The 139,548-nt window shown below is 39.5% G+C and overlaps 4 protein-coding genes and 1 pseudogene across 5 annotated transcripts; 1 reads left to right on the forward strand and 4 right to left on the reverse strand.

The window, feature by feature from the left end:
* Positions 1-2,539: 2,539 nt before the first annotated feature.
* On the reverse strand, positions 2,540-5,677 carry LOC127183102 (uncharacterized; annotated as a pseudogene).
* Positions 5,678-9,394: 3,717 nt separating this feature from the next.
* Positions 9,395-12,418, reverse strand: smim8 (small integral membrane protein 8). Its single transcript, XM_051137977.1, has 2 exons — positions 12,109-12,418; positions 9,395-11,212 (listed from the first exon to the last, which is right to left on the reverse strand). The coding sequence occupies exons 1-2, from the start codon at positions 12,253-12,255 to the stop codon at positions 11,054-11,056; spliced, it is 306 nt and encodes a 101-aa protein (XP_050993934.1). The 5' UTR covers positions 12,256-12,418; the 3' UTR covers positions 9,395-11,053.
* A 5,239-nt stretch (positions 12,419-17,657) lies between these two features.
* On the forward strand, positions 17,658-20,980 carry gjb7 (gap junction protein beta 7). Its single transcript, XM_051137972.1, has 2 exons — positions 17,658-17,912; positions 19,338-20,980. The coding sequence occupies exon 2, from the start codon at positions 19,361-19,363 to the stop codon at positions 20,138-20,140; it is 780 nt and encodes a 259-aa protein (XP_050993929.1). The 5' UTR covers positions 17,658-17,912; positions 19,338-19,360; the 3' UTR covers positions 20,141-20,980.
* Positions 20,981-22,214: 1,234 nt separating this feature from the next.
* Positions 22,215-35,947, reverse strand: znf292b (zinc finger protein 292b). The gene is made up of 8 exons (XM_051137927.1): positions 35,774-35,947; positions 31,121-31,275; positions 30,946-31,024; positions 30,609-30,744; positions 30,262-30,464; positions 30,048-30,184; positions 29,756-29,897; positions 22,215-29,672 (listed from the first exon to the last, which is right to left on the reverse strand). The coding sequence occupies exons 1-8, from the start codon at positions 35,933-35,935 to the stop codon at positions 22,809-22,811; spliced, it is 7,878 nt and encodes a 2,625-aa protein (XP_050993884.1). The 5' UTR covers positions 35,936-35,947; the 3' UTR covers positions 22,215-22,808.
* A 3,822-nt stretch (positions 35,948-39,769) lies between these two features.
* LOC127182606 (5-hydroxytryptamine receptor 1E) lies at positions 39,770-75,287 on the reverse strand. Of its 2 annotated transcripts, none has more exons than XM_051137968.1 (2): positions 75,059-75,287; positions 39,770-41,141 (listed from the first exon to the last, which is right to left on the reverse strand). In XM_051137968.1, exon 2 carries the CDS (start codon positions 41,056-41,058, stop codon positions 39,922-39,924), a length of 1,137 nt encoding a protein of 378 aa, XP_050993925.1. In that variant the 5' UTR covers positions 41,059-41,141; positions 75,059-75,287; the 3' UTR covers positions 39,770-39,921. The 2 variants fall into 2 exon arrangements, with proteins under 2 accessions (XP_050993925.1, XP_050993927.1); XM_051137970.1 differs by lacking the exon at positions 75,059-75,287 and adding an exon at positions 74,464-74,521.
* Positions 75,288-139,548: the final 64,261 nt, after the last annotated feature.

Consider the following 139,548-nt stretch of genomic DNA (forward strand, 5'->3'; position numbering starts at 1 on the left):
ACGCCATCACGGCCTTCTCAGCAAACGCCACTTCCCTCAGACAACATGGTAGGCCTGCTGCGACTGGATCTAACTTGCTTGAAAAATAGGCCACAGGTTGCAGTCTGTCTCCATGATGCTGCAAGAGAACAGAAGTCATAAACCCATTTTTCTCATCCACCATCTAAACAAAAGGTTTAGTTGGTACCAGTAGGCCCAAAAATCGGCACCAGAGACAGTTGAACTTTTATGTTCACAAATGCCTCGGCCGCCTCCTCTGTCCACTCAATCTGGTCACATGACTTTAACCCCTTCCCTATTGTTAGGGCTCTCAGAGGCTGCCAGATGCTTCAGGAGGGAGACAGTGTCAGCTATACATGTAGACTCATCTTTATTAATAAAAAACTAATAAACCTTCAATATATTATAGCAGAGCAGTTTCAGCTGTCAGGGTCAAAGGTACTAGGCTTCTTTGAAGAGCTTCAGTATCTATCTTAGGGGGTGTTTGAAAAACCATGATTCAAACACATAGCCTTTTGCCATTGAATTCAAATGCAAACTAGTAGGCACTGTTTTTGTCCAGTGGCATGCTAAAAATGCATTAGCCAAGTTTACCACTGAAAAGAATGTTGCATCTTGTTGAATATGTGACAAAACCGTATATGCGTTTGGCACCAAGGAAGCCATTCGTCTGACAGCTGCATTTACTGCTTGTAAATCCTGGACAAGACGCCATTCTGTCGGTTGGCCTTTAACCCTTATCTTTTTCACAGGAAAAATTGGAGTGCATACTGGAGAATCATTACATGGCACTATTATACCCTCTTTCAAAAGTGACTCAAATACTGGTTTCATACCCAGTATTGCCTCTGCCTTCAGAGGATACTGTTACTGACATGGCCTGTAATTACAACCGGTTCACATCCCTTGATCAAACCCACATCATATCTGTGTTTTGCCCACAATTTAGGAGGCACCTCTGCCAAAGCATGTTCACTAACAAGGACCACGCCACAACCATGCAGATAAAACTTTATTTGAGAAAGGCAAGATGAAAGAAGATAGGAAGAGAAAGGGTGTTGTCTAGACTGGCTGATCAGGGAGTCTTGCCCAGTGAGACTCAGAGTGGGGGCTTAGTCTCTGTAGGTAGTTTGTGGGTTATTAGAAGACCCCCTTGGATGCAGCCTGTGGAAAGAGAAGAGGGATGATAGAGAATAGGGAGAGGAGGGGGGAGGGGAGGAAGAGGGGATGGATGGATGAGATGGGTGGGTGGGAACGAGAAACTGAGACAAACGGTTCTGAGAAGGTTGGTCTTGCATAAATAGTTCACGAGGAACGAGCTGATTGGTTGAGGCGTGGCCTTGTTCCCGAACTTTAGTTAATTTATTAACTCCATTTCACTAACAAGGACCACGCCACAACCATGCAGATAAAACTTTATTTGAGAAAGGCAAGATGAAAGAAGATAGGAAGAGAAAGGGTGTTGTCTAGACTGGCTGATCAGGGAGTCTTGCCCAGTGAGACTCAGAGTGGGGGCTTCGTCTCTGTAGGTAGTTTGTGGGTTATTAGAAGACCCCCAAAGGTTTAAATGAGCTGATGTGTGCCTGAGCTTGGTGGAGGTCGTTAAGGTTATTATGGATATAGAGACGATATGCTTCGGATGACCAGCGACCCATAACTCTTATGGTTTCGTCCGAAATGCCTGCACTGGCGGCCGAGGTGGCCGCTCCAATCCGGAAGGAATGTAGGGAGTAGTGCTCAGGAGATATGCCGGAGGCGCTGAGAACCTTTAGAAAGTGCTTGTTGAACCAGAGTCTGGTGGCCATCTTTCCATTTTCTGTGAGAAAGAGGGGTTCTTGGGGAGAAGAACTATTTGCATATCTGGAAAGAACGTACTCCGAAATTGGCTCAAAAGCGCTGATGAAGGAGTTGAGGCGAAAGATGTAAATAGGACATGACCTTCCGAATTGGACGGTTTTGCTTTTCTTCAAAGTGTAGATGAGAGAATCTGGGGTGTGAGCAGAGATGTCGGAGAGGCTGGGATGGATGGCCGGATTGAAGGCAGAAGTTGAAGGGGCGAGTTCCGAGCACCTCAAGAAGCCGAAGAACGCAAGGAGAAACATGCATTTTAATGTACGGTCTATCGAAGGGCTCATGTAGCCTGACCGTAATGTGCAGATACATTGGCTCAGAAGATCAGAGGTTAATGGCAGGCGCCTAGCTGAGGAGGCTGGTTCTTGCTTCCGAAGACCTTTAATAAGCATAGTGACGTGAGAATGGGAAATTGAGTGGCATTGCTCGCCAGTTGCTAGTTTGAGAACGAAATTGATTCCAGATAAGTAAGTCTGAATGGTGGAGGCTCGGATTTTAAGATTGGAATGGGCGTGAGTGACGAAATTGCAGATGGACCAAACATCCAGTAGCGGAAAGGGAATTTGGTAGTAGGAGTGGTAGGCTTTAAAACAGTTCCAACCAGTCAGGTAAGCAGAGAGGGTACAGGGGGCGAGGCCGTTGAGGATAGCTTCACGCGAAGCGTGTGAAAGGTCTTCTAGACGAGGATTTAGTTGAAGATGGTAGCAGAAAACGGTGGAACTGGCGTGGGATGTATGTCTGAGTCTGGAGCCAAGGTCCTGTGCCCGGTTGCATAAAGCACCTTAAGTGTAATTTTCCCTTAAGATCGCCCTTATGTTTCCCTTACACTTAAGGGCGTTGCATAAAATATCCCTTAAATGTCACTTAAGGGTTTCTTTAGTTGAAACGTCATAGACCCTTAGAATTTCTATTAAGTATCCCTTAAACCCCTTTAAGTGTTGCATAAAGCCCCTTAGCTGTCATTTCCCTAAGTATAACATAAGGTATGGAAAATGTCACCTTAAGTGTTAAACAGCGCGCTGATTCAATCCACGATCGTACTCTTTATATGTTAAACAGATTAATTTAGGCATTTATTCACACATAACCATTGATTAAATTACATTCACACATAATACCTCAAACAAGAGTCCGTCACACACGAGAACAAATTTATATTCGATATTTTATTCCTGTATTTTCCTACGTATTACCTGGAGATAACTTAAAAACACACATAAACCGTATATTGTCGCAATCGTGTGTTTATTGTGTTTACGTTTCAGTTTAGCTGCAGCGATTACTGCTGTATTCCATCATAACACTTCTATGAGTCCGGATTGGACTTTCAGCGCAAGAGCGCCCTCCGGCTTCGAGTATGAATGAAACATACGCTTCATAATGTTCACATCGCCTCGGAAACTCAATAAAATGATTTTTCAGAATTTTTCGTTTTGAGTCAATTATCAGTTTGAGTTTCCGTCTCGCTTGGTCCTTCTCGTTTATATTTGGTTTATATTTTGTTCACCTTATCCGTGTTATACTGTTTTCTGTGAAAACTTACACCACTATCTGCATTACAAAATAACGTGTCCATAGCAACAATAGATTTTTTTAACGGCAAACCTTGAATCGCTGTCGTAAAACACTTAACGGTTTCCCTTTTAGTAAGGGAAGTGTTTAAGGGATTATATGCAACACCCTTAAATCATCCCCTTAGGTAAGGGGAAATCATGCCTTAAGTTTCATACTTAAGGGAAAAACTTAAGGCTCTTTATGCAACCGGGCACTGAACTTCTGAAAAGAAAGGCGAGACAAAGAATCAGCTATGCTATTATGGTAACCCGGAATATGAGCGGCACGAATAAGGAACTGGTTCTGAGCAGATATAAGTGTCAGTCTACGAACGAATTGCATGATGGTTGGGGAACGGGATCTGCCTTTATTTATGATATCAACGACTGCAGAGCTGTCTGAGTGAATATAATGTGTTTTGACCATTCGTGCCCCCAAAGGATGGCAGCTATGATGACTGGATATATTTCGAAAAGAGTGGACGAGGGTGAGTCTGATTGCTGGGCAAGATGGCTAAACTCAGGTGGCCATTCAGAAGCGAACCAGCGGCCACTGTAGTAACCGCCGAAGCCGATGGAAGGAGCTGCATCTGTGTACAGCTGGATGTCTTCTGGTTGTGAGATGTAGTCGTTAGAGAAGAAGGATATGCCATTCCATGAAGACAGGAATTGTTGCCAAAGGTGCATTTCCATCTTACAGCCTTCGTCGAGAGTGACTTTGTCGTGAAGGGAGGGGATTGTTGTAACTTTTGATAGTAGATGAGAAAGAAAAGATTTTCCTTGGGGAATTATTCTGATGGCGTAGTTAAGGTGGTCGAGGAGGGCCAGTAGCTGTTGCTTTGTACACCTATCTGCTAGAAGATAATTTGATAAGAGCAGAGAAATGCGTTGAACTTTCTCGGAAGGCAGGGATGCTTGGAAAGAGATGGAGTCTAGGGTGATGCCCAAGAACTCGATGGAAGTGCATGGCCCGAGAGTTTTCTCTTTTGAAAGGGGAACGCCCAGTTCGTTAAAGACTTGAACTAGAGCAGACAGACCTAAACTGGGAGGAGTGGAGGGAGGTGTAATGATGAGGAAGTCGTCGAGAAGGTGAAGAACGTAGGGAAGTTTGTGGTTATTGATAAGAATCCAACATAAAGCCTCAGAGAGGGAGTCGAAGATCTTGGGGCGGCTTTTGCAGACGAAAGTGAGGCGTACTGCGAAATAATAAGCTCCTTTCCAGAATATTCAGAAGAAACGCCAGAATTCTGGATGGATGGGCATGACTTTGAAAGCGCTGGTGATATCCGCTTTTGAGAGCCATGCTCCAAGGCCTGCCTTACGGATGAGAGAGATTGCTTGGTCGATGGATGCGTATTTTATGGAGAAGTCTGGGGCTGGAATGATACTATTGATGCTGGGAATGTGGGAGCCGTGAGGGGAAGAAAGGTCGATAATTAATCTCTTTTTCCCAGAGTATTTCCTGGTGGCGATGCCGACAGGACTGATTCTAAATGGGGAAAAAGGAGGTTCTTTGAATGGGCCTATCATGAATCCTTCTTGGACTTCTTTTGCTATTAATGTGTCGACAGTGTTTGGCTCAGAGAGAGCGGACTGGAGGTTAGAGGAGATATGTGAAGTATCTGGCTTTATCTCAATACCTGGATGAAAACCATTTTGTAGTCCGTTGATAATGAAGTCTACGAACTCTCTGTCGGGATGTTCAAATAGGGCGTTGGCTAGGGCTTTTACCTTAATTGGTGTGCCAAGATACTTTAGTAGTCATTGAGGCAAAGCAGTTGGGTTGTGGGGGCAGGAGTTCCTGGCGTGGGCACCGCCGCAGAAGGAGCATACGTGTAGGAGTCTGCAGTTAGAAAGAGAGCAGCCGAGATGGTTGAAATTGTTGCATACCATTCTGCCTCCTTGGTATAGAATCGGCCGTCCTCTTTTATCTATACTTTTGGGAATTGGGACGTTAACTGTGGGGCGAATGTCGAGGGGTTTTGGAATTATGGAAGGAGGTGGAGCTGCAGAAGACAGTCTGTTGAATACGGATGTTTGGCGTGAAGAAGACGGCTGTGGTTTAATGACTGTGCACATAGAGGCAGGATGTGACGGGGCTCCGCAAAGCTCGCAGGAGAGTGAAGTGCGAGCTGCAAAGATGCGAAAGTAAAGTTCAGTGTCGAGAGTGCCCCAGTATGTCCCTTGGTTAACTGCTGTAACCGACCTGCTGCTTGAGTGGCGAAAAAGACGTGGTAGTTATAAAAGCCATTCCCTCCAAAACGTACGGCCATGTCTAGAATAATATAGAGGTAATCGTCTAGCTCGGTCCTTCGATCTGGGTAGACAGAGCAGATTATGTCTCGGTAAATAGAGAAGGCGAGAGCAAATTCAGTAGGGGTGAGGTCTTTTGAACGAGAATTAATTGTGTGGCTAAGCTGCATGATGCCTTGGCTGGTTTGCAGTTCCCTGGGCTGACTGACATTTATGAGGGATGGCTGGAGAAGGTGAGCTAGATCGATGTAGTTACCGGTTAGAATTTGATGACGTAAGGCTGGAGAGACGGGGGAAGGTCGGAGAACTGCTGAGGCTGGCCGAGAAGGAAGTATCGCTGTGGCCAGGGTATATGGGCTGCTGTTTATTGGCATAAAATGGGGGTATCGGGAAGGGGAGGGGTTTGGATGGCTGAGGGAAGGGTTGGGGAGGGTGAGGGAGGGGAAAAAGGATAGATTAGTTGGAAGAGCAGAAGATAGGGGCTGGGAAGATCCACTGGCAGGAATGTTTCCGGGGTTCGCTGCATAAGAACCACTGGCAGGAATGGTTCCGGGGTTAGCTGCGAGAAGAACTTGGTTTGGGTTAGGTTGAGAAGTACCAGTAGTAACAGAAGCTGTATTGCTAGTAACAGCTGAAGGAAGGGTAGAGGAAAGGATGGTGGGATGGAAGGATGAATGGGTGTTAGGATTTGGGGCGGATTGTGCACATAAGGATGAAAGAAAGGATGTAATTATCTGAGATAATTCAGGGGTGGAAGGAGCCAGTGTTGGTGGCGTTTGCATTTGACCACCACTAGGTGGCGCGGATGCTGCCTGCTGAGGCCGTTGACGAGGCTGGGAGTTAACGTCGCGGGAGACGATGGGAGGATACCGTGAAGGTACCGGAAAAGTTGAGGGCTCTGAAGTGGAGGGAGCTGGAGTTGAAGGCTTTTGCCTCAGATCTCCACCAGGTGGCGCGGGTGCTGCTTGCCGAGGCCGTGAGGTGGCGTCACGAGTGACGATGGGAGGATTCCGTGCGAATGCCGGAAGAGTAGAGGGTTCTGTGTTTACCTTTAGAGGAGTGTTGAAAGATGCTGTGTAAAGTTGGAATAGTTGTGATTTATTATCGTAGCGGCTGAAATTGATGCCTTTATCCTTGAGAGCGTGGATGTTGACTTTGCTGGCGAGGAGAGCGGTCGCGCCGGCTTTCGTGCCTGTGAGATCGATGACGGTGGCGGACCGAAGTTCTTGTATGCGGCGGAGAATGAACGCGTGATCGAGATGAGGTTGGGGAAGTCTCGGATAGTGAACTTGTACGAGAATGCTCGCGGGGCTGAGGAATTTGGACGGTAGAACGCAGTCGCTTTGAAGATTGGCTGCGTGAGGATTGGCTATGTGCGGATTGTCGAGAAGATTTTCTTGGTGGAGGAGACTTGCTTCCGAAAAGATCGTCGTCTGTGTCAGAGGGGTTGATCTGCAGTTCGGCGTCCATGGTGAGTGAGTCGAACGAGAAACTGAGACAAACGGTTCTGAGAAGGTAGGTCTTGCATAAATAGTTCACGAGGAACGAGCTGATTGGTTGAGGCGTGGCCTTGTTCCCGAACTTTAGTTAACTTATTAACTCCATGTGTATGTCTGAGGCGCAAATATTTGCCATGCAATGATTTTCTTTTGTGCTTTCATCAATAGGGGTCACAATTCTTTCTACTTTAATGTCATACTTGCATTCTGACACAAATGCCCCTAAACTCTTACTGTGTTTCACACCAACACCTGTCTCACACCAGTCTGTTGCATGAACAGATTTATTCACAAATCTCTCTACTTCATGACTGATCCTTAGCCTTGGAGACAGATAAGTGAAACACAGACTCTCCTGCTACTCAATAAAACGGAAGCTGTTTTTCTGTCAGGCTGACTGAAACCACACACACATTTTCTGTCCAAAACATTTGTTTTACAGCTCAAAGTTTCACTCTTCACTTTTTTTTTCCTTTCCCTATGACATGTGGCATGCAATGTAAATTGTCAGGCAGCATAACTTCTGTGTTGAATGGCTTTGTTTGATTCTTAGCCAATTCACACATCATCTGAGCCCAATCATTGTTTTTTATGCGCCATTCATAAGCCCACTGATGCTCAGCTCGCAGACAGCACAATTGCTCCTCCTGCTCTGTCACTCTGACACCCCAGGAGTCTGCGACCAGCACTAAATTTAGTTTACATAACAAATCTCGACCCATGATGGGTACAGGGCCGGTGAATAAGTGAATGCATGTTTCAGCACCCGGCCTCCCTCTGTTTCACAATTTAATGTCACGGTGAATTTTTCAAAAATCTTATGCCCTGATGCAGAAGTGGACTCATTTATTTTGTTAATTACTGATGGTTAACATGGCAAGTCACATGGTCGTAAACAAGATCTTATTGCCCCAGAATCTGCTAGAAATTCAACTAATACCCCCTCCCCCAGCATGGGGTATTTTGGCATCTTTAAAAGTCCTTCCCTTTCATTTTTTTTAAACACTTATCAGAAATTGCATTGCTCATATCAGAAACACACAAAGAAACGCAAGCTTTTTCTTTGTTGCAGAGAGCAGTGTTTACATTAGTGTATGTGTGTATGTGTGTGTGTGTGTGTGTGTGTAGTTAAAAAAGATGTTCAATTCCCTGCACTGTAGCTGTTGACTGCTTGCACGAGACTCCTCCTCCCTGCTCTCTGTCTTTCTCGCTTCAGTCCGCTTCTTGATTTTGCTGGTTCTCTGGACGTTCTCGCGCCCACTGACCATCGTTCTTGCACAGTCTGCATTTACTGCACCTTCTGGTTACATGATCATCAGTCCCACAGATAGCACAACCCCGTTGCTCTGGGTTTCTTTCAGTCCAGCTTGAGGGTCTTCTGCCCCATCCTTTTCCTCTCCCCACTCTCGTCTGTTGATGTCGGGGAACAGAAGGACCACTGGGTCTCGACACAGCCTGCACTAAGGCCAGCTGTAATTCTTTGTTAGGCTTTGCTTTAACCCTTTCCTTCTTCATCATTTGTTGTTCTTCGACTGTACAGTAGTTCATGTTGGTTTCATCAGTCCAGCTACTGCTCATTCTGCGTTGATCTTCCCCTCACAGTTTCCCACTCACTTTATGCCAGTTCGAGCCCCCCAGCTTCACTCCTCACAGACTTCTCAGTTCATGTATGGTGGGGCTGAACTTTGCAGAATGTGACCAGTTCGGTGGCAAATGAGCCATTGCCTCTTTCATGTCGTTCACAGTCCAAGGTCTAAATACCATCCCGAAACTTCGACAGTCGGGGCTGTTATGCTCACATTTTCTTTCTTTCTCAGCATGGATTGGCTGTGCTGTATTCCCGTGATTCTAATTTCCTACCGAAATTCTCTCTAATCACATTGCCCACAGAGTCGGACCAGCCACTATAGTTTGTCCCCTTTTTTGTTAATCCCAATTCTAATTTTAAAACCAAACTCTTTTCAAATATTTTGATCTGTCTCTTACCGGAGAGTTCTGATGCCACCTGGGTTCGTTTACGGATTCCAGTGGTGTCCCTCCTGGGCCCTGGCGGTCGGTCCCTCATCCCTTAATCTAGTCGGGGTAGGGCTGTGACTTCTAAGTCCAGGATGATCAATCACCGTCCGCTCTCAGGTCCAGAAGGCACATCCAAGGAATCCCAACTTCTGAGACCAAATTGTTGTGGCAAAATAAAACCACTAAAGACTCTCACCAAAGTAAGAGACAAACTCAGTCAAATGTCTTTTATAAATTTATTCTTTGCAAAGAAGTTCAGACAGTCATACAGAAACACAGGTTACTGCAGAGTGTGACCCAGAAGGGAGGCTCACTCCAACTTATATCTCTTCCCCAGTCTTCAAGGTTACATCTCCTAACCGGTAACTTTCCACACATAGTAAGAGTCAGATAAATACATTCTGCTATGTCATACTCCCAAGATTCAAATCTTTATATTCAGGGCCCCGATACCCTTCTCTCATGTTATCCTTACAGCACATAAGTAAAATGAATTTTTCTTCCACAGGCCACGAGCATTGTCAAAGACGTGACGTGGCTCTCGGAGTCAACCGAGTTCTTTCATGTTATCTTGTGTTTAAATTGTGTAAATGCTTGAATGTTCTACATGGCAAGGATCGGACCGATACAACCCTATTTACTTAAGTATGCAAACCTTATTGCACATGCACTGGAATACGCATTATATTAGATGTTAAATTTTCAAATGAAAATGGACACATGATAGTTTTATAAAGTCAGCTGTGGTGTGATGAGGGGTGAACACAGCGAAAACTACAGAAGATGGGGAACTGATTGCTCCTTTTATGACAAAGAACTGCACAGATGCAGATATTACAACAATCTACTGATAAACAAACCTTGTCCTGTGTGTGGTCTGATCAGTTCAAAAAGATGTAGCAACAAACTATAGATCAGGTCAAAGGTCACGGCTGTGTTTGATGCTTGTAGCAAAAAAGAAAGCAGAAAAAATGCAACCATGTACATTTTTCATTTATGTAAACAAATAACAGGTCTAAGTTAAAAATAGATTGTGAATAGTTAGTTACTGTATTAAATGCATTTTGTATGCTTGTGTGACCCAGCCATTAGAATGCCATAATTATAAACTAATAGAAAGAAAATACACAACTAGATAGATAGAGAGGATAACAGATTAACTGATTAACCCCAAACAAAAAAAGTATATATAAAATATATATTTAGCACTGTAGACACTCTAAGGCTTACTTTGCTAAGATTTCACTTAGAAATAAGATTTGGAATATAATTATATATTTACAAATATTTGGTTGTACCACCTGACATTTAATTGGGTTGTAAAGTAAAAAAAAAAAAAAAAAAGTCAAAATTAATTAAGTGTTTTAATAAAAATTAAAACACTTTGAAATATGATTTAACAAACGAACAACCATTGTTCTCAACTTAAAAATATGCATTACATTTATTTGCAAAGATTTCCAAAAAATCTTGTCATTGGCTATAAAACATCAATCTGATTATTTCAGATTTTTACTCCAATTTTCAACATATGTGCACATTCAAAAATCATGTTTCAAGGTTTCCTATTTATCAGGTGAATGTAATTAACTTTTAGTTTCCCAAAATAAGTCATATTGTTGCATATTAACCCAGCCATATGATTCAACCTACCCAAACCAGTACATATTGGTAGTAATTAAGTGTTGGTTGGGACAAAATGAATGACGTGATGTGTGTAATGACATGCTGCATGAACCAGAGAAAGAGAGCAACACTTCCACTGACGCGACCACATCATGTTAATCAGTGAAAACATACAGAAATGATTGCTGAGTCACTTAAACACCATAAAGTGAAGTGCAGCGAAGACGCCAATGAAGTCTTGTGTGGTTTTGTCAGTCAGTCCCATTTGGAGCTCTTCCTCCTCATGTATTTCTCTCCCTCACTGTCAACGGCCTCATAGAGCTGCTGGTCGTTCTCTTTGATGGCGTGCAGATATCCCAGGTACCCGACGCACAGCGTGAGGCTCAGCAGACCAACCACCATGACCGGCTTATTCTGCAGGGGAAGGAGAGCGATGTGTGTCAGTTCCAGCGAATGTTCACAGCATCACAGGAGCACGCTCAACACTACGAGACCCTAAAATATTGCTGCCTCATGATGAAACAAACCTAATATATTTAGGAATATTCTTCAACTTTGAGCACTTTTATGTCCCAGTGATTAATTTATATTAAAATGTTCACATTAAAAATGTTGTGTAATTTTTTTTCATACTCTCGTTTATCTTTTTGCTACTGAATGTTTTATGTATAACATAAAATGTACTAATGCATTTAAGATTAGAAGTTATTGATGCACTCATGAACATGAAAAACTATTTTGGTAATTGTTAGTTTATGCTAGGCCATGCATTAACTAATGTTAACATATGAGACCTTATTGTAAAATGTTGCCATTTATTCAGAAGGTAGTTATTTTTATTTAAATATTTTATTTACGTACATAAGACAGCCTAACCCTTTTTTTCTGACAGATTATCATTGTATACCATTTGTACTACTTTATTTTACTACAAATGCCATGGTTAAACTATGGTTAGTGTAGTTTTGGTTTTATTTGTAGTAAAACCATGGTTAATTTCATCAACAACACATACTGAATTTTGAGCATTGTTAGTAGACAAATTAAACTTATTACAGTGAAAAAAGTGGCCATGGTTAAAGAAAAAAAATCGCAGACAGAAAAAAAAGGACTTTTAAATTTTAACTTTACACTACCTCTTTAAAAACGCGACGCTCATGTCGCTGATAAACACTGTGACGCGACGCAGCGTCTGACGCATGCGTACAAACACCAACATCAAACCAACGTTATAGGTATTAGATTATTTTGTGTCTAAGTGTAAAAGCATTGATTCAGCCATGAAAAGCAGACGTGTGAAGAGCACTTGCAGGTTTGATGAAGAGCTCCGGGTTGACCGCGCGGAACAGTGAGGTGGTTCTGACGCCCCGGAGCCCGGGATTCCTGTAGCCTGAGTCCGCTGAGCTGCTGGCCGGCTGTTGCGCGCCTCCTTTACTGCTGTCCTGCGCGGGGCACATCCTCCTCTCCTGCTGCTGCTGCTCACGGCTGTCACATTAACACACCAGCTGCTACTCACAAATATACAACACAAGCTGAACTCATGAAGTTCAGGATCACACGCATGCGTTTTTGACCTACAGGAGGTCGAAAGAACAGACAGGAATCACAGCGCCCTCTAGTGTCGAAGAGCGACGATCACAGCGACCTCCAGTGTTCAGCACACGAGAACAGAGAGAGAAAGTTCAGGAGAGTTGGATTGATGCGGGCTTTCACCAATCAACATCATGCCTTCCAGTGTTGGGGAGTAACTAGTTACATGTAACGGAATTACGTAATTTAATTACAAAATAAATGTCATTGTAATTAGTTACAGTTACTGAGAAAAATATGTAATTAAATTACAGTTACTTTTGAAAAATGCCAGTGATTACAAAGGGGGTTACATCTGAATTTTTTCACACACTGACTTACAGATTTAACTGACTTCTTTCATAAACTGCACTGACTGCTCTAAAATGAGACACCAATGTTTCAGGAGTTTAGGACACAGAATAGGACACATGCTTATTCGATAACTGTTTTATTTCCTATTTGGGTTTATAAATAAACTTTATTTTTTAAGATTGTTTTTTCCAAGGCATTGTTAGATGCTAGTGTTTTCTGTCATAGCTATGCAAACATTTGATTTCAAACCCAGTATCATAGCTATTAAACTGTTTCTTGTTATGATGTTATTTATGTTATGATCTTGTTATGACATATAGCGCTCACGGTGACCCGAGTTCGATTCCCATCTCGAGGTACTTTGCCGATCCCGCTTCCCTTATCTCCTCCCAGCTCTTTCCTGTCATCTCTCTACTGTCCTATCACAATAAAAGCCCAAAAATATAAGTAAAAAAAAAAAGTCTGCATTTGTGGTGGCTGAGCTTTAAATTAAATGATTACACAGCTCAGACTCAGGAGTCAGTGCTATTTGCTTGATAGTTTTTCTTGGTGGAAGCTTTGTGTTTGGTTAGCTAATAAAATATTAAAGCTTATTTCAATATTATGTGTACAGTTTCTTAATTCTGTCATCCTGGTATCGTGGACTTGCTTTATTGTTTCATACAAACGCAGCTGCTGCCATTTTTTTTTTTTTTTTTTTTTTTTTTTTTGTACATTGTAATGGATTATAAGATAACTAACAAACTAGTACTACTAAATTATTTATGTGGTGAAATGCTGTGTAAGAAAAATGGTATGACTGCACTGTGTCCCTAAAATGTCTAGTTTGAACTTGCCATTTTGCTAGCAACTGATTTCTTCATGGAAGCTTTGCATTCAAATATTTCAACTCAGATCAATGTTTCGTGTCTAATAATTTTGCCACAAAACATCTAAATAATCTATCAAGCAGCTGTGTAATAAGTGGGATAATGTACATCCAGCCAGTTGTTATCGCAAAATAAAGATGTATATTATCCCTTACGTATTATAATCTTAATTCAAGTGATAAAGGATTCTGAGAGTCTGACAGTGATCAGTGTTGAGTGCTACTGTGAGGTTAACTCTGCCTGGTTTAAATGTTTCAAAATGAATAACAGTTGAAAATATTAGAAAGTTAGAAAAGTAATCAAAAAGTAACTAAAAGTAATGTTACATTACTTTAATAAAGTAATTGAAAAGTTACACTACTTATTACATTTTAAATCAAGTAACTTTTAATCTGTAACCTATTACATTTCCAAAGTAACCTTCCCAACACTGATGCCTTCATATAGCCTGTATATCTGAATGGTGAATGTAGATCCCAAGAACAGATACAACGCAGAACAGGATTATCAACAGAACGGGTTGTTTATTTCTTCATGCCTGTAGCCTACTTTCTACCACCGTCTGCCAGTGTCCCTTTTTCTAGCACCCGACGACGCCCCTCCTCCCTTATAACACCCAGCTTAAGGGGCTATGGCAACATTTAAAGGGGTCATCGGATGCTAAGTTCACTTTTTCATGTTGTTTGAACATTAATGTGTGTTGGCAGTGTATGTACAAATCTACCCTATAATGATAAAAATCCATGCAGTGGTTTTTAATAAATCTGTAAAACTAATATCCCCTTTTTCAAATCGAGCCGTTCTCAGATGCCTGTCAGTGTGGCGTCACACCCACAGAGGCCGCTCCCACGATAGTTGATTGACATGAGCTCTTACCTCAGATCAGCTGTAACAGTCTGACCTCCATTGTTTCGATCCTGGAGCAGGGATGTAAATTAGACAAGAATATCTCTGATTGAGTGATTGAGGTGTTGTGTTGCTTAATGTAATAATGAACAAGGTGGTCGTCATTTACTCCTGACATCTGAGCCGCTGAAGATGCAGTGGATTCATGGGCGTCGAAAGCAAAATAAATGTGGGTGGGTCCTCCCCCAAAAAATTACTGGAGTATATGCCATTTTCTGTAGTATGGTGCCTTTTATTATGCATATTGCCTCTATCCAGTAACGTGACAACACCACAAAAGACGGCCACAAGAGTGCACTTCTAGTGGCTTAAGCGGTAAAGCAAATAGCTAGTGTTTGTTAACGCAAACGACCCGAGTTCGCATCTGCCTGTTGCCAAAATCGATCTTTTGCTTTTTCACATCTCATTTTACATCAGAAAGGCATTTGTTTTCAATAAAAATAAAAATGAAGGAAATAATCGAAAAGTTTGAATAAAGTATCGGGTAGGCTTAGGTGTATCTGAGCAGCAGGTATGTTCATGCTTCGTTTACTTTGCTGTGTTACAGGAGTGCAGCAGGCGGGAATATTCCCTAAACACACCCGGTAGAGACAGCGATGCGGTCAGGACCGTGGCGCCCGCTTCCTTTGAAATATGTTTGATGATTGTGCCTGATGCGCCCGCGCCCGCTCCGTCCGCTCCTACACCCCAGATGCTGCCTGTTCATACACGTGAGCATAGAGTTTAATCTATTAGCGCATTCGTCACGTGGAATGGATTTGACTGATGGCGCTCTAAAAAGTGCGTCCCATGAATAGATTACAATCTTTGCGATTGCCTTTCTAAATAAGATGCTAGTTAGCAAGTTTGGCGGCTAAACGCAGCTAAAGTAAACAGGCTCATCTTTCCACAGAGAGAAGAGAGGGGCGGGGTGAGCAGAGCTCATTAACCAGAATGAGATGATTTTTGCAGAGCTGTTTTTGACAACTGGGCATCCGATGACCCCTTTAACAACTCTATAGTGTACTAGCCAAAAGCTCTTAAGAAAATGTGCCCTTTTTCTGGTGCCAAAGTTTATGGTAATAATACATCCATACATTTATACTTATATTTTATTTGATACTCCATCAAAAGTCTGACATAGCATTGGGCAAACTGCCCCGAAGAGCTATTGAGGTGTTCTGTTGTTAGGAAATGCTGTGTATCAAAATCAGACTTTTCTTTGCTTAAAGGAATAGTTTAGCCAACAATTATCCTCTGTAGTCAACGGGTGCCGTCAGAACGAGAGTCCCAACAGCTGATAAAAACATCACAGTAATCCACAAGTAATCCACACCACTCCAGTCCATCAGTGAACATCTTGAGAAGACAAAAGCTGAAACAAATCCATCAAGACATTTTAAACTAAAATCTGAGTCCATAATCAATAATAACACTTCCTCTAGTGAAAAGTGGTCTGGTCTGAATCAGGAGAGAAATATGCACAGATCAAGCACTGTTTACAAGCCAAAACAGCTCTAAACAAAATATGTGGCTGAAGACAACGGGAGATGGACATGTTAAGAGATATAAGTATTATTATGGATTATGGTCTCGTATTTTAGTTAAAAACGTCTTAATGATGGATTTGTTCCAGCTTTTGTCATCTCAATATGTTAACTGATGGACTGGAGTGGTGTGGATTACTTGTGGATTATTGTGATGTTTTCATCAGCTGTTTGGACTCTTATTCTGACGGCACCCATTCACTGCAGAGGATCCATTGGTGAGACAGTGATGGAAAGACACATTTCTACAAATCTGATGAAGAAACAAACCCATCTACATCTTGGATGGCCTGAGGGCGAACTATTGCTTTAACGGTTTATAATAGACTGTCTCACTCATCACTGTACAATGTATAATGCACTTAAGATGTCCGTCTCTGCTTGTAATGAGACACATTCATTGGATTCAGTTTACATTTGAATGCATTCATTTTATTGATTCTTTTGTGCAGCAGTACTTTGTGCTTCACACTTCAAGTGATTGAGTTATGCATCCTGCTCATCTCTACATTTATTTGTCCCTCGTGCAACAACTGACAAAAGAGCTTTTATGTTTAAAGCTCCAGTAGTCTGTATTATTTGTCCTGATAATATTAGCTTTATTTCATCACCTGGTGTGTTTAAGTGTGTTCTGTCAGTGAAGACGTCAATATTTGTTCCTCACATTTGTACTTAGTCTATTGTTTAAATATTACAAGAAACTGGCCATTTTGTGGTGCAGTGTTTTATTAATATCTATTGTTTTTTTCTTCTTTTTTAATCATTTGTCTGCCTGTAAATTGATGAATAGATAATTGTATTTCCTTTGTCGTGAACCAGTACATCTCAAGATGTTTGTCATAAATAAATCTGAACAAACGATGCACATGAACGTGTCTCTGTATGACAGCTGCTTAAACAGGCACAGATGACGTCTCTGAGGTGGAGCATGAGGAAAGATTATGAAAACAAACAGTTTTCTCTAGAATAATAGTAACTGATGAATCATTCACTATAAGAGCAGAAACACAAATCAAGAGAGTAAACAGATTTCTGACTTAATCTCAAATGAAGGTGTTTCACAGTTTTCACTCTGCTGGTAAGGTATCAGACTAACCGTGCTGCTGAGCTCATTAATAATTCATGTACACGCACAAACAGCCTGCGGTTTGTCATTAAAACTGCATATGTAACCTATTGGGTTACACACATCTACAGGTTTACTTGCATATGTCTGCAATAACCCTCATTAATCTGCATAAGTGCTACCTGTGAAAGACAAACCCACAGCACACTTCATGCAAACAAACAAATCAACGAGTCTTTGCACTTATGTATCCTAATCACAACAACACTTTACATGTGAAATGAGTAACATGAGCACTTGTTCTCACATGAAATTTTGAATGCTGTGTAACTAGTAATTAATTACTCCATGGGAAGTTGCATAAATATATCAAAATTTGATTCTCCTGACATGAGGTGTTCCATGAAAACGGAACATGAACATCGACAGCATTAGCTGAGGGTTTGTGTATGGAGTATTTGCTGTTCATCCGAGTGTGGAGAGGCCGCTGTGACTATGGAGACTGCGAGCGTCTGTCAAGGGCACGAGTGGGTGCGTCTGAGCCGTTTCCACTGAACTCGACCCGCATGACTGTTTACACTGCTAACACTACAGGTTATGAGGTTCACAACATCTCTCACACTCTGCAAACACATAAAAAACACAGTCGAGCAGCACAGCCTTCTGATTCTATCAGCCGCTTCAGAGCAGAGCGTTTCCATTGACACAGGAGTCCTGCCATAGTAACCAAACAGGTGTGGCACCTACGCCAGGTGTGTTTGACTATCAAATAGCACAGAGAAGCGGCTCTCGGCGCATTTACAGAGTCTGTCAGCAGCAGCCGAAGACGACGCTGAGCAGAAGGGAATCAGACTACATGAAAGGTAAATACTTCAACTTTATTCGTCTTTGTTAAGAGAAGGATCTCACAAGAATGGATCTTCATGTGTTTGTGCACACTTGTTTGTGCGAATTAATCTGAATATGAAATATGGATTTGACAATGCTCTGAAAAAGCATCTAGATGGATTATAAGTATACCTGTCTAAAAAGTGCCACTGCTCTCGCTCTCTTAAGCAAATGTGACATTAATGTCCTTGCTCTTAAAAATAAAGGGGCTTTTCACAGCAGTGCCAAAGAAGAACCATGTTGGTTCCCAAAATCTTACAGTCTTAAAAAGAACTATTTTAATCATCTAAAGCAGTGGTTCTCGAGCCTTCAACACTGCACATTTTGTATTTCTCCCCAATCAAACACTTGATTCAAGTTATCAGTTTATTAGTAGAGAATCCAAGAGCTGAAGTGTGTGTGTTTGATTAAGTAGACATGCAAAATGTCAGTGGTTGAGAACCACTGATCTAAAGAACCTTTTGTCCAGTGAAAACATTCCATGGATGTTAAAAGTTATTCATGAAATGCTTCATTTTTAAGAGTATACACAGTGATTTGGCATTTAAAGAAGTTCACTTCCAGAACAAAAATTTACAGATAATGTACTCACCCCCTTGTCTTTCTTTCTTCAGTTGTAAAGAAATTGTTTTTCTCCATATAGTGGACTTCAGTGGTGCCCGTGAGTTTGAACTTCCAAAATGCAGTTTAAAAGCAGCTTCAAAAGGCTCTAAACAATCACAGCTGAGGAAGAAGGTCTTATCTAGCAAAACAGTCAGTTATTTTATATATTTTTATATAATTTATATACTTTTTAACCTCAAATGCTCGTCTTGTCTTACTCTCCTAGTACTCTTCTGGTTCATGACAGTTAGGGTATGTTAAAAACTCCCATCTCATTTCCTCCAACTTCAAAATCGTCCTACATTGCTGTTTTACCTTTTTTTGTAAAGGGCGTTTGATCTTCTTTGCACCTTCACTTTGTAAACACTGGGTTGGTAAGTCTGCAGCGATGTAGGTTGAGTTTGAAGTTAGAGGAGAAAATGAGATGGGAGTTTTTCGACATGCCCTAACTGTCTTGAACCGGAAAACAGTGTTCACACAGAGCTAGACAAGACGAGCGTTTGAGGTTAAAAAGTATATAAATTGTCAATATTTATAGAAAATAACTGATCGTTTTGCTAGATGAGACCCTTCTTCTTTAGAGCCCTCTGAAGCTTCATTGAAACTGTATTTTGGAAGTTCAAACTCACAGGCACCACAGAAGTCTATTATATGGAGAGAAATGTGTTCTTCAAAAAAATATTTCTTTACCACTTTAAAAAGAAAGACATGAACATCTTGGATGACAAGGGGGTGAGTACATTATCTGTAAATTTTTGTTCTGGAAGTAGACTTCTTTAACTCTTCGTTTCTTCCAGACTCCGCAGCAGCCTGATGAAACATGAACTGGGGATTCCTGGAGAATGTTTTAAGCGGGGTAAACAAGTACTCGACTGTCATCGGACGGGTCTGGCTCTCCATCCTCTTCGTGTTCCGCATCCTGCTGTACGTCGCCGCCGCCGAGCAGGTGTGGAAGGACGAGTTCAAGGAGTTCGTCTGCAACACGCAGCAGCCGGGTTGCGAGCAGGTTTGCTTCGACCGCTTCTTCCCCATCTCTCAAGTACGCTTATGGGCCATTCAGCTCATCATGGTGTCCACCCCGTCACTGCTGGTGGCTCTGCACGTGGCCTACAGGGAGCACCGAGAGAGCAAGTACAAGAGGAAGCTCTACCAGGATAAAGGCAGCATCGACGGAGGGCTGTTCTTCACCTACATCATGAGTCTCATTCTCAAGACGGCCTTCGAGGTGGCCACTCTGCTGGCTTTCTACTTCCTGTACAGTGGCTTCCACGTTCCCCGCTTGCTCCGGTGTGAGGAGAGCCCCTGTCCCAACACGGTGGACTGCTACATCGCAAAAGCCACAGAGAAGAAAGTCTTCCTGTATATCATGGGCTGTACGTCTATACTGTGCATAGCACTGAATGTGGTGGAGATGGTGTATATCATATCTAAGCAGTGCTGGAAGTGCTTCAGTAAGAGGTACGTTCCCGTGCACGAAAGAGAGGGTCGGCCTCCGTCCACACTCACTCTCGGTTCACCGCAGCCGCTAGTCATGTCTAAGGAGGAAGGGCTTCATTCTGCACCGGCTGAAAGGGAAAACCTCACGCTTGCTGCTGCATAAACGCTTGGGCTTTTTCACGCATGATAGAACAGCAAGGAATCACAAGTGGAAATAACAAACTACAGTCACGTAGTTAGCATGACAAATAGATGTATGAACTTTCAAAAAGGAAGAGAAAACACTTCCCTTATGTTTTGTTATATTATATACAGGGCAGAAAATTGTTCTGTAATTTGAGTATCAGCTACAGTTAGACGTCAGCATGCCCTCATACTCACAAACCGTCAACAAAACTACAGATGACAAATCACAGCCCAGATGACATGAAATACAAGTTCATTTAAAACGAGGGTAAGTTTGTCAAACACAGTATGTTTTGTGCTGAGAACATGAAGCTATTGAAAGCAAACCTGTCAATTGTATTATTCAGACTGTCAAATTGATCCTTTAGCATACTGTTGGGCGTGTGAAGCTCAAGGTAATAATAATGTTTATTTTTGTAAGATAAATAATTGCGGCACAGTCTGATTGTAAAGCCAGATGACAATCAATTGGTTAAATTGTACAGACCCTCTTTATTAAGTGTCTTTAACTACTATGTAGCTACTTTTAAATCAATCATTTGATATAAATTGTATCAAATAAATGATTTGTTATATTATAATAATGCACTTACTATGTACATTCTAGTTTTTACATTGCACTTACATTTAAAAACAGCTTTCTGTAGTTACATCTACCATTACACTACCATACATTATTTTTGATGCAAGTGCATAGTAGTTAAAGACACCTAATATAAAGTGGCACCAGCTGTACTTATGAGGACTTTATTTTCAGTGTTTTTTTTTACATGTCTAAAATAAATAACCTTGTCAGATAATCATGGTGGATCTGTGTGTTATTAAAAAAGTAAGTGGCTTGAGAACAGAACGAAAAACTAAATGATATCTACCACTATGGACTGACATATACAGTCAATGTCAAATGATGAACTATTTTTGTTTACATGTACATGGGCCATTGTACAGAATTAGTTCAAAGTCAGAGCTGGAAAAAAAGTGTTTTCCCACAAATTTTGCATGCATGAAAATTGTGTAATATCCAAGATACACATCTCTAGTAATTATAGTTAATTCTCATATTGTATTTTCAGAAAGTTTTGCAATCTTTGCCCTCTCCCCAGATTTGTCACTACCAAAACACAGTAATATATAATTTAATATGAAGGGTTATATTGACCTATTAAGATTTGCTTACATCTTCCTTGTAAATATATATATGATTAAAAACTTAAGAGGTAAATCCATAACAATTACATTTTTAACAATATTTCAAGTGTGATTTATGAGATTTGTTTTATTTTGAATCCAATTTTTCTTTTTTAAAAGGCAAAAAGTTGATAATACCGATTTCAAACTTAAGGATTCATTAGTTTCAATATACGCTGAACCAAAAACTATCATAACTCTTAGTTGATAATTTAGTATACTTTATTTTTGACAAAACATCCCACGTTTCAGTAGTGACAGCACTTTTTTTGTGATGACAGTAATGCTTTGGTAGCGACCACATCACATTGCACATTTTAACCCACATACTAAAACCCTACTAAAACATACTACAAGACTAAAAAGTTGCATAGCTGTACTAAAATTTTTATTTTATTACTTTTTTTTTTTTACTTCACTTGTATAAAAAAAATGTATTTCAAAAAAACAACAGTGGAATAAAAGGCAAAAATTATGTTGAAATTTAGGGGTTAGGGCTCAGGACAGCCACTTCCCAATTGCAAATACCCATTAATGATAATTTTATATGCTTTAGGATAACTGATATTTTAAATATTATTGTGGGTTTCAATAGATAATAGAAGGATCTTAATAAACATCCAAGATTTTAATACTTAAATGCATTTTAAATGTGTTTTTTTTTTTTTTTTTGGTTGTGGAACAGCAGTTTGCACCAATCCTGTAGAATGGCCCATACATGGTATAACAGTTTTTAATCATGTTTGAACCCTAAACATATCCCTCATAGCAGTTTTAGAATCTCAGTAAAACATTTACTATGATGAACCTTCAAAATCATAATCTGTGGTGACTGTGCATGTAAGGACGAGACTGACGCAGAATAACAAAATGCAAGCTGTATTAAATTGGTTGCTATTGATTAACATACAGACTGCTGGTGGCAGTAGTTGATCAAAGAGCCACACACAACATTATTGACAAATTTCAGATTTACAAGGTAAACAGGACCAAAACAGTTACGAATTATACACAGCACTACATAACATCAGAATTGATAATGATTCACTTCCAGCTGGATAGAAAAAGTCCAATGGAATATTAAAAATTACGAGTCTATCCAACACTCAAAAAGAAAAAAATAAACTCCAAAGGCAACAGAAATGTGCTGAACAGCTTCATAAGGACATACATGCTTTAGAGGTATTTCATTATCTACTGCAACTATAAAGTGAGCTTAACATACACAGTTCTGTTAAGTAATAAACATCGCACTAGGGACCTTAAAGATAGTGGGCGTGTAGTGTTTTCCAGATCCTCAAACATCCCACAGCTTCTCGACAAGCGACGATCATTCAGCAGTCACATCCAACTAGAGATCAACTACCAGTTACAACTAATGATTGGGCACTGGTTTGCAGCAAGTTAGCTCTCAACCTTATCCTGAGTTCAGACAACATGACACGAGGGTCTGTACATTAATTCTCTTTTTGAAGGATCACCGTGGGTCGCATTTCATGAAGCTGCTTGAGAAGAATTTCAAAGACACCCGAAAAAACTTTTTGCACCTCGAAGGTGACGTTGCTGAGCGAGTTCAACTTCTGAGGATTTTTAAATTCAACAAGTTGCAGGACTTCTCTCGAATGCAAATTGGCATCAGCTCTTTTGCACACGACCGTCGCGGTCTTGAGGTGGAAAGTCGTTTTTTTGCGCGCATTTCCGTTCAAGGGTACCGTAGCTTTTCTCTTCTGGGACGTCTTCGATTCCTGCAGAAACTGAAGGAAGGAAACCTCAAATCCCATGGGCTTGAATGAACTAAGCGGTGTGTTTTGACCAGAGGCATCTTCCTGTGCCAGGGTAGTGCTGGACGACGTGGAATCAGAGTTTAAGTCCACGTAATTGACTGCAGAACTTCTTGCTGTTCTAAGTCTCGTCACCCTTTTAGGTCCTAAGGACTTGTCCGATTCGCTTCCCTTGCGTGGACGTCCTCTCCGTCTCTTAACTACCACAGATATCTCAGAGCATGTGTCGGTAGAAGGCTTTCCGTCAGACAGATCGACATCCTCTGTGCTCTCTTTCTCAGACGTGGGCTTCGAGAACTCGGACTCGCTCTGGCCAGGCTCAGTGACTTCCTCATTCTCAGTGGTCTCGATGGAGCTCTCCTCCGAATTATCTGTGTCGTCGCTTCTGGAAGCGATGCGCTTGTATCTGGATCTGGGGATCTTTTTACAGTATATGAAGTTGCTTCTCTGTTCTTCCAGGTACTGTTTTGGGAGTCCATGCTGAAGATAATGCTTCATTATATTTCGTTCAGAACTGGTCACCGTTTCGCAACCCTTTATCATACAAGCGTACTGCAGTTGCAAACGTTTGGTGCACATCGCAGAGGCTTCTTCCTGTGTTTTCAAAATGGGTTTTCCATATTTGGTCCAGCTATTCTTGCTAGCTTTTCTCTTTTTAACAGCTACCTTCTTAACGGGTTTCTTGTTGGTTTCTCGGTTTTCTTTCTCGACAACGTCAATTTCGTACTTTCGGGGACGACCAAGTTTAACCCCACTTTTGCCTTCTCGTGGGTTCATGAGAAGCCGTTTGTACACGTCTTGGTGTTTCTTCATGGTGTGTCTCAGTAGATTTGACCGCGTGCTGTACGCGCATTCACATCCTTCCACCGGACATCTGAACATCCCCTCCACGGGGTCAACTTTTGAGATCTTGGTTTCTTTATGGTCCTGATCGACATGGCTGATGTACTTCCAGAAAGCGGTGAAGGTCTCAGAGCAGTTCGGCTGATCACACTGAAACCTGCCCAGGTTGATGCTGCACATCATGGCCCCTGCTTTCTCAAGGGCTAATTTGTGGAGCTGAAGGTAGTGCTGGAGCAAGTCTGGAACGGACTGAAAAATGCAAGAACAGTCTTTGACTTGACACCTGAACTCATCCACCTCCTTGATGTCCCCGTCCAGCTTGTCATCATTCTCTTCATTTCCATCCTTGTCCTCGGCCTCCTCTTCAATCTGTTCATCTTGACTGTTGACCTCAAATTTAGGCAAAGCAGACTGGTGCACAGCTTTATAATGTAGAATCAAATTGTGTTGAATTGTAAAAGCTGCCACACACCCCTGATGAACACAACGGTAAGGTCTGTAAGGGCTAAATACGTCATCGGCCTCTGATTTTTTCTCTTTCGTTTTTTTAGGAGATTCTTTTGGCTTTGCCACTCGAGGCTTGCTAGGAGGTTTGGGCTTTTTGTCCAAGGACTGATTTACTGCCTGTACTGGTGCTGAAGGATTCTGGGTAAATGGGGCTATGGGCAGAATCTCTTTTAATGGGGACACATGGGTCGGACCGGAAACTGGAGACTTTGTGGGAAACCATACTTTGGCTTTCTGATCCATTCGTGGAGTCACTGAAGAACGGCCGGACACAATCACCGATGGCTGAAACGGCACCTGATTTGGCAGAGTTACTGTCGGATTCCCCACTGCAAGACTTTTGCCCTGAGACACAAAAGCCGTGGTGCACTGTGATATTTTGACATTATCTTCTCTCGATGCACACACGGCATGGTTCTGCTGTTGACGTGCATCCACAAGTGGAGTGTTTTTAACTGATTTGGGAATCTCTGGCACTGGACAAGGGCTTCCTCTGTCACTCTCCAGGAGCCTGTGATTGGACTGAGACTTAATTTTCATCTTCTTAATGTCTTCCTGTGAAAAATTGTGAACCGTCATATAATGGGCTTTGAGGTTAGAGTTGCGTGTGAAGGCCTTTGAACATTTTTGACAGCTGAAAGGGGCGACATTAAACTGGTCTTTCATTTGCGTAAGCATGTCATCTGTGTAATTATGCAGCTTGACAAGGTGTTTAAAAAGAGCATCTTTTGTCATGGCACTGTAAGTACAACCATTTGCATCACACGCAAATGGTTTCACATAACTTGGTATCTCACGGGGTGGTTCTTTGGGCTCTGGTTTATTAGGCTGTTCAACTTTCACCACAGGACTTTCCACAGTTGTGGTAACCTCACTGATTTCTTTGTCTAGGTCAAGCTTCTCAAGAGCTTTTTGAATTTCCAACACTTCATCCACTTTGGTTACAGGTGTATGGTTGGGCTGATCATTGACAGCACTTCCTGAAAACGCAGATGAAAGGGTGTTAATTAAGCCATCATCTGGGCTCACGTCATCAAATTGCGAAACGATCTCCACAGGGACTTCGGTCGTGTTTTCCGCAGGCTGCTGCTCACTTTGAGGTGCATTCTGAATCAAGTTTGAGGTACGCTGTGGATCCGCACTGACAGGACTTGCAACAGACATTTGTGAGCAGGAACTGTCAACACTTGAGCCACGAGGCAAGCTGCTTTTTTTGTGAAGGTCTCCAGCCAATATCTGCTCACGTAGTCTTTCTTTGACACTCTTTTCAGACATCAGATTTTGAGTAAGACTTGCCATGGCTGCCAGAAGTCCATCATTTGATAAGTCACTTGCATTGCTGTTTGTTGTTCTTTCCTTGATATCTTTAATGTTGTTTGAAGTTTCAGCTTGAAGAATTTGACTGACATGATCTGATGAGCCACTATTCAGGCTGGATGTAGATCGGTCATCAGCCAACAACTGAGAAAGAAGAGGATCGCTGACACTCTCATTAAACATTGGGTTAGACGTCTCAGAATAACTTGCTTGTAGCTGATGTTTGACACTACCAGTGTGCTGTATGACACTAGTTTCTGACATACGACTGCTCTGAGCAAATGGACCACAGGGGTTTGAAACAGTTTGCTGTTCTTGTCCAGAGCTCACACACAGATTCGACGGGCTTTGCTTCAACACTCCTCCCGTCTGTTTGTCATTGCTAGTGTAGGTGCCGTTAGCTTGGGGAAAAGTGACATTCGGGAACAATTTTGGATCAAGAGGGCCCTTAAGATGCGGCAGGTTCACATACGAAGACGACGCTGGATGAGGTGAGTTAAGAAGATCGAGAAATGAGCTGGGGAGATCTGCTGTCAGGTCAGCTTCATCAAATGGCTTACAATGAGCCCGCTTAGATAAATGTCCTCCCAGAGATTTGGGACTCTGGAATTCTCTATAACACCTGCAGCAAATGAACTTGCCATCTTTAATAATGGCAGGCCATTTTGTTCTTCTGCTTCGCTTAACTTTTTTGTTGTCCCCATCATTTGATACATTTCCAGTGTTACTCTGATAACTTGGAGAATTCCCATTGGACGGGGGAGTTTCATTGTTAGGAAGTGGTAAACCTATAGCTGTCTCTCCAGATCTCTCCAGCTTCACCAAAGACTGAGTACTGGTTATTGCCGAGAACGATTCATTGTTTGTTTGCTGGGGGTAAGCTGCTGAAGCATCTCTGGGAACTGAATTGTTCAAATTGTCAGTGTAAGAGGGCAACACAGACATTTGAGCAGATCCCAGATTTGCTTCTGCTACTGAATTAACGGCTGCCACCACATTAGGACTCACGACTGGCTGCGGTGGAATGAGATTGACAAGTGAATGCAGACTGTCATCTGAGGTGCCATTGAGTTTTTGAACACTCTCTGGTTGAGCTGGTGCCGGTTTAACATTAGGATTATTATGCGGTTGTAGAGTAGTATAGTTTATTACCCTCTGCTGTGCATTTTCACTAGAAGCTGCATTCACGTGAGTAAAATGACTGCCAGAAAGGGTGTTCACGTTTTGGGTCATTGACTGAGAATGACATGTCTGTTGTTGGAGTACCGAATTGTTCCTGGGGTCCCACAAATGGTCTGCTGCCATTTGAGGCTGGTTTGTGCCATTTCCAAGCTGAGAGAGAACAATGGGATCTAATATATTGTCCATTTCACTGGTACGGATATGCCCTGGGGAAGCAGTGACATGAGAGGAGACGGAAGGATAGTTGGGGTTTGTACAGTTGTTTGGGAAAGGAGGAGGTTGGCCAAGTGGATTCTGTGTCTGAACAACAAGCCCAGGCACTCTTTGGGCCAGCTGTTGTTGTGGTTTGACAACTGAATTGCGGCTTCCATTTACAGACACAGATCTGGGTGTGGGATTGTTCTTCTTTGCTAGTTTCCACTGCGTGTAAAAGTCAGGGTGAACAGCCTTCATGTGCTTAGTGACACTTCTGTAAGAACTATAGTCCCGAGTACAAGATTCATGTGGACATTTGTGTCTCTCTTTCACCACTTGGACAGTGTTTGTGTCTACTGCTTTCACTGATTTGTTCTCTAATACTTGTCCATTATTTGGTACGGAAGCCATTTGTAGAGGAAGGTTCTGAGAAACAGGAGGAAGCATCTGACCCAAGGAGACAAGCGGTGCTGCACTGTTGGAAGCCTGTGTTGGAGTCGTCATGTTACTGCTATACAGACTCTGATAGGGTGCTTGACTTGGAGGCAATGGATTAGGATTGTACTGCCTAAATACTTCATTGCTATTGTTGTATAATGGAGTAGCACCTGAATCAACTGTCTGCAGCTGACCATCAGTTGGCGGGACAGGCAGAAAGTCCTCCAATACACTCTGGTATGAAGATGTAGATGGCATGGGATCTGAATCACTCATCAAGGCCTCCAGAAGAGACTCCTCTGGTCTGTGCTGATTCAAGTGAGGCATGTGAGTGCCCACGGCTGACTGGCCCAGTCGGTCATTGATCTGGGGGATATGCTGCTGGATGGGATTTTGATTGATGTGTTGTTGTTCAGGTTTACTTGTCCCCTCTTGAGCAGAAACTGTAAAAGCGCTATTTAGCATATTTTCAACAGAATGTTTTACTATCACCATGCCAGACGGACGATCCACCTGAGACTCATTGTTGCCATTGTCATTCAAACTGGCGACAGAGAGAGAGTCAGGCTGAGCAGAGCCCTGATCTTTTTGATTGGAGTGGTCTGGATGAGGTTCTGCTGGTTGAATACTTTGACTATCAGTGCCCTGGCCTTCCATTTTCTTGACGTGGCTCTCTGCATGGAGGTCTAACTCAGACTGTGAATGAAACACTTTACCACAGTCCGGTGCTTTGCAGGTAAATGTTTTGTAATGCTGTGCCTCATGGTCATACAGTTTGTAGGCTTCATGAAAAATCTTGCCGCAACCTGGAAACATACACTTAGCCTTGAAGACCGGGTGGTCTTTCTTATGTACAATAAGTTCGGCATTGGAGTCAAAGCTGGCTTTGCAATTAAGCTGTATGCAGATGTATGGTTTGGTGCCACAGTGCATCTGGAGGTGATCATTTAGGTGATCAACACTGACAAATTGACGACGGCAATACTGGCACACCACTTTCGTGCTCTGCATTTCAAGGAATCGCTTTGCTTCTTCGTTGTCGCCATGATCTTTCACATGGGCAACGAGATTGCGGAAATATTTAAATCCCCTCCTGCAGCTATGGACTGGACAAATATTTCCTTCACAAGAGTCACTGGCATTTCCATTGCTAAGTTTGTTGGACTGCCCACCAGAGTTATTTTTTGTCTTTGTCTTACGCACCTGATTTTCACTGCTTTTAGCTTTCAAGGCAGCTATGACAGGAGCTGCTGTTTTGGGGTTGGCTAACTGCTTGGTAGTCTTCATTGCGGCGAGACGCTCTTTACAAGAAAGTTTCACATGTGATGCAACGTGTGGTTCAAGAGTCTCTTTTGTTTCAAATGTCTCCATACATATTGGGCAACTGTAGTGGCCATCTTTGAAGTGAGTCTGTGCATGACGCACTATTCGGTGACCGAGAAACTCCTTATCGCATAAAACACAGTACTGCATGTAAGCTTGCCAGTTTCTAAATCTAGCTGAGACAAAACCTTTTTCTCTCAACTTTTTCATCTCTCTGTTCTTCTGCTTCTGATCTGCTATTTCATTTAGTTCATTCGTCGCATCCACAAAACGCTGCGAGACATCCTTGAACTCCTCACTAAATGTCTCTTCACCTAAGCCTTCAGGGTCACCGTCGTTCAGTTCATCGATGGAGGACACAATGGAGGCCTCCTCCCCCATAAGACCTAAACAGTGGCGTTTTAATGCCTTCCAGTTCCAGAACTCAGGATCAAAAGGCCACTGGGTTTTGAGGACTAAAAGGACCTCACAGCGCAGCGAGTTCGGTACTGGTAGATCTTCCTCGTCTAGCTTCTGGTCTGGCTCATTGTAAAGAGTTTCCACCGCATAGTAAGAGTCCACGGTTGGCTCCAGGAGAAACTCTGTCAGTTGGCAGGCCCTTTTGATCTCCAGGTCCGAGGGTAAGAGGCAGCAAATGGTTTTGCAGACAGTGGCCTTGGTGCTTCCTTGGCACGATTCCAACCGCAGAGCTTGTATACAGATCTCAACACAAGTTGAAAGTCCAGCTTTGTCCATCTGGTGATTTGGAAAAGGTATATTTAGTATTTAGTATTACATTTAAAATGAAGTGCATCAAGTGAGAAAAAGAGAAGGCTCACCTCTGACTGGATGACTTTAATGAAAAAGAGCAGGTGGAACACAGTTTTAGACAGAAATGACATCTGACGGCATCGGTCCAAAAAGCCTTGCTCTGAAGTCTCTAATCGTTTAAGCAGTTTCCCCCAGAATAGAGTCAACTCCCTGCCAGAGAACACATGACATCTGTCAAATTGTTTAGAAATGAAAGATGACACATTAAATTACAACTTGTATGAAGCCTTTTTTTACTATATTTATCATAGTTGCAGCAAATTCTTATTGGTCATTTTCTAATTCGTAATTGTGACTTGCCAAGCACAGTAGGAGTCCTCTTGAAGAATCTGACGAGTCAAAAAAACAGAACACAATGTAAATGCAGCTTTCTCGTCACCATCAGCCTCAAGGTTACAAATCATCTCTAAAGCATCACGACAGTCCACTCTTGAGAGCTGGAAAGGTAGGGAAAGAAATGGTGAGATGCAAACAAAGAAGCACATATTTTCAATAAACAGTCTACTAGTCTTACCTCTTCCATTATAACATCCTGTGGAGCAGAAGTGCACAAACAAACGAGGTACATCTGCTTAAAGTGTCCCTTCTCCTCAAATTCAGAGAACTCAGCACATGCCTTGGCCAGCGACGCAGCCTGATCTACACAGCTCTCTTTGATCAGGTGCTTGACTCGCATCCTCAGCAGTGTTTGTCCTTCCAGAGTGAGGAACTCACAGACTAGAGAGAAAATAAACACTTTTTCAATGCTTGTGTAATACAGAATGATAGGCCAATGCTTCGAAAATGTCAGTTCTGTTGTCAGGTCATATTTGACAAGAGAGAAACATTCATTTATAAAGATCGGAGGATAGCGAGCAGCACCTTTCTCTTGTGGGGGCATGTCATTCGTGAGAATGCCCTGCAGTGTGGGATTGCTCCAGACCCCTTGCTCTTGTGCGATGGTGGAGAGAATCATCAGATTGCTGATTCCCTTCTCCTGTACCAGAGGACGGGCAATCTACAGACATGACAGCACACAAAATAAAACAGTGGAAAACAACCTGCAGTGCAAACAGCATGTTTATTATTTGTTGTTGACTATCAAGTTATGGACTTAGGACATTACTTACAAAGTACTACTGTCCATTACTGTAGAAGACAACAAAGCTGACCAATGCAGATACGAGTAACTAAAAACTTAGCAATCTAGTAAATTTACCTGGACAGATGACCTAAACCTGTCCCACAATGTATCTGGGATATTTCGGGGCAGAGAGAGCAGCAACTCTGCACAGCTTCTACAGAAAGAAAGGTAACAATAACACAGTAAAAAATAGAAAAAGACGTTTCAGCTTTTTCAAGTGAATTACTAGCACACCTAAGCGCATACTTACAGCGAGAGCCTTTCAAGCACGACTGGCACCTCTTCACACTGGGCAGAAAGGTACGGGGACGCCTGCGCAAAGCTCAGCAGTGCAATGATGTAAACCTCCAGTACTGGTAACGGCTCCTCCTCAATCCTCCACAGACTGGCATACTCCACCAGTGTCTGAAATAAGCACAAATACCCATGTGAATACAATATTACCAGCAGTTTGCCTATATTTGGCAGCACATTTGGGTTACTCGTTAGGGATGGACACTAGTACTCAAAATTGTCACGGATGATCAATGATGAAAACGTTACCATTTGACATAAAAAAAAAAAAAAAAGAAAGATTCAGTTAAGTGGCAATCTGTCACAAACATAATTATAACGAGAACTGTGCCGTAGGAGTGTTGTGAATTCTTCGTGTTTAGTTGACTGTGTTTTTGTGTTTTTGATTATATTGGTTTGCATACACATCAGGAGTTACACATGCTGACTAGCACAGTCATGATAACTTGTGCATTGGCATCATTTTGTGCTGTGCATGTAACATCACTTTTATGTTGTTTTTTTCTGTGAGATCTCATATAGGAGGCACTGGGTTAATTAACTCACTCCAAAGTGCTTGAGTTCACTGTTCATTTACTCTTCAACTCCAGCTCACACTGCGCAAATAGCAATGCCTTGCCTTGTTATTAGAAGCAATCATATTTCTTTGTTTCTTTTTCAAAAACTCTGATAATAAAAGAACTGCATTATTATAATGATCTGCATACTATGACACAATGCTTTGATACTGTAATTGTGACTCACTTATAGTAAAGACAAACAGTTGTGTGTAATGAATATATGTGCCTTTAAATCATTCAGTCATGTTAAATGATCACTAAATGATCTCTAAATGTTTGGCTGCTCAAATGCATCCAAATGCCATGAAAACACTCTGCTTGTATGATACATTTTAGACAACAAAATAGGTGTAACAGTTCTGTTTTTCTTGTTTTCATGCTTATCCACACCTGAAAATTACTCAAATTCCATACTTTCCCTCCCTATCAGTCAGTAAAAATGAACTTTTCTACACAAACATTAGTCATTTTTGCTCCATTGTAATGTATTTTTTAACATAATAGATACGACAAAAGTAGAATATCATTGACCCTGATGCCAATACCAGATTGAACAAACTCTTTCATTTACAAAACAAATGATGCATCCCTAATACACAAAAGAAAATGGTACAGACAAACAGCCTGACATCACAAGAAAGGTTACATTTACTAGAGCGCAATGAAATCCATTTTATTTTTTTCATTATTTCGTTTTTTCTGTTTTCATTTTTCTGGATTCCATATTTTCCATTTTAATTTTTCTGAACTCTTTTTTTTTTTTTTTTTTTTTTGAGGTTAAATTACATTTTATTAATCAGAAAGCAAGTCTAATGAATTACAATTATAAAAGTTATACAATTTTTTATTGTTACGGAATTCTGTTTAAGCATGTCTAATTATTTGAATGCATAAAAACTACTTAATTTATAAAGTTTATTTTTACAATATTTACATTTTTCTGGTTATCAAATGAAGGCATAAACTATTTATTTTATTTATCTTTTAATCAAATAATTTTTTTTAACAAACTGTATTTTTTGGCAAAGAAAGTTACTATTAAAATTAAAACATGAAAGAAATTCTGTGTGATTATTCCATAATACAATAAAGTTATAACAATTTCAGTGATAACAGTAGTACTTTTGATGGGTTGTCATGAATACCTTCACATTTCTGTGTGTATATGACGATAGTTTCTCTCAAAAGAAACGGTAAAATACTCAAAGTAACTTTAGAACTTTCTAGAAACAGGGTTTACACAACTTAGTTAACTTCAAATTCAAGGACCTTTCAAGGACTTTCCAGGTCCAACACCCTCAAATTCAAGGACTTAATGTGGGGACACATTTCAAGTAAGAGCAAGGTTACATCGAGTTACCTTGTAAAATACACGGTGAGAGTTCTCATGTGTCAAACACAACTATGCAAAAAAGTTTTTTTTTTTTTTTTGGTATATGACAGTTCTGATATTCTATTTGTATTACTGTTTTGCATAAAACTGAACAATATTTGGTATATCCTATACTGGGTAAAGATCTAAAATGATCTGAAATTAACTGAAATTTTTATTTATAGGCCACGAAATGTTGGCAAAATAACACAGCAGACTGGAGGGAATAATATGGAATAATTTTTTGCAGAAAACTTATTGCACAAAATAAATTCAAGCACTTTCAAGGACCTGAATCCATGTATGTTTATCTTCTAAAACTTTCCAGGGCCTTGACATTTTTTTTTTCAGATTCACAAACTTTCAAGGATTTCAAGGACCCGTGGGAACCCTGTAGAAATGTTGTTCATGTATTTATGTTCTCATTTGGAGAAACGGCAGACACTGAAATCACCGTGAACATCACACGCACTTTAGTCTGTGTGTAGTAAACAAAACTGCATGTCTGCACCATTCACACACAATATTCATCTTTTTGCTTAATATTTAGAGATACTAGTCCATATCGCGATTTAAGTGCAAAAATGGACATCCCAAACACAGATGCCAGCCATACACACATCTCTAAAGGTCACAGGTCATCAGAGCGAAGCTCTCACTAGGACACGAGCTGCACTATTCTTAAATCACATCATCAAACCTGCCTGCATTAATATGACTGATGTAACAGTCTTTGAAATCACTCGAACATGTAAGGACCAAGGTTGACTAAGTTGACTAAAGGATCATTTAAAGATTTGTATTACATATATTTTAAATATTACTGTTTTCAAAGCCTCAAAGGAAATCATACAGGCCTATGTGATTACAAGTCAAATAAGAATGAAAGACCTTGCAACAAAAGTGAAATGAGTAGTGAATAATGAAGACCAATTATGCCATTAATCATAATTACTGTATGACTAATCATATCATTTTTTCAAAATGTGACACTTGTGACAACCTCATTTATAATGCAGTAGTGTGCAATTAGGAAGAAATAGACATTTTACACCGATATTGGACGTGTATTGGCCAATATGCAAAATTCATTAGGATCTGTGAATGAAGAGAGGTACTGGTGCAAACTGTGACAGAGACTGCAAGCCTGATTTGTGACACTTATGAAAGCTTAAGTATATCAGGCTGAAAATAACAAACCAATCAGTTATGTTGTTTCTAGGCTACAAAGGAGTTGAACTCTAGTGTGGGTTTACTGGGTAAATGATAGTTATAGACGAGATGTTACTCAAGTCACTATCTGTAGAAAGAACAGCCTGTTCACTGTCTAAAATCTCTCTCTGTCTTTCCACACACATACACCTGCTGGCTGACTGCACATCGCTGCTCGCACCCCAGAAATGTCCCTGCTGCACGCCACTGTTGTTTCCCCTCAAGATCTGAGGTGTTAAAATGTCCCTCAAATCAGTAAAACGCTGAGCACTGTGATATTCTCCAACAAACTCTGCCAGCTTTAACAGCAGCCTTCACTCTTATCCTGAGCTAAGAGAACAGATGAAACAAGACTGTCTCACAGAAAACTGACATCTACATATCAGAGAAACATCACAACAGATATATAGGTCAGTGGACCATCAGAGCAAAACATGAGCACAGCGACTCACAGACACACTTTATGCAGCGGAAAAACAAACATCAACTAATGCACACACAAAGAAAAGGAGCTCACGAGACAAACCGTCAGAGAACAAATTGATCATAATGTCTTTTCTGACGATATGTTAATAAACGCCGTCTGTGATAGCGCTGTGCAGCGAATGGTAGATGAAGATGTGCAGCTAGTAATCGATTACGTTGGCATGCAGAGAGAATCCGATTATGATGATGCTGCCGATGATAATAGTTACAACAAAGAGTTCATGCTGATACTGAAATAGAGAAAGTGTCAGATTATAATGATGTGCAGTGTCAGATTATCATGTTCAGTGCACGTTACAATCTGCCAATCACTGCACATCACTGTAGATCATCAGGAAAGCAGCAGGTTAAAATAATGTGCAGTGAGTTTCAGATTACAATATCACTGCAATTTATAATTTGCCAGTCTCTGCATATCATTACAGATTATACATTAATTGAGAGTCAGTCAGTGTAATCTGACACTAATAATGAATATTATCTACAAAAGCTGCATGCATTTCAATGCATTGCATGTTATTTTCATGTGCAGTAAATAACAGACTATGGTGAGATGTGCAGTTAGTAATATATTATACTGATGTCCAGTGGGTGACAGATGATCGGTTATGCCAATGAAGCGCAGTGAAGGACACATGATGATGATGTTCTGCACTGAGTTATTGATCATGAGCAGCAGTGAGTGGCAGATGATGGCGGTGATCAGTTATTAGTGACTCCGCTTCTGCAGTTGTGCGTGCGCTGCGTGCTTGTTTACAATCCTGCGTGTGATGCACACAGACGCTCACTGAGGCTCAAAATCGACGCCGAATGACTGACTGACTCCTTACAAACGCGCTAACACAGCAAAGCATTATCTTACGTCGTCAAGCAGCAGCTCTCCTTAGCGAGTTTATTGCATTGCTGTCAGTGTGTGCGAGTGTTTATGAGCGGAGCAGCGTTGAGCCACAGGCAGCATTACGGGACAATCTGCGCTCACCTGACAGAACTCATAGCAGTACTGTGACGCTCGCTCGTCAGGAGACTCCTGGCTGTTTTTCAGAGCCGCTGCTAGCTCTTCCAGACGCGTCGTGAGCGCGTTTAAAGCGCTGGAAGGGTCGCTCCGCTCGCTGCGGTCCCGCTCGGCCTCTTCGTCCGCCATCTTCACTTCCAATTCCGCCGCGTACGCACAGCGCGTCACGTGACGCCCGATCACTGTGCGTCCTGACGTACTGGCCGAGACACGTGACACCACCGACGGCACTGCGCTCGGGTCAAGCGTTTCTCAATTATGCAGCGTTTTGTAATATCATTTCATATTATAAACGGTTTTTGGAAGAAAAAAAATATTTGGACCCTTGAGTGTTATAAACTAATATCCTGCATGAATACTGTATAGAGGCAATTAACAAAGGAAGACAGACAGGTCATCAACCCCTAAAAATGTAGGTTTTTCCATTAGATAAACTGTACAGAAAGCAAAGGTGAGTACAACATCGTAAAATAGAAAAAAACTGGAGGATTGACAGGCCCACAGCACAATCAGAAGATAATTTCTGAGAGATAACAACTTATATGATAGTCTGTCTCAAGAAATCTGCAAGAAGTCTTAAAGGGACAGTGCACCAGAAAATGATCAGTCAGTCATCATTTACCCTCGAGTTTTTCCTGTATGAGTTTCTTTCATCTGTTAAACACAAAAGAAGATATTTTGAACAATGTTTGTAACCAAATAGTTAATGGTCCCTATTAACTTACATTTTTTCCCCAATACTATGAAAGTCAATGGCTACCAGCAACTGTTTGGTTACCCATATTCTTCAAAATATTCTTCAAAAGAAAGCAGTTGTTCATATCTGTGAAGGTGAGGAAGGCTGGTTTGATGCATCCACGGAAAACTTCTTTTACGATTGACGAGTGTCTTTCTAATTCCAGTTCAACCACATTTGAGCTTGTTTGTACTGTTTAAACATAGCGTATTAATTATACATTAACAACAATAACAAATACATTCCAGTATCTTTATTAGTATAGCCTGGTCATAGTCATTTTAATACTGTCAATGGATGGAACATTTGACACAAACTAACTAAAACATAACAGAATCCATGAAATACATTGACAGTAGTTACTAGTGTCTGTGTGATTGTTTTTTCATCAAAAAAAAAAAAGACATAATTTCCTGTAGGACGATGTCTTTTGTTATGTGAACTGAAAAAAAACAACAAAAAAAAACAGATGACTGATTAACAATGAAAACAATATTCCCAACCTTTTTTATTTAAAACAGTTAAGAGAAAGTGAACACCTGGAATATTTCTGAATGAAGTTTTGTCAGGATAGTAATGCCAGCAACATCCACTCCAGCCAGATTAGAGAAGTGATTTCACACATATGATGGATATGAACATGAACATGTACTGCATAGTCAGGTTCACCCAAGTCTTAACGTTATGACTTTTGCGTTTGAAGTATGCTGGATTGTGTTGTAATGACAGAATGATGTATTAAAACTTTCAGCTAAAGAGTAAAAATGTTTGGCTGTGCAGAATGCAGCGAGTACAGATCTTTAAAGAAATCATTAAAAAAAATTATAATGTTGTGTACACTACTGGCCAAAAGTGTGAAATAATTAAGATTTTTTAAAAGCCTCTTCTCTTTGCCAAGACTGCATTTATTTGGTTTAAAAAAATGTTATATTGTGAATTATTATTTCAATTTCAAATAGCTGTTTTCTGTGTGAATATCTGTTACAATGTAATTCCATGATCAAAGCTGAATTTTCAGCATCATTACTCCAGTCTTCAGTGTCACACGATCCTTCAGAAATCATTCTAATATGCTGATTTGCTGCTCAAGAAACTTTTCTGATTATTATCATTGTTGAAAACAGTTGTGCTGCACAATATATTGGTGGTAATCATGATACACAACCATTTAATAGTTCGAGGTCAATAAGATGAAAAAATAAATAAATTAATACTTTTATTAATCAAGGACACATCAAATTGATCAAAAGTGACAGTAAAGACATTTATAATGTTAAAAGATTTCTATTTCAAACAAATTCTGTTCATTTGAACTTTCCATTCATTAAAGTATTATGAAAAATGAAATGTATCACGGTTTCTAGAAAAATGTTCACAGCCTTGGTGAGCAGAAGAGACTTCTTATAAAAACATAACAAAATAATTTAGCCTTGTCTTTAGCCTCTTGTTTCTGAACAAACAGCAGTGTGAAATATCCCCCAGTCTCTGTTAACTCTGTGTTTTTGTAGTTAACCCACAGTCAAACACGACGACCTGCTGAGCATCCTTGGAGCTTCTCTGAGGAGCTGTGTTTGGAGGGGAGGCTGCAGGACTGCGCAGGGCCTCACGGGGGCGACACTGTCAGTAGATCATGATCAGAGACCTGTGAGATGCTTGAAGATGCTTTGAGACCTCATGGTTTGTTTTGTAAATTTAGATTGTGGAATTGACTTCTTGCTCTGTGCTGTAAACCATAGTGCTCAAATTAATGTATCATATTGAGTATGGGAAAATTAAATCCTGCAAATGAGTTGAAACCAATTAACCTTGATGAGCACTTAGAACGTTCTATTGCTTTTGAATTTAATGAACGTGTCTCTTTAAATTTACATTTACTTTTTGTAACTATCTGACCTGTCTACATTTACTCTCACTGTGGTGTGTGATAGAGCTCAAGCACACTGCACTCAACAAAGACAATGCACTTGCATAATGTAGTCTCTTTGATATTTTGGGTTTGTGGACTGTTGTTTGCGTGGGTCCTCCTGACACTCCAGTGCTGCGATCCTCACAGACTAATAAACCTCATCTATGAGTCGATTAAATCTGCCAACAGACAGATACAGATGTGCAAAAACAACATAAAAAAGCCAAATAGGTGATGTCATACGTCTACATTTTTCCTGGAGTGCAGTGTTCTTGACCTCCGACACACAAACCACATGACGATGACAGCAGACAGATCACAAACTTACACAAATGCTCTGAATATACAATCCACACTCACAGAAGAAGGTGCAGAAAATGTCACTGAGGCAGTACCTTTTCAAAAAGTGCAAATATGTATCATTAAGATACTAATATGCACCCTTTAGAGATAAATAAGGTAAATGTGTGCTGTTTGAAAGAACACACTGCCTCAGCGACATCTTCTGTAGCTTTTTTCTGAGCGTGATAAGTGATAACACATAACTCAAAAGGACAGCAGACATAACAACACAATTGCAATTGCATAAACGATAAAGCAGTCAATCAATAATTACCATTATCTATTTCAGCTGCACTGCATGATGGGAACATGAAGAGAACATTGTTCAACTGCTGACAGCTGGAGTCTGTTGTGCTCAATTTATTTGAGGCAATCTGTTTCGAGACACATGATTTTGGGTTTAATAAAATGTTTGAGGTATGTGCAATTTAAAAATGACAAAAGAGAATAATAAATATTGAGTTTAGTTCACTTAAGACCACACATCTGTGTGCTAAATCGGTAACTGAAAAGTCAAAACACCAGTGACAAATATATATATTTTAGGTATGGAAGTGGCATATTTTGAATTTTGATATCTGGGCTAGGGCCATTGTGCTAGTTTTAGGCTATGCTTGATTGTCCATTAGTGTAGTTTTGTAATCCAAATATTTGAACTTTAAGTTCAGTGACTTAATGAAAAAAAAAAAAAAGTGAATCAGTTGTCAGTTCACTGGGGTTTGATGTTGATGACTACACAGATTTTGACCAATCAGATGTTCTCTAGCATGAGAATGTCTCCACCCCTCTATGAAAATCACCTGAAGCCTATTGGTTACATAAAAAAAAGCACAAGACGAGCCCTTTGGATGTGTCCCACCCCAACCTCTTGTTTGAACAGGAAGTACATTGGTATGCTTGTCAAGCCATTTCACGTCATTGCTCAGTAATCAGATGATGAGGTGCTGCAGAAAAGCAGGCAGTGGATTTTCATTGGATTTTATTAAAATGTAATTAGCTCTTTTCAGAGGACACCGTGCCATGTGTTTTTTCCATACTCCTGCTGGACTTTGAAACGTACGAATCCAACTCAAATGGAGTTCCAGAATGTCCTGATCCCAATCAAGCAGCTGCCGACGTACAGATACGTGTCTATGTGTGCTCCTTGCGCCTGAACAGTCTCTTGAAAGCCTGTTTAAAGTCCTCGTTGAAGCTGGTGTACAGTAGCGGGTTAATGAGCGAGTTGACGTAGCCCAGCCAGGTGAGGGCGTCCGACACGTGAGGCGAGGGGTTGAGCGCATTCAAACCCACCAGGAGCTCTTTCAAGAAGAACGGGAGCCAGCACAGGATAAAGGCTCCCAGGATGAGCCCCAAAATCCGAGCCGCCTTCCTCTCCCGAGACGTACAGATCTGGTTCCTCTCGTCCAGTTCCGGCGTCTCCATATCGAGCGGCGGCACGCGGACGGTGACGTGGTTGCGGTCGAACTCCGCGGCGTGGTCGGAGTTGGACATGTCCGAGACGCAGAAGGCGTGCGTGACGCGGCAGTGGTTCAGCGAGTTGGTGCTGTCGGTGCTGCGGCTGCTGAGGTGGCGCGAGGAGCCGCGCTTCTGGTACAGCGTCTTGGCCGCGCTGTAAATCCGGGAGTACAGGATGAGGATGAGAGTCATGGGGATGTAGAAAGCACCGAACGTGGAGTAGATGGTGTAGCCCACGTGGTCGTGCTCGATGAAGCACTGCTGCGGGCCCGTCCCGTCACCGCGCTGCCTCCAGAACAGAGGCGGAATGGTGATGAAGATAGAAATCACCCAGACGATGGCCACCATGACGCCGGCGCGGCGGGGCGTCCTCTTGCGGGCGTATTCGATGGCTTTAGTGATGGCCCAGTAGCGGTCCAGCGCGATCACACACAGGTGCAGGATGGAGCAGGTGCAGCAGGTCATGTCGACGCTCAGCCACGCCTCGCACACGAACGGCCCCAGCAGCCACGTCTCGGTGGTGATGTAGAGGATGCTGATGGGCATGACCAGCACGGCCACCAGGAAGTCGGTGACGGCCAGGGAGCAGATGAGGTAGTTTGCAGGGAGGTGGAGCTTCTTGGTGGTGCAGATGGCTGCGATGACAGCGCCGTTCACCACGGCCGTCAGCAGCGTCACCAGCGCCAGCAGACCCACCACGGCCAACCGCTCCATCATCAGCTCAACGTGGAAGGCCGCTCCCGGGGTGGCGGTGGTGTTGGTGGAGTTGACTGGAGTGCCGGCGCTTACTCCAAGGTAACGCTCCATCTCCATCCCACCACTAGTCTCTCCCTCAGTTTGAAGGATCCTTCTGTCCAGGACTACAGCCCCAAAGACTTCTGCACTGGATCAATGGCCTGTCAAACACACAATTATTAACTGTAGCAAATATTAATGAATTAAAATTTCCAGAGCATGCAGACATTGTGGCATCTAAAAAAGGGGTAATTCACAGCTGGCAAATTGGGCTACATGAAATCGGTGCTACATGACTAGAGAAAACAGAAAAAGGGCTTGACATTCAGTTTTGCCATAACTTTTAATGCACTTTTGAATTTTAGTGGCACCCCTCTGACAGTCCCACTGTCTGTGGGAAGGAATGCACAAATGCAGAAGTTCTGTAGTTCTGTAGGTTAAACAAAAGCCCTGCAGCCGCAGTAGATGATGCAAAATGGTCTTTGCATCATCTCGTGGACTTGTGCTGACAAATAATCATGAATATCTAGGTGTAGGTAACATGGAGAAATAGTACCCATTGTTTGTTTACTTATACTTCCGAAATTGTGACAATTTAAAGTTGAAAATTTCTGCCAATGGCAACGTGAAATTTATTTCTAGAGCACAGTTTAAAACAATGAAATATTAACCAAAGTGCTTGATAGAAATAGAAATATAGCAACATTCAAAACAAAGTAAAACACAGCACGGAGATTGTATTAATCTTTATGATACATTAAAAGCCAGGGAAAACAAATAGATTTTAATAGACTTAAAAAGTGGCAGTGGAAGACTGTTTTACAGTTTTGGGGCAACAACAGAAAAAGCCTGATCCTCTCTACATTTTAGTCTAGTCCTAGGAATGGTCAACATTTCTGAAAGAGAGGCAGGGCTTGACTTTCACCAAGTGGTAAAAGCTTTTCTGGTTTAGAAAAGAAAAACAACTGTTCCAGATTAGGATTTTAGACAGTATGCCCATAGTGCGAACATTCGGATTCAGATTCGGATTCATTGAAGTTAAGAAAGTTTAGTGATATCCAAAGATTTAAATCAGTTAAGCGAGCCAAAATTAAAGTTTTAATCAGTTTTAATGGCAGGTACAGTTGAAGTCAAAGGTTTACATACACCTTGCAGAATCTGCAAAATTTACTTATTTTACCAAAATAAGAGGGATCATACAAAATGCATGTCATTTTTTAATTTCGTACTGCTCCAGAAAGAAACACGATGCGTTAAGAGCCGGGGGTGAAAACTTTTGAACAGAATGAAAATGTGTACATTTTTCTTATTTTGCCTAAATATCATAGTTTTTTTTTTATTTAGTCCCTTCAGAAGCTACAGAAGATACTTACATGTTTCCCAGAAGACAAAATAAGTTACATTTACCCTGATCTTTAAATCCCCCCAGCTCTTAATGCATCGTGTTTCACTCTGGATCATCAGTGAGTGTTTGAACCTTTTGTAATAGTTTGCATATGAGTCCCTCAGTTGTCCTCAGTGTGAAAAGATGGATCTCAAAATCATACAGTCAAACGGTTCAAACACGAAAATGCTGGAAAACCAGAGAATTTGTGGGACCTGAAGGATTTTTCTGAAGAGCAGTGCTCACTTTAACTGTTCAGGACAAACAAGGGACTCATGAACAACTATCACTAAACAAAAAAACACAGCTATGAATCATTCAGGAAACAACACAGTATTAAGAATCAAGCGTATGTAAACTTTTGAACAGGGTCATTTTAATAAATTCAACTATTATTTTCTATTGTGGACTATATGTAAACATATTTTATATTAAATATCTTATTCAGGTCAGTACTAAATAAACAATAACATGGACTTTGTATGATAAACTTTTGTTTTCAACTGTATATTTCAGTGTGATCCACAAAACAATAAAATGAAACATCATGTTTCCTAAAAATGTGGAAGCGTATAGAAAATAAGTCCATAAGTCCAGGATAGATCCCTGTGGGACACCAAAAATGCTGCTGCAGATGAAATATCTCCAAGACAGAGTGAGAAACTTATGTTTGACAGATAAGAGCTAAACCATTTCAGGACGTGTCCTTTAATCCCTCTATAATGCTCAAAATAGGAGATGAGGAAATTATGGTCTACAGCGATAAACGCTGCACTTAAGTCTAATAACAAGAATATTGTGCTCACAACTGACTTGTCCTTTAAATCATACTTGTCTGAATCACATGAACTATCAGCATTTTCCACTAACCACAAACAAATAACACCACATCTATTGTTTTAGCATTACTAATCCAACAAATTCTGTCAGGTGTTTTGATTGTGAAGTGCCTAACCTAATGCTAACCATGTTTAATTCAAGGCATCTATCTCTACATATGCTGGTCAGTTATTAATGATTATTCTGTTTTATTAATTAATGTGTTCTCTGTCCGGGTTTTAAAAAGCATCTGTTTTCATATATATATATATATATATATATATATTAAAAAAAAAAAAAATCACTGATCTAATGTTATATAATGTAAATATTATTTCACAATAGATGATAATTATAGCACTTTACAAGTACAATAATGCAGGAATGTAACTACTTTCTTTTATTTAACCATTTTTATTTAACCTGAATAAAAAAAAAAAAAATGTTCTACATATTCATTATTATTTAGATATTCATTATTGTCCAGGGAGACAACGTGAAGCGTTCCAGCTCTGATCTGAAATGATGTCTGTGGTGGTTGTGGCCTGAGATGAAGTGATTTTGTGAGAGAGATATTGATGATGGCGTTTTCCAGGTGTGTCTGGTCCATGTCCTCGAGTGTTCTGTACTGAAGACAAATGAATTTATGCCTCTGCTTGGATTTGCTTTTCTCAAGTCACAGCGGCTCTGACCGACAGCCCCGCGGGTACAAACGGGAACAGAATGAAGTGAATTTAATGCAGGTTTTGTGTCTCAAGGGCAAAGTCAGCAGTGCAGAATGCATTTATTTTAATGCAGTTATTTAGAAGAAAAAGAAATTGCTTCACAGAAAGAAGGTTGTAGAGCATTGCAGAGATACACACAAACAAACACATGCATGATCACAACACATCTGTAGAATTTCATATTTAAACCAAAGAGTGGAGGAGCCAGTTAATCTTATCTCCTTCAGTTATGAGCGTAGCACATGCTAAATATAACCTTCCTAACATGTGAATTTAATGAAGGAGTAAGTCATTACTGGTCACTGGTATTAGCACAGCCATTACTCACAGAGTGAAGCGACATATACTATAGATTCTAGTCTTCAGAGCAATGATGACCACAAAAACTTCAACATAGCAGAAGCTCTTTTAAATGTCAAACATAAATGAACACTGAACTGAAAATCCATGGTTTTAGTTAATACAAAAGACTTGATTCATAAGGTTCATGTAGTTCTTGTGAAGTGAGAAATTCTGTGCTTGTAAGAAAGAAAATCAGTAACACTTTAGAATACAGATCCATCATTAGTGAATAACTACACAGGAACAAATGACTAATGCACTATTAACATTCTAGTAAGTACTATTGACTAACAAGATTCTGATTAACGAATCAGTAAGTCATAGTGCTCAGTCGAAAGTGGTAGTTCACTATAAGCTAATCAGTAACTACTATTTTTTCATATCTCCCAAAGAACTACTAAGAACTACTCTATACAGGTTCATAATTAATGTGAATGATGCAAAATGTGTAATTAATTCTAAAGTAAAGATCATAGTAAACCACTAGCAATGACTAATGACTAAAGAATTACTAATTTTTTGGATCCGTATTCTAAAGTGAAGATCATGAGAACTCTCTAGTAATGACTCAAGTGTTACCAAAGCCATCTGAAGTATAACAATCCAGAACCTTACAGAAACCTCAATAGTTTTTAATGACTTTAGTCATTACTAAGGAGTTATCATGACCTTCTGTTTTTATCAGCTGTTTATACTATTGTTTTGACGGCACCCATTCACTGCAGAAATCTCAGATCTGTTGGTGAGCAAGTGATTTCACATTTCTCCAAATCTGATGAAGAAACAAACTCATCTACATCTTGGATGAGTTAAGGGTGAGGACATTTTTAGTGAATTTAAATTTATAGGTGAACAATTCCGTTAAGATCACCTCCATTTTACAGTTTTATATTGGTTGAGCAAAACATGAGTGTACATGACAGTAAAACAAAACATCTCTGTCACAACTGCCTGTCTCTAATATTTATAATCACAGAACATGTACCACTAATTTTGCTCCACTGTTCTGAATAAAACTATTGTAAAAACTACAGTTAAGTCATTATAATCTCAACAACTGAGTTACAATACATTTGTTGGTCACTTGTCAAAGTCATATAAAACAAATAAAATAGTTAATTAGCAAATCTAATTAATCATCTGCTACTGAACATTGTTTTTTGTTGTTGTTGTTGTTGTTGTTGTTGTTGTTTTTTTTTGTCTTTACTTACACTTGCATGTCACTTGCATTAGAAAGAAAGTCAAATTCCAGTATCGATCATGTCAGCTGATAGCAAATAACAACGTTGGCCGATATGTCAGTGGCTAATAGCACATTATGTGAGGGATAAAGTGCAGTTAGCCAACCTTTATCACTAATAATTTATGCATTTTTGCATTATAACCCTTCACTGATCTGGATAACTGTCATTATCCTGTGTTATTAACAAAAGTCATCTGCACTAAAGCATTAAAAACTCAAATTTGAACAAACTCACCCAGTCGTAACGGAGCGTGTGTTACATCTCTCTCCTAGAGACATACTCACTATCTCGCTCACACACAAGTGTTTTCAGAAGACTGAATGTGTTTCCAGAGGTTTTGTGTCTCCTCCAGGACCCGGTGCAATCACACTAATGATAAAGACATGAATGAGCAATCACACAACAGTAGTCAGTAATTGCACGGCTTTGACTGACAGCTCAGCCGGTTCCTAGAGGTCAGAGGCGGCTCTGAAATCATTCAGAAGAGGTTCAAGCCTCACAATAACACAATCACCTCTGACAAGTAGCGTTGCGCCGACCTTTTGCGTGAGAGCTGTGTTTGCGTAGGCCGACTCATTATGTGCAGTTGTTGGGATATTTCAAAAGTGTCTGTCGTCACACACGGGCCCGAGCGCTCGTCTGTCCGCACGACTCTAAGTGAAGCCCAGGGATGTGAACTCGTGAGGTGAGATGATTACAGATACGAGGAAATGCTTTAGTGGCAATTTCTTGTAGAAGAATATGCTTCATTACAGGTTTAATGATTTAAATGTGCACTCAGTAAGTTCATTTTTGAAACGGTCTCTCACATTGCCTGAATCACACTTGGGGAAGCTCAGTTTTCCTCTGAATACCGAAGCCTGATTTATTAATGTTTGTGCACCCCTCGTCTGGAGCGAGTTGCATGGTCTTTTTTGGAGGATTGGTTGTGCTCTGTGGGGGACCCTGGCTCCCTTCCACCCAGAGAATGGTGGTGTATGGCTCAGTGTGGATAGCGAGCTTATCTGGATACTCACAAAGCCTGTTAAAGAGCTCTGCTTGGAGTGGTCGGCCCCAAAAGAGCCTGCCAGCATCCACCTGGATGAATGATTGCTGCCAGGGCGCCACCAGCAAGCCCCCCATCAGAGACATGCACCATTTTTTTTATAAGTTCACGATGAGCTCACCAAGTCACGGCGCAGCCCCTACTCGGCCCGCATCCACACTTCTGCTTCAGCTGCCCTCAGCTCCATTCATGGTGCCGAGCAAAGGGGCTACGAGAAGCTTCCTCCTCTTGAATAGGCCGTCGCTGCACACCTCTGCCGCCATCAGCTCTGGGATGAAAAGCCAAGGCAGTTCATTTGTCCAAGACACTGACCTGGCCCTGGACGCTACAAAGACGACTGCCCAGGTGATCAGTAGGTCAATGGCCAGCCTGGTGGTGCTCGAACATCACCTCTGATTAAACCTCATTGAGATTCCTTGACTCCACAGTCTCCCCCACCACTGCAGATGGTTTTGCGGAACGCAAAGTCAATACAAGCCTTATGCCACTTCCTGCCCAAGTGCTCCAGCTCTGTGGCAGTTTCAAGAAGCCAGAAGGCTCAGCCGCTCAGCCTTAGTCCAAGCCAAAGCCTGAGCTCCGACAACGCCTCAGTGCTCCAAACGCTACCTCTACCACAGAGTGACACTGGACCCTGAGTTGCAGAAGCTGTCCTGTTCTGTCAGAAAAGAAGTCCCACTGAGGATGGAGCCCCATCAAAGTCATGGGCATGGGCCTTCCTACTCACTTTGCACTTAGTGAAGCAAGCCCAGTGGCAATAAAGAGCACTTCTCTTCACAACAACATGGATGTCAGTTCCCTGCCCCTGTGCAGTGACTTGCCATCTGAAGACCTCAGACCCCTTGCCGCCTTGCTTCAAGCTTGGGAATTCATCCTGGGAATGTCAAGCTGGGTTCTGCAGACTATAAAATGAGGCCACTAACTTCAATCCACTTGCAGACCTCCCTGATTTAAGGGTGTGGCAACACTCACGTTCTCTACTCCAGCGGTTCTCAACTCCAGTCCTCGGGGCCCACTGCTCTGCAAATTTTGTATGTTTCTGAATCTGACACATTCAGTTCAGTTCACGAACTAATGATCTGAATCAGGTGCGTTAAATGAGGGAGAGCAAAGAGCCCTGAGGACTAGAGTTGAGAACCACTACTCTACTCCAAAGGGCAGTGTCTGCTGGCGAAAGGCGCCATGGAATTGGTCCCGCCAGATAACAGCGAGTCAGGTTTTTATAGCCGTTATTTCCTCATCCCAAAGAAAGATGCATGCCTGGTTCAAGCCAGAATATTCACTAAGAATTCAGCAGCTACAATTTCAGTAGTCACAAACCTGCTTTTATGTTTTAATTTTACTGCCCACCATGAGGGGGTGATATGGAGATATACTGAGGTATAAAAGGGTGTAAGTAGTAGAAGTCAGCTGTTGAAATGGAAGCAAGCAAGCATGGCTCATGGTTCCAAACACTGTCCTGGGGTGCGTTTCCCAAAAGCATCGTTAGCCAACTATGGTTGCAAGTTCTGATGTTACCAACATAGTTCAATGATTCGGTGTTTCCCAAAACCATAGTTCAAACAAACTTATTGGCTGGAAGCATAGTCTCTTGCTGGTAAAACATATGGGCTTAAATTATGCTCTTGGGCACAATAAGCAAGCCAGCATGCAGTACCATCTATATCTTTCATTCCAATGTAAAAATATAAATGCATTTTAATCTATGTATTTTTGCATGTACACTGTAAGCTGCATTTTTGAAGAGTGCACATGTGCACCCCAGAGTACGACGTAAGAGGGAACCCACATTGAATCAAACACCAAATAAAGAAAAATGACAGGGAACAAAATAAGTAAATTAGTCATCAAGTGCCATATTCAATGCAGCAGCATCTTAGAGATCTCTAATCAGTTAAACAGCAGAAGTTATTACTCCACCACATGCATATGACGTCATTATCAATGGTACATTGTTAAACTAATGTGGTTTAAACAACAGAGATGCGACCGTGTTCGGGAAACAGTCGTGACTAGCCAGTGGTGTAATGTAACAAAGTAATAATACTTCGTACTTAAGTGTTTTTTTTGGGAGTATCTGTGCTTTACTAGAGTTTTTATATTTCAGCCAACTTTCACTTTTACTCCACTACATTTCCTAATTAAAATGTATACTTTTACTCCGATATATTTCCCCCGAAGCATATTCGTTATTACAAAATAAAGTCAGAAGAACACAGACTGCAAGAAAGCAGGTTTGACGAATCAGTGGTCTGGTGCTTGCAAGACTCCTAAAAACACCTTCGCTCATGTGCAAACAAGTGCTCACACAACCACGGATAATTAAATTTTCCAGTCAAAGTCGAGTCTGGGGTGTGCGATATACAGTATATCTTCTGCGATAATGGTAAGTTGTAATGATGTGCGATCTGACATTATCGAGTATATCACGAAAGCACACAGAGAGTGGACGCACGTGATTTATTTGTCTATTATAATTCAAAACTCAGGGCATTCTAAATTGTAGACTGCAAAAATGCTTCTGTATGCTTTTTAGATTTATATAATTTAATATAGTTATTTATTATGTCGTTTTCCCCCAGATATCAGCATGATAGCAAATGATCAAATAATCATTTTATACAAGTATAATAAAGATAGCATTAAGTGACTTACATTTTAGACACAATATTGCCTGCTTTTGCTCAATTTTGCCAATGAAAAAAGTTCTAGACAAAGATCCCAGCACTGTTTTGTGTCTCTTAGCAATGGACAGTGTTTATTGAATGAATCAGCTTTTTGAACGAATCGGCTGAATAAATGATTCAGTGATTCACTCATTAAAACAGTCAATGGCTCACTCATTAACAGTCACTTGCTGTCACCTACTGGCAGTTTTAATTTCACATTATGACTATTTTTTTCATTTTTTCATTTTTGTTTTAAATTATTTCAAATATCAGTATTCACAGTTTTATGTTAAAATCATTTATTTTCCCCATTTTTTTTGTTTGTTTGTTTTGATTAATGCTTGCAACATAGGGTACTAGCTTGCTTTATTGAATTGTGCCATAAATGTAAAATCTAGTTAGTGGTTTCCTCCCTATAAAACAGATTTATAACCAGTGCTTTTGTGAGATCAAGGACACGGTTATACAACATCTTTCAAAGTAGAGTCAAAGTAGACTCTCAATGTTTTCCAGAGGATGCTGGGCCTCATAGCAGCTGTCTCTTCTATAGTACCACTTGGCCTGCTTTACATGTGGCCCCTACAGTACTTGCTAAAGCTCATCCCATGCCTGGTGTCAGGGCCTCATGGGAACCACTTGGCAGGCAGGCGACAATACAAGACATACACATTCTGAAGACATGAAACCAATAGCTGGGAATTTTATTGAAATTAATATGTTCTTCTCTTATTTTCCATTTCAGTCAGGCTGTGCCTCCACTGCATGAGGTAGATTCACCTTTACGGAACAGCAACGATACATTCAGAAACCGCCAGTTACCTGGTGTTTAGGTCTGAGTCTGAATCTTTAAAATGTATTTGTCAGACAATGACTTGAATTCTGTGATATATCTGTGATATGGTTTCAGTTGCGATATACTCTGTGGTGCTTGAAGTCAAAAAACTCTAAAGAATTTTTGAATCATGATATTTATTTAAAAACAAACCTTTTCACCTTGAAAAACATGTTTGAAATAATGACTGAGATCAGGAACAAGGTGCAGGGAAAATATTTCTTTACTTTTTACTTTTTACTTTTTACTTTACTTTTTACACCACTTGACAAAGTCATTAAATAAAGAGTGAAATTGAAAATGCTATGAAAAAGTAATTCAGAAACATATGAAACCAGCACAGACACAACGAGTCCATTTCTGAGACCTTGGCTCATGTTTATGAAACTAGATTTTTAAACGCATTAAATTAGACCTTTCCTTTTCATCATCACCGATGTCTTCATTTGTCATGGACTCATTAAACACTGTGGTGTTTGTTGTGTCTGGCTTCACAGTGGCGTGATGACAGTGGGAATGAGCTTTGGAAACTGTGATGTGCTGGTCAGAAATACTAGGACGTGACCTCTTAACGTCACAACGATGAACCGTCTCACATCTCTCAGACCGTCAGGGTCCCTGAAGCTCCAGGGAAGATGAAGTGGAAGATCCATAGCTGGAGGTTCTTCACTCATCCACTTGGTGGGGACAGAGACAGAAACACAGTCACATCTATACGTTCATGAGCAACACTGATTTACATCACAAATAAGATGAAAGTGAGGGTTTTTTCCAACAGGAATGAATGGCATGAATGTCATTTCGCCTCAAAGTTAAAAGAAAATGAATGATTCTCATTAGATTGTTATTACTATATTCAATGTCAGTGTTATTTTCTTTTATTTAAATCGGTGTATTTCTTTATCCAGTTCAGTACAACAAATCACCATGATTGATTTTCTGTAAGCTAAATAAAATTTCTCTTATCTTTCTTTTGATTTTATTGTGAAATATGACCTGGACACGTTTTGTGAGGTTCGTCCTGCAACTTTTCTCAAATCATTTGGAAAATCTGTTTTAAACGACAGAATAAAAGTGATTTTGGATGGGTTTAGGCCTCTCATCATAACATTGTGAATCTGCTCCAGAGATCATCAGGAAACCAAATATATTCAAAGTGTCTCATAAGCAAAGAAATCACACGATGGACGCAGATGAACTTCATTCAGGAGGGGTAAAATCTGATTTTAGATTCTCCTTCTGCCCAGTTCTGCTGTTCTGTTCATTGTAGTGTTTTTAAGCCTCATACCAAGTGTGTTTTGATCAGTGCATTTCTTTATTAGATTTAATTAACTTTACGGTGTTCCTCAGTTTTGATCCCTTTTTTCTAATGGTATTTTTTTAACTCGGGACTGGTGGTTGGACTTGACTTTGTCAAAGCGTTTTTGAGTGGAACGTGAATGCGATTCACCTTTAAATGAAAATATCATCATCAATTGCATGTATGGCTTTTGTTCTCCAAAGAAACACTGAAGAAAGATTCTGAAGATTTTGAAGATTTCCATTCAGACAGTTCATGCCATTAAAGATATCCCACAATCCTGTGCAATCATTTCCATGATTGGCACCTGAAAGTTGTGGATGGTGGTCAGTTTGTGTGTAAATGTATGTTTTTAAACAGATTTTATGACTGTTTGTTTGTTTCTAGCCAAAAATAAGCATTTTGGTAATTTAAATGGCTTAGATGTAAAAAACTGTCATCATGCCTCAAAAGTCTGTCTTCAAACACAAACACTGCTTATGAAGTGATCAACTTTTAGGGCAGCGAGGCAACGCGTCAGCTGTCTGAGCTTTGGGACGCAGCCTCAGACAGCACGGCATCTCATAAATCTGACCGTTCTGACATGATGTGAAGAACCGAGCTCTAATAATAGACATCAGCAGATACACGTGTGCCATAATGCTGCTTATTTCCTTCAGAGACTCATTTCATCAGCATGACTAAACGAGCACAAATGCAGCTCAACCAGCCGGCTATTGACACATCTGTTGTGGGCGCATTGATTATTCAAAGCTCTATTTAAGGGAGATTACACTTGTGAATGATCAAAGCCTTACGTATGATCAGCGCACGGCCGGTGGATCTCCAGACATCATGAATTAGGGCCAGGTGCGCAGAGCCCCGCAGAAGCATGAATTATGCAGGACCAGCTATATTGGATTACACATGGCAGACGATATGCTGGCCGCAGCACTTTATAATGCCAAGCTTCTCAGTGAAGTGCGGTCATCTTCACGGATGGCACAGCACTAAATCTCCTCCTGTCACTGAAGAACTCGGCCTGATAGATTTAGTCTCTTGGAGGGCCGGTTCAGGACCGGTGTCATGTGAAAGTGTTCAGATTGATGAGTGGGACTCTCTTCCCGTATCACCAGGATCCTGAGGGTCTGAGAGGTGCAGGGAAAAAACCCTTCAGAAAAACCCAGCGTCAGGACGTTTCATCACCATTTACTTCACAGTACACTGTGTGATAAGATTACATGACTGAAGTAAAAGCATCAAGAAATGGACATCATCAGAACGTAATATAACGTGCTGTAGAAAAGAGATGGAGAGATGGAGAGGTGTTTCGTGCCAATAAGCTGCCGCTGATGCCTGAGACACAAGGCAAAACATTTCCCACGATTTTACTTAGAATTATTAAAGGGGTCATCGGATGCTAAGTTCACTTTTTCATGTTGTTTGAACATTAATGTGTGTTGTCAGTGTATGTACAAATCTACCCTATAATGATAAAAATCCATGCAGTGGTTTTTAATTAATCTGTAAAAATAATATCCCCTTTTTCAAATCAAGCCATTTTCAGATGCCTGTCGGTGTGACGTCACACCAACAGAGGCCGCTCCCACCATAGTTGATTGACATGAGCGTCTTACCTCAGATCAGCTGTAACAGTCCAGTAACTCCATTGTTTAGATCCTGGAGCAGCAATGTAAATTAGACAAGAATATCTCCAATTGAGCGATTGAGGTGTTGTGTTGCTGGATGTAATAATGGACATAGTGGTCGTCATTTACTCCCGACATCTGAGCCGCTAAAGATGCAGTGGATTACGTTTGTTTGTGAAGAGAATGCTGCTCGCGATCTACATATATCCGTGATCCAGCTTCACTTACAGCAGAAGTGAGTATAAGGTTTTTTTTTATGAATCTTTGCAATCGCCTTTCCTAATAACGTGGTAGTTAAGAAGTTTAGCGGCTAAATGCAGCTGAAGTAAACAGGCTCGTCACTCCACAGAGAGAAGAGAGGGGTGGGGCGAGCAGAGCTCATTAACATTTAAAGGAACATGATTTCTGGAATGTTAACACAAATGTAACTTGTAAACATTTAAATTGATTTTGAAAATTGACAATTATATATGGCTAAATATATATATATATATAAAAGTTTACTAAATGTATTTACTACACTGTTAGACATTAGCAGGCATTTTTACAGTAATATACCTGTAATAGTAATATTATAGTAATAATAATATTGCCAGCTAGTTACTGTGGGTCAAATATCTACACTAAAATTTTGCCCTGTAAATTAATGGTCTTGCCAGTAATTCACTCTTAATTATGCAGTTATTCACTGTAGCCTAAATTACAGTATTTTACTGTAAAGTTACAATGGCTCTTATTGAGGCTTAAATGTTGATCTTTTCTAAGGCACCATCAGTGAACAAGTGTTTCTTTTAGTTGTGCTTTTGAGTCTCAGTTCTTAATATTAATTTTTTCTGAAAGTATGCTGTAAACATGTTTGTTTGGAAAAGGACACTACACTCTTAAAAATAAATGTGCTCCATGATGCCATAGAAGAACCTTTTTGTCTAAATGGTTCCATAAAGAATCTTTAGCATCTGAAGAACCTTTCTGTCTCGGAAAAGGTTCTTTGTGCCAAATAAGGTTCTTAAGATTATAAAAAGGTAAGAAAGAGATGGTTCCTTAAAGAACCTTAGACTGAATGGTTCTTTGTGGAACCAAAAATGGTTCTTCTATGGCATCACTTAAAGAACCTTTTGAAGCACCTTTATTTTTAAGAGTGTAAATTAAAGTAAACTACCTTATGGTGGTAAAATTGTCATGAAGTGGTGTGAATCTGCCAAATCAATAATACACCAAAACATTAGAAATTTACAACTATTTTCTCACAGTGTATACATAAAAGATTGAACTACTGCATCAGAAGGACACAACAATACACATACGAATCTCAACAATGGTGACAATCAACTGAAAAGCTTCATGCTGGGTGCATAGTACCAAACTCATCCATGAGTGTCTCAATAGCCCGGAAAGACTTTTTTTTTTAAACAGAGATCTTTCCATTATAACAGCTGTATTAGCTTTACTACACACATCTTAAATAACATTATCTTTATTATTGTTTAAACTATTTTAAAACTTAAAACTCTCTTTCAATGTCATTGCATAAAAGTACATTTCAAAACATTAATGCAATTACTGAGACAAAGTGAAAAAGTTCACAATGTAAAAGACAGTCAAGAGTCAAGAGTCTAACTAAAGCATCACCATAATGGTGACTTAAAAAATAATCAAACCACTGTGAACTAGAGCTAAACCTTAATTCTCGATAAAATCTTAGACAGATGACAGAAATAAAGTGAAAGTGGTGTCTGTAATGGATGATATCTATCTAGTTAATGGTGTTTGTGTTCAATTCTCCTCTGGTGAGATCTTGACAGATTCAATGTGTTCATCTGTTATTTACAGCTGACGTTCATCTAAGGCTGTGTGACTTAAGTAAGTTAATAATGATGTATCTTCAAACAGCCATTGTAGTAATTTACTATTAAAGACTTACAGTAACTAGCTGGCAACAGTGTTGCCAGGATCTTACTGTAAAAAGCCTGGTAAGGTCAAACTGTGTATATATAGGTACACATTTATACCTGTTATACATTTTTACTGTCACAATATAAGCACTGTATTTGTTTTAAGCAATGATATTAAATATATACTTTCCATCTACAGTTTTATTACAAACAGACTAATACATTTACTGTGATGCATATTTGTCAATCATACAATGCTTTATAAGTATTGATTATTTGCATCCATTTGATTTTATTTAAACATATTTTTTTTAGGAATGTATTTATTCAAATAGCTTAAAAATCACCATAAATCTGTTTACTGTGAAAAAATTACATATATTAAGTTATAAACTATGAACATGCTTTAGCTGTGAAACAAGCAGTATTCAGTTAGTAAAAATGGATGAGATTAAAACAATTCAGATTCATCACAAATGTATCTGTTTTTGAGTTATTGTGTATTTAAAACACATTCAGTTTAATACTATTACAGAAATCTGACCTGTTTCATAATGTGCATAACTGGCAAATATGCATCCGTTTAGTTAAACCTGTGTAGTTGATGGAAACTTTATATGCAAGCTAAAATTTAGAATCTTAAATTTAGACTTAAATGTTTTTGAGTGAACACTCCTTAGAAATTCACTGAAAAGAAACAAACAGCATACGGGGACGGTGAGCAAATGGTAACAGAACTGTACTGTAGAATGTCTTCTGTACCTTTGCACACGATGAGTAAAGGACAAAATAAGCAGCTTCTTCTCCACTGTGATCATTTAACGGCACGGTCATGAACAGCCCGATACAGATGAGTCTGCATGGCCGTCAGTGCTTGAGCGTCTTTCATCTGATCTGTGTTTTATCATAATTTCATCTGAAGCACACATTAATGGCCCTCCACGCTGGAAATGTACTGGGGTGATCCAGCAGAGGCATAAAGCTGCCACGACTCCTTATATCATAAGAGTGACAGATGAGCCGTCAGCCGCAGCGTGGCTCTATACGCGCGCAGCTGCCTCGTTCACAGCAGAGCCGCGGCGCGCCGCTGCAGGAGGAAGTGCGCCGAGGATAATGAGAACGACTGAGTGCTCAAGTGTGGATACATTTCAATTTGAAATCCCATCAGATAGCATGATTACAGTCCGTGTGCTGTCCGAGGCTTCTGATTGGCCAGTCACGCCAATGGAATGTAAATGTATGTAAATGAGTCTCAGGACCGACTAAACAGGGCTTTGAACTGGATCTGGATCTCAGCTTATGTTCTTACTCGTGTCCACAGTCTATTTCCAGTGTACAAGAGGAGGTAATTACATGTAATTACAGGTTTATAGTCAGCACAGTATCCTCAGTGTCTTTCAGCAGTCACAAGCCACCTAAAATCTTCTCAGATATACTAGATACAAGTTTAGATTATGCAGAAAGTTTGCCTTGACTTGTTTTAGTTACCATGTAAACATTCTCTTTAATGAGGGGTGCAGGCACCAAAGATGCTGGAACCCTACTGTGTTGGTACTGATCTTCTTCTTTCTCTTTTTCTGCCCTAAAAGTATATGGGCGAGATCAGAGACCATAAAAGACCCCAAACTCGGCAGGACGGTCCCAATCATGCACCGCTACTGAGGCGCACAGACACACATCTGTCCGACCAAATTTTGCACATGACAGCTTGGTGCACTCAAAAAAAAAAAAAAAAAAAAAAAAAAAAAAAAAAACGTGCAAAAACAGTCATAGGCTTGGTACTTTTTCAAAAGGTACACATTTGTACATAATCATGTGCATACTTACTGGCTCCTATTAGTACCTAGAAGATATAAAATAGTTTGTAAAGGTACCACCCCAGTGACAGTTTTTGCACCCTTTTTTTTGGTCCAAGAGTGTGTAGTGTTGGCAAAAAGTTATTAAAACCTGAAGAGTTGAATTTTGCAAATTAATTTGACAAGTGAGGGCAATTCATTTTAACGAACTGACTTGTATCTGCCAAACGAAATGTCTAAATCTGAAGAAACATGATATACATAGACACAAGGACATTTTGAGGACACACAACTGCTTTGGTCAAATTACGCCCATAGTGGGCGACACAGCTGAAAAACTCTTATAACTCTGCAACCATATGCTTAATAAATTTGAAAATTGGTGCACATCTTCTTTGGTGGATGTCCTAACAAATGACTGCTAACAAAACTTGGCCATCTGCAGCCAATCAAATTTCATAATAACTGCCAATCTAAACAACCAGCCATTATGAAAACAAACACAATCACACTGTGCATGTACACCTATTTTTGTGAAAACCAGCCACAAGGTGGTGCTATAATAAGCAACCTTATGTTTTTCCACTAATTACTCCACAACCATGCATTCTATAATCACAATTCTTATTTCTTCTGAATCACAGAACTATCAGCGAAGACTGAAACTTGCTTTAAAAAACACTTCAAAGGATACATTTCACCTGTATGGGTAATCATCCACATGGACCATTAGCGCTTGGACCCTGACGATATCCAGCTATATTTGGGCTTTTATTTCAAGAGAAACAGTTTTACGGTGTGTAAATAACTCAAAATGCTCAACCAGAAACACAGTACTCAAGTCTCTCTTGATTCAGTCGGCCTCTCTAAAATGTACACAGAGGTTCTGCCTGGAAACAAGAGAAATATTGACTGACAGACGTCTTTATCACACTATATCAACTTCATCACACCCAGAGCGGATCTTATTTACAGTTATTTACAGTCTCTGTATGGTAAAATTGAATCATTATTGAAGTGCACCTTTGAAATGTCACACACGAGTGAAAGACCATCATTCATAAAAATGTTCATGTGACACCAGCGTGTGAGATGATGTTAGTGAATTATTATTATCATATTTTTATGTTTGTATTTCTGTGTCTTTTGAGGAAATATAAAATTTGTAATTATTTATGAGTAAGGCGAGTACTGCTGCAGAAATCTGTTATGAGATTCATCCACACAAATCACTGAAGCTAATAATTACACGTGTGTTGTTCAGTTTTGATGGGACTGAACGCATGCACTATGACAAATGATGTCATTAATCAAGAATCGTCGACAGTCAGCCTATATTAAACTGTGGTGTCGCCTTTAGATGTAGTGTCATGTAATCTAAGGTCTCTGTATGGGTGCTGTACAGTAAACACTATGAATATAACGGAAATAGTCTGATGTGTGTGTGAATGGCTCTGGGCGAGTAGATTCATCTCTGCAGTGTTGACTGACAGTCTCTTGAAGGCTATAAGTCTCACAATGAAGAAGCATTGGACAGCTGGAAAGACGTCTGAGGAAACACATCATCATGTCTAAATGTGTTATTAATAAATGTGTCATGATAACCTCTCACTTCTCTGCAATACTTTTCTTAAGCATAATTTTAAAAAGAGTATGAATTATGTAAATAACGTATTTACAGTGCATTACTGAACATTACTGAATGTCATTTTAAGTGGAATTGAACTCGCAATTCTGCCTTTTTTTAAGGGAAAACCCCCCCCTCAGAATCCTGAAATAAAAAGTTGCAATTACTTGTTTTATTCAGTGGCAGAAATGGGCTTCCATAGACAAGCATTTATAATGAATTAAAATATACTTGTAATTTCTTTCGAAACTTGTATGTCATGTATTTAAATTAAAGCTGTCAGTTTAACACGTTAACTTAATTAGTTCTGAAAAAATAATCTGATTTAAAATATTAAGACCTGTACATCATCTTATATTTCATGTATTTGACTGTTGACAAATACAGGGCAACAACTCCATAAATGCAGTTATGCCCTAAAATTCAAGATACTGGTGCAAAAAATGCCCCTTATGTGTTTTGTCTCATATTTCTATATATCACATATCACACAGGCAGCAAGAGCAATATGACACGAGTGCTGATTTTGTTCCAATCTATCACGAGCTTAAATGTGATTTTATACAACAGTTCAGAAAATAAGAATTTGATATTGTGTTAAATTTTAAACACAATATTATGTGTTTTTGCTCAATTTTGCAGAGAACATATCACCTTTGTTACAACATAGCGGTGTTTAGTTTCTGAATGAATCTGCGTTTTGAATGAATCGTGTAAATCACTGATTCAAAGGTCCATTCATAAAGAGAGCCATTTACTTCATTCCTGAATGAATCAGCCGTTTGAACGAATCGAATGAGTGAGTGACTCATTAAAACATTTACTGCCACCTGCTGGCAGGTTTAGTTTCTTATTTAGAGTATAATTTCATTAAAAAAATAATAATAATAATAAAATAATAAAAAATAATAATAAAAATGAAGACATTAAAGGCATAGTTCACCCAAAAAAATTTAAATTCTGTCATCATTTACTTACCCTCATGTTGTTTCAAACCTTTCTTTTGTGGACCATAGAGTTGGGGTACTCGGACTCGAGTACTCAAGTAAAATTTTTAGGCGACTCGGACTTGTCACAGACTCGGATGTATTTTTACTCAGACTTGAGCCTTTCGGACTCGGAAAATATTCATTAACGGATAGTTTACGGAAATGTCACTGACTCTATGCATTATCATGAAAGCGATATTTAGTATTTGCATGTGTTTTTAAGTCTTGTCCAGTAGTCTACTTAAAAGCTGAAGGGTTTATGTGTGCACGCACTCAAAGCACGCTCACAGAACGTGCCTCACAAGCGGCTTTCACACCGAACACGGAAAGCGCTGCGCTGGCTGCTGGGTTCAGCGCAGTGGCAAAAGTTCAACTACTATGAACTTCATAGAGCAGTGCAGTGCTTTCCGCATTTGGTCTGAAACCCGCTTCAGTCAGTGTGTGAATGCCGAGTTCTCTTTCGCTTCTAATAGGTTCTGTTATTGCTACACACGTGCTCCTCTTGGAGACTATTCATGTAAATGGCGTCGGTTTTGTCTTAAGTAAACCTGAACAGTTGGGAGAAATACTGATGCGTCAAAACGCAGCCACCGACGCGTCATAAATATTAATCAAACGACAAAAGAAAAAGAGAAATTCACTCCCTTTTTTTGACTGAATCACTTATTAACTGTAATAAGAATCATCTTTAACATTTATTACTTCATGAAATGTCTGTAGTCTATTTCTGTAGCCTTTAGATAGACCTAAAAAACTTAAAACAAACTAAAAATTCTATTTTTAAAAAGATTCTATTTTAAAAAATATATTATTTCTTTTGTATTTTTGATTAATATATTTATTTATCCTTTTGCTTTTAAGTAATACTTGGAGTGTTTACTTGCCTTCAGTAAGCTTGAGAATGTTTTACTTACATTAGTTGATTAGTTTTTGCTGTATTTAAATTATTATTATTTTATAAACATGGTGGCAATTTCTAGCTTCAAAGAAAAATAATTTTTCTAACATCTTTGCAGCAATAGTTTTAATGGGTCCAAAACCAGCTTGGGTGTGCATGATTTTCTAATAATTCAATGGCCTATTATTCGGCCATTGAATCATCAATTATTCCTTATATAATGTAATTTATTGTAATTAATGTAACTATAAATGTATTCAAAAATAAAACAGGTGTGAGTTTGCTGTAATATATGGAAAGTATATGTAGGGCTTTATACACAGTGTGTGCCATTGTAAAGACCAGGTTTATCACTCACAGCCTTATTTTCATCCAAGAAAAAAAGTCATATAAAACCCAAAACACACACAGCCACAATCAGAAATAAAAGAGGTACATTTTCTGTTCTTAAGGTCCCGTTCACCAAGATACCTACTCCTTTACCCCCACCCTTGAATTTATACATTTACTATATCAATGAATAAAGTCAAATCCCACCCTATAATTTATCACATTCTAAAACTTGTTTCACTCTGAAATGTGTCGCATTACATAGATCAGCCATAACTTCTGTTACATGACTTTAAGTTTACTAAGCAATACAGGACACTAATTATGAGATGTTGTGAAATAAAAAAATTAAAATGGCAAGATCCACTAGAGGTTTGCTTTTCTTACATTTTAATTGGCATTGTGTTTTTCTAGTTGTAAAGGTTAAAAACAGGGGTGTCCAAACTCAGTCCTGGGGGTTTCTAGTATGCCTAGTAAGAGCTTGATTAGCTGGTTCAGGTGTGTCTAATTGGGGCTGGAGCTAAACTCTGTAGGACACTGGCCCTCCAGGACTGAGTTTGGGCACCCCTGGGTTAAAACAATGTTAAGATACTGACAAACAGTAGTGTTTCCTTGGACTCGGACTCAACTGGTGAAAGTCTCAGACTCGACTCGAACTCGACTTGAACCCAACACTAGTGGAACATGAAAGAAGAACAAATTTGCAGAGAACTCTTTTAAATGAATACTTGTTCATTAAACATAACATTACTTTCTTTAGACGGGCAGGTATTACAATTATTACAACGAAGGCAGTTAAACGGTTGTTACTCAGAAACACATGACACAAAACCTGGCTTCATTCACCCTGAAGGGAAGCATATTTACACTGTCTGAACCGTTCAGACGCTCGTCAGGTCTCAGCCTGGACTCAGACTCGAATGAGCTGGTCACAACGACAACCTTGCTTTCTGTCTGTTTATCTGTTCCATTTTCAAAGACGTTTTGATTGAAATCAGAGTTTGTGTGCAGTAGTTCATGGCATATACTTTATTGAAGTATTATCTGAAATCTCTATAGAGAAAATGAATGAGAAAAACACTTCCAGAGGCAAGATGCTGAATAAGTAACACAGAGGAACATCCGTCATAACACTCAATGACTGAAAGCTTTCGCTGTGACTTCTGTTTAAACGCCTTTTGAAAGAGCTTTACATAGTCAAAACAACCATTAACTATGCAAACAGCAAACTAATGAAAATACACGTGCATGCAGTAATCATTATAAACATTAATCCAAACAGAACCAAGCCAAGTCCTGAGCTCCACTTTAAGGTGATATAACGTGAGCCTGTCCTTGAGCTCATCCTCTCTCACACACACCTTGGTCTTGGAAAGAGCATAAAGTCAGCGCCCACCTGGGGGGCCTATAGAGTGATCTGCAAAAACAGCCTCCCAAAAGCCCAGAAGTGCTGCTAGAAACATTTGTCAAGTTGTCGGCTCCTTGCCGTAATGTTCTTCTGCGACAGGTGTATAACCTCAAATGCTCAGATGACCTGATAAAAACCTGCCGCATGAAAGTCCAAGACATCACAGAAATGCACATACTACAAACAATAAAACAATCCCCATTCAGTCACTAATTCTATCCTTTTAATCAAAATGACACCCTTATCTCATTTAGTATATGTGGATCTATGAATATGCTAATTAGCCACTGCCTCTAAACCAATCACAGCAGCTCGGAACCTGCTCCACTTTCACTCAGTTAACTGAAGCGGTAAACACTACAGTACGGCAAATGGTGATACTGGATTCATTTGCACATACAGTTTATACCAGAAACTCATTCTAACAAAGAAGAATCAATTATACAGGGTCATCTGCACGTATCCGAATGGTCATGCATTTTATGTATTACCATCTTCAACATCAGACATCTAATTGTAATTCCTGTCATTAGCCTTTGGCTTGACTATGTTATCAAACAGCTAATAATGTGCTGCTAATGTTTCACAAACCATACAAACAAACCTGTGATATGCTAATGATATGAAAAGCCCCACCCTCAGGTTGACAGGATTGGTTAGATGTTTGTGACAATAGGAAACACCGCAGTTTTAAAGAGAAAATGCTCATTAATGGTGCTGACTAATGAATACGCATAGTAAACTCACCAGACAGACATGTAAACTACATTAAAAACTTAATTTTCACCACAGTGGGTGGTTGTTCAAGGTTCAAGGTTCAAGGTATACTTTATTGTCCCTTTTTAGGGAAATTTGTCTTAGGCTCCAAAAGACAGCTACCACATCACATAAAAACACATAGTTACAAAATAGCGCAAAATAATAATATACAACAAAACAAAACAAAACAAACAAACAAAAAAAGCCGTATAACACTACCTAATATTATTCAATAACTTAATTGCAGAAGGAATAAATGAGTTCTTGAACCGATTAAATCTACATCTTGGAATTCTTAATCTCCTACCTGATGGCAGCATTACAAAATCACAGTTCAAGATGTGCGTTGTATCATGCACAATCTTATCTGCCTCCCTCAGCATAGACTTTTCATATAGCATCTGGAGATAAAGAGGTTCTGTATAAACCGACCAAGCCTAGATTTTAACTGTATCATCAAGTTACCATACCAAAGGTGTATTCTGTATCTAATCACACTTTCTAAAACAGCTTGATAAAACAGCATCATAATTTCACTACTGACCCATAAAATCTAAGCCTTCTCAGAAAATACTGTCTTTGTTGTAACCTAGTACACAAACTGTCAACATGAACATGCCATGTAAAAGAACAATTAAGATAAACACCAAGGTATTTATATGAAGACACTTGTGTGATTGGAGCATTGTACATATATACAAGGCTATGATCACCAATTGACTTTGGATCGAATATAATCTCCTCAGTTTTCTTCATGTTCACAATTAGATGGTGGGAATCACACCACTCTATAAACTGATTAATTCCAGAGTGGTAGGACGAGATGTCTTGATCTTTACACAATAGGCTAAGTATGGCAGTGTCATCGCTAAATTTCACAATGTAATTGTTATTACTTTTGCTCACACAGCCATCTGTGTACAGTGTGAAGAGAACTGGGGAGCTCACACACCCTTGGGGTACTCCCGTACTAATATAATGAGAGTCAGAGATCATCTTATTAACTTTAACCTGTTGAGTTCTACCTGTTAAGAAAGAAAAAATCCACTTTATAATATAACGATTCACATTCATGTATTTCAATTTCTCCAATAATAAATATGGTTGCACAGTATTAAAAGCTGAACTAAAATCAATAAAAAGAAGGCGCGCATATGCCTTTGAGTCCTCCAAATGTTTAGACACTAAATGGACAATACTCGCAACTGCATCCTCCGCACTCCTGTCCTGTTTATAGGCAAACTGCCATGGGTCTAGTTTCGAGGATACTTCACTTTTCAATATGGACACAATGTATTTCTCAAAGCATTTCATTACGATTGACGTGAATGCTATGGGTCTAAAATCATTGTTCTCAGTTGGATGGGATTTTTTTGGGATCGGAATAATCATTGATTTTTTTCAAAGTGCAGGAATTTTATGTGAGTCCAGTGAACGCTGAAAAAGTGTACTCTACACCGGACTAAGTTCTGCAGCACACGTTTTCAAAAGTCGTGCGGAAATCCCATCAGGTCCTCGAGATTTTTTTACACATAACTGTTGGAACAGTGACTGCACCATAAAACAATCTACCTCTATTCTAGTGCCCATCCCATCCATCAGAGAACCCATAACAAATTCACATTTGTCAGAGAAATCATGAGTTTGGAACCGAAGATAGAAATCGTTCAATTCATTAGCTTTCTGTAAATCATCAATTGTATCTATTTGCAATCTCTTTGATTCCATATTCGTAACAACCTTCATTGTATTCCATAATTTCTTGGAATTTGAAGTGGAGAACTGATGTTCAATAATATCCTTCTGTCGTCCTCTTGTTTCCTTCAGTTGGTGGTTAAGCTCCTTTTGTATAATTTTCAACCCTGCATAATTTTTGTTCTTAAACGCAACCTTTTTTCCTATTTATACAATTCTTAAGTTCTTTAGTTATATATGGTTTGTTGTTAGGATAAATGGTGACGTTCTTTTTAGTAAGTGCATTGTCCACACAAAAGTTTACATAGTCAGTTATTGTTATTGTCTCTACAGTCATATCAATATCCGCATCATTAAAAACGTCCCAATCTGTGCAGAGGAAACATCCTTTAAGTCTTTCTATAGCATCATCCGACCATACAGTTATTTCCTTCACATATTATGGTACAACCATGGTACAACCAGATTATCATATCGATACTCAAAAAATATCGATACCAAGGTGTGTTTTATTTACCAGTGATTTTGTTTATTTAACAAAAAATTAATGTATTGAATTAGACGTGTAACCTATGTTAGCGAATAATTGTTCAAGATAGAACTATTTTCCTGCTCATCTGAATGCACACAAATGTTGCGAGACAGAACCAATCAATCACAGAGAGCGTTCACTCACTTCAGACAGTGCATTCAAACAGAGCTGCATTTCCCAAAAGTATCATAAGAAAGCACTGATGCTTTTGGGAATGGCAGCACAGAACAATGCTTATCAGAGGACAGAAAAGAAAAAAAAAAAAATATTTCAGTTATTTCACAATAACCAAATTAAAAATTGTAGCCTACATAATAATTTGTGCTATTACATTTATTTCAATTAACATTTAAAGTTCATTGGCCATTGTTCTATTTTGTAGTAATGTTAATATAAATCATACACTGTCAGAATGAAACTGTTGCATTTTATGTCACTGGCAGCCCCTTATGAAACTAAGTATTTTCAACTATAGGTTTTGTAGTTACCACAGTAAATATATTTTAACCACGTGTAAAATAAATAAATAAATAAATAGATGTTAAAATGCATTTCAAATATAAAGTTAAGGGTGTATCATTATACAGTCATGTGAAAAAGTTAGGACACCCTATTGAATTCCATGGTTTTCTGTATCAGGACATAATTTTCTGGTCCTTGGCAGGTCTTAAAATTTGGAAAATAAATCCTCACAGGACATATCACACAGTGTCATTATTTATTTAACAAAAATACAGCCAAGAGGGAAAGGCCATGTGTGGCAAAGTTAGGACATACTATGAGTCAACTGCCTGTAGATCCACTTTTAGCAGCAATAACTTGAAACATTAATTTTCTGTGTGACTTTATCAGTCTCTCACATCGCTCTGGAGGAATTTGGACCACTCTTCTTTTCAACGCTGCTCCAGTTTATTGAGGTTTGTGGGCATTTGCTTATGCACAGCTCTCACCACAGCATTTGAGTCAGGATGAGCTCTGGACTTGGACTGGGCTGTTGCAACACCTTGATTCTTTTCTTTTCAGCCATTCTGCTTTTTTGCTGGTGTGTTTGGGATCATTGCCTTGTCGCAAGATCCAGTTTTGGCCCAGCTTTAGATGTTGGACAGATGCCCTCGCATTTGACTCTAGAATACTTTAACATACGGAGGAGCTGATGGCCAACTCAATGACTGTGAGGTGCCCAGGTCCTGTGGCTACAAAACAAGCCCAAAATGATCAGCCCTTCTCCAGCATGCTTGTCTTTTGGTATGAGGTGTTTGTGTTGACATGCTCTTTAGGTTTTCACCAAACTTGGCGCTGTGCATTATGGCCAAACATCTCCACTTCGATCTCGTCTGTTCAAAGGACATTAATCTAGAAGACTTGTGTTTTGTTCAGACGCAAATTTTGCAGACCTAAACTGTGCAGCCTTCCAAACATGACATTTTTGTCCCATATTTTTCTAATGGTATTGTCATGAACTTTATAATTTAAAGGGGTCATCGGATGCTAAGTTCACTTTTTCATGTTGTTTGAACATTAATGTGTGTTGTCAGTGTATGTACAAATCTACCTTATAATGATAAAAATCTGTGCAGCGGTTTTTAATTAATTTGTAAAAATAATATCCCCTTTTTCAAATCGAGCCATTCTCAGATGCCTGTCGGTGTGACGTCACACCCACAGAGGCCGCTCCCACCATAGTGATTGACATGAGCGTCTTACCTCAGATCAGCTGCCGCCCCCTTTGTTTCGATCCTGGAGCAGGGATGTAAGTTAGACAAGAATATCTCCGACTGAGTGATTGAGGTGTTGTGTTGCTGGATGTAATAATGAACATAGTGGTCGTCATTTACTCCCGACATCTGAGCCGCTGAAGATGCAGTAGATTACGTTTGTTTGTAGGGTTTTTTTATGAATCTTTGTGATCACCTTTCCTAATAATGTGCCAGTTAGCAAGTTTAGCGGCTAAACGCTAAATGCTAAATGCGGCTAAAGTAAACAGACTCGTCACTCCACAGAGAGCCTCAACCAGAATGAGATGATTTTTGTAGAGTTGATTTTGACAAGGTAAAAAGGGTGTTGTTTTATACAACCATTGAGAATTTTTAACCAAAGTATATTATAGACTTTTCATTAAGACCCTAAAGAATCATATCAACTTGTTGAAAATGGGCATCGGATGACCCCTTCAACATGTGAACTGAGGCCTGTAGAGTCTGAGGTGTAGTTCTTGGGTTGTCTGCCATTTCTCTGAGCTTTACACGGTCTGATCTTGGGGTGAATTTTCTGGGACGTCCACTCCTGGAAGGAGAGGTGTCTGTTTTAAATGTTTTCCACTTGTGAATAAACTTCAAATTGTTTGGGAATGGCCCTATTACTCTTCTCATATTGATGGCAGGAACAGTTGCTTCTCTAAGATGATTGCTGATGTCTTACCTCCTTGGCATTGTGTTAACACACACCTGAAGGCTCCAGACCAGCAAAATGCCAAAGCTTATGCATTTATAGAGGTGCTCAGACTTGCTGATGCTGAAAGGTATTTGATTAGCAGTGCTTGACTGTTATTTACCCTCTTAATTCCAATGTTAACAGTAAGGGTGTCCTAACTTTGTCACACTTGGCTTTTCCATTTTGGGTTCATTTTTATTCACTAAATAATGACACGGTGCAATTTTTTAATGTGTTGTTGTTTATCTGAGGTTTTATTTTTTCAATTTTAAGACCAGCCAAGGACCATGTTTTGTAATGATGTCTTGATATGGAAAACAATGGAATTCAATAGGGTGTCCTCACTTTTTCACATGGCTGTATTTTACTCGTAGTAATTTAATAAATGCAATAATTTAAAAGTTAAGTTTAGAAGTATCGTATCTGTATCTATATCGATGATACTGGCCTTAAAAGTATCGGTATCATATCAAAAACAAAATAAGTGGTATCGCCCATCCCTAGCTTTGACCAGCTAAGACCAGCCAACCAGCTTAGGCTGGTTTTAGCCTTTTTTTTTTTTTTTTTTTTTTTTCAGCAGGGATGGTACATGTTTCCAACCCTTTTCCTGAAAGCACAGCACATTTCTATCTCTTTCTAATCAGCTCATCACTCCATAGTAGAGCCCACGATCCAAGTTTTGTGTTACAGTTCTCATAACCCCTCGTCTGTGATTTATATATACTGATTCAGAAGTGACTAACATCTCTGTGTTGTTACAGAGGCGGGAGTGTGTGTTTTCTAGATGTGGGCGTTACAGAAGGTCATGTGCATCATGCATGACATATATGTATTTTAATTAATTACCTTTTATATAATTTTCATTCTTATAAAAAGCTTATTTAAATATGAGTTTATAGCAGTTACAGCTCACAATAAACCCAAGTAACTGAGCAGAGCACTGTTTATTGGTGCTGACAGTTAAATAGCAAGTCTTAAAAGTTTCTTTTTAATTTTATATTTATATTTGATCATTTTATCAGATGCTGTACATATTGAAAGATGTAACATGCAAAAGATTAGCATGTTAACAGTGCACTATAAAATATGCTGGGTTAATTATTCAACCCAAATGATGGATTGAGAAGCTGGGCCAAAATTTGACCCAATTTTTGACCCAATTTGATGTGAACACAAGTTTAATTGCAAACAGCTGTCTGTGTGCTAATTCCACTTCACCTGTCCATGTTTACAGCGCTTATGACAGGGAGATGTGCGCTGACAAAAAAAATGGTGACCTAAATTGATTTTATTTAAATGTTGTTTAACATTACTGAATCATCCCAAATAGTAGGTTACACCAACAAAACTAAATTTATTAGTAAGATCAGGTGCAAATAGGTTACCACTTTTTACAGTGTTGAAAAATATAAGAAAAATAAATGAAGCGGAGAGGAGAGACGTTTCTGAAAGTGCCTGCAGTGAGGAGTGTGTGCTCTTGGGTTTTGTCAGAGTGTTTTCTCTCACAATGACTCGAGTGCTGACCAGTGACTGCTGAGCAGAAACTCAACAAGCCTGAATGATGCTTGATTAAAAACGCTTTAAAGAGAGAGGGCAAAGTCCTGTCGATTCACTACAATACACAGTTTATTGCTGCTGTAAGTGTTTATTACAGGCTGTGTTTCTTGCTCTGACTGACGGTCAGGATGTTACTGGTGTGTTCAAAATAGACAAAAGAACTGCATGAATTTGTTCTTAAGTATCGGTTATTCAATATTTAACTTTTCAAAAGCAATTTTGTTTAACTGTATAAGCTGTATAACTATTGATTTGCCATCCTTCTTTGAGAAGCTTTGAGCTTCTCTTTTTTTTGACAATTTCTGGGTGTTCTTGGTTGGAAAATTAATTTCAAGGTTTCAAGCAAGCAATAATCGTTTGCTTTGGAATTAAATTGTCCTGTGGTGAGTGAAAAATGCCTGCAGTATGAGAATCAGGTATTGAGCCATTTGAATAGAGGAAATGACTCATTCTTATGTTACGAACACACAGCAATGCGATCATGGACAGAAGAAAGAAGAGCAGAGCATCATCTGATCACAAGATTATAATCAAGCTCGGATAATCTCAAGGCTACAAGCACATCTCCAGAGACACCGATGTTCCTGTTTCCACCGTACAGAATGTTATTAAGACGTTTAAGGCCCACGACACTCAGTCAACCTCACCGGACGAGGCCACAAGAGAAATCTGATGGAAAGGAAAGGATGAGGTTTGAATGGTGGAGAAACAACCTCCGTGAACTGCTGCACAGATTCAAGCTGACCTTCAGACACAGGTTCAACTCACAGCGTCTTTCATCTGCTCAATAACAGGGAGTTATACGGTAGGACAGCCTTGAGGACTGACGTACTGTAAAGCCTGACTGCAATTTTCCAAAACACCTGAACATGCCAAAATCCTTCTGGGATAATGTTCTGAGGACAGATGAGAGCAAATTATAGCTTCCTGGTGAACCACACCATCTCTTTGTTTACAGAAAACAAAATGAAGCTTTCAGAGAAAAGAACATGCAGGTAAACATGGAGGAGCTTCAGTGACGTTTAGGGCTGCTTTGCTTTTTCTTGATGCCTGTTGGAAGTGCTTGATTGTGTTTAGGCTGTCATCTAGGATGACAATCATTTTGTCAGTGCCATTTCTGTTCATTTTCTAATTTAAATTTACGTTTAGAGACACATCCAGAAACAGACATAATCCATAAAAGGGGTCATCGGATGCAAAATTCTCTTTTTCATGTTGTTTGAACATTAAAGTGTGTTGTCAGTGTATGTACAAATCTACACTATAATGCTAAAAATCCATGCAGTGGTTTTTAATTAATCTGTAAAAATAATGATCCCATTTTTTAAATGAAGCCATTCTCAGCATCTTCTCTGTGTGAAGTCACACCAACCAAGACCACTTCCACAATAGTTGATTGACACTGGCGTCTTACCTTAGACCCACCCTGATGAGCTGATTGAGCTGAGAACAGACTCTGGAGCGGGGGAAGACAAGAATGTCTCCGATTGAGTGATTGAGGTGTTCTGTTGTTGGATGTAATATTGAATATAACAGTCATCATTTACTCCTGACATCTGAGTCGCTGAAGACGCAGAGGATTCATGTTACATTTGTTTCCTCGCCCCTGATCTACATACTAGTCTACATTCACGCGAATCATTCGTGATTCGTGAGCTTCACCTACAGCAGACGTGAGTATAAGGGTTTTTTGTGCATCTTTGCAAATCGCCTTCGTTAATAATGTGCTAGTTAGCAAGTTTTGTGGCTAAATGCGGCTAAAGTAAACAGACCATCTCGTCACTCCACAGTAGAGAGGGGCGGCACGAGCAGAGCTCATTTAAGGGAATATGCAACAGAATGGACTGATTTCTGCAGAGCTGATTTTGGCAAGGTAAAAAGGGTGTTTTTTACACTACCATTGACAGATTATAACCAAAGCATGTTATAGACTTTTCATTAAGACCATAAAGAATCATATCAACTGGAAAATGGGCATCTGACGACCCCTTTAAGGATATATACTGTAAATACATGAAAGGTTAAAATAATTAAGATGTTTTCATATTTTTGAAAGAAGACTCTTCTGCTCACCATTGCTGCATTTATTTGATCAAAAATGCTATTACTATTTCAAATGACTGTTTTCTATGTGAAACTATTGTAAAATGTAATTCATTTCTGTGATCAAAGCTGAATTTTTCCAGATTTCAATATCACATGATCCTTCAGAAATTATTCTTATCATTTTTGGTGAATAAAAAGTTCAATAGAATAGAACAACATCTGTTTGAAATAGAGATCTTTTGTATCATTATAAATGTCTTTACTGTCACTTTTGATTATTAATGGGTCCTTGCTGAATAAAAGTAAAGTTAATTTTTTTTTTTTTTTTACATTTTTAACATTTTAAAAAAATCTTTACTTACCCCAAACTTTTGAATAGTTGTTTATAACGGTTTCCACAACAATATTGTTCAGCACAACTGTTTTCAACATTGCTAATAATCAGAAATGTTTCTTGAGCAGCAAATCAGCATATTAGAATGATTTCTGAAGGATCATGTGACACTGAAGACTGGAGTAATGATGCTTCATTTATCTTTGATCACAAAAATAAATTACATTTCAACAGATATTCACATAGAAAACAGCTGTTTTAAATTGTAACGATATTTCAGTATTATTTTTTTTACATTATTTTGGTCAAATAAATGCAGCCTTGGTGAGCAGAAGAGATTAAAAATGTGTCTAAATCAAAAACATATTGAAAAACAGGAAAAACTGTGGGTTATATGGAAAAGAAAAAAATGCAAGGGTGCCAATATTTTTATCCACGGACGTGTGCAAGAAAACATCATGCATCAGTGCCCCTCAATGCACCAGCAAACATGCTTCTGTTCAAGGGTGTGTTTAACTCACTGATTAACTACTGTTGCATGATACATCCTTTGAGAAACCAATCAACTACTCACAACTCTTTCATACTAACATGACAGAATGACAGTAATGACAGAACTTGCGACCATAGTTGGCAAACGATGCTTTTGGGAAACTCACTCCAGTTCTGCAGCGCTCCATCTAGCTGTGTGTAACAAACGCTTTAGATGTAAGATTTCCTTCGTGCACTTTGCAGATTCCATCCATTATGTTTGCAACATGTAGAAATATGAAAGCCACACTAGATGAATTTTGAGCAGGTCATCCATTAATGTATGGCTCAGAGGTTTCACTGAGCTCCCTGTGGCCCTGTTCAGGGTGTACAGATGATTTGTTATTGTGATGTCTGTGTTTCTTTCTCTCTCTGGCTCTGTGTGTGTTTGAGAGTACAGTAAGAGGTCAAAGTATGACTGTATTGATTTTCTTGATTGAAAAGATGCTCTGCAATCAGGCAGAACTACAGCTCAGGATCTGGACACAGACTGACCGCAGGGCAAGAAAACAGCATGTGGGTGGACGAACTTCACAAATTTCACTGGTAAACAAACCTGAATCTCTGGACTACAGCTAAAACGAGATTTGCATTATTGAAGTGAGCTGAGGATTTAGTCTTTGATTGTGTGTGAATGAAATGCTGCATCAGAGATACTCACAGTCTGAGAATCAGCAGAACAACGCTGTATCCTGAACAGACACGACCAGATGAAGTGACGAGCAACAGGACATTTTGTCGATTGCTTCATTATTATTTCTGCAGCGTTGTGCCTCGCACACTGTGAATTCTCATTGGTCCAAAAGTTACTTATAAACAAACTCTGAGCAGAATGTCTGAGGAATCACAACTGCTGTTGGGCTCCTTCAACTTCTCTCAACATAAGGACATGGTGAAGTGATATGGACATGTGATACAATCAAAAATCTGGAAGCATTTCATTGCAGCACAGTTATTATTCAGAAAAAATCTGTGATTTTACTGAATCAATATGAGATGACAGCTTGTTTTGCTCACGTAGCTTTATATATTTATCCAGTTTATTAAAGTGGTGTTTTATATGCACTAATGTTTATTTCAAAATATTGACTGAAAGATCCTTATATGCAGTGCTGGAGATCAGAAAATGAAAACAAAATGAAAACTTAATAGCTCAATGCATGACATCAATCATTACAGCATCATATTGCTATTCCTCAAATGCTCTGTTGCTAGTAGCGTTTGGTTCAGTGCAGCATCACTAGCATTTTGCAGACTTGACCTAGAGAAAAATAAATCTATATACCAGTCCATTAATTAATGTCTATTGAAAAGATTAATAATCCATGAATCGGGATAGAAATTTGTACAGATCAAGCACTTTTACCAGCCAAAACAGCTCTAAACTGTGGCTGGATTTTGATGTGAGAGACAATAGGACTCAGATCTTATTGAGAGATTTTGTTTGTTTGTTTGTTTTTTGTCTTCTCAAGATTTTAACTGATGGACTGGAGAGGTGTGGATTACTTGTGGATTATTTTATCAGCTGTTTGGACTCTCATTCTGACAGCACCCATTCACTGCAGAGGATCCATTGGTAAGACAGTGATCGAATGATACATTTCTACAAACCTGATGAAGAAACAAACTCATCCTAATCTTGGATGGCCTGAGGGTGAGTACATTTTCATGGCAGACCATGATGCTAGGTGTACACCTACGGCTTCCTCTCAAGAAATGTCTGTAATAACGAATTCAGCCCAAACCAATTAATGCACACACTACATATCAACTGTTTTATAGATCATCCATCTGATTACTGTGCTCAGACCTGCCTGAGCTCAATCTTTAAATATCTCCATCCTCATAAAGCTGCATGGTATTGTAACACATGAATACATCAATCAGAGCTGCGATGTGCTGCTCAAACTGTGCAGATCAGACTGAAAAGATCAGGGGTTTCACTGCAAATCTGAACTGGAATTCTCAGACAGGATCTTCAGACAGCACAATCTTTTACACACTTTTTACCACATTTGTGTCTTATCACTAGTGCTTCTGCTGTTCAGAAATAACAGCTTCAGTCCTGCTATCTGTATGGTCTCACTGTGACTGTGTGGAGAAGGTGCAGGAATCCCACAAGCACACAATCTGAAATGTTGTAAACATCATTAAACGTTGTAAACATCATGAATATTTGCAGGAACGTAATGTCATGACAGCACTAACTCTCTGATGATGCCATGGGAAAAATACAATAAAATCTCATACCCTTTTCTCTAAGAAAAGCACACTACCTCAACAAATGAACTCAGCACCAAACAGTTTCAATATGTTTACTACATTACAGTATTTGCATCCTTAATATTTTTGTAAAATATTGTTTAGCAGGGTAAATTCTATAAGGATAAGTTGTTGACAATATTAGCTGTAAAACATTTAAAACCAATATGAAACCTAAGGTGGCGTGATCAACATCTCTTTGGAGAATGAGAATTATAAAATAACCTACCTAACATTTAATCTAAACTGGCAATTGTTGGATATTAGTCTTTGCCTAATCAGAACTGGGACTTCAGCAGACATTGCACCTGAATATTACAGCCAGCTGCAGCTAATATTTATGAGGAAGCCACCAATTGTTCATACCAAACAGTAATTCAGGTACAAACACTCACGTCTGTATGAAATGTACCTATTGTTCCATTTGGGGACACCTGTGAGGTGAAGATGATCCTAGATCCCTTTAAAAGTCCTTTTCACCTTGACTTAGATTAGCGTCGTGTAATACTGGCATACTGAATTGCGATTGGTCTTTTTCCTTCATCTATTTTAGCATCTTTTAACACTTTTAACACGAAAGCTTGTTCTAGAATCGGAAGTGTCATGACAACAGCAAAAAAAAAAAAAAAAAAAAAAAAAAACACGACAAACTTACTTCAACTTCAACGCGATTCCGCCCCCGCGTACAGCTTCATTCAGATGAAAGCGGAATCTAACAAGTGCCGAAATCAGCCGCTTTCATGATGAGTTATTTACTCTGTGTAGTCAATAACTCTATACAAATGAGTCCGTTAGAATCTCTCCCGTCGCGTAATTACACTAAACGGGACACATGCTTGATAAAAGTGTTTTTTTTTTGTTTTGTTTTTTTTAAATTTTTCTGTCAAGAATCATTGTGAAAAGTCAGACTGTAGCTCATTTCTCATTAAGTTTTTCCAACGCTATCTACAGCTAATATAAAATAACAAACATGAAACGCTTTATTGAGGGGAAGAACTTTGACTCACCTGCATCTCAAGCGTCCGTGTACTTCTGCAAGGTGAATGAAATATCCATCTTCAGTGGAAAAGAGTCGACGTTTGACGCTTCTGCTGGGGTATCCGGCGGCTCAGGTCGGTGTGTTAGTGGACCTGCTGAGCTGTTTCATCAGGTGTGCATCTATGCGTCTCCTACACACACCTGGGCAGATCCCTCTGACAGCCCCATCATCATCATCATCATCATCATCACGCTGTGTCCGAGCTCTGTGTGTGATGTGAAGCCTGAGAACAGCAGAGGGCTCCTCTCATCAGCTGCCGAGGCTGGAACCATGGTGACGGGATAACACGTCATGATACCGATAACACGCTTCATCATCTGCTGGTCAACGACACGTTGTATGCTAAAGGCTGCCTATATAGCCCGTTTATTAGCATGATATATTAAAAAAACGACAACATCTGAATACACACAGGGTACAACGGGGATAAAGGCATCCCCTAAGAAAAAAAAAAGATGTGCTTTTCACTGTGCCCAAAGTGTATGATTGCAGAAAAATACATACGTTTGTACTGAACATTGATGGAGCAACAGATTAATAAATCATAAAGTTTTTTTTTTTTTTTTTTAGTGATGTATAAAATAATACTTGTTCAAAACAATCACTTTAGCAAAGTTTGTGCTACTTTCTGCTAATTTTGATTTTTTTTTCAATAAATATGCTGTCATTAATCTGTTAATATAAAAAAATATATTTTAAAATACAGAAACATAATCATTTTAAAATGTAAGGATTCTGAAAGCATTGAAGGAGATCCCATAATAATTTAATATATATTTACAGTAGTAACAACAAATAATATTTTATTATATGATATGATTAATAGCATGTTTTTAAATATGATGGTTTCATTCTAAACATGTTGGTTATCTTTAAGATGGACACCCAACATGATATATGATATTTACCATCTGAATCTAACAATGTCATGTCAACAAATGAAAAAGTCAGCCTTCTGTTAATCATCATGTTATTGTGCCTTTTAGCCCCAACAGCAGGGGCGCTTTTTACCCCAAATACCATACTTTTACATATTCTTTCATTATTTAAAAACTGCTGTTTTAATTATCTTAAACAAAACTGAAAATCATTAAGAAGACATTTGTCTCAAAATACATTAAATAATTTTAGCTATTTAAATCTACAACATTTTTAAAAACATCAAATATTAGATCAATTAAGCACAGAGTCGATTTTGTGCAGCTGCGTGTCAAGGATCACACAAATTTGCATGTGCATTTTGAAAAGCGGATGTTTTGGAAAGTGCTACACCATGATTTTCTGCGATCTAGTGGTTTAGAGGAAAATAATATCAAAGGTGCCTTTTACTCCGGAGCGCCTTTATCCCTGTTCTACCCCTGTATACGTTGGGTCTAAAAATCTAAGATCAAATTCTTTTGTTTTTCATTTAAACCTGGCAATAAATCTTTCAGGATTTTGAAAAACCTAAAAAAGATATGTTATTTTATTAATTGTAAATCTTTCAGACTTTGCATTATGTGTCTAATCAAATAAAAGCACTGTTTGCACTGATGGCCAAATTGTCCACTTTTTGGAACAAGCAACTAAAAGCTAAAAATACTGGAGTACTGTAAATTGTCACAACGGCAACCTGCTGTTTATTGGCGCTACTACTTATACACTGTAAAAAATAAAAAACTCAATTTGTTGAGTCAGCTTAAAATAATTTGTTACTCTGCTGGCTTAAATGTTTAAGTTCAGTCAACTAAAATAAGTTTAGTCAACTTGAAATGATAAGTTGTACTAAGTAATATTTGTGTTTGCCAAACTTAACAGATGGGTAAGTAACCCTGCTGCCTTAAAATTTTAAGTTGATTTAAATCAAATATCTAAGTTGTCACTTAGTATAATTCAACATTTCAAGTTGAATAAACTTTTTTGTTGACTGAACTTAAAATTTTAAGGCCGCCAGGTTACAAATTATTGTAAGTTGACTCAACAAATTGTTTTTTACAGTGTGTTAATCTTTATTATCAGTTATTGATGGACTTACAGCAAATCAATTAATGAAATACCAAACATGGTTAAAGTTTTTAGTTATGGATGTTTTTCTGGTCCTTACAGGACAAATTTTTAGTTCAAATTTACCATCATATCATTACATATTGACTTTTTCAAGACTCTTCATACAGTCTGCATTATGAATCTTGAACAAATAATTAATTAACAAAGTTTACACAACCTGAAGCACTGCATACATTTTATTATCAGTATGTCTTATCAGTATAGAATATAATATGAACATCATTTTACCAAATGGTAAATCATTTACCAAATGATTACCACAATCATGATCAATATTTATGTTTATATGGTACTCCAACTTTAAACAATACAATATGGCAAAAATACATACATACATACAAACATACGTACCATAGTAAATATCCAAAAAAGCAGGGTAGTACCAAAACACCATGGTAAATGGTTTGTTAACAGTTCATCTGCTCCATCTTTTAGACATAATTTCTATGAATTTTCTACATTTCATTCTGTTTGGCTTGTAGGAATGGGAGAAAAAAAAAACCAACTGAACAGTAAAATGAGAATTATCACGCTCTGTTATGTCATTTGAAAGCTATCAATGTGTCTCTGACTTATTGAAAACTAAGGTTTATGCATAATTAATATTCATTGTTGCAAATATCACACCTCCCAAAAGCGTACATTATTTATATTCAGCTGTTCTCTGTGGTTTAATTAAGCCTGCTGTGTGCTTTTAAGGAGAAGCTTTGATTTAGATTCAATGCAAAATTATCTCCGCTGTCAAAAAGCCCCAGGAGCAGTTTAAAAAAGAAAGGGGCAATGTAATTACCAGGGTGAGAGAAAAACCATCCAAATCTGCAGCTTAAAGGGCTCATAATGACAAGTGTAATTATAAGTACATGTTTAGATTCACAGATGCTTCATTATTGTTCAACAAACCTGCTCCATCTGGGAGTGCTTTTTCAGACTCATCTAATACAGTGAAATATTGCCTCATTTTTAGCTCCTATCTTCGTCTGATCATCACATGCTGTGAATGTATTTGCTTTGATTTTGCACTGTACTGTAGCTGATGTACAGTGTGTTTTATTAGAGAAGAGTGAGTTCTGAGTGTTAAGCAGGTGTTTTCTCTGAATCTGTTGCAGTAGTGTCTAGTGTAGTATCCTGTCCTTTACAACTGCTTAAAGGAAGAGTTCACACAAAAATTAAATTCTGTCATTTACGCACGCTCATGTTACTCCAAACACAAAAGAAGTAGTTTAGCAAAATGTTCATGCTGCTTTTTCTTATCACACAAAAAAAGTGGACTGGGGCCTATAAAAGAACATCCAAAAAGACGTTCATATCACTTGTGCTCTATATTCTAAGTCTTCTGAAGCTCAATCTGAAGTTTCTCAATCTTTTTGACCGCGGTACGTATGAAATGGCACAAATCCAGCAGTAGACATTCCCTTAAAAATAGACAGAAGTATTTTGACCTCCAGAACACATGTGAATTGAAGTTCAGCACTTTGGCCCGTATCAAAATCAATTTAAATGAAGGCTTGCCAAAATCTCTTCTGCTACATTTTTCCTCTGCTGTTTGCTCTAGAGGTGCACAAATATAGAAGTTACACAAATATAAATGCTGCAGGCAGCGCTAGTCATGCATTTCAGCTAAACTATGCAAAAAAGAAAAGATTCGCACTAAAGCACTGATTTTTACCCTCAGTCATTTTATGTTGTAGCATCACAACCCAACACATGTTAATTTACAGACAATCTACCGTATAGAGAACACAAGATTAGAATTAGCGAGTCACAGATAATATTATATTGAAAATTGTGTGGCAAAGATGTCCATAAGGCTTTGAAAGAGCCCATCCATGAATTTGTTGAAGTGCTTAAAGAGATGTTGACGCTGAAACACATTCATTTTGATGTGAGAGAAATTAAATATTCATCAGAATGACTCTTGTGTCTATTATTAATGACTGTTATGTTCTGTTGTTTTCCAATGACTATTATTTTGATCATGGACTCTTAGTTTGTATTTTGTTTTATTTCTGTAATAATCACTTGCCATTTTTCTTTGTCGTTTATTTGTTTCCTTGGTTGCAGATCATCAACTATATATTACCTGATATTATTATCAGATATTCACCTGTATCTACTATGTGCAGAGAGTGACATCCGACTGGTTTTCCCAGATTGCATCACAAATAAATAGCCTCCACTGGTTCTGTCAAGCTTTATGAATTCGGTGGTTCTGTTTAGCAAGATGGCCACTCCAATCATGCCCAGGGCCATTTTTTCCTCTCCTCCAGTTCTGCCATGGACTTCATCAGCTCATCTTAGTTACCTTTCTGCACCGCCAGTTCACGAGGGACCTCAGACCTCACTGGCTCAACCAGCTCTTCAGGCCAGATTCTCAGACCACCGACTCCACCTCGGTCCTCCGATTCCCCAGCTGTGACACAACCCTGTGATCATTCGGCTTCCCCTGCCCTCCATCTCTCCAGCTAAGTGTTGGTACTCTGTCGCATCAGCTCCACCTCATTCTTCTTTAAATCCTTTAGCTTCATGTGAAGCCCACCAAGTCTGCCTCTGTCTTCCAGTTCTGCAGCTTAGCATTGGCCTCAATCCTTCAGCTTCACCTGGGTTGTCTTTCTCTCTGGCTCTGCCTTCATACTCTGTTCCACCAGGTCTGCCTCAGTCTTCTGATCTCCCAGCTCTGCCTTGGCCTTCCGATCCTTCTGCTTCACTTGGGTCCTCCATCTCTCAGGCTCCGCCTTGCTATACTCGTCCACATTGGCTCCGCCTTAGTCTACCAATCCCCTAGGATCAGAAGACCAAGGTACCTTGGTTGTCTGATCCTCCACCTCTGTCACGGTCTTCCACTCCTTCAGCATGCCATGGTCCACAGCTCTGCTGGTCCTCTTTACCACCCACAAATGTCTGCTGCAATCTCCTCCATTTTTGGTTTTCTTTGTATGGCGACTAGTGTGGGGCGAGGGGCTCGCATTTAGATCCAACGCTCTGCATCTGTAATTGTCTCCTGATATTTTAAGGGCAGTCAGTCATGAAATTTACTTGTCCCACATCTGCTAACCACAGTCATTGCAACGCTGTGTAATTGCCTAAAATAATAATCGCATGTTATGAGATTCTGGCTCTTTTATCTGTTCTGTCTGTATTATTATTATAGTGTTGACTGAGAGATTTTTTAAAATAATAATAATAGTAGTAATAATGTTATATGAGTGGTCAATCATATCATTCAGCATTAAAAGATTTCTGAATAATGGCAATTATCCACAGTGACACTGTATAAGTGCTCATCTAGGCAAACTGTTTGCTGCACTTTATCTGTTTGTGTTCAGTTTATCTGGATAATGTACAATCAGTTGGTCATTATTACAAAATTAATCGCTTTGGGATACAAAATCTGATTACCCCCTTTTTTTGTATAATGTTTTTTCCCCTTTTGTGATAGTGGCATATCTCTGAGACTTATTAATCTGGATAATTAAAATACCTACATAACGGAGCTACAGAAATAGCGATACTCATCCAAATATAGCAGATCTACATATAAACATAAACAAATGTCTAAATATTACAAACCGTTAGAAAGGTGTTTGTGTTTGTCATACACAGTCATATTTTTCCTGTTGTAGTTTAGGAAGGGAACAACATCTGAGCTTTTCAGATTAGAACAAATGTCTGAACATCATTAAGTTGTCATTAAATCAACAGCATCCCACGCATGCTGTCAATCAGACCGTCTAGACATCTCTAAGGACAACACCTCTGAAGACTTCCTTCTGGAGAAGGATAAGTGTCAACTTAAAGACAAGACTAAAGATGTGAAGAGCTGTAAAGAATCAGCATTTCATATGTTATGCTGCATGTTGCAATGTCCTTAAAGGGATAGTTCACACCAAAATGGAAATTAGCTGAGAATGTACTTACCCTCAGGCCATCTGAGATGTAGATGAGTTTGTTTCTTCATCAGATTTGTAGAAATGTGTCATTCCATCACTTGCTCATCAATGGATCCTCTGCATTGAATGGGTGCCGTCAGAATGAGAGTCCAAGCATCTGATAAAAAACATCACAATAATCCACATGTAATCCACACCACTCCAGTCCATCAATTAACATTATGTGAAGTCAAAAGTTGACCCAACCTCAAATCTCTATAATGTTCCTTATGATGGTCTTTGGCTCAGGACCCTTCTTCAATGTATGTCTGTCGGTTTTGAATCAAAAGAATGCGAACCATCTAATTTATCAGTATTTCTGCATAAACTGGTCATGAAAGCTGATCTTCAACCAAATCAGTTCAGTGTTCAGTATGCATTAGTGTCTATAAATGGAGAAAGTTCAAACACAGTGCTGTTGGTGGTGAAGAAACAGCAGAGCCACATAAGACTCATCTGAGCTGTAAAGTATGGTGAGGGCCTGGACAGTTGCTGTCATGAATGTAAAAACGAATTCCCAAGTTTACCAGGACATTTTGAAGGAGAATGTAAAACCGTCTGTCCTACAACTGAAGCTCAGCGAAAGTTAGATGAGGACAATGACCTTAAAGCACAGGAGTAAATCATCAACAGAATGACTTCAGCAGAGGAAAGTCACCAGTCCTGACTTCATCCCGACTGAAGGGCTTTGATCTCAAGAGAGAGATTCGCACTAGATGTCCCAAAATCCCGCTGGACTGCAAGAGGACTAGGAATGATGCAGAATTGCTCCTGACCCCTCTAACCCTATTACTTCTAACACACAACTGTATTTTGTCTGTGGTACATTAATATGTCTGATCCCTAACGTGACACTCAGCCTGTCTGTGCCTAATGAGGCCGTGTGGTGAGGAGACTCATCTGAGCTCTTCTGCTGGCACAGCCGCTGTCATGATGCATTTACGGTCTGGACGGATAACAGTGAGACTCTGCTCTCTCATAAAGGTGTATATCTCAGACTGCTGTGGATTACTACCAGACACCACAGCAGGTCCTGTCAAACACAATGTGTGCACAGTCATTGTGTTGTAGTAACAAGTCCAAATCTCCAGTTCATTTCAGAGTGTTGCAGTTTCTTTATCTTCCATTTGTCCTCTAAAAGTAAGTCTCTCACATGCATGCACATGTATTTTTGTATGTTCGTGGGGTCTTTCCATTTACTTTTTTGTTGTTTTTCTACAGAGCTAATCATATTTTCTTTCCCCTAACCTTGACCCCTACTAAAAAACCTTTTTGCATATATGAAAATATTTATTGGAGCTTCAAGTGCAGGTTTTACTGTCCTAGAGGGGATATTTGGACGAGCATGTATTTGTACTCTATGACAGAGGACTCAGGTGTAAACTCTCTGTGTGAGTTCCCTGTTCAGATGCAATGTTGAGAGCTGTCACGTCTTATATATACTTTTATAGATATGCTGTAGGTTCTCTCTTTCTGTGGTTGATCGAGGCTTTTGCTTTGGATATTATTTAGTCCATTTCCTCAGGGACAAGGATCTCACTCCTTGTCCACAATATTTAGCAGCTATTTTGACTCTGGGTCTCCATGTCACAAACACAATAGGAAACACGTCCCATCTCTATGACAGATAGACAGCAGTGCTCACTCACTGATCCAGATCGATAAATGCAGCGACGAGATGTGTCGAACATTTACAAATCATTATGCGCTTCACATTTTCACAGCAATGCTGCAGAAGAACCATTCTGGGTTCCTCAAAGAAACTTTAAAGTGCACAGTTATTAAAAGAACTATTATTTCTTAGTTCAAAGAACATTTCAATAATCTGAAGAACCTTCTTCCAGAACCTTTTGTGCAAAGAAAAATTTCCATGGAAGTTACAGATTTTATCTCACAGAACCATAAATGGCAATAAAAAGCTGTATTTTTAAGATCGTACATGTATATAGTATGGAGAAGTAAAGTAACTTCCAAGTGTCACTGCCACTAGTTATAACTAGTTAACTAGTTATACTGTCACTAATGACTTAAAGAAGTCTTTTTACAGGAACAACCCTAACCCTAGAGCAACACTGTTGCCAGTAAGTTCCTGTAATTAAGATTTACAGTAGCAAACTGTACTTAATTTGCTGTTGAAAACTGTACTGTTTTACTGTAAATTTACTATTAAAAAAATCCAATTCATCAGTGTACTACTGTAATTCATTCATTTTAATATAGATTTCATTAGATTTTATCATTTTTATATTGAATTCATTTTATTTTTACTCTACATAGGTACTACTGATTCAGTTAAAACAGATTACAAAATATCAAATTCTTTATTTAAAATATTGCATGTATAACACTTAAAAATACAGTCTTCCTCTGGATTTATCTTTACAAAGAATCTTTAGGCAACAGAAACATAATGGGGAAAAAAGACAAGCAGCGAAAGAATACACCGCCATCTGCAAAACCCAGGTGCTGCTCCAAAACGTGGCCACCACCTTTGCTCACCATCCACTCTGTTAGTGACAGAAATGTCTTCTCTGAAAAACAAGTAGAAGAAATGGCACATTTTTAAAAGGAAAACCCTGCACAGAAAAATGCAGTAAATCTTAAAATTCCAATTAAAATCATAACAAACTAATTCTAAAATTAGAAAGGCAGCCAGCCATAAAAGTTGTTTAACCTAGCTGTAACGAGCTCACAGACGGAGGCGGAGTCGTGGGATCCATATGCGAAAGTTTAATAACGTAGTCAAGCAGGCGAGGGTCAAACAACAGCAAACGGTAACAACAGAGATAATCCACAACGTAAACGATAGTCCAGGCAAAGAGTTCAATAGGCAGGCAGAAAACAAGGCAGAGTGAATAAACAGTCCGGTCGGCAACGATATAACACACAAGGGAAAACGCTCAGGATTGATAGTAAACTATGCAAAACTTCGCGAGGGAATGCCCGCGAAGCCGGGGTATAAATGGCCGCCGAGGGGAGTTGACCCGGAGAACCCGGAACCGGAAGTGTGGGTCCCAGGTACGGGGTGGGTAATGTCATGTTAAAAGTCCGGTGAAGGTTCCCGCTGACGGCGTTTAGAGGGAGCCACAGAGGCCGCCGTGGTGACAGAGCCCCCCCCCGCGAGCGACTCCTGGCGCGAGGAGGTGCCCGTCGCCGGGGTCTACCCCTTCCTCGGGTGCTGGTCGATCTGGGTGATTCGTGTGGAACTCTGTAGTGAGAGAGGGGTCCAGGATATCTCCGGAAGCGACCCATGACCTTTCCTCTGGGCCAAAGCCCTCCCAGTCGACCAGGTATTGTAACTGACCTCTCCGGCGACGGGAGTCCAAGATGGTGTTTACCCGATAGACCTCCTCGCCATCCACAATAACGGGGGGTGGTCCCTGGAGGGCGGCCTCGTCTAGGTTCTCCACTCCTTCCGGGTCGCCAGCGGGCTTGAGCAGAGAAACATGAAAAGTGGGTGAGATGCGGTATTCAGCAGGGAGATCAAGACGGAAAGATATGGGTGTAATTTGTTTGATTATTTGGAAGGGACCCACGTACCTGGGATTTAGTTTCTTGCAGGGCAGGCGGAGTCGCAGGTCTCGGGTTGACAGCCAGACCCATTGCCCCGGTTCGTACGGCGGATTGGGGTGGCGCCTGCGGTTGGCCTGGGTCTGGGTGCGTCGCACTGCCCCCTGGAGGTGAACGTGAGCCTGGTTCCAGGTTTCTTCGCTGTTCTGGAGCCAGGAGTTTATGGCCGGAAGTTCTGAGGGTTCCCCGGACCAGGGGAACATGGGAGGTTGAAAGCCCAAAACACATTGGAACGGCGTGAGGTTAGTGGAAGGCTTGTGCAGGGAGTTTTGGGCGTATTCCGCCCAGAAGAGGTACCGGCTCCAGTCCGCCTGACGATTCTGGCAATAAGTTCGTAAGAAGCGTGTTAATTCCTGGTTTAACCTTTCGAGGGTGGCTTCGATGCCAGGGTGACCGGAGCTTGGGACAGAGTGTACCTCCGACAGGACTCGGGATCTCAGGTTTTGTGGCACATAGGTGAGGTTGACGGGGCATTCCGCTGGAGGAGGATCCTGGGTTTGAGCCTCCGTGATCTCAGTTATGATATCCCAAGCCACCGGTGCAGCAATGATGGAGGTGGGTAATACCGGCTCGGGAGTCCTGGCAGATCGACCGGGTTCATGAATTCGAGAGAGGGCATCGGCCTTGGTGTTCTGCGAGCCGGGGCGATATGTTACTTGGAAATTAAAGCGGGTGAAAAAGAGGGCCCACCTTGCCTGCCAATGATTGAGCGTTTTGGCGGACCGGAGATATTCAAGGTTCCTGTGGTCGGTTAGTACCGTAAAGGGGTGTTTAGCGCCCTTGAGCCAGTGTCTCCACTCCTCCAGTGCCAGTTTTATCGCTAGCAGCTCGCGGTTACCTACGTCGTAGTTACACTCAGCAGGTGTCAGCTTGTGGGAGTAGTAAGCACAGGGGAATAACTTGGGTGGTTCCCCCTGCCGCTGGGACAACACTGCTCCGACGCCGGTAAAAGATAGCTAAGATATGACCACGAAGGGTCTCTCAGGGTCTGGGTGGTGTAGGATGGGGGCTGAGCTGAATCTTTGGCGGAGCTCGTCGTAGGCCTGCAAGGCTGCCTGGGGCCAGATGAGACGTGAGCTGCCTTTTTTAACCATAGCCGTGAGAGGGGCCGCCACGGTGCTAAAGTTCCGTATGAAGCGTCGATAAAAATTGGCGAACCCGAGGAAACGTTGAAGTTCCCGAAGCGTAGAGGGCCGAGGCCAGTTCAAAACAGCTTCCACCTTTCTCTCGTCCATAGCTATCCCCTCAGAGCTGATTATATATCCTAGGAAGGAGACTTTATCTTGATGGAAAGCGCATTTCTCCTCCTTGGCGTAAAGTTGGTGTGAAATGAGTCGTCGAAGAACGGCCCGGACGTGTTGGACGTGCTCGGAATAGGAGTTAGAGTAAATCAGGATATCATCAATGTAGACTATCACCCACTGATTTAGCATGTCCCGGAAAACCTCGTTGACGAATGCCTGGAAACACGAAGGACTGTTGGCCAGGCCGAAGGGCATGACCCGGTATTCGTAGTGCCCCGAGGTGGTGGAAAAGGCCGTCTTCCATTCATCCCCTGCACGTATCCTGATGAGGTTATAGGCAGAGCGCAGGTCTAGCTTGGTGAAGAGTTTGGCCGACCGTAGTTGTTCTAGAGCTGAGGGGACGAGGGGGAGAGGATAACGATACTTGACGGTCACCTCATTTAGGCCGCGATAGTCTATGCAGGGGCGGAGCCCACTGTCCTTCTTTTTTACGAAGAAGAAGCCAGCTGAGGCTGGCGAGGTGGAAGGTGTAATAAAGCCCTTGGCCAATTCCTCCTGGATGTATGTCCGCATGGCCTCTGACTCTGCCTGGGATAGAGGGAAAATCCGTCCCCTTGGGGGAGTGGCTCCCGGGATGAGGTCGATGGCACAGTCCCCAGGTCGGTGTGGAGGTAGATGGGTGGCCTTGGTTTTGCTGAACGCCTCCAGCAGGTCCTGGTACTCAGAGGGTATAGAGTTGGTGAGGCTGTGTGCTCGTGGAGACTGGGCCTGAGTGTGTGAGCAATGAGGATGGCAGTGTGGTGACCAATGGGTGATGGTACGGTCGGTCCAGGCGATGGTGGGTCCGTGTTGATTCAGCCAGGGGTATCCCAGAACGACAGGTGAGTGAGGAGAGGTGATCACATAGAAGCGGATGGTTTCCTGGTGTGAGGGTTTGACGAGGAGAGTGAGGTCGTTAGTGTTGAGATTGACTCGGCCAGGTCCTAGTGGTCGCCCGTCGAGGGCCTCCACTGACACATGCGGGGAACAGGAGAGAGTGGGTAAGTGATTGGTCTTAACAAAGTCGGCATCAATGAAATTACCAGCGGCGCCGGAATCAATCAAAGCGTGAGTAGTAATGACAACATCCTCAGATTTCAAGGTTACTGGTATGACACAGCAGTTAGAAGTGTGCTGATCAAAACTCACCGAGGTGGGCTGTCGTGGAGGTCGAGTGGGACAGGTGGCTCTGATGTGTCCTGGCTGGCCACAATACAGGCAGAGATTTCCCCGGAGCCTCCTCTCTCTCTCCTCCAATGTCAGCTTAGTTGTCCCTAGCTGCATAGGCTCTGCGGGTGCTTCGAGGGGAGTTACTGGCGGCTGCATAGCCGAGACTGGGCGGCTGGATCTCCGTGCCCGCATAACATTATCCACTCGGATAGACAGATCGATGTACTGGTTGAGTGTGAGATCCTCGTCCCGGCAGGCCAGCTCTATCTGAAGCTCTGGGTTGAGTCCCTTTCGATAATGCAGTTTGAGTGGGCCGTCGTTCCAACCACTCTGCGCCGCCAGGGTGCGGAAAGTTAAAGCGTAATCCGCTGCGGTCCTCCTCCCCTGACGAAGCGCCATAATCTCCTCTCCTGCTTCACCGCTCTTGGAGCTAGGTTGAAAGACCTCCTGGAACTGCTGTAAAAAGGCGGCGAAGGACGGAAAGGTGGGGCGGTCAAGGCACCAAACAGCAGTGGCCCAGTCCAGAGCCCTCCCGGTGAGGAGCGAGCAGACGAAAGAGATCTTTCCCTCCTCGGTTGGGTAGAGATGCGGCTGCTGATTCACGAAGAGCGTGCACTGCAGCAAGAAGCCCCTGCATTTGGAGGCAGTGCCGTCGAATTTCTCCGGGAAAGCCAGCCGCGGACTGGCGGTGACGGGCTGGGCAGCTGGAGCCGGTGGAGGCGCGGGCGGAGCGGCCGGAGGAGGAGTCAGTTGGAGCCCCTGCAGCGCTCTCACTAGCTGTCCCGTGAGGTCGGTGAGACGGTCCAGTTGCTGTCCGTGTGCTGCCAGCATCGAAGCTTGAGCGGATAGTTCCGACGCGATCTGTAGGACCGAGGGAGGTGATGCCTGTGGCGCCGTATCCGACAAGGTCGGATTAACAATCGCTGGATCCGATGGCGGCGAAGTTTTCTGTAACGAGCTCACAGACGGAGGCGGAGTCGTGGGATCCATATGCGAAAGTTTAATAACGTAGTCAAGCAGGCGAGGGTCAAACAACAGCAAACGGTAACAACAGAGATAATCCACAACGTAAACGATAGTCCAGGCAAAGAGTTCAATAGGCAGGCAGAAAACAAGGCATAGTGAATAAACAGTCCGGTCGGCAACGATATAAACACACAAGGGAAAACGCTCAGGATTGATAGTAAACTATGCAAAACTTCGCAAGGGAATGCCCGCGAAGCCGGGGTATAAATGGCCGCCGAGGGGAGTTGACCCGGAGAACCCGGAACCGGAAGTGTGGGTCCCAGGTACGGGGTGGGTAATGTCATGTTAAAAGTCCGGTGAAGGTTCCCGCTGACGGCGGTTAGAGGGAGCCACAGAGGCCGCCGTGGTGACACTAGCTAAGATATGATTTTATTTTCTCAATAGGCTACTGGCCAACATTAACTACTAACACCTGAACAAAATGTCACATTAGTTAACCTAATGTTAATATAAGCATTGCTCGTTAAAAATAATTTTAATTCTGTAACTTAATTCAATAAGCTGACAAAAGCCGTTTGAAAGGACAGCGCAGTTTACCATAGTAAAGTTTCTTACCACCATGTTGACGGGTAAATGTTATTAGGTTAAACTGGTGTGCAAAAATCTGACAAACACTCAGACAAACATACATATATTTTTACCGATCTTGCTGGTCTTATTCTCTCGTAAGGTGCATCGACACACAGCGTAGATCAGAGGTCACCAAACTTGGTCCTGGAGGGCTGGTTTTCTGCAGAGTTTAGCTCCAACCCTAATTTAACACACCTGAACAACCTAATCAAGGTCTTAGTAGGTATACTAGGAATTTCCAGGCCTCCAGGATCAAGTTTGGTGACTCCCGGTGTAGATGTTCTCAGGGGTTCATCCTCGGGCAAAGTCAGCGGCGCTGCCCTGCTGCTTCCGTGTCTTCCTTTGGACTCAAAGGTGCAGCAAGGTGCGACTCAAAAGACAATATAGAACCCATTATGTATACTAATTACAGTGGATGCAGAAAGTGAAGTGATGCCCCGGTATATTTCTGATACACAGATATACTCCAAGTGCTCGCGCTGTTTCTGACATGAAGGACAAACGGCTTTTCCAAACATTACAAGCGATGTAACTCATCCAGTAGTCAGTCCCTAACTGTTGCGGTGTTGTAGACGCGGTGTAGTGCAAATCGTGTCAATCCAAATGAAAGAAATGAGGAAAATAAAACAACCTTAATAGAATTCTGCCAAAGAGGCTGTTACAGCAAATACAGTAGTATACAGCAATTTAAAAAAATACAGTAAGTCACTATGTGGGGTCTGACATCACAGACAATTCCCATGATGCAATGGTTATTTACTGTAAAGGGAATTTGCAGTATTATACTGGGTGATGTACAATTAATAACTGTAGAAATTACAGAAATGTCTAACAGTGTATAGCCATGTGAGGCACTTTTTATTATGGATGGATGCACTTTACTGGACTTGTTTTGGACTGTTAAACAGAAACACCCGCCCACTGCCATTATAAAGCTGGGAAGAAATACTACTCTGATTGGATTTGTCTGAAAGAAGAAAGTCATATACACCTAGGATGGCTTGAGTGTGAGTAAATCATGGGCTAATTTTCATTTTTGGGTGAACTAACCCTTTAATATGTGCTTGATAAGTGCCAATAAGCAGCCAATATGCTAGTAATATTCAAGCAACTACTTAATAATGAGAGTTGGTCCCTAAATTAAAGTGTTACCAATATTTTTCTAGTATGTGATGTTTTTGATTTTACACAGTATGTGATGTTTTTGAGGTCTTTTCTGAAATATTGGAGGAAACAAATGAGAGAGTTTTAAGCCAAAGATAAACAATATGACAAGCAAGAGACTTTTTTTTTTTTTCAAAAGAAACATTCAAGAAGCAAGAGACTTAAGAGAATGTCTCAGTTTATGCTCCATTTAATCTCACTGGTGTCTACAGGAGACGGATGATACTAAAACCATCTGATGTGCAATGTTTATTCTAAAAACGATCAGTGTTCAAAAGCACATCTGACATCTCATGAGGTTTCTGTAGTGTAGTGGTCATCACATTCACTTAATGCGCAAAGACAGTTCATAATTCCAAATAGTTTTGACAAAAAACATTTTATAGTTTAGAAGAGAGGACCTGCTTGCAAGCATGCACTGGAGGATTTCTGTCAGTTTCCAAACCTGAATGACTTTGGAATACAGTGTATTTTGGAATACACTTCTTTCCATGGAATACAATGAATGAAGATTCATCGACATCCCTGCTGTTGTGTTCCAAATGAAGAAAGTCAAAACTGCATAAAATAAAACTTTTAGAATAGCAGTCCAATTAAATGGTTACTAATAATTTATATATCAGTCCTGTTCCTGTTTTCTGCTCTCAGCTGTCAGTGAAATGAACACTGATCTAAAGGGAGGATATGACCAGAGGGATGTCAGATCTGGGACACGTGTGATAGGGACTTCAGAGACAGTGTCAGGCTTTGGGTCAAGGTGAGTGCGGTTACAGTATATCTGTCCCCAGAGCAATGTCAGCTTCAGAAAACATACATTATGAGTGGACAGAGAAACATGATGTTGTCACAGATGACTGGTGCTGAAAGAGCACTGATTTGTGTCTAAAACGGCAAATGATCACACATTACTGTAAATCTGCAGAAAATTCACAATATAACATCACCCCAAGGGACTATTAATCTTATAAATCAGCTGCCACATCATAAACATTTTAAGTATAGTTTTATGACAGTGGTATGACATGTAAACTAATGTTAAGAGTATGTCTATGGGTGCCATGCAGTTAAACAGTGAACAGGACTGAGTTCATCGTCGTAAAACAAATTTATCTTTACAGAAGACAACAGAGTCATTATTTAGCTCAGTTCAGTTCATGTTTTGTTCTCAATGGATAGTGTCAGTGCAGCTAAATTCATAATATTACTATAACATTTTATTATTTTACTAAAACTCTTTTCATTTAAGTTCACGTAATTACACACATTTGTACAGTAACATGCACTAGAGAAGATTCAGTTCATTTTTTAGTCTTGTGATTTTATTATAATGCTCTGAGGAACAGATGGAAATCTAAGTTAACGACTTCAGCCGATATGTTCTACTTTGACTGTGACTTTGTGTCATTTCATGCTGTAAAACCCACTGTCAGCTTTTACTGCATGAAATACATTCAGGAAAGCATCTAGTTTTGTTTTCTTAAGGATAAGGAGAATCATCTTAAAATAGTGGCAATATCTGACTGCGCATGATTGGCATGTTAATATTGGAGCAGCTGAGAAGAGAAGGGCTGTGAGATGCCAGCTGATGGTCCATGTTCAGTGCACAATGAAGACGTATTAAACACGCTGCTATAAAACACAGCTCCTGTAGATCGTAGCCGCTTGAGCTGTCATGCTCCCCACAGTCACAACACAGCTGGAGCCACAGCACGTCTGGACTGGGATTTGCTTTGTCTTTGCTCTCAACCCAAACACATAAACCTTGTGATTACTAATAGCCCATCACTCTCTCTCTCTTTCTCTCTTTTCCACCATCTCTCACCTTCCACCCACCCCTCACTCTATCTGTGCACATAACTTCAGACTCTGTGGAGGGATATTGTCCATGATGTTTCTGCTCAGACTGTGGCCAGATGGCCATTCTCATTTTTATTTTTCAGGTCTTTAGCTGAATTGCACCCAGAACGCTGACTCACTCGCATTCCCACGGCGGCGTTCAGGTCGGAGGCGATCAATCTCAGATGATATTAGCATTCACTTAATGTTTGAGTCAGTGGATTGGTGTAAGCTTGTCTTCATAGCTACAGCAAAGTCAAATAAAGCTGAAAATATCTGCCTGTCAGCTGTGTGAATGTAGAGGATGAAAAAAAAAATTGAATTAGGCTGTACTGAAACTCTGGATTATTGCTACTTTTCTTTCTCTTTTTTTTTTCTTTTCTTTTTTAAAAATTTCTTTTAAGGTTTTCATATGTTAAATGCAGTGGTTAACACCACCCATCTTGTTTCTGTGATGGCTCGCCAAATTATTAATATTCTAAATTTGTGGCATTGTTTAACAGTTTAACTGTTTCAGTGTTTATTGTATATAAATCAATTTCACACTAATTCATTACAGATTATAATGAAAAACAAATCATGGCATACAAATCTAAAACATCTGAAACACCTTTTATGTTAAATGATGTACACAATCTTTTTTTAATACATCATTTTGAGGTTTTCAGGTTTTAGCAACACAAAACAAACAACACAGATTTAAACTATGGAAATGAAAACTTACATGTTTTGTATCTGTTACAACATATGATGCCATCACAATAAAAAAACTGTAAGAAGAAAATACACACGTGTGCTGTCAACCAGTCCCAAACATTTAACTAAGAATTCAAGTGCTACGGAGTGAAGGATGCGTGAAGCGGGTGGATCCAAATGTGAGCTTTTATTAAAGGACATCGACAAAGACATGGTCATATAACAGGCAGGGTCAGACAATGGCAAACAGGTATGTGAAGGCAAGACAAAAGAGCAGTCCGTAAGGCAGGCGAGGGTCGATCCACGGCGAACGTAATCCAAGGGGCTAGGCAAAAGGATAATCCGAATAGAGAGGCTAGAGATCCACAGGGCAGGCAGCGAGACAGACTAAACGATATAACAAGGTGTTGATACAAGACTCAAATGACAAGAATGTTGTCTAATGACGTGTCATTAGACAACATCTCATGCTGTATGTAAAGAAAATGTTTCTTGAGTCGAATTTAGGGCTGACAAAGTTAATGTAATACCACATTAGGACAATCTCACAAAAAAATCATCTTGCATCTCCCATTGTTCAAGTCAGCGATGTTGCCAACTTACCTTTATCAAAACCTTTTAACATCTCAATCAAGTATTCTCTGCACTTTGTCTTGCATATCTGATTTTTAGTGAACTTTTCACATTGCATTATTGGATTACCTTCTAGCAATACATGCAGTTTTATTTTTGGAAGTTTAATTAAAAACGGACTTCATGACAAAAGGGGAAACTTAGAGGTTGCTTTGGATGATTAAAAAAACACTAATGTATTTCCATTTGGATTATATCAAATAGAAAATCCTCAATAATGTATAGTGAATAATGTATAGACAGTGGGTAATGAAAACACTACTGATTCCTATATTTTTTTGCAAAAAAAAAAAAAAAAAAAAGATGAATGTCCTATATCACCTGCAAAAGAGCAAGTCATTTAGCTGGCAGAGTGGGAAATTATTTTACATTACATTGATTTTAATTCTGGCCCAGATCCAACACCTTGCTCTGGCCCACATGCTGTAAAGAATAATGGCACTTAGCTGGACCACTCCTGTTTGCCAAATTTTGTCCACAAGCAGGCCATAGGAAGGCCACATGTCAGCCATGAAAATAAATCATATAAACCAGAACTGGCCCAAATCAACATTGATTCTGGCCCAGATCCAACACCTTGCTTTTGCATGATTTCTGTGAGGGTAGGTTTAGGGGTGAGGTTAGGTGTGGTCATTCGTACAAATTAGCCACCTAGTAAAATATTTTCAAATTACGATGAAATCGGTGTAAAAAGTCCACACATTGCATTTAAACAAACACACGTTTTGATTGGTAATGACAGTCATATGCCATTTCATGACGTCATTTCATAACTTTAATATGTAAATGTAGGTCGTAATAAGGGGCTTGCACAAATGACCTATAGGGTCTTTTTTATGTTGGAGGACAGGTTGCCGCATTAACCAATTTGCTGGAATGATGCCAAACTGCATATCTGAGGCTGTATCTCTGCAAAGCTTTGATATACTGACACCAAACTTTATGTGTGTCATCATCACCACAAACTGGCCATGCCACATTAAATTGGTTACAGGGCAACCTATTTGTCAAAATGGATAAACCATTAAATCGTACTAATATGAGCTAGTTTGAGTAAATTCATATTTAAATGTCTTTAATAACTCATTGCATTTGGTCTGATCCTGCCTGCCATGCTTGGTCCTCATTCTTCATCTGTTGTTCTTGGCCCCTTAATTGCTACTTGCAGCTATATTCCTTCAAGTATGTTTTTAGAAACCCAAAAATATTTAAAAATGTTTTTAGCTATCTCAGATTCGACAATACCTAGAACCGCTGTCAGTGGATCTAGATCAGTAGGTCTAATAACCGGCCTCCACAAAGTGCATTTAAAATCCTTTAATGCACAGCAAGCCATTGATTATCCCACTTATTCCATGGTCATTTGCAAATTTATAGACAAGTTAAAACTAGTATTGCTCTTTGCAGCGCAGTGTTTACCGAATGGGTAAAAGTGACAGTTATTTTCTTCCATTACGGCACACTATCTAGCATTCTGCCAGCATAAAATCAGACACAGAGATGAAATAGTGCGGTAAGATCATATTTATTTGAATGAATTATAGCATTTATTAAAAAAAAAAAAAAAACGATCGAGAGAGAGAGTGAAAGAGAGATGACAGTTAAGTGTGTTACCTGCATGCCGCATCTCTCTCTACAAACAACTAATTAATTCAAAAACAGGGAAGGAATATATTGTAGCGATCTAGTATCCAGGCTATTTTATTAATAAGAATGACAAGCGTTGACAAGTTTATGTATGTGCGCAGCATCATATGATCTCCGACCTCTGTCTGTGTGTGTGTGTGTGTGTGTGTGTGTGTGCGTTTGTGTGCGAGTGATGAGCGTGTGTTTGTGTGCATCAATTAAAGCAGTGCATTAATTTAGACTAATGATTAATCCCACTTTACTATTCAGTGGTTTTACTGCATACCTCCCAGCCAGTCAGAATCCAGTATTCAGAAAGACCATGGAATAAATGTAATTTATTTGTGTCCACCCATGTCTCTTTGTCCGGTGTAGGGAATAAATTTGGGTATCCAATTTACTGGGTTTCATTGGTGATGTGGTAATTTTGGGTTGGAAGTTCCCAGGTGGGGTAATTATTTCGGGTTATACTGGGGGTTCTAGAAATCCTCCTACTACATTATTATTGGGGATCTCCAACTTGTCTGGAAAGGCTTTACTCAAGATTTTTGAGTGTTTCTGTGGAAATGTTTGTCCATTCATTCAGTCGAGTATTTGTGAGGTCACGCACTGATGTTCGATGAGAAGGGCTGGCTTACAATTTCCATTCCAGTTCATCCCAAAGGTGTTGGATGGGGTTGATGTTGGGCCTAACCCAGACTCATCCAACCATGTATATATAGACCTTGCTTTGTGCACTGGGACACAGTCATGCTGTTCAAAGTTGGAAGCATAGCATTGTCCAAAATGTCTTGGTATGTTGAAGCGTTAAGATTCTTCAGTGGAAGTAAGGGGTCAAGCCCACTATGCCTCCTCTACCAAATCTTACAGTCAGCACAATGCAGTCAAGCAACGTTCAGGCTTCCGCCAAACCCAGGCTCATCCATCAGACTTTGATCGGTCACTCTACAAAACAAGTTTCCACTGCTCCAGTATCCAGTATCAGCATGCTTCACTCCACTCCATCCCACACTCGGCATTGTACTGGTGATGTGAGGCTTCATGCAGCTGCTTGATCATGGAAACCCATTCCATGAAGCTTCTGCAGCACAGTTTTTGTACTGATATTAAAGGGCTCATCGGATGCTAAGTTCACTTTTTCATGTTGTTTGAACATTAATGTGTGTTGTCAGTGTATGTACAAATCTACCCTATAATGATAAAAATCCATGCAGTGGTTTTTAATTAATCTGTAAAAATAATATCCCCTTTTTCAAATCGAGCCGTTCTCAGATGCCTGTCAGTGTGCCTTCACACCAACAGAGGCCAGCTTAGACCAGCTGTCACAGTCCAGTAACTTTCCATGTTTTGATGCCAGAGCAGGGACATAAGTTAGACAAGAATATCTCCGATTGAGCGATTGAGGTGTTGTGTTGCTGGATGTAATAATGAACATAGTGGTCGTCATTTACTCCCGACATCTGAGCTGCTGAAGATGCAGTAGATTACGTTTGTTTGTGAAGGGAATGCGCCTCCCGATCTACATATATCCGTCTATGTTTGCGTGAATCATTCATGATCCAGCTTCACTTACAGCAGGAAGTGAGTATAAGCGTTTTTTTATGAATCTTTGCGATCGCCTTTCCTTATAACGTGGTAGTTAGGAAGTTTAGCAGCTAAATGCGGCTAAAGTAAACAAGACCGTCTTTCCACAGAGAGAAGAGAGGGGCGGGGCGAGCAGAGCTCATTTGCATTTAAAGGAACAACCCCTTAGAATGAGATGATTTTTGCAGAGCTGTTTTTGGCAAGGTAAAAAGGGTGTTGTTTTACCATTGAGACCATTGAGACCATTGAGAATTTTTAATCAAAGTATATTAGAGACTTTTCATTTAGACCCTAAAGAATTATATCAACTTGTGGAAAATGGGCACCCGATGACCCCTTTAATGCCAGTGGAAGTTTGGATCTCTTCAGCTCTGAAATCAGCAGATTGTTGCTGACTTTTACACACCATGCACCTCAGCACTCGGTGACCCAGACTGCATGGTGGGGTGAAACACCTCAATTCAGTAATGAAGAGGTGTGTCCCAATACCTTGTCCATATAGCGGAGATAGATAGATAGATATATGATAGATAGATATATTAACTGTTCTGATAGCAAAGTGACAACAGCACAGCTTAAACTCATTGCTAAAGCTCTCGCGCCTCTGAGGACCCTTCACACTTCATACTGCCGTCTCATGGAGTGTCTCCCTCACACTGAGTGGAGGTGCTGAGAGGAGCAGCCATCCATCTTTTCCTGTCTGTGTAAATGCAATGATGCTTTTTATCCATGAGAGCTGGAGGAGAGCGAGGAAATGTCTCAAAATGAGAGGGTCATGCTGGAGTGGTCCGCTAGTGTGAGCTGCTTTAAGAGCAGCTGGGAAATGAGCCGTTTATTTTGGATTATAGAGACTGCTGCACTTTTCTGTATGAAATGAGACTTTCTCCATCTCAGCCGGAGTTCATTTTTTCTTTCAAACCTGACATTCCTCAAGTTGCAGGCGTCATTTATGAAGGGAATGAGTAGCACATGTCACTACCCATTTCTTAAGTCATTTAGAGGGGGTGTCCAACACAGAGAAGCATGTCAAGTCATCCATCAGGAGGTTTTTTTCCCATTATTGCATTATGGTGAAACCACCAGACATGTCCATGCTGCAGGTATACATCCAAAATGTTATATGAGGTTACTCTTACTTCACATTGCTGATCCATATGTACATCCAGTGACCTACAGACTCCAGGATCAAGAGTCGGAATGACATTATCAAATGAAGTGTGTCAGAAGATCATTTTCGTACTTGAACTGGTCAGTAAGAATGACTGCTGCCTCAAGTCAGAATCTGAAAAAAAAAAAAAAATAAAAAAAAAGAGGGATCATACAAAATGCATGTTATTGTTTATTTAGTACTGACCTGAATAAGATATTTCACATAAATGATCTTCCCATGTAGTTCACAAGAGAAAATAATAGCTGAATTTATGAAAATGACCCATTCAAAAGTTTACATATGTGTGATTCTTAATACTGTGTTGTTCCTGAATGATCCACAGCTGTGTTTTTGTTTAGTGATAGTTGTTCATGAGTCCCTCGTTTGTCCTGAACAGTTAAACTGCTGCTGTTCTTCAGAAAAATCCTTCAGCTCCCACAAATTATTTGGTTTTCCAGCATTTTTGTGTATTTGAAACCTTTCCAACAATGACTGTATGATTTTGAGATCCATCTTTTCACACTGAGGACAACTGAGGGTCTCATATGTTACTATTACAGAAGGATTAAACACTCACCGATGCTCCAGAAGGAAAAACCATGCATATCACATTTTCACCAGGGGTGAAAACTTTTTGAATTTGAAGATCAGGGTAAATTTACATTTACATGTATTCATTTAGCAGACGCTTTTATCCAAAGCGACTTACAAGTGGGGAATACATCAAGCGATTTATCCTAAAGAGGCAAGACGACATAGGAAGTGCTCATAATACCACATAACAAGCACTGTTCAGATAAGTATGAGCTAGAAAGGGAAGAACAGGAAAAGAGCAGAACAAAAGTTATTTATTTATTTATTTTTTAAGTCAAATAGTATCAAAAGAGATGAGTTTTCAGCAGTCGCTTGAAAGTTGTTATGGAGTCGGCATTCCAGATAGCGGTGGGAAGATCATTCCACCAGCCAGGAACAGTGTAAGAGAATGTTCTGGAAAGTGATTTTGTGTCTCTCTGTGACGGTACAACGAGGCGTCACTCACTAGTGGATCTCAGACTTTTGGAGGGAGTGTAGATTGGTAGCAGTGAGTGGAGGTAGGCGGGCGCTGAGCCTCTGGCTGTTCTATAAGCAAGCATCAGTGTCTTGAATTTGATGCGAGCCGCAACCAGGAGCCAGTGCAGAGTGATAAAGAGAGGTGTGACATGGGCCCTTTTGGGCTCGTTGAAGACCAATCATGCTGCTGCATTCTGAATCATTTGTAGAGGTTTGATTGTGAATGAATGAAGACAGGCTAGAAGAGCATTGCAGTAGTCCGGCCTAGAGATGACCAGGGCCTGGACAAGAAGTTGTGTGGCCTGCTCTGTTAGAAAGGGCCTGATCTTTCTGATGTTGTGCAATGCAAACCTGCGAAATTGAGCAGTTTTAGCTATATGTGACCCTGGACCACAAAACCAGTCATAAGGGTCAATTTTTCAAAACTAAGTTTTATACATCATCTGAAAGCTAAATAAATAAGCTTTCCACTGATGTATGGTTTGTTAGGATAGGACAATATTTGGCCGGGACACAACTATTTATAAATCTGTAATCTGAGGGTGCAAAAAAAAAATCAAAATATTGAGAAAATCGACTTTAAATTTGTCCAAATTAAGCTCTTACTAATGCATATTACTAATCAAAAATTGTTTTTTTATATATTTACAGTAAAAATTTTACAAAAATTAAATTTTTTTTTACAAAAAATCTTCATGAAACATGATCTTTACTTAATACCCTAATGATTTTTGGCATAAAAGAAAAATCAATAATTTTGACCCATACAATGTATTTTTGGCTATTGCTACAAATATACCCCAGCGACTTAAGACTGGTTTTGTGGTCCAGGGTCACATATGGTCTTTGAAAGTCAGCTGTTCATCAAAGATTACACCAAGATTTCTGACTAAACAAAAAAACACAGTTGAGGATCATTCAGGTAACGACACAGTATTAAGAATCAAGTGCACATAAACTTTTGAACAGGGTAATTTTTATAAATTCAACTATTATTTTCTCTTAACTTTTATGTGAAATATCTTATTCAGGTCAGTACTAAATAAACAATAACATGCATTTTGTATGATCCCTCTTATTTTGGTGAAATAACAAACATTTTGCAGATTCTGAAAGGGGGACGTAAGCTTTTGACATTAACTATGTATGTTAGTACGATCTAATTGTACAGTTACATTACAGTTTGGACTTGGATGTGAGGAAACACTCAAATGCAGAGCGGATCTCTGGATCCATACACCACATAAATGACTGACCTGAGAAATATCATGTCTTGGCTGTTGCCATTTAGTGCATAATGTTCAGCATCTGTGCTAGTAAGACTTTTAGTTGCCACTGCTTGTCCTTGTTCATTTAATACAGTACATTTCCTGAAATTTATATGCTTTGGCTCATTTGTCCTGTAGTAAAAGCTGGTGCATGGTTTCCATGGAAATCCAACAAATGATGCTGTGCAGCAAAACAGAGACAGCGGCATTATCATCATCATCATCCGTACACTACAAATGTGACTGTGGTTTTTCAGATAGTCTGAAAGATTTTTAATTTCGCTAGCATTCTCATCCTGTTCAAAAACAAAGACTTTGAACCAAGACGCACCATCCAGGGGCATTTGCATTCATTATTGGGAATTGATCGGTTTATGGGTTAAACGTTTCAGGTGGCAGACTGGTTTTATGAATATCAAATCTAATCTCAACAGTTATGAATATCAAATCTAATCTCACGAGCTCATAGAGCTCTGGTTTCTCAGGGTCAAATCAGTAACTCTGTGTAAGGGCACAAATAATCACGTACTAGTGCCTGAACTAAAACATGCTTCATCTAACAGTGAATAAGAGCATTGACAAATCAGGAGCTGATAAAGAGCTAACCTTAACTATGACTGAAGTCGAGTGATTGCAGAACGCTTGAGTGGGAGGTGAATCTCTGTCACTCCACCGTGTGTGTGTTGATGTGTGATAAACAGCTTCTTTTGGAAATATTTTCTTAGACAGAGAAGAAATATATTACCTAACTGGCCGCTTTTAGTTTGAAACATAATGGCAAGATCACACTCGTGCACGGCTGTGATTATGTATATTCCCTGAGAATCAAACGCATGACCTTCCATACGGCTAAAAAATGCATTTAAAAAATGACGGGAAAAAATCTGCTATTCAGATTAAGAGAATGATGGATGTGTGATATCCATTCAGTAGCACACGTGAATTCAATCTAATTCTTGAATTATTTGTAGCTGACATTTTGGACAAATCTTTGTCATTAAAATGCAGTCTGGGATTGTTTTCTCTGACCCACCTGAAGTATCTCAGAAGGCTTTTATCATTTTGTAGGAGCCTTTACACTTCACAGTGGTTTCTAGGTAGGCGGCCCACTAGGTTTTTGGAACAGAGCCAGTCTCTCTGTCTTTCATGATGAGCTCCAGGGAAAAGCTTTCACACTTATTACTCCTGAACTTTTTGGAGAATATTCATGTGTTATTTCATATATTAATGGATTCTTTTATTTCTTTCTCCCCTTCTCTCTACTTGTCAGCACACAGTTACATCTTTAATAACCTGCCGACTCCTAGGGGAAGTGCGTCCTTGAGAAGGATTTCATTAGAGCGCTCTCAAGTACTCTGGCTGACGCGCCACAATCCACACGTTCTCTGCTGCAATCATCTTCCTCGCGGAGGAGCGTACAGGTGCGAGGAGCTGAGCGGGATGTAAAATACTGCCATCAGCTCCTGTGAACTTCAGCCCTAGAAGAGACATTTCCATCTGTTCTTGGTTTAAATGAACTTTTCTCTAATGAAAATTATATAAGCCATGCAAGGTTGATTCATGCACTGTATGTGTCACGAATCTGGTCCTGTACGCCAATCCGCTCGCCACCAGAGGTCGCTTTGACATTCACATTACACAGACCATTGCACCACACCCTGGACTACGTTTTCCATCATTCATTGCGCTTATCACCTGCATCCAATCAGACACTCTATATAAGCCTTGGACTTCCTCTCACTATTTGCCGAGTATTGTCGCGTTGTGTTAGCAACTGTACGGAGCCACTTTTGTTTATCCAGAGTCTAGTTCATTTGTGTTTTCTAGTTTAGCCTTGTTTTTGTATCTAGTCATTCGAGTCTTGTATCAACGCCTTGTTATATCGTTTTGTCTGTCTCGCTGCCTGCCCTGTGGATCTCTAGTCTGTCTATTCGGAACACCCTTTTGCCTAGCCCCTTGGATTACGTTCGCAGTGGATCAACCCTCGCCTGCCTTACGGACTGCTCTTTTGTCTTGCCTTCACATACCTGTTTGCCATTGTCTGACCCTGCCTGTTATATGACCATGTCTTTGTCGATGTCCCTTAATAAAAAAAAGCTCGCATTTGGATCCACCCGCTTCACGCATCCTTCACTCTGTAACAGTATGACTGTGTTTTGACGATCATATGTGTTTTGTGCAGTGGTGGACGAAGTACACAATTTGAGTACTCGAGTAAAAGTACAGATACGTATAATAAAATATTACTCCAGTAAAAGTAAAAGTGCTCCTCTTTCAATTTTACTCGAGTGAAAGTACAAAAGTACCCGATTTTTTATGTACTTAAGTAAAAAAGTACTGATAGATTTATTTTGCAATTTTATATAGGCAGCACATTTTTTTATAATCCTACTGTTGTTGATATGGACTATGTTGACGAGAGTGATGTAGTAATATTCAATGTGAAGCTTACACAGCAATGTACCTGAGAGAAAACAGATTTGACCATCATATTTTCAACAGTAAGAAAAAAGTGTGAACAAGTAAAGCTTGTTTTGCATAACATCACAGTTATATATGACTTGAGAATAAGGACTGAAGTTAACAAGAACATTTTAAGGAAAATATAATTATATTATCATAATGATTTTTCCTTTCAAATATTGTCCATGTAAAAACACCCCTGGCCAAATGCCCCCAGAGGGCATCACTTCCCACTTCAATAATTACTGTAGTTACCATGTTCTGAACATCACATCCTTTCTTTTTCCCTCGGATGTAATCTATCTAGGTGGTTGAATAAAAATATGTGGACTTTATATCTAAAAAATTATCTCAACTTAGCACCAGCAAGCAGCTACACAGTTAGCATCAGCTAACAATATTTACTTATTTTCAGTATGGTTGAATAAACATTCATATCTGTCTACTCCAGCTGATCCAAACAATATAAAAATGTATACTGTTGCTAAACAATATAAAAACAGACGTCACGTAGCGCTACATGCGTAGCATTTTAATAAAACTGCTAACGTTACATCAGGGAGGAATATGAACGTGCATGAGTTATTTTATTTAAGCCGTTTTTGAATTCAAGCATTTCAGTACGCTTAAACAGATCACCTTAAACAACGGACAGCTTTGACCTAAATATGATTTTCAGTTATAATAATTAATCCTAAAATTCGACATTAGTAACTTACTTTTCGCAGCATCAGTCGCGCGCGCGCACGAGATCTCCCGATTCTTACTTGTGAATTCAGTTCACTGGAGACTCGCTCTAAACGGATCATTTGAATCAGTGAGTTGTCGACTCGAGAACAGCTGCAATCGGATCATTCCAATTCGTGAATGAATCCTTTGGTGCGATTGGCGAATCAGATTAACAGGTTCATTGAAAAGAATCAGTTTGTTCATGAATCAGACACCGCTTGTGCGTCTCAGAGCATGTGATATATTATAAGAGGTAACGATATGTTTATGAAATGTAGTGAAGTAAAAAGTACGATCTTACGCTTTGGAATGTAATGAAGTAAAAGTGAAAGTTACTCAAAATAAAAGTACTGATCTAGCTTGTTAAAACAAAGGTATAATAAAAACTGCCCCATTAGAAATAATAAAAAAGGCATTTTTATTCTTAATAGAATAAAATGTATTTTTATGTTTATTTGAGTATAGTGATATTAGTGATGCTAGTATAAACTTGGATGATTGGAGTGGAGCCTCTGGTGAACTTCTTGTGAGAAGTGCTATTTGTATGATTGCATTATATAAAATATCAAAGCCAGTGTCACTGACAGAAAAGAAAGATGCACAAACACACTTTACAATCAAAACATGTGACAGACAGAATTTTGTTGGTTTTGAAGTGCTAAAACAACACATGTAGTTTTAAGGATGAGGACAGTCAGCACCAGTGTTGGAGAAAGTTACTTTTAAAAGTAATGTATTACAATATTGCAATACTGCAAACAAAAAGTAACTTTTACTTGCATTATGTTACTTTTGTGTTTTAGCTTATAACAACAACAACATAAAATATTTTGTTGTAAAATTACAAGTAACGTGTTACTTAACTAGTCACTTGAAACAAAAAATCTGATTATGTAAGCGTTACTTGTAATGCATGACCCCAAACACCGGTCAGCACTGTGTGTGCTTGTGGTTAGTTAGTGGATGATGGTAATAGTCAGATCTAGTGAAGTAAAATGTTAGTTCAGTGAAAAGATGCAACATTTGACACATGCAGATACAGACACTTGTACAGTGCGACTGTATATTTTCGCTTCTGAAAACGTGCACGGTTCATATTTATTTCAGTTTTAGATTGCAATTAAAAGCCGAAAAGTGCACATGGTTTTCAGAAGGCCCTCTATAGGGTGCTTTAACAGGTAATAAAAACCTGTGCACTCACGATGGTCCTCTGAGAGCACAGATGTAGTCCTCTGATACGGACGTCTATATCCTCTATCAAGTAAAAAAAGAGCGCTGAAGGAGGAGCAGAGAGCTTGTGCCAAGGAGACGCGAGCGCTGGAGGCAACAATGGCTCGAGAAATGGAAAAGCATTAGTCTAGATGAACTCTAGAGATCTAGAGACGGCAATTACGTGCCCTCACAAAGCAGCGGGCTGCAGAGGCATTATGGGTAGCTGAGACTCCCTCTGCTTTATCGCACAAGTCTTTGTGGCAGCCAACAAAACAAGCACCAGCTGCTTATTATGGACACACACATTGAAATAAAGGCGCGTTCAAGTGTTTGCCCAGTGACAGGCAAAAATAATGTGGTCTGAAGAGGGGGAAGGACAAAGAGACCCTCTGTGTGTGTGTGAGTGTCAATGTGTGCGCCGCACGCCAAGCTGAGAACTCACCGCCGTAGGTGTGACCTGTAAGAGGATCTCATTAGGTTGAGCTTTAAGCACTGGGAATTCTGGGAACTTTCCCTCAGGGAAAGAGAGACAAATAGGTAAAAGCAAGGAGTGTGTGTGTGGACAGAGCCTTGGGGACGATTTCCAAACAAAGGCTGCTGGAAAGAATTAGAATTAGCTTTGTTAAGCCTAGTATAGAACCGTCAAAATAGCTGAAATTCAGTTGTGTGTATTGGTGCTTGATTCCGCAAACAGTTGCATCAGAGACAGGGATCCATGGGACAAACCATTTTATTTGTGCAAATAAGCATTCACATGCTCACACACACTACTGCGCATTTCCTGTGCTCACATCCCAAATACGAACACACAATAACATACACTCGTACTGCAAACAACAAAGGTAAATTCATATTTACTCCAAATCATATCCGTAAATCCATCCAAAAATAACACTCAAAACATCCATAATTCATATCACTTTTCAAAATGCATAATTGAAAATCAACAAAAAATGCTCTCAATAAAAAGGCACAAAAAGAAACAACTAAACAATGTTTAAAATGCCATTCAGCATGTCCAAAATAACTATGACTCATTGTTTTTGTCTGTTTCTTTTTAAAGGAAGATTAATGTGTATGTTCTGTGTGGATGACACTTCTAATAACATATAGTATGTGCATCAAAGCACACAAACCAGCATTACTTTGAAGCAGTTATATAACAGGTTTTGTCAGTCTGCTTGGAAATAAGGTTAAGAAGATAAGTAGATGCCAGCCTGATACAATGAGGACTTTTTAGGAAAAGTTAGTGGCTTTTTAAAGGATTGGTTCACTTCTAGAATAATATATAAGTCAACAATAACATAAGTCAAATCACTGGCAGCAGCAGCTGACAAACAAAAATGTAAAATTAAAGTAAAATATTTCAACTGAAACAAAGTGCAAAAGCAATATTTTTACAGAAAATGTCATGAAAGGTTTTACAGAAAAACACTGTGCTTTTACTTTGATTTTATGTTTTTTTGTGCTGGCAGTAATTTGACCATTTTTTTTTTTATAAGATTTTTTTTAGTGTAAAACCTTTATTTTACAGATTTTTCCTATGGAATATTACAATGACAGCACTAAATGACCAACAGACAAACACTGTTATTTTACAAATTATTACAATCAAAAATCTTCAATAAAGTGTCAAAGCATGCTCAGGATGGTAAATTAACAGTATTATTTTGGAAGACAAAATGCAAAGTCTGTACAAGTGTTATATAAACATTTAACATTTAGTTATTTTACAAGTGCTGCACTGAATGTTGAATTAAATATTTTCAATTTAAAGGATTAGTTCACTTCCAGAATACAAATTTCTTGATAATTTACATTCAAGATGTTTATGTCCGACTTTCTTTAGTCGAAAAGAAATTAAGGTTTTTGACGAAAACATTGAGGATTTTTCTCCATATAGAAATATATAGTGACCAACAGGTTGAAGGTCCAAACTGCAGTTTCAATGCAGCTTCAAAGAAAAAAAAAAATCACATACTTTTTTAACCACAAATGCTCGTCTTGCACTAGCTCGACCTCACACATTACTTAATCAGGTGTCAGGCATTCACCACAGCCACCTTCACTTGCCACGTCACCAGTAGCACCGTCCACCTGTTCCACATCACTGGAGTTCTAATTACCCACACCTGAATCTCATCCTGCCACGCCCTATAAAAGACTCTCACCTTCAGTCACTCATTGTCTGGTCTACCGTTCACATCCCTTATGCTAGCTCCAGACCTCACTATTTCCTCTTCCCACTGGACTCACCTGTTGCTACTGGTTTCAGTGCGACTTTCCCTTTTGGACCGCATTCTACTCTTCCACTTAAGGACTGTCAGATAAGATTACAATTACTCCATTTCATCTTACATTCCATTGTGTTCATATCTGTCAATAAAACTCTTGTTTGGTTTGCAACTTACCTCAGCTTCCGGTCTCATCCCTGTTTGTATGTGACATCAGGCACATGTGACACAGGCGGCAGTACCAACCAAGTGTTTACAAAGAGTCAAACGCCCTTTACAAAAAAAGGTAAAACAATAAAGGACAATTTTGAAGTTGGAGGAGAAAATGAGATGGAGTTTTTCAACCTACCATACCTTAATGAATCAAAGTACACAGACAAAGAACTAACCGTGAGTGACCTTTCCAACATTATTACATACTGCTTGAAGACACACATGTGCATTGCAGAGCTATCGTGCATGATGAGCATTTGTGGTTAAAAAGTTTGGCACATTTTTATTTATTTTTGACTGAACGTTTCACTAGATAAGACCTTTCTTCCTCGCTTGGGACCATGTAGAGCCCTATAAAGCTGCACTGAAACTGCAGTTTGGACCTTCAACCCGTTGATCCCCATTGAAGTCCACTATATGGAGAAAAATCCTGGAATGTTTTTCTCGAAAACCCTAATTTCTTTTCAGTTGAAGACAGAAAGACATGAATATCTTGGAAGACATGGGGGAGAGTAAATTATCAGGATTTTTTTTATTCTGGAAGTGGAGTAATTCTTTTAAAGTTTTATCTGAAACACTTAAGTATCAGATACACCAGAGAGCCATGAGCAGAACTGTTTGTGAAATACTTAGAACGTATTTCTAGTGAAAGGACCGACGATGAGAGACTAAAGGCACTACATATCTTTTCCCAGATTTTTGCTCCTTTTTGCAGTCTATATAAGCCAACGCTAGTTGCCAAAAGTCAGAGCAAGGCAGCAGATTTTGGGCAGGCGTAAGTGATGAAATTTTCAGAAAATAGCATAGTGCATGGTGGTCTACAACCTTTTAGCTGAGCCCCATGGCCATCTAATCCCCATCTCAGTCACCGATATTTTGGGTACCAGTTGACCAGATTGTACAACGCTAATGAGGGATAACTGCGTGAGTGATTCCAGTAAGAAGGATGTTTGAGAGGGAAGTGCATGTGTCATCTGGGGATTTGTGAGGGACTGAAAACTTTTCCCTCAGGGATTTTTCTGTGGAGCAATCCCACGATGAGTCCTTGGAGCAAGTCTTTGGGCAAGTGCAGGCTATTGATGGTCTACCCCTGTTGTCAATAATTAATGATGTATCGAGTGATGCTGGACATCGGCATCAGCATTGAAATGCTATTTCAAACACATCTTACTCTGATTGAAGGACATTTGGAGGTAGAAACGCACTAAATCGTTTGATGGCCCATTTATATTGGAAAGGCATTTGTGGCAACTATAAATGTCAATTGGGGAATCTGTCAGACACTCCAAAAGTGCTGTTGCACCCTCCTTTAATAAAGATCCTCTCCAGAAAAAATTGGCATGGGCCTCATTAGACTGTTAGAACTTTGTTTTAATCTTAGTTGCTCTGCGCAAGTGTTGTGGAAGCCCTTGTCTGAGTGATCACCCATTTGGGGACTGCAAAAGAAATCCTTGGATACAACTGGGTGGGTATAAGTACAGTATCTGGGCTTCCACTTGGGTCAAAGACAAGCGCGTCCCCAAATTGACAAGACGGCAGCAATTGTAGCTTGCCTGAGACCCAAGACCAACAGCAGCTGAGAGGTTTGTGCTATTCGGATGTCACCAGCCTGACTTGTCTCACTAAAAAGGGAGCAGCAGACAAGAATTTAACTGGGGTGTAAACTGTGCTGTGTGGCGGGCCCTTGTTACACTCTCCTTACTTCTCTCTCTGTTTTGTTTTACAGACAGATGCAGACGTGTTGTCTCAAAGCATTGTATGGGGGGAGCAGCTGAACGCCAGCTGTAGGAGAAGCACAGGACTGTAGAAGAGGAGTGTCTGGCCATCAGAAGGGTGTTTCTCTTATATTACCTCCTTTTTGAATTACTCTTTTTTTTTTTTTTCATTAAATAATATCTCAGTGTGTCTCTCAGTCCCAGCTTCTTCCTTCCCAAGAGAAAAACAATGTCAGTTTGTCACACTTGTGTATTCAAGCCTCAACTTATGAATGGGACCTACAGTAAGAATTACTCTTATATAGTATTTTTCATACAGTACTCTGCATAAAGGAATTCATCCTCATATCACACTTTAGCTTCTGTTTCTCCTTTTATAGTAGTGTACTTCTGCTACCCTTCAGAATATCCACTGTGGACTCAAGGGACAGAAATCAGACTGTAGTGGAATTGATCACTATTGAATGTTTCACACACTAATGCTTTAATTTTTCACTGCTCCAGGTCCCATGATGATGATGGAAAGACTATTTATGAACATGAAGAAATGAATAACCTTAATACAAAGTGACTCTCTAGCAATCAGTCAAATTTGCATTGCATGTAAATTACTCTTACATGTGAAAGGACGCTGGCAGTAGCGTTAGAGGTGACTGCGGTAAGTCATAAGTCACACACACACACAAACCACGTGGGACACAGCCTTCGCTTTAGCAGAACACCACAGCCAGACACTAACAAAAGGAAAAAGATGTAGGAAATTAGGGTTTGTGCTGTGGTTAGACTGCATGAATTTCAAGCGGTGAGATGATTTTGTACGAGTCATTAAATCACACACAGCATGTCACTTTCATGAGACACTCACAGTGACACCCTCATACTCTGCAATTTCCTGTTTTAGTGGAAGAGTGAGGAGTACTCTCGTTAATTCACACTTTGCTGTTGTTTGGAGGCCATGAACTGCTTGAAATGAGATACTAATGGTACTCAAAATCTCTCTCCTCACCGACAGTATTTGGCTCTCATTCATGTCCAAACTAAAAATTTACATCAAAAATAAATAATCATTTTTATAGTCATTGAGCACTCATCATATGGCATAATAATCTGATCTCAGTGACAGAGACCTGAAGATCTTAAGATATGGTTCGTGATGGCAGACAGGCCCTCCGGTACACACTGGGCTCTAGTACATACATGAATCCGATGAGAACACCAAAGGCCTGCACCCAGGGTTGAGGAGGGTTGAGAATACATGTAACCTAAATGCAACATTGCTACATTTTTAAAATACAAAAGATAACTGTATTTAGTCATAGTTACATTGTAAACGGTTGGTAATCAAATTACAGTTACACTCAAAAAGTATTTCGGATTATATTTGTGATTATTTCGAATTGTAATGTCCTTTAATATTAATGTAAGCTTTGGGAATTTTTAACCAATGAGGCACCCGGGGATCCTCATATTCGGCCTCTTTAAAAACAAACACGGGCCACCTGTTCAATTAAGAACTACCAAAGTGCAGACCCAGATAGCACACATATGTCTGCAAGATGTCTGTTAAAGATCACTTGATTTGGAAAGCATCTGCTGTGTACAAACCTCTGACAGATGTCTGTAAGATGTCAGTTTTACATACATTCTAAATCACAAACATCTTACTCTAAACACCGTAAAAAAAAAAATGTCTTCCAGATGTAAATGCAGACGTCAAATAGATGTCTCCCAGAAGTGTGTGTGCTATCAGGGGATTGTCACAGTTCTGTTTAATTAGTTTATTATCATGGACTTTTAGTTTGTTTTCACTACCCAGATAGCACACGTACATCTCAGAGACGTCTATTTGACGTCTGCATTTACATCTGCAAGACGTATTTTTTAGAGTGTTTGCTCATCTGCAATACGTCTTCAGGACGTTTCCTATCAGATGTCAAATAGAAGTCTATTAGATGTCTTTAAGATGTTTATGATTTTGAATGTATGTAAAACTGATGCTTTCTAGATCAAGTGATCTTTAACAGACATCTTGCAGATGTATGCTATCTGGATAGTTTCCTGTCTACTTTTCAGTTCAGTTCAGTTTTCCCAAGACTCTTCAGTTATCATGGAAATTCATTTAGCACATTCAATTTATTAGCACAGGTGTTTATCATTACTTCCCTTGTTTGTCTTGTATTTAAATGGCTCTTTTTCCCCTTTTAGGTGCCTGGTATTGTTTGTGTTCTACATAACGGTCTACATAAAATTTCTATTGGCTTCAAAGCATTCAACATCTAATCTAATAAAGCATCTTGAGGTAAGCTGTTCATGATCTTTGAAAACAAGGCCTGCCGATTCTCATACAACTGACACTGTTCTCACACGAGAACATTTTCTCACGCGCTGCCATTTTCTCATGCAAGTGAGGTTTGAGCTACATGAGTTCCTGTTTTTTTTTTTTATATTTGCTACATAAAGTATAATTTAGCAATATCAGGTAAGAAAAAAGAGTGCCGTCTTCCTGAATATCAGGATATCATAATATCATAACTGCAAATGTGATACTGATATATGAAACAGTAGAGTTAAGCATGACACGTTTTGAAAATGATACATAAAACACTAATCTCATAACTTCATTCATGCAGTTACAATTGCTTTGTGTGCATTGATGCCTACATTAAACTGTGTGTTTGTGTGTGTGTGTGTGTGTGTATGTGTGCACCTGGTATTCATCACGTTATGGGGACCAAATGTCCCCACAAGGATAGTAATACCAGTAAATTTTGACCTTGTGGGGACATTTGTGAGGTCCCCATGAGGAAACAGGCTTATAAATCATGCACAATTAGTTTTTTTGAGAAAGTAAAAGTGTGCACAGTCTCCTGTGAGGGCTAGGTTTAGGTGTAGGGTAGGTGTAGGGTGATAGAAAATACGGTTTGTACAGTATAAAAACCATTACGCCTATGGAATGTCCCCATAAAACATGTAAACCCAACATGTGTGTTCTTGCTATATGTGTGTGTGTGTGTGTATTCCAATTAGGAAGCATAAGTGATTGTGAATCAGTTTCACCTCCTTTGGTGCAATGAAAGTGACAACAGCTGCACTGGAGAGGTTTTGTCACTGTCTTTAGCATGAGGCAGTACCTGCAGCCCAGTCAGGTTGCACAGTTAGCCCAGCTCCTCCAGGATGGCACATCCATACGTGTCTTACAGCACAGTCTCAAGAGCCTGGAGGAGATAGCGGGAGACAGGCCGTTACATGAGGAGTGCTGGACAGGGCTATATTTGACACACAATATATGCTTGTTTTGCAGGATTCTGTATCTGTTAGCTTCAGATGTCTTTAGCTGAATTCCCAGTGAGCTGAAGAGACCTACCTGAAGAGAAATTCGCCAATCAGAGCAATATGCCCATAACCATGAAATGTTGACAGTGACCTTAGTGGTCAGTCTCCTTACACTCTCAAATAATGTATTTGTATAGACCTGAAAATGTAATAATAAATGTATACTATTTTCATATTTGCAATCAGTCTCTGTAAGGCAATAGTTTTATATTGAATTGTCATATCTAGTTAAATAACATTATTCTCAGTACTTGGGATTGTAGCCCATTTCCTCAAAAAGAAATTTAAAGTACATTTGTCTTATTTCTTATTACTATGAATATGCTTTTTTTGTTTGTAATGTTGTTGTTATTCTCAGCACTGGCTGGTTTGAATTAGAACTGTATAGAGTGCTCTCACAGCGTGTCATCAATCAGCCATATTGGCGGCAGTGAACGTAAACAATGCCATTAAACTGAACAGAACTTGCAAATTTTGCTGATTATTGCTGCTGAAAATGGTCAGTTATTGTCATGTTTTGGGCTGTACTAATCGGTCAGACTGGGAAAAACATTTGGAGTACTACAGACTGTCAAAAGTTATGACAAATCAAGGAGAAGAGTGCAAAAAAAAAAAAAGCTGTCTGTGGTTGGCCAGACTGAACCAGGATTTCCAGGGCAAGAATCTTGACAACATTCGTGTTTGTTCTTATCTTTTTTCATTCAGGTAGGTGAAATATTAGGCTAATATCTTAATACTGCTCGCACATATCTTTACCACCTATCAACTTTAGTTTGTCAAAATATCATGCCAAGTCCTTCTCTACATGATTTAGCAGCTTCCATACATTTTTTTTCCTGTGTTTTAGACAGCATAAATTACCAGAACAACACATTCAGTAGTACATAAACGATGCGAACCTTGCTGTTGTTTACGTTCAAGTATCGCCAACATGGCCACGCATCTGGATAACTGACCAAATCGTGACATAAGCGCAAACCCTCTATACTCTTTAAAGAAACTTTAACTTAAATTATTAAATTATATTCTAAAAAGGTATTGCTTCCTGCACTCTATTGTGTAACACCATATACTTAATTTAACTGCAAAACTGTGACTTCTGAATTCTGAACCTGATTTGATTTGACTTGACATGATTTAAAGTGACCTGACATGAGAGAAACCCATGAGGCTTGGCTCTTTCCTATCGTGAGCTGAGACATTACTTGATTTGGATTGGTTGTTTTAGTATACAGCATTAAGTCAAGGGCTTTGTCATTTTCAAATTAAAGTTGTAATATTACTCGCATGTGATGGAGTGAGGTAATTAGCAAAATCCTTCTTCTTTTAAATGTATCATTAGCTCTCTCTCGCTGTGTCGTATTTTCCTAAACGTGATGTTCTAGTTATCATTTAATGATCATTCTGATGCATCTTTTTTATTAAAGCAAAACAAAAAGCAACAACAACAAAAACATCAATGAACATTTTTGTCCGTAAAGAAGGTTTCTTTCTATTGACTAAGGAAATAAGCTGGAATCCCGCTTGACAAATGAGCACACAGGCAGAGCAGAACTACTGGAGCTGTGCTACCATTTGATTTCCTTGTGCTTTATTTATTTACATTCCCTCTCTGTCTGCTAAAATCTCTCCAGGGCCAAAGCCCAGAGCGACCCTTCTGTCCTTGTTAGTACGTTTGGAGCAGAGGATGTGTGACCGAACCCTCAGCTGCACTGTCACGCTGCAAACTTTTTAACAGGCATGGCACGCTGGGAAAAAACGCAGGAGTCCTAGTGTTGATCTAATAAGAATAATAAGAACATCTTTCCCCAAAATCTCATTACCTCACAGTTTAATGCACTGCTATCAAACAGTCTTTAACCATCTCAGCCAAAAAGCACAAAAGTAGAGAAGCAAAGCTTTGTCATTAGAGATTCTTATTACAACGCAAAAGTGACATGCACAGAGGAGCCAGTGATAAAATCATGCCAAATGAAAAAGTAATAACAATAAATCCATGAGAAATTTAAAGGCTGATTCATTTTCTGCTTTGCCGAAGCAGAACTGATCTGAGAGACTTCTGCTGGAGAGAAACACTTGCTCAGATATAGATGCGCAGCATATAATGACTTTTGAAAAATTTCCCTTACAGATCCACTAGTGTATTTCATCATAACGTCACAGCTCATAACAGTCAATATCCGTGCAAGATGTCATCAGCCGATCACGACATTTACAGCACGACATGGTGCACACTGTTAAAAAAACAACTTTAAAAAAAGTGTTTGTGCTGCCTTAAAATTTTAAGTTTACTCAAATCAAATATCCACGTTATCATGTAGTACAACTTAACATTTTATGTTGACTAAACTTAAATTTTTAAGGCAGCGCGAACACTTACTTTAAGTAGATTTTTTTTTACAGTGCATAAATACATATAAACTATAATATATTAAAATCATGTGACTTATTTGTTTCTTGAAAAAACACGTAATCAGAATAAACAGATTTGACTGAATAGTCATCATTGCAAAAAGGTGTTTTTTGCATTCAGACGGTGTAGTTAGAACATGCTGACCAACAGCACCCAGACTTTGTCTTTCATGCATGAGTATACATCTTATAATAACACTTGTGGCTATATGTTAAACTACAGTGGCTGTCAATACTTAGATCACTATTTCTGAACTCTTCACACAAGCAAATTTTAGCCTGGCACTGCAGTAAATTTCTCTCCAAAATACAGTAAAACACTTTATAAATGGTTTGAATCAAGTCATTCTTCCATAACACTAGCAAAGCTACTGGTAGCATTATGCAATGTTTTCTTTCTCAATGTTTCTTTACAAAACAAGATAGACACCTCCCTACTGTGTAGAATTTGCTGCAGTGTACAGTATCTAACAAGAATAAATTGAACATGATGCAATATGCTTCCATATATTTTATGTCATTTTTTGACACTGGTTCCAAAACACAAGACTCCATCCAACGACGCAAATACAGTAGCAGTGCTAATCAACAGGCATTCAGGAGGGACATTTGATCATGTTGATGGTGGTCATAAACCTTCCATCTCTTTAAGGACTTCTCTGAATGGAGAGAAAGGTGAAAGGAAAAGTGACACCATGCAAAACCACTCTGTGACAGTAAAGGAGTCGTGAAATGCCATAATGTCCCATACAATAATAAATGCTGGCTGATGTCTGCCCACCGCATCCCTATCCTCACCTGGCACAACTATTCCACAGAGCTCATCCAGGAATGAAATGAGACGCTCAGTGTTGTATGGCCCAATTAGCGGTCCGTGTAACAGCAGTCCATCAGTGGATATTGCTGCACACATTGTGATGTTGGCACCCCACTAGCCCGGCACGTCCACTGTGGCTCTTTTCCCAATTACATTCCTTCCTCGCTGCTGAGTTTTGGCCTAGTTGAAACCATCCTTTTCCACAAAGATGAATATGTGGGTGTTTTGCCTGACTCTCTAAAATAAATCTACAAGGCAGCAGAAGAGGTAGGCTATTATGGTAGTTTGCATTATAACGGAAAACATAACCTTGTGCACCTCTGCCCTCATTTTACTTGGACATATTGGCTCCTGAGTCATTTGACTCATTCGGTTCATCTCAAAGGTGATAAGAGCACAACGGCTTCATCCTGACTTGATCTGACTTTTATCAGGAATCTAGAAAGAGATGTAATGCTTTCAGTTCAGTTCACACTGTTACTGATCTGAAATGAATCAACACTAAACACTGGCTTTCTTAGTTGGCGTCTTAAAAATAAAAATCAATATGAGCACATTGACTCACACCAATGCATGAGAACAAAATTTGAAAAAATTGTCGTCTTCTGTAGATCTGCTTTACAACTGAATTGCATCTAGCAACATCCACACTGGCATTAAACTAAACTGAATCAACAATAAACTGACTACTTACAGCCGAAATGAACTAGTTTGAAATTGATGCTATTGTAGTGAATTTTGCTTTCGCCAACCTAGAGAGGTGAAATAGTGTAGTGACGGATACTCACGTCACAGATGATGTTATGATTCTTGGATCACGTGTCAATTAATGTGTGGTTATGAGTAGGGATGTCAGAATTCTCAGCGTACTGTTCAGTACGACATCCACAGTTCAATACGCACTTGTAAATTGCGTTTTTATGTTTTGCATTTAAATAACTTCCTTATTTTATATGTATGTGTGCCCGTGATTTCACATGCTGAAATGAGGAAACGCTTCCCTGCTTATATTTGAAAGCAACACACGCAGAGCATCTTCCATTCTCTGACATGCAATGATAAGCCTTTCTAAACCTGTTGTCCAACAAAAGAGTTATAACAACATTATAACTTGTTTTTAATTCACAACATCACTTGAGTGTTTGAAGTAACTTCCTTATGTGATCTGATGTAAATTGTTTTCACAGAATGAGGCAGACAATAAATTCTATACTCATATTGTATGTATGTCGATTAGTAATGGCTTATGAAAATACACGAGATGGCTTGAAGAACACAGATAAACCATATATTATTGCAGACGAGTGTTTATTTTTCTTACATTTCATAATTCAAAACTTTTAACATTACATCTTTTTTTTTTTCTTTTCCTAGTTACAGCAAGTGATCTTTTATCCATATTAGAGAAGCTGGAACATATACTAAACCAAGCTTTTTCCAGTGTACAGAGGTTTACGGGAGTATTTTGTTAAATTGTTGCAAAAAAAAAAAAAAAAAAAAAAAAACACACACAACACACACTGAAGTGGCAAGATATCAGAACCGAACCGAGGTATGTATTGAACCATGGACTAACTGTATTGTTGCATCCCTATTATGAGTACATCACATAAGAAAGATTGGTGGGATCTGTAACTTCTTGTAATGAGGACGCTGAGGCAGTAGTAGAATCCATTCGCAGTAGTTTACAGGCTTGGCGTTACAGAATCCCCCCCTAGGAGCGACTCCTGGCGCTCTAAACAGCAACAGTCCAGGTGGGTGGGGGAAACAGAGGCAAAACAGGGGGTGGGACGGAGGGCCAGGTCCATGTAGAGCAGGTGGGCCTGGATCATGGAGGAGGGACAGACAGTGAAGCACTGGAGGATCTGGATCGTGGAGCAGGGACAGACAGTGAAGCACTGGAGGACCTGGACCATGGAGCAGTGGCAGACAGTGGAACCCTGGAGGACCTGGGCCGTGGAGCTGTGGCAGACAGTGGAACCTTGGAGGACCAGGGCCGTGGAGCTGTGGTAGACAGTGGAACCACGGAGGACCTGGGCCGTGGAGCAATAGCAGACCGTGAAGTACTGGAGGGCCTGGGCCGTGGAGCAATGGCAGAGTAGGGAACCATGGTGGGGCAGGTAGAGCAGGTAGAGCTGGGAGCCATGGCGAGGCAGGCAGAACAGGTAGCCATGGCGAGGCAGGCAGAGCAGGCAGAACAGGGAGCCATTGCAGGGCAGGCAGAACAGGCAGAAAAAAACAGAACAGACAGGAGCAGGGATATCCACAGGGGGACAAATGGCATGTGTAGCAGAGCAGTGTGTACATGAATGATCTCTTTGGCCGTGGCATGACAGGCAGAGAGTTTCATATGGGTCTTCTTGATTGCCACCTGGCGGGCAGAGAGTTCATCCTGGGACCCCGCCCCCATAGGAGGATCTACAGCATGCGCTGACACCTCTGGGGTCATGGGCGCAGATGCTTGGGCAGGTGAGGCAGGGAAGACATGAATGGCCTTCATGGCCGTGACAGGACGGGCAGAGAGTCCTTGGGGAAACGCCACCCCTTTAGGAGGTTCTGCAGCCGAAGCTGCTGCTTCTGGGGGCATTGGCGCAGACTCTTTGACAGAAGAGGCCTCTGGTGTAGACTCGTGGACAGGCGAGGCCTCGGGAGCAGACTCGTGGACAGACGAAGCTTTGGGAGCAGACTCGTGGACAGACGAAGCTTCTGGAGCAGACTCGTGGACAGGGGAGACCTCTGGAGCAGACTTGTGTACAGGCGAGGCCTCTGGAACACAGTGTGCAGCCCACACACTGAAAATGGCTACGGCCATTACAGGCAGCACAGTAGATAATGGGGTGTCTGGTGACCTTGTGGGTGTGGATGTTATGGACTTATGGCTTGCGAATGTGGGCTCTGCGTGGCTTGGGAGCGTGAGCTCTGCGGTTTCATCGGAGATGTGAGGTGGTTTGAGAAGGTTAAAGGGGACCTGGTGAGGTTTTGGTAGGACAATAGTTTTTTGCCTTGACTCAGGGAGGCCTGCCGTGGCCGGACTTGGTTCATGAAGATCAACTGCGGCTTGGCTTGGCTCCTGGACGACAGCCGCAACTTGACTTGGCTCATGAAGAACAACCGCGGCTTGGCTCATAGACGACAGCCGCAACTTGACTTGACTCGTGAAGATCTGCTGCAACTTGGCTTGGCTCGTGGGGCACGGCTGTGACTTGGCTTGACTCGTGGGGCACAGCTGTGTCTTGGCTTGACTCATGGAGAACAGCTGGAACTTGGCTTGATTCATGGGGAACAGCTGTGTCCTTGCTTGACTCATGGAGAACCACAGCTGTGTCTTGGCTTGACTCATGGAGAACAGCTGGAACTTGGCTTGATTCATGGGGAACAGCTGTGTCCTTGCTTGACTCATGGAGAACCACAGCTGTGTCTTGGCTTGACTCATGGAGAACAGCTGGAACTTGGCTTGATTCATGGGGAACAGCTGTGTCTTTGCTTGACTCTGTTGCTTGACTTGACTCGACTCTGTTGCTTGACTTGACTCGACTCTGTTGCTTGACTTGACTCTGGAACTGGACTTGACCCTGGAACTGGACTTGACTTGGAAGCCTTGGACTTTGGAGCAGCAGCTGTAGCTTGACTTGACACAGGAGACACAGCTGCAACTTGACCTGACTCTGAAGATGCACCTGCAGCTTGACTTGGCTCTGCAGCTTGACTTGGCTCTGCAGAGAACACAGTTCCAACTTGACTTGACACAGGAACAGTAGCTGTAATCTTGCTTGGCTCGGGGTGGCAGCTGTGACTTTACTTGACTCAGGAAATGCAGCTGCGACTTGACACAGCTGCAACTTGACTGGAACCCGGGGTAGCTGCCATTTTAGCTGCCCATACAGCCATGAGGGGTGAGTCCAGTATGTGTGCCATCATGTGGTGTGGCTCTGGGATGGCGGCCATCTTGTGAACTGGCTCGGGGAAGGCGGCCATCTCGTGGACTGGCTCTGGGATGGCGGCCATCTCGTGGACTGGCTCTGGGATGGCGGCCATCTCGTGGACTGGCTCTGGGATGGCGGCCATCTCGTGGACTGGCTCTGGGATAGCAGCGGCGTCTCGTGAGCAGGCCCTGGAGTAGCAGGCATGGCGTGAGCAGGCCCTGGAACGGCAGGCATGGCGTGAGCAGGCCCTGGAGCGGCAGGCTTGGCGTGAGCAGGCCCTGGAGCGGCAGGCTTGGCGTGAGCAGGCCCTGGAGCGGCAGGCTTGGCGTGAGCAGGCCCTGGAGCGGCAGGCTTGGCGTGAGCAGGCCCTGGAGCGGCAGGCTTGGCGTGAGCAGGCATTGGCTTGGTGGATGTGGCTTGAGCAGGCTTTGGCTTGGCAGGCATGACGTGAACAGGTTTGGCTTAGGGGACGTGACCTGAGCCGGCTGTGGCGTGGCAGGCATGACGTGAACAGGCTTTGGCTTGGTGCATGTGACTTGAGCTGGCTGTGGTGTGGTGGTTACTGCGGGATTGCGGGGTCCCTCGTCCGCAATCCCGACAGTAAAAGGTGAGCCGCTTAATCGGAGTGCTAGATCTATGTAACTTTCGAGAGTCCATTGTGGTGTATTGCGTGGCAAGATACGTGATATGTTTTTGTCCAAACCAAAACGGAAAATGTCCAAAAGAAATGTATTGTTGAAATCTACCTGGTGACACAGTTCACAGAAGTCAGTTACATAGTCCTCTATGAAACGGTTCCCCTGTCTGAGTCGGACGAGACGATCTGCTGGGTTCATGGTGTGTCGTGTAACTTCCACTGGATTCATGGGAGGCGAAGTATTCTGTAACGAGGACGCTGAGGCAGTAGTAGAATCCATTCGCGGTAGTTTATTAAAGTAGACAGAGTACAGAAACCAGGCAGGAGGTCAATACCGGAAGGCAGTCCAATATCACACACAACATGAAACATAATCCAAGCAGCAGAAAGTATAAACAGGCAGTGGGTCAAATACCGTGCCGACAGTCCAATATAGCAAACAATCCAACAGGGGTGATCCAGAGAGCGATGGTCAAAAGACAGATAATGGTCAAACCTTGAAATCAGTCCAAACAGGCAAATAAATCCAAACAGGGGTAATCCAAAAACACAATATCCAAGAACAAAGCAAGACAGCAACAGGTAATCCAACAGAGTAAATAAACACTTGGTAAGGCAGGTTAAACTGGCAATACTTCGCAAGGTATGAAGCACATGGTCAGTCTTTAAATAGTGACAAACAGGAAGTAGCAGTAGAAGCAGCAGAGGGAGCGTGCAAGCAGTCCTAGGGTGAGAGCTCCCTCTGCTGGCTTGGCGTTACACTTGTAGAACATCTTATTGTATTATCAACACAAGGAAGACACAAGTTGTAATAAAATCAATTTTATTAACAAAAGATAGACAAGAGTAATCAACAGCTACTAAATGAACACCATGAATGAAAAAGGAATAAAGTGCATAAGATGAATAAAATGCAAGTGATTATGTTGGGTGTTGCTATGTCAGAGCTACATTATCTAGAAAGATAAACTGTTGCTACTCTGAAACAAATAAGGTGAAGAACCTTATTATGCATCAAACAAATACGTGTAAGATTTGTTATCAACTGCAGTCAGCTATATAATATCGAATGTAAATTAGAAAATCATATACTGATAATATACAACAATGCCAAGGTCTCTGGAAGAGTTTTGGAAGTGATATTTACTTTCACTGCGGTTGATGAGCAGTCCGGTGGCGGCGACTTCTTCCACTGGTTGCACTGGTGGCAGTGCAGTGGGGAAGCTTTGCTTAATTTCCTATACTGTAATGTGCAGCTCAGTCAGGCGCCCTTGTAGAATCCACACCTCATGATGAAAATTCTCACTGCTGAGAGTTGTAGATTTTTCTACGTCCACAGACCAGCTTCTCTCACTAATAAACCGTGATTTACTGCAAGATCAATTATATTATCCCTAATCACATCTGAGACGCCAGCTCTTCCACCAGCCACTCTTCTTCCTCTGTCAGCCACTTCTCTATCTCTCCCTGGGACCATGATTACACTACAGTACAAAATATTCCTAAGCAAACAGACAAACAGCTGCTTCCGAGGATCTGAAACGCTCTGTCCAGTCTATAAATGTGCAAAGTGCGCACTGCCGCATAAAAAGAAAAAGGATGTGTCTGCCTCGACACGACTGCAAGTTCACCACTTGATCCCTAAAGGGGTAGTGGATCTTTGGGTACATATGCCCAGCCAGCATACGACATGAGAGTATGCAAGGGCAAACTCAAAGGATGTTTTGCTAACAGACAGTGCCTGCAGGTCCCCAACCCTCTTAATGGAGACCAGGAAGATTGCCGTGGGGTTCAGCACTGACTGGGGACGCTCTGCCATAAGACACGCTGTTTGTATATGTGTTTTTGGTAAGCATCATATTTTATACATTTTTATTTTATGCCTCATATAGTCTGATATAATGATAATATGTAGGAAAAAATAGCTCAGTTTTATTGAGTGGCCCAAACAGTAAAAATATGCCATTTAGTGCAAATTTATATGATGAAATTCTGGCAGCTTGTAAAGTAATTTGGAGATCTTTATAACAGTAAAGCAGATACTTACATGAAAAGATCCATATATCAGTGGTCACTCTATATCTCTCAATATTATGTCTTAGTAAGATGAGATTGAAATGATCCAAACATATAATGCAGTGCAATCCAATGATGATTGAGAGACAAACAAATAAAAACGTTCCTCAAAAGATGTGAGATGTTTTGAAGGCTGTGAAGACCATTCCTCCACTAAGGAACAGTGAAAATAAAGATTCTGAAAAAAAAAACAAAAAACCTTCTTTAAAAGATCCTGTTGATCAGATTTGACACTCATTGATTTTTCTAAAAAAATATTCTTGGAATTCAAGTAAGCTGCTTCAGTCCAGTAAGTGTTCATCTGGAAATATTATCACAGTTATTCCTACATTTACTTGATAAAAATAAGTCAACCCTAGTAAAAAGGATTTTAGATGCATTTATTTTATACTAAGTATAGTTCAAGTCTGTTAACATATTTACATATCCCTTGAGACTTACTGATATAGATATAGAAATTGAAATTAAACGTTATTTGGAGTACTTCTTGTGCACAGTGCACATTTCTTAATATTAATTCTAAAATATGTTTTAATGTCAGTATTGATGAGGACTGTATGGTCTTTAAATAATACCGGTTTTACTAAAGTATACTTGCAATAGTTCCACTTTAGCGCAATCAAACATACTTAGGTACCTTTTAATCTTTAAGTAACATACTAATCTTTAGTTGGACTTCAGCACTACTTCTGCACAATTAAAGTGCATTAAGTACAAAATTAGTTGTTCCAATTTAGCAGACTTTAAATATACCAGTTTAGTACACTAGAAGTACAACTGCAGGATATTTTTATTAAGTGCATAATATGTAAATTTATTTGTAGTATACTTAGCATAAAATAAATGTATTTTAAATACATTTAAGTATATTTATTTTTCACTAGGGAAGATTTGACAGCAAAAAGACACGTGAAGCATCAGCTGAAGGTGTAACACATACGATACAGCAGCTCGATAGAGTGTATATATGTCCCTTCATGTACTCTTGTCTGAGAGCTGACTGTGTTTAAAGTGTTGCAGTGACAACACTAAACGCTCCTCACGGAAACACACCCGCTCTTCTGTGGGCTCTAAGCGGCAAGGACGCTCATGTTTGTCCCTCGGGTCCCACTCTAATGAAGCTGGGTGTCAAAGGGGCCAGAGAGGCTGGCGGAGACACAGGAATTGCCAGACTGGAGCAATGATGCTCAAGACAGCAATTACAGCAAACCACCAGATGTTTTGTAACTATCACATGTAAACTTGACAAATCAGCATCCTAATTCTGGCGGATACATCAGAGCACTGGTGCCGGAGCTCAACACCCCTCCAGTCTGCTCAAACAAACCTCCATTTCCCTCAGTGCTGCCTAGAAATGAAAAGAAAAAATGGCCCTAAAAGGCTGTATGTCAGGCTTGTGTGTATGGAAGGAGACGTAGGACGACGAAATATAACAAACAGGCTTTAATAGTAAAATCCAACAAGGGTACAGGAACAGCAAGGGAACACACACTCACATAATGTTAATAACAGATGACAACCACGAAACTGAATCAGACTTATAAAGCGGTGCTAACGATACTAAGACAGGTGAGGGTAATTAACCAATAAACACATAACAAGAAACAGAACAGGAAAGACCATATAAGGGCACGGAAGGGCGAAACCAGCAAAACAGTCCACAGGGGTGTGACACTGTAAGTGCTCTGTTTGAAATCATATAACTTCTCTTTTCTTTCAGAATTACATAAATGGTTTTGGAATGAATGACTGAATGCCAGTGTTATGTTTTTGTTGTTTGTTTGTTTTGTTTTGTTTAAGATCACTGATTGGCAGCTTTTCTGGTGGACTGAAAGCCATTTTAACAAAATGAATCACACTGATAAATATCTTGTCCGTCAGGATTGTGCAGAGATGTCATGAGAGGTTCAAGATTTGTTATGTCTGATGCAGAGTGCTTAAAAGTGCCGTAAGTGATTTGAGCATTTTGACAACTTGATGTCGTCAGTTGAAATCGTCTCAGAAGCTGAGCATTGATTACATCCTGATAAACGATTATGAAGACAAGCGTTTATTTCTTTAGAATAACTTGCACTGATGAATCATTCACAGTAGGACCAGGACATGAAGTAAACAAGAAAGTCTTTTTTCAGAATACATGTCACCTCAGGATCCGGTCACGATCAGCACGGCACCTGCTGTAGCAGGTTTAATCAGAAAGCCTATGCTCAGAGGCCAAATGTATTGAGAGAGGACACTGGATATGATCAGACCTTACTGAGACGTGTCAGGTCAGATCACAGTAGACAGTCTGACTGACAGTCTGACGCCCGTTTGACCTCGGACCTTTCTCTCACTGGTTATGATTGACGGAAAGACTTCAGACACCCTCTAAAGACAGAAAACCTGAGCCAAATGAGTCTCTGGTGTTTCTGGCCCTCAACACAAATATGGCACCAATGGCGAGTGGATGCCAGTAACATCAAATGCCATTGGTGCTCAAGCAGGGCCTAAAACTAACTTTTTGCCACACCTGCTAATGGCCGGTTACAAATTGTTTTTTACCGCCCATTAAACTCTTTTTGCATACACAGGCAGTTATTACTACTACAATGACTAAACATATTTACAATGTTTTGTCTCTATTAAATGAATTTTCCCTCAAATTTACCTAATCATTATAGCCATTCAACGTTGTATAATTGGAAGCGATTATTTTTAACATTTATTAGGCTCTGAAATATATAACTTTAAATTTAAGTGATTTTAAAACAATCTTCACAAACCATAAAATGTATATGCATACAGATTAATCTTTATTCAATCTTTATTCTCTTTTCTTTTGTTCTTTGATTTATATCAAATGACAAAATTCAGCAGGTTTGTTTTTTTACTTTAAAATCAGCGCGGTCTCTTTAAAACCTGATGCACATGATGCAGATCTGGCACATATCTGTTATTCTCCGAACTCTTTGCGGTCATTTAAGACTTTGTAATTCATTTAAGAACACGTTTACGAGGTAAACCAAAACCGTGCATTTTGATATAATTGTGTGTGTTTTCATCCATTGAAGCGCTACTGGTGAAGCAGCTCAGCACATGTTGATTCGGTCTTTTCCCTAATGACAGAACAGCTAATCACGATGATCACTTGTCTTCGTAAAAGATTATTTTATTCACTTACGTCAGAAACGTAAAATCTCTTTAAAGACTGGCTGTTGTTTTCACTACATTGCATTGTTATATTTCGTAAACCTTTTACCCGCCAACTGGCGACTGACACCATTACATGTACTCACCAGTGCCGATTTTTACTCGCATTTGGGGCTTGGCGAGTGTTAATTTTAGGCCCTGTGCTCAAGTATCTCATGAACAAACTTCATGATGGTAATCCTACACATCTGAATTGAAGAAAAGGTCAATACTGAATAATGACTTTAGTTTCAGCCTGTTTGACTTCAGAAGACCAGGAATACAACACAAATAGAATACTGTTAACATGCCTTTTTTTATGCTTTTTGTCTTTTTTTGTTTTTGTTTTTTTTTATTGGGGGGGGGGGTTGCTTGTATTTGACAGGACAATCAAGAGCAGACAGGAAAGCATTTGGTAACGAGGGTGGGGCGGGATCGGCAAAGGACCTTGAGACCGGAATTGAACTCGGGCCGCCGGCAGCATAGTTGCACTATGTGTCAGCACACTAACCATTGGGCTATCGGTGCCAACGCTTTTAGTCATTTTTGGAGCAATTTTTAGCCTATTACAGTTTATGAATGCACATTTAAAGTGTCATAGGCTATCTGTTCTACAGAGACACTAGAGGAACCATATGATTTGTTGACGTTCAGATCAGAGTTGTGAATATTAGTCACAGAATATTGCAGTCTGACTACTTGCAGTTGTTCTTGCGAAACAATGCTGTGAACTTCAAAACCTTTGGCAAATCCAAAACATTTAAACAGCCTGCTGTCTGCTGGAGCATGTCATTTCTCACGTCTTATGATGAAGATGATTCTCATTGGTTTTATTGGGAAACTTTAAGGTTGTTTTAATTATTTTCTTCAAAGTCAAACCATAAATGCAGTAACAAGTCGACGACCAATCTATAACGCAGATCAATATCCTACCATATGCGCCTCATCAGATCATCATTTCCTAATGAGAGCCGTGGAGCGTTGATTAACATATGGCGACTCCCTGAATCAAATCCCTTTCCCGAGGTCAAACTTTGAGCCTGGAGATTTTGTGTCTTTTTGAAAGTCATTGTGTCTTCAGTCAGCTGGAGTCCAGACCTCCAGCACAGTAAAGCCCACCAATATTCAACCCATCTGTCTAATATATGGAACATTAAATTAGTGCCAAACACTGGAACCTAATCAGGATTTAAGTGATACTCAAATGAAATGTTCTCAACATGAAGTCACACCGTGATGACTGGGAGTAAAAACGCTGTCCTTCATCAAAGGCAAGGCTGTTTTTTCCTCATTAAAACTTTACAATGGCGACACCGATATTGATTGTGACCTTTGAAGTACAGTAATTACAAAGCGTACCCCAAATGCTCAAAAAAGCACGGCTCCCTCCGCTTGTCATGTTTGAATCACAATTCCAGCCAGGGGTGAAAGAATGATAAATGCTTTTGCTTTTGTATTCATGCAATCTGTTTAATTCTTCTTTTGGATGGAATATTACTCCTCGGGCTAATCAGAGAAACCTCCCGCATGGGGATTTAGAAATTTAAATAAAACAAAGTTCCTGTAAAAACTCTACAGAGTACAGTTCAGTGCCTCAGACTAATTCACATTTAATCCATTTAACCACAGAGTCCAAAAAAAAGGCCTGGTGTAGATCAGCAGTCCAGTGGTAATGGCCAGATACAAACACGCTCAAATATTTATCTGATTCCACCGTTACATATCAGTACAGCACACAAATTATCCTGAACAACCCATTAAAAAAAGACACAAACCAACAACACATCCAAAGCCTCCACCCCACAGAAACAAATGAAAACCATAAATAAATGAAACAGCAGGGGATAAAAATTGGATGAGGTTTATGAATTATTCCTGTTGTTATAACCAAATAAGACAAGAAGTTGCCCAGTATTTTTTAAACAGGTCCTGATGTTTCTTGAAAGCAGACTCACTTCCACACATCTCAGACTCACAGTGGAGGAGTGTGGCTCAACAAAACATTACATTTGTCTTGTGACCATGTATACGTATATAAAGGGCTCTTCAGTTGCCGGTGACATGACAAAAGTGAGAACCACTGATAAAATGCTTTTCTACATCTTTTGTTAAATGAGAAGTCTTATTGCAATAGCTTTATGTTATAGATGCTCCTCGTTTTAGAGAATAGCAGCAGCAATGTAAGTTGTCTCATTTCAGTTTTCAATCCAGACTTTCACTTTATTTTGATGGTCCCTTTAACACATTCTGTTGACTAAAAGTAATCTTGCATCTACATATCTACTAACTCTAATTAGAGTCATTTTTATTAGTGTTCATAGAATATTAATAGACCGGTAGGTTTAGCGTTAGAATAAGCTGAATGTACTTGCAAAGTTATTTATAGTCAGTTGAATGTCTGTTGGTAGACCATCACAATAAAGAGTTTGCAAGATTAAGCAGACAGTCTACTAATACTCTGATGAGAGTTAGTTGACATGTAGATGCAACATTACTTAGTGTCGAATGTTCAAAAAAGGGACCATTAAAATAAAGTGTTACCAATTCATTTGTTCATCATGAAACTACTACACTGTAAAAAAACAAAAAACACAATTTGTTGAGTCAGCTGGAAATAATTTGTTACCCTGTAGACTTAAAAGTTTAAGTTCAGTCAACTCAAATAAGGTTAGTCAACTTGAAATGTTCAGTTGTACTAAGTGAAAACTTAGATATTTGAGTTGACTAAACTTAAACAACTCAACTTAAAAGCTAGGCTTATTATCCAGCTGCCTTAAACAGGGTTCATTGGTCAACGTCAAATTCAAGGACCTTTCAAGGACTTTCCAGGTCCATTACTATCAAATTCAAGGACTTAATGTGGGGACACATTTCAAGTGAGAGCAAGGTTACATTGAGTTACCTTCTAAGATACATCGTTACGGTTTTCATTTGTCAAACACAACTATGCAAAAAAACATTATTATTATTATTTTGCATTTATTTTTGGCCATATAATGAGATCTGATATTCTATTTGTCTTATTTATGTTTTGCATAAAAACAACTTGCACAATTTTATTACAGGTAGAATACAAAATGTTTCAATACAAGCATTTTAGTCAAATTTTTTAACCAACGAGAGAAAATCAACCCTTCGCAACAGTGTATTTGGCAACCAACACAAATGTAAAAATCAGATTTAACTGATCATGGGTCAAGACAAGTGTAAGGAAAGATGACTGACATATCATGCTGGAGGATTTTCTGCTCAACAGACAATGCGCTCATATCTGAAGTGCTCCCTTTATACTGAGTGCGTGTGATCACGAAATTGAAAGTGAAAGTGAATAGCCGCTCATTCAAAAGAGACTTAAACACTCCGCATACGATAGTGGCTCCCTGATGTGCGAAAATTATATCAGGTATTAAAATGATTGCATGAGCAGGCGGTACTTCTTGCACAAAATAAATTCAAGCACATTCAAGGACCTGTATCTACGTATGTTTATTTTCAAAAACATTCCAGGGCCTTGACATTTTTCAGATTCACAAACTTTCAAGGATTTCAAGGACCTGTGGGAACGCTGCTTAAAATTTTAAGTTGAATGAACTCAAATATCTAAGTTGTCACTTAGTACAACTTAACATTTCAAGTTGACTAAACTTTTTGAGTTGACTAATCTTAAAATTTTAAGACAGCTGGCTAACAAATTATTTTAAGTAGAATCAACAAATTGTTTTTCCGGTGTACATCAGAAGCCTTCTACAGCATATCGTAGTTCTGTATGTTTGATTTAAATGATTGATTCAGTCAGATTTATTTCATGTTTTCTTAAACATTCCACTAATAGTCATATTATTTACTTGGATGATCTTTATGCACCATGTCTGAAAGTAAAATGAAGCTATAGCACCTAAAATGTCTACGTTTAGCAATGGTAAGTCCACTGCTCGTACTTTTTCCCAAGATACTCGCATGTTTCAGAGTTTGTAGAGAGCACTCCACCAGCCCTGCGGTTGTGCCCTCGGGATCCGTCTGCATCTCGGCTTTGTTATTTTTATGTTCTATACGAGAGGAAGTGGGCAGAACGAATAAACTGAAAAGCTTCTTCCTGTCACTGTACTTCATTCTGAGCGGTGCATGACTCAGAAGAGGAGAGAGACAAACAAAAGAGAGCTGTTAATCTGGTTTCTCTCTCTTTCTATCTGCGTTCTGTTCTTTCAGCGCCTGTTATTCAGTGTGTCAAATACAAGGTTATTTCTTTCAGCATCTGATGGGTCGCTAAATGACCTTCGCTTTAACGGCGGTGACTCACTTGTAAGGGTTTCTTGTCAGTGGCGTACGCTTGATTCCAACATACTTGCGTTCGGCTTCATCTTAACCCGCAGAGATGGCAGCTTTCAATGTCATCTAACACCACATGTACTGTATGTCATTTCATGATCATCGTCTAAGAGTTCCTCAGATCTCTCTGTACTGGAACCGACGGGACAGATGTTTCTCATGTGCGTCACATGTATCAGACTTCACACGATCTATGAGTCATGAACACGCATGTGACCTCAGTGTTTTGTGCATACAGTATTTTCACAAGGGTGCGTTGCTTTTCAAAGGAGAAGACACCTACATTATATCAAGCGTGATATCATGTTTTAACACTTTCTAACAGCAAACTAACTAGGAAAGTTCATCAAAGCAAACAATGTTGGAATGTCTGCATGATAACATCACACCTGACTGTTTCAACCAACTTGAAAAAGCTTCTGAAGGTTTGAAGCTGATGAGAACTTCATGCCATGTGAAGACACACTTGAACTTTGAATGTTTCATGTATTATTAGTAGCTGCTAGTGTGTATCGACTTCACTACTTCTTGTTCTGGGTGGCTGATATACAATTGTTTGGTAGTTGCTACAGCAATTTTGATCCCCCACAAATGGAAAACCATCAGGCACATTCACACCAAGAGTTACTATTCACACAGAACTGTTCTGAAAAAAACATGGGTAGTGCTTTATAATAACTGCACGCTATGAACCGTTAGTTAAGCTTTTAGTTAAGCTTTATTTTAAAAAGTCATTGTCCTTAAATTAACAGACATTAGTAAGCAGTTTATAAATAAAGCTATAAATGCTTTGTTCTTGATTTATGAGCATATTGATAATGTATTTAATATTTGTATTTTCATACTTTATTAAGTATTAATTCATCTTTTCTAAATTAAGTATTACATTATTTACAAACCAGTTATTCAGTTGTCATCAGTAGTTCAAAAGATCAATTAGAAAGACTAAGTAAATGATGAATAAACTATTTAAATGTACATTTATACATCTTATTAGTTACTCAATGTGGTAATAAATGCTTTAATAACATGTATTCTTACTCTAATTCGTTATTAATTGAGGTGGTTATAAAACATTTAGTAGTTTAGACTACTTATACCTCATGAAAGCTTTTACAAAAAAGATTTAAAGGCTTGGCTAACTTTTATTATCTTCATTTTGTAGATTTTTGTTCGTTTTGTTGCTTATTTTGTTGATGTATATTCATCTTGCGGTTTATTTTGTTGCTTCTGTTTAGTTTTTTGCTGTTTCATTTTGTCTTTTATTTAGTTTTTTTATTTTTATATGATATTGCAGAGATTGATTATTTTTATCTCTAGTGTACAGTTTATGTATCTTCATATATATATATATATATATATATATATATTTTATATATATATAATATTTATATACAGAGGTTGCGCTAAACTTCAACATTGTCCGTTGGGTCGTAAAAATTCCGTCATAATCTATTATTACCTGTCATTTTAATTTTCATATTTTAATTATAATAACACATTTAACATTTTTGCTTTTAATCATGAACCTACAGGATGACAGCGCAGTGCTTAAAAACAACAAAATTCGCTAGGGCTGGGTAAAAAAAAAAAAAAAATTTAGATTCTTATTTTAATGAACCAATATTGATTCTTAAATCACAATCGATCTCTTGGTCTATGCTGTTTTCAGTTGTTGCATGGACAGTACATAGTGCCTCTTCCTTCCAATAAATAGCAATAGGCTAGGTATATAGAGTGTGGTTGTTGCCTCACAAATATTTTCTCCCTAATAAGACCAAAGAAGTCCACTTTAAAATACTGCATAAAATATATCCTATTAACTCAACTGTTTCCAAATATCTTGATATCCGTAGCACCTCCACATTTTGTGGCATCAAAGATGAAACCTTAATACATTTATTCTTTTCTTGTGAATGTGTTCAGAAGTTTTGGTTTGACTTGTATTCTCATTTAAACAAACCCCTTGTCTTTACACAATCTTTTAGCTTGAAAGATACTATTTGTTATTACTCTGACTCTGCCAACAAATCTAAAGAATATATTTTCAACTTTTTTATTTTGTTTGGCAAATTCTTCATACATAAACAAAAATGTATGGGCTCAATTCCCAAATTTGATTTCACATATTCTGATTAAGATTCATTCACTGCTCACATCCTTTTGTTTAACTAGCAATAATAAATGTGTCAGGTTTTTGGAAATATATGAAAAAATTATTTCTATTAACTCTAATTAAGTTTAGATCTTTATTTCATTATTCATTCATCATTTATTATTATTATTATTATTATGTAGTTGTTGTTTTTTTCTTTGTTCTCAGTGATTGTATGTTTTCATCTGTTTTTTTAATAATAAGAAGAAGAAGCAGTAGGCTAAGCTTTGTGTTACCTTTCCCAGATTTCAAATTCTGTCAGTTTCAATAAATACAAGCAATAAATGCAATAAATAAAAAGCAATAAATACCGTTTTGGCGCTCTTTAATGTGGCGTGATAGATCATTGTAGTTCCTATGACTCGCCTGTGCATAATCAAAGACATAGGAAAACATTCGTGACAGTTTCATTTTTGTTCTGTATCCCGTGCTCTTCTGCCACACTGGAGTGCACTCGCCACCAACTGGACAGGAGTGGGAATTACAGCTACAATTTACAATAGTTAACCCTCAGTGTAATCTGTCAAAATGACAGATGGGCTTCAGATTTTTCAGTGATGGAGAATTTTCTGTTAACGTGACCTCTGATATATAAATATAATTTTGTTTTAACATTTATGTTTAAAATAATTTAGCTATTTTACACAGTTGGGTTTAAAAATAACTGTTAAAACATTGGGATAACGCATGTTATTAATTTATGATATATCTTAAATTTATCACAATATTCTGACATGCTTTGGTCTTGTCAGAGCTGCCAAAAAAACATCTGAAGAGCAGCTTAGGTCAGGGAGAGATGGAGGAGCAGCAGCAGGATGAGGGAGTGAAGAGGAAGGTGGCATGGGTCAGAAGAAGTAGTGATGGTAAATGACACACATCCATCTTATGAGAACATGTGCTTTTTCACTAGAGCTTTACTTTGACCATGAAAAATTATCAGTACCCTCAAGCACAAAATCGAAAATACACATCAGTAAATAGTTGAAGTCAAAAGTTTACATACACCTTTTAAACTATTACATTGTAATATTACATTGTAAACGTTTACATTGCAGAATCTGCAAAATGTTAATTATTTTACCAAAATAAGAGCGATCATAAAAAATGCATGTTTATTTTGTACTGACCTGAATAAGATATTTCACATAAGAGATGTTTACATTTAGTCCAAAGAGAAAGTAGTAGTTGAACTTATAAAAATGACCCTGTTCAAAAGTTTGCATACACTTGATTCTTAATACTGTGTTGTTCCTGAATGATCCACAGATGTGTTTTTGTTTAGTGATAGTTGTTCATGAGTCCCTTGTTTGTCCTGAACAGTTATTGTTTAGAAAAACCCTTCAGGTGCCACAGATGTTTGTAATGCAACTATTCAAAAAAAGTTCAAACACTCACTGATGCTCAAGAAGGAAACATGATGCAGTAAGAGCCGGGGGTGAAAACTTTTTGCATTTGAAGATCAGGGTGAATTTAACTTATTTTGTCTTCTGGGAAACATGTAAGTATCCTCTGTAGCTTCTTAAGGCCAGTACTAAATAAAAAAAAAAAAAAAAAGAAAAGATATTTAGGCAAAATAAGACAAACTTACACATCTTCATTCCATTCAAAAGTTTTCTCTTAATGCATGTTTTTTTCTTCTGGATCATCAGTGAGTGTTTGAACCTTCTGTAATAGTTGTATATGAGTCTCTCAGTTGACCTCAGTGTGAAAGAATTCCCCAGTCATCACTATATAAGCCCAGAGGTTTCTGTCATGGCCACCGGGTTCGAGATACTGCAGTCATCTGCCAAAGGTACAGTTGTGAGATACAGCTGCCAAACAAGGTCCTGTAATGGGGACCATGATTTCCAAGTTTGCAATGTTAGCTTGGTCCCAGATCTTCTGCCTCAGAGATTCCTGCTAGAGAGTGCAAAAGAATGCATTTCTTCATTTGAGCAAATGATTAAAAATGAGTTTCAGAATGTTCTGTTAATTATTTTTTATTCAGGAAACAGGGATCACACACATTAAAAGTACACTTTATAGTGTCTACTTCAAAAAAGAAAATTAAAAGTATTATTTTTAAATGAAGTACACATCATGCAGATCCCAGACTTATACAGGTAAATGCAAACAGGTAAACATTTTCTTAATAAATGCTTTAAAAGAACAAGTGTGGTGTTTTACTTAATAAACCACTTTCTTAATATTTTTATTTAAGGAGAAGTCCACTTCCAGAACAACAAATTACAGATGTACTCACCCGCTTGTCATCCAAGATGTTCATGTCTTTCTTTCTTCAGTCGTAAAGAAATTATGTTTTTGAGGAAAACATATCAGCATTTTTCTCCATATAATGGACTGATATGGTGCCCCGAGTTTGAACTTCCAAAATACAGTTTAAATGCAGCTTCAAACGTTCACAAATGCGGTTGTAAACGATCCCAGCCGAGGAAGAAGGGTCTTATCTAGCGTAATGATCGGTTAGTTTCATTAAAAAAAAATACAATTTAAATACTTTTTAATGTCAAATGCTCATTTTACATTTTTTCAAATGAATAATAATAACATCAGCTTCTGCATATTCTACATGTATATAACATGGAAAGAGGTTAATAAACCATAGTCCACTAACCTTAATCTAACTAACTATATATAGGAACACACTGTACCATAAGTTAGAGCTGAACATCTTTGCCCGAACCATTCGGTCGGGCTCGGGCTTGATTTATATCATTTTACACGTGCTCGGCCCGGGCTCGGGCTTGCGCTCTGGCTTGCCCAGTAAATGAGCGGTCATGTGATGCGTTTCGATTAGCGTGAGAAAGACGCGAAAATGGATGCTGAGGAGGTGAAACGGAGGCAAACGTTTTAGCAAAATTAGCCAGATCAGTACTCTGCATCCCGGCCAGTCGCAGCAGCAGTAAAAGGGTGTTCAGTGCTGCTGGACGCACCATCAGTGAGCGCAGGACCGCTCGTTATTGCCAAAAACCCATCTTAATTTAGAACTTATCTTAATTTAATTTGTTAAGAAAGAGTCTTTTTTATTGGCGCGTTTTTTTAGACGAAAGCATCTAGAGTCACAGACATCAAGAGTCTTACACATTGATGATGATTTAGTCATCATGTAGTGGCCTGATTCACTGACTACATCATAAGTATTGTCTGAATATGTTTTTTTTTTTTTTTTTTACGGCAGTCTTGTGATGTGTCACACGAACATCAATAATCAGCACATGAACCTTAACAATGGTGACAATCGACAAAATATTCTGATCATCACAAAACAAGCTTTTTGTTAATTTCCACCATTGTTGAGATTTATGTGCTGATTCTTGATGTTTGTGTGAGTCAAAAAGCCTCCATTCAAAATACTTTATATACAATGATAAAAAAGTGGCTACCTGGCTGTCATTACATCACAAGACTGCTGTAAAAAAAAAAAAAACTAACACATCTAGTGAAAAATAAATATACTTAACTGTGCTTAAAATACATTTATATAATGATAGGTACGCTAAAAATAGATTAGTATAGATGCTTTCATCAAGCACAAACTTAGTGCACTGCAAATTGTTTTGTAAAATAGTATACTTTTTACAAATGCATTTGGGGTAGGCTGAAATATATATATTCCTCTTTAAGAAAGTTCTTAATTCCATCTACAACATCTTTAAAACTTGTTAAAAGTGATTTTAAGTGTTGCCTGAGCACAAAAAAATACTTTAAATATGACCTACACACACACATACCCATATAAACTAACTAGACGAAACCTTTGAAAGAGGATGCCCACTTCATAACCCCAATGACATGTGCATGCTCACTCAAGGGATCAATGGCACAAAAGACAATATCATATTCTGTGTATTGACTTTTGTTTGTTCCTCTGCCTTAAGTTCTTTAATAATGTGATTTTAACATCGGCCTAAATAGGCTACAGTATGTTCAGTGAAGGGGGCTTGATAAGTCAGTCTCTCCTCACCTTACTTTCATGAGCTGTAAAATTCACCAACAATTTATTTTGCTAAACTTTTGCTAAACATTTGTACTCGGTAGAGTGCACACTATTGGGAATCTCTGTTGCATATTTGGCACATTTTTCAGATTAAACGTTTAGAGTCTAGAAACTTATTGCAGCTAAAGACACAAGTCTCCTCATGGTTTTCAAATCTGAAAATGATGAAATTATTTTAAGATGAGATGATGCTGTGTATTTTTTTTTTTTTTTTTAGATGAGACGTTCTTTGTGGGCAATCCAAAGAAAATGTATGAAGGTATGAATTGAAACATCTAGTATGTTTCTGCTAACAGGTGCTGTAAGGGCACAATTTCCAAACGCAACTTTTGCCTCTACAGTGCAAATGTAACAATGAGGAATTTGCAAATAAAGCAATTTAATTTACTTGAGTGATTGATTTATGTTGAATCCTCTGTTGAGTTGTTATGATTAAATGTACAATACAATACACTGTATTTGAGTTCTACTTGTTGAGTATAAAAATAGTATAGAAAAAGATAAATGTTTTGAGTTGCAAATAATAATAATAATAATTCATAATGATGGAGTATTTTGTATAATTATGACTTTTACCTTTTCAACAATTTAACCACACTTCTTTTTACAATTTTGCATGGTTGCAGCTTTACATAGATATAGAAAGTAGTTACAAAATAAAGGTATGTAAACTACATATAGTCAGTATAAAATGGTGAAAAAAATTCACATACTTGATCAGAAGGTTTATAACTTCAGTATATTCCCAATACACTCCAATACACCTGTACCAAAACATTTTTTTTCCAGTAATGGTTCTTTAATGTACTGTACAGACAACAACATTGCACTGTGCACCAAATGTGGACTGCATGCAGCCCTTTGGACTGTCAAAATATTATGAATTATTAAACAAATTATTAAAATGATCTTGACCAGCCCTCAAAACTACACAAATAAGTTACAATGTCAAATAAATTCAGACATTAACTACATGAAAAGTAGCATTAAGATTAAAATAATTCTTAAAATAGTAAATGTATCAAAATAATTTGACTTCATGCATCACTGTAAAAAACAACCTATAGAATCTACTCAATAAAATTAGGTAACAATTTGCACTCAGTTTGCTTGGGTAGATTCTATCCTATATATTTGAGTAAATTAACAGCTATGACAAACTAAAAAAATGTAGATAAAGTCTACACAACCTTAAGTATATTTATAGTGTGGCACAAATATATTTAGTACATACAAATAAATTATACTTAAGTATACTATTTTTTCACCAGGGACATTCAGAGACAATACTTATGATGCAATCAGTGAATCAAGTAACTACATAATGACTAAATCATCATCAATAAGTAACCAGCTTTCCACTAACAATTTTCACTATAAAAATGTACCTTAGAAACAGACAGATACAGCAAACAGAATTAAACCGAAATGATAAAGTCAAGGGTCAGAAGCGCAACTAAAGCAAATGCTTATATCCACAATGGTGACTTCAAACTTTGTACCATATGTACCATTTAGGGACTAATATCGTAAAGCATCTTTAGGAAACTAAAATGCACTCTTTAAGTGTAAATAAGGGGCAAAGGTATGTTTGTTAAAAAGGAACCAGTAACAGTTTATTTCTGAAGTGTGTATAAGTTCACAGCACTAGCCCTTCTCTGGTGCCACATTCCACCACTCGTTTTTTTGTTAGTGTTCCCTGTGATACTTTTCCCATGCAATGAAGGAATAATTATGTTTACACACCTGTTCTTATGTTTGTGTTCGCATTTTTTTTTTCATTAATCTACATTCATCTAATGTAGTAATCAAACAAATCCCAGCTAAAGAGCTATTTCTGAGGACAGCTCTGTTTGTTCAACTGCATGTCATACAGTATACTTTGTGGGAACGCCTCGTTTTCAGAGCCGTAGGTCCATGTTCTTCACTCAAAAGCTGACACAGCAGACTTAGCCATGGTCATGCCATCCACGGAGAAATCAAATGCACCAGATAATCAGGAGTTTATGGATATTATTACATTTGTCATATTAAGGGTCAGTGGCTTTGAAGGATCATTTCCTTGTCTGCAGTCTGCAGGTTAAGACAATGTGTATTACTACAGGCTTGTTTTTCTTTTGGACATCGTTCTGTTTGGTAAGTCTGTAAGACTTTTAAAGCAGATGTTTAATGATAAAATCAGATGTTGCGTTAGACGTCAACATTGTCCGTCATTTTAATTTTCATATTTTAATTAAATAACACATTTGATTACTTTTATTTTTGTTCACATTTTCGCTTTTAATCATGAACCTACAGGACGGCAGTGTTTAAAAACAACAAAATACACTAGGGCAGGGTAAAAAAAATAAAAAATCGATTTAGAAAAAATCTAAATACATTCTTATTTTAATGAACCAATATCGATTCTTAAATCACAATCTATCTCTTGGTCTATGCTGTTTTCAGTTGATGAATAAACAGTACATAGTACGTCTTCCTTCCAATAAATAGCAGTAGGCTAGGCTTTGTGTTACTTTTGATATGAAACAAAGTCTCAGATTTCAAATTCTGTCAATTTCATTAGGAAATTCAAGCAATAAATACCGTTTTGGCGCTCTTTAATGTGGCGTGATAGATCATTGTAGCTTCTGTGTACTCGCCTGTGCATAATCAAACACATAGTAAAAGATTTGTGACAGTTTCATTTTTGCTCTGTATCCCGTGCTCTGCTGCCAGACTGGAGTGCACTCGCCACCAACTGGACAGGAGTGGGAATTACAGCTACAATTTACAATAGATCATCCTCAGTGTAATCTGTCAAAATGACAGATGACCTTCAGATTTTTCTGTCGCTGATAAATAAAATCTGACAGTTTTTGGTTAATGCGACCTCTGATATATATATTCTGTATTACTCTGTTATATTTGTTTCCTTTTTCTGGTTAGAAGATAGCTGAGCCTTTAAATGTCCTTTGTAAAAGCTTACGAGGCATAAATAGTTCTTACTTTACATGAGCTCACAAAAATAGTTAACTAACAACTACTAAACGTTGTATAACTACCTGATTAATAATGAATTACAGTAGGAAAACAAGTTTTAAAAAAACATTTATTAACACACTATTACTATATGTCTTTTACTATGTCTTTTCACTTACATCTTTCTTTCACTACTTGCATTCACTCAATTTTCAATACAATTGAAATATTTGAGAGAACATCACAGAAGCTGACTTCATAAATCAATGTTCATTTTTTCCTGAAAAGATTTTTTTTAATACTCACCATTATAGTGAACAGTGTTAGCTTTGGTTGGGCACTTGGAGCTTTGTTTATATTACTATAGCTTTCTTTCTATTGACGCAGCAATGCAACATGAAATGAGAGTTATTTGATTTCAAGGGTTGAAAAGTAATAAATAGGTTGTTCTTAGAAGATGACCTATAATTAAATCATTAGGTCATGTATTTTTCATGTAGATTAATGATCTTTTACAATTTAACTTTTTTATTTATTTTTTTATTATTATTATTTTAATAAACACATTAAGCCAATGAAATTGGCAAATACAAACAACAACAGTAAAGCAAAGCAATTGCATAATTTATTCATGCCGCAGTGCACTCTGGGACTCAGTGAGTAGCTATACTAAGTCAAGAGTAAACTTAAAGTAAAGAATCAAGTACCCCCAACAGTTCTTTGTTAGTTACTACAACTCTTGTGTAAGTAAACTATACTAAGTAAGCATTTGTCAGTACAATATACTATTCCTATTTCATTTTAGTTAGTTTTTTTTTTTTTAGTGCAATCGGTTTCAGAGTCAACTTATTACATTTTACAGTGCATTATTGTAAAACAGCTGGCAACAAAAGTGTGTACACCCTAAGTGAACTTGTCAAAACTGTGTCCAAAGTGTCAATATTTTGTGTTAGCACCATTGTTATCTAGCACTGCCTTAATCATTCTGTGCATGGAATTCACCAGAGCTGCACAGGTTGTTGCTGGGATCCTCTTCAAATCCTCTGTAATGACATCATGGTGCTTCTCCACCTTCAGCTTGAGGATGCCCCATAGGTGCTCAATAGGGTTCAGCTCAGATCACCTTCACCTGTACCTTACTCAGCAAGGCAGTTGTCATCTTGGTGGTGTGTTTGGGGTCAGTATCATATTGGAAAACAGTTTCTGAAGGGAAGTCATCATGTTCTGCTTCAGAAATGTACAGTACATAATGGAATCCATGTTTCCCTCAATGAAGCGCAGCTCCAGTACCAGCAGCACTCACGCAGCTCCAGACCATGATGCTACCACCACCGTACTTAACTGTAGGAAAGACACAGTTTTCTTGGTACTCCTCACCAGGGCATCACCACACATGCTGGACACCATCTGAGCCAAACAAGTTTATCTTAGTCTCATCAGACCATAGGACATGGTTCCAGTAATTCATGCTCTTGGACAGGTTGTC

This window comes from Labeo rohita, chromosome 20, assembly GCF_022985175.1.
Source record: "Labeo rohita strain BAU-BD-2019 chromosome 20, IGBB_LRoh.1.0, whole genome shotgun sequence".
NCBI lineage: Eukaryota > Metazoa > Chordata > Actinopteri > Cypriniformes > Cyprinidae > Labeo > Labeo rohita.

Bases quoted from the DNA above. Each gene is read 5' to 3' on its own strand.
- gjb7 (XM_051137972.1), top strand. From the start codon at position 19,361: ATGAACTGGGGATTCCTGGAGAATGTTTTAAGCGGGGTAAACAAGTAC.
- smim8 (XM_051137977.1), bottom strand. From the start codon at position 12,255: ATGTGCCCCGCGCAGGACAGCAGTAAAGGAGGCGCGCAACAGCCGGCC. The intron at 11,213-12,108 runs GCAAGTGCTCTT...CTTCCCCTGCAG, and splicing joins CGGAGCTCTTCATCAAACCT to AATAAGCCGGTCATGGTGGT.
- znf292b (XM_051137927.1), bottom strand. From the start codon at position 35,935: ATGGCGGACGAAGAGGCCGAGCGGGACCGCAGCGAGCGGAGCGACCCT. The intron at 30,185-30,261 runs GTAAGACTAGTA...CTACCTTTCCAG, and splicing joins AGGATGTTATAATGGAAGAG to CTCTCAAGAGTGGACTGTCG. The intron at 29,898-30,047 runs GCAAGTCACAAT...GTTCTCTGGCAG, and splicing joins GAGGACTCCTACTGTGCTTG to GGAGTTGACTCTATTCTGGG.
- LOC127182606 (XM_051137968.1), bottom strand. From the start codon at position 41,058: ATGGAGATGGAGCGTTACCTTGGAGTAAGCGCCGGCACTCCAGTCAAC.